The 144179-nt window shown below is 38.0% G+C and overlaps 2 protein-coding genes across 3 annotated transcripts; both read left to right on the top strand.

Annotated features, from left to right (window-relative positions):
- Window positions 1–24953: 24953 nt before the first annotated feature.
- On the top strand, window positions 24954–48413 carry TMEM33 (transmembrane protein 33). The gene is made up of 8 exons (XM_082652733.1): window positions 24954–25067; window positions 25236–25307; window positions 28397–28491; window positions 29017–29204; window positions 32480–32547; window positions 33500–33633; window positions 38459–38542; window positions 42709–48413. The coding sequence occupies exons 2-8, from the start codon at window positions 25263–25265 to the stop codon at window positions 42836–42838; spliced, it is 744 nt and encodes a 247-aa protein (XP_082508859.1). The 5' UTR covers window positions 24954–25067; window positions 25236–25262; the 3' UTR covers window positions 42839–48413.
- Window positions 48414–71490: 23077 nt separating this feature from the next.
- SLC30A9 (solute carrier family 30 member 9) lies at window positions 71491–139601 on the top strand. Of its 2 annotated transcripts, XM_082653656.1 has the most exons (18): window positions 71491–71721; window positions 78478–78630; window positions 89952–90014; window positions 92019–92118; window positions 94226–94318; window positions 94687–94769; window positions 101955–102013; window positions 105320–105387; window positions 107685–107787; window positions 115728–115783; window positions 118279–118414; window positions 120306–120345; window positions 121499–121570; window positions 122164–122271; window positions 124561–124726; window positions 129478–129607; window positions 131191–131304; window positions 138072–139601. In XM_082653656.1, the coding sequence occupies exons 1-18, from the start codon at window positions 71610–71612 to the stop codon at window positions 138114–138116; spliced, it is 1701 nt and encodes a 566-aa protein (XP_082509782.1). In that variant the 5' UTR covers window positions 71491–71609; the 3' UTR covers window positions 138117–139601. The 2 variants fall into 2 exon arrangements, with proteins under 2 accessions (XP_082509782.1, XP_082509783.1); XM_082653657.1 differs by lacking the exon at window positions 131191–131304.
- The last annotated feature ends 4578 nt before the right edge of the window (window positions 139602–144179 follow it).

Here is a 144179-nt window from a genome sequence, read left to right as displayed (position 1 = left end):
ATCTATCAATTCTCTTTTCCCTGTGCTACAAGATCACATGCTCCTGCAGCCTGAGTGCCAGAATGATGACAACACAGAACAGAGCCACAGTGCTCCCTTGAGGGACATGTAACCTGAATGAGAAGAAAATTTTCCCCCAGAAGGTGGCCAAAAACTAGGGATAGATTTCCCTCCTGCCCAAGAACCGAGTTTAATCTCCTCCAGTTTGGCAGGTGAGGGCCAGAAGTTGATGCAGCTCTTCAGGAGAGATGCTGTGAAACTCTAGGTAGAAATTCTATGTGGCAACCTGTGTCTGATTTTCTCATTGCTTGTGTTCTCAGCAACAAACAGCATCTGACACATAGTAGGTATTCTACAAATATTTGTTGCATAAATGAATGAAGACCAGGTTTTGAGGGACCTGAAGCATATACATATTTAGGGACATTCTCTAAGGAAAAAACCCCACATTACTAATATAAAGTTAAGTTACACAGGGACTTCCCTGGTGGTCCAGTGGTTGGGAGTCTGCCTTCCAATGCAGGGGATGCGAGTTCGATCCCTCATTGGGGAACTGGGATCCCACCTGCTGCAGGGCAGCTGGGCCCACGCACCACAATTAGAAAGCCCAAGTGCCGCAACTAGAGAATCCCGCACGCCACAATGAAAGATCCCACATCTGCATGTTGCAATGAAGATCCCACTTGCCACAACTGAGACCTGACACAACCAAATAAATAAATAAATATTAACAAAATAATAAAGTTAGGTTACACAAATGAAAATTTATTTAGAATGTGAAAAAAAATCTCAAAATATTACAAGACTTTAGGACTAACAAATACCACAAGTATCATAAAAAATCTAGGGAAATAACATAGTATGCTTTTTAATTAATTACCTCATACACCTTTCTAATAATTTTTTCCATATATGTTTTGACTGTAAAACCTCTGATCTCCTCTTCACAAGAAAGCAGGGTTTATTTTGGTTTTTTTTGCGGTACGTGGGCCTCTCACTGCTGTGGCCTCTCCCGTTGCGGAGCACAGGCTCCGGACGCGCAGGCCCAGCACCCATGGCTCACGGGCCCAGCCGCTCCGCGGCATGTGGGATCCTCCCGGACCGGGGCACAAACCCGTGTCCCCTGCATCGGCAGGCGGACTCCCAACCACTGCGCCACCAGGGAAGCCCCAAGAAAGCAGTTTTGCAATCTTATTTTCTGCAGCGAGATCAGAAAGATCTTTCCTTTAGCATGATTGATTGAAAAAAATTGTTACTGATAATTTAGGAAATTTCCTTTCAGATTCATATGACATTCCTGGTAATTAAATTTTTAGAATTATGGTCAAATCTGAGAAAACTGCAATCAAGTTTCCTTCATGTATGAACTATAAGAATATATGAAGGCCTTTGAAATAAGTGTTCTTATGTAGTGAGTCCATGATCCTTGAATCGAGGAAACTCAAGGTAGTTGGACATTATTGAAACCGTGCGACTCAGATTGGGACTTGAACCCTCGGTCTTTTAATTGAGATCACACACCTGGTCTCAGGACTTAATGAAGCTCAGGTTCTTGATGTCTCATCGCAGGAAGAATTCAGTGAGAGACAAAGTGATAGGTAAGAAGTGGAATTCTTTAGAGAGAAACACACTCCACAGACAGAGTATAGGCCATCTCAGAAGGCCAGAGGCCCCAACATATGGGGTGGTTAGTTTTCATGGACTGGGTAATTTCATAAGCTAATGAGTGGGAGGATTATTCCAACTATTTTGGGGAAGGGGTGGAGATTTCCAGGAACTGGGCTACTGCCCACTTTTTGATCTTTGATGGTTGGCCTTGGAACTGTCCTGGCGCTGGTGGGTGTGTCGTTTAGCATGCTAATGGATTACAATGAGTGTATAATGAGGCTCAAGGTCTACTGGAAGTTGACTCGTCTGCCATCTTGAACCTAGTTGATTGTAACCAGTTTTTGTCATGTCCTATGGCCATGTCATTCTTTTAAAGGTTGGGCCCTGCCCCCTTCCCTCCTGTTTCATTATGAGTTTTGTGTTATCTTCATTGACAGCAGTATTGCACGTCCAAATAGCAAGAAATTTAAATTTAAATATTTTTCCAAAGTATCCATATGATTTACTCCTCTTTATTAATTAGCTTATTAAGTAATCTGTGGTGGCACATTTTTAATTGCATTAGCTGCATTATCAAGTGTGCTGCTGACAGGAGAGAAATTCCATTTCAACTAAGTCTTGATGAAAACCCAATCATTCATTTACAATTTTGCATGTCAGATGATTGGAAGAATTTTCCATGGAACAACAGAGAATAGTTCTGAAGCTATGAGCCTCAGTATATGCTCACTGTAACACATCAGCAAGCTAAATGACACACCCACAGGCGCCGGTGACAGTTCCAAGGCCGACCAGAAAGGTCAAAAAGTCGTCGGTGGCCCAATTTCTGGAAATCCCTCCCCCTTCCTGAAATAGCTGGAATACTCCTCCCACTCATTAGCCTATGAAATTACCCACCCCTATAAAAACTGACAACCCCATACCCTGGTGCCTTTCTCCTCTTCTGAGATGGCTCACACTCTGTCTGTGGAGTGTTTTTCTCTCTAAATAAATCCACTTCTTACCTATCACTTTGTCTCTCACTGAATTCTTTCTACAATGAGACATCAAGAACCTGAGCTTCATTAAGTCCTGAAACCAGGTGTGTGATCTCGGAAGATGGTGGGTTTTGGCTGGGTTCAAGACCCAGCCACATGGGTTCAAGTCCCAATCTGAGGTGCACGGTTTCAGTTCCACATATTTTAGCCTTTCTTTTACTGCAAGATGCTGTAAGTCATGTTCAGATCACCTCTACTCTTGCACCTTCATATCACAGCACTAGTAAGTCCATGCAGTGGTACGAATATTCTTGGAAGCCATTCCTAAGCCTGAATGTCTTAACATAGCTAAATACCTATACATCAAGGTGACTAGGGACCACCTAACTATATCCCACTAAACCTAAACTAAGTGTGTTTGCAAGTCAACTTTCCTTTTGCTAGATTCTCAAAATTCCTGCAGCCACTAGGGCCCTTTGACACAAGGGAGATAAGAAGCTAGAATAGAAGGAGATAGTAGTCTTAACTGTAAACACAACGCAGGGTCTTGGAAAGAGCCCACACAAGTAAAGGAAACTGAAGTGTAAGCTTCTTTAACTTCACAGTAAATCCACTTCTGATGAAGACAGAGCTGCTTTGCAAAACTCAATGACCACATGTACTCCAAAGCAGGCCCTTTTCCCCACCGCTGTTCACGACAGAGTACTGGCATGTGAGCACTGGAAGGCTGGGAAGGACTGGAGGCTTAGCTGGACAATGCCCTTTGGCATGGACATTGAAGTTTGCACTAGGTACAGTGCCCAAGGCAGAGCTTTGCCAAAGAGGCTTTCAGGCAGAGGATTAGGATTACGGCAGCTGCTGTAAGGCAGAAATTCAGCCATGTGATGACTGAAGCTGATAGACTGGTTTGATAATAATGTTAATGATAATAGATAGATAGTGTTTGTTTTTACTTTCCCCAGCTTGGCAAACAAGGAAACTCAGTTCTAAAAAGGGAATTACTGGGACTTCCCTGGTGGCGCAGTGGTTAAGACTCTGTGCTCCCAACGCAGGGGGCCCAGGTTTGCTCCCTGGTCAGGGAACTAGATCCCATATGCATGCCGCAACTAAGAGTTCACATGCCATGACTAAGGACCCTGCCTGCCACAACCAAGACCTGGTGCAACCAAATAAATAAGTAAATAAATATTTTTTAAAAAGGGAATTCCCTGGCAGTCCAGTGGTTAGGACTCGGCCCTGTCACTGCCAGGGGAACTAAGATCTCACAAGATGTGCACTGTGACCAAAATAAATAAATAAATAAATTAAATGGATAAAAGGTTTTCTCAAGTATAAGTGAGGTGTCCTTGGAGGACTTCCAGGCAGAACTGGTGAACATATTAAAAGCAAGAGTCTTAGTATACATGTGATACCTGTACATAGAATAAAATTCTGGGACTATCTCTAGCTAGGTTATGGTACCTCTTTTTTTTTTTTTTTTTTTTGGTCACTCCGTGTGGCTTGCAAGATGTCAGTTCCCCAACCAGGGACTGAACCCGGGCCACGGCATTGAAAGCCCAGAATCCTAACCACTGGGCCACCAGGGAACTCCCTATGGTAGCTTTTAATAATTATTATTGCTTATCTATTATGCCGAAATATTTTGCAAACAAAATGTATCTCTTTTGTAGATTACTTTCAGAAACATGCTAATTGTTGTACATCTAAAAAGAAATGCATGGGTTTCTCCCAAAATATTAGGTAGTGCCTGTGGAAAGCTGAACTGGGAGATGTACCCAGAAATATCAGTGTGTGGGAAGATCCAGACCAAAGACCTAGAATCTGCCCCTCATTTACAGAAGTGGAAAACCATTGATGCCTTGTTAAGGCAATGCTGTCAGGTTTCAGCCTCCTGTGGCAGCTCAACTAGAATGCAGGAGCATTATCAGGACGTGCTGCTAAACCAGCTTGGGGCCAGAGTAAGCCAATATGATTGACCCTTCCCTAGCTTACTGTGGGACAAGGTGAGACTATGGGTAACAGGAATTTATCCGTGGCATAACCCCTAATACTTATAGGTTTCCTTATTAGTCTACAAGCTGTGCAGAAAAATAGATTTCCCAGGTTTGGTTAACAGCCCAGAAAGGTAACCTGGAACCCTTGCAGTAGGGATGTCTTGGATTTAATTAACCATTTTCTGGTTTGTTCTCTCTCCCATGCATGCATTTGGCTTGTCTTTGGGCTTTTTGTTTTTTTAATTTATTTTTGACTGCGTTGGGTCTTTGTTGCTGCATGTGAGCTTTCTCTGGTTATGGTGAGCAGGAGCTACTCTTCGTTGCGGTGAGTGGGCTTTTCATTGCAGTGGCTTCTCTTGTTGCGGAGCACAGGCTCTAGGCGCGTGGGCTTCAGTAGTTGTGGCACGCGGGCTCAGTAGTTGTTGCACATGGGTTCTAGAGCACAGGCTCAGTAGTTGTGGCACACGGCCTTAGTTGCTCCATGGCATGTAGGATCTTCCCAGACCGGGGCTCGAACCTGTGTCCCCTGCATTGGCAGGCGGATTCTTAACCACTGAGCCACCAGGGAAGCCCTGTCTTTTGCGCTTTAATTCTTGCTGTTCTTTTACACATATTCCACACATTAGCCAATGAACTACCACTAGTTCCCGTGCATGCTCACAATATGCCCTCAGCCTGGAATGCCCACCTACCCAATCTCTGTAAGTTCAAATCTAAATATCTCTCAAGTGCTTGCTCAGATGTCATCCATGAAATCCTCCCTGAGCTGTCATTCCTATGAAACTTCCAAAAGCACTCGATTGGTAATTTTTTATAGCACATGTTCCTTTCTTATTTGCATTAATTTCTGTATCACACATTGCCTACTAAAAACAAAGTTTAGCATTTTTTGTTAAATACCTAATTCTGTAAATAGATTAGGTGCTCAACAAATAACTTTTAAGGCTCAAAGACCTAAATGTAAGAGCTAAAATTCTTAGAAGAAAAACTCTTAGAAGAAAACATAGGGGGAAAGCTTCATGACATTGGATTTGGTAATGATTTCTTAGATATGACATCAAAAGCACACGGAACAAAAGAAAAAATAGATAAATTGGACTTCATTAAAATTAAAAACTTTTGTGCATCAAAGGATACTATCAACAGAGTGAACAGACAACCCACTGAATGGGAGAAAAATGTTTGCAAATCATGTATCTAATAAGAGATTAATATGTAGGATACATAAAAAACTCTGACAACTCAAAAACAAATAATCAAACAACCCAATTTAAAAAATGGACAAAGGACTTATATATTAATTTGCCAGAGCTGCCATAACAAATACCACAGGCTAGGTAGCTTAAACAACAGAAATTTATTTTCTCACAGTGCTGGAGGCTGGAAGTCCAGGATCAAGGTGTCTGCAGGGCTGGTTTCTCCCAAGGCCTCTGTCTTTGGTTTGCAGATGGCACCTCCTCCCTGTGTTCTTTTCTCTGTGCACAAACATCCCTGATATCTACCTGGTGTCTTCAAACCTCTGCTTCTTATAACCAGTCAGATTGGATTAGGGCCCACTCTAATGGCTTCATTTTAACTTAGTTACCTTTTTAAAGGCTCTATTTACAAATACAGTCACATTCTTAGGAGCTGAAGGTTAGGGTTTCGACATATGAATTTTTTTTTTTTTTGGTGGGGGGGACACACTTCAGGCCATAACAGACTTGACTAGACGTTTTTCCAAAGAAGATATATACATGGCCAATAAGCACATGAAAAGATGCTTGACACCACTAATCATTAAGAAAATGTAAATCAAAGCCAAAATGAGATACCACTTCACATCCGTTAGGATGTTTGCTATTAAAAACAAAACAAAACAGAAAACAACAAGTGTTGGAAAGGATAGGGGGAAATTGGAACCCATATGCACTGCTGGTGGGGATGAAAAATGGTGCAGCCACTATGTAAAATAGTATGACATTTCCTCAAAAAATTAAACATAGAATTACTGTGTAATTCTACAATTTCATTTCCGGGTATATATCTGAAAGAATTAAAAGCAGGGACTCAAACAGATATTTGTACACCACTGTTCATGGTGGTGTCATTCACCATAGCCAAAAGATTGACACAGCCCAAATGTCCATTGATGGGTGAATAGATAAAATGGGATATATATATACAATGCAATATATAGCCTTAAAAAGGAATGAAATTCTGATACGTGCTACAACATGGATGAACCTTGAAGCATTATGCTAAATGAAACATACCAGATACAAAAGGACAAATAGTATATTATTCCTTTTATTTTTTTATTAAATTTTTGGGATCCGTATTTTTTTGTTGTTGTTTTACAATGTTGTGTTAGTTTCTGCTGTACAGCAAAGTGAATCAGTTACACATATAAATATATCCACTCTCTTTTAGATTCCTTTCCCATTTAGGTCACCACAGAGCACTGAGTAGAGTTCCCTGTGCTATACAGTAGGTTCTCATTAGTTACCTATTTTACATATAGTAGTGTATATATGTCAGTCCCAATCTCCCAATTCATCCCACCCTCCTCCCCCTTGGTAACTATAAGTTTGTTTTCTACATCTGTGACTCTATTTCTGTTTTGCAAATAAGTTCATCTGTACCATTTTTCAAGATTCCACATATAAGCGATGTTATATGATATTTGTCTTTCTCCTTCTGACTTAATCACTCTGTGTGACAATCTCTAGGTCCATCTGTGTCCCTGCAAATGGCGTTATTTCATTCCTTTTTATGGCTGAGTAATATTCCACTATAAATATGTACCACATATTCTTTATCCATTCCTCTATCAACGGACATTTAGGTTGCTTCCATGTCCTGGCTATTGTAAATAGTGCTGCAATGAACATTGGGGTGCATGCATCTTTTCAAATTATGGTTTTCTCTGGATATATGCCCTGGAGTGGGATTGCTGGATTATATGGTAGCTCTACTTTTAGTTTTTTAAGGAACCTCCATACTGTTCTCCATAGTGGCTGTCCCAATAGGATTCCTTTTATATAAGGTACATAGAATAGTCAAATTCATAGAGACAGAAAGAAGAATGATGGTTGCCAGTGGCTGAAGAGGAGGAATAGGGAGTTATTGTTTAGTGGGTACAGAGTTTCAGTTTGGGAAGGTGAAGAATTTCTGGAGATGGATGGTGGTAATGGTTATACAACAATGTGAATGTATTTAATGCCACTGAAATGTACACTTAAAAATGGTAAATTTGGAACTTCCCTGGTGGTGCAGTGGTTAGGAATCTGCCTGCCAATGCAGAGGACATGGGTTCAAGCCCTGGTCCGGGAAGATCCCACATGCCACGGAGCAACTAAGCCTGTGTGCCACAACTACTGAGCCTGAGTTCTAGAGGCTGTGAGCCACAACTACTGAGTCCACATGCCACAACTACTGAAGCCCACATGCCTAGAGCCTGTGCTCCTCAGCAAGAGAAGCCACTGCAACGAGAAGCCCGCGCACCACAACAAAGAGTAGCCACCGCTTGCCGCAACTAGAGAAAGCCCGCATGCAGCAACGAAGACCGAATGCAGCCAAAAAACATAGATAAATAAATTTATTTTTAAAAAACGGTAAATTTTATGTCATGTATATTTTACCACAGTAAAAAAAATTTTTTTATTAGAGAGAATCATGAAGACAGGGCCTTGGATAGAGCCTCTCTGATTCACACCCCTCACCTTCACAGGGAGTAAACTTGAGCAATCCTTAAAAACCAGGATTTATCTGGTTCATGAAAATTTGCCAGATGAGCATTTGTTGCCTTTGTTAACCCAGGATATTCTTCTAGAGACCTAACTTGAATTCTTCACAAATAGTTTCGTTTATTTCCTCTTTCCTTTTCCTTCCTTTCAAAAGGTATTTACTGAGGACCTCTCCTGTGTATCGCACTATTTGGGAGATATGGAGAAAGAATGGCAGTATAGATAGTAAATACACAGACTCTGGATTTAAATGCCAGTTTTGCCCCCCCCCCATTATCTAATGGGCACATTACTGTGGGTACCTCAGTTCCCACATCTATAAAACGGGCACAATAATACTGCCCATTTCATAGGGTTTGTGTTGAATATCTTCTGTTTGTCCCTCCAGATCCACTCTCTACCTTTCTCTGCTCAGTTCTTAGCCCTGGGAAGCTGATTACATGAGTTGCATCAATGGTCACCCTTGCTCTTTAGCTGCAATTTGGATTTGGGCAATGCGGATCCCTGGTAGGAGATCTGAGGGAGGTAGGAACAGAGTTGTTTTGTTTTGTTTTGTTTTGTTTTTAATCCCTGGCTTTCTCCCTGTGGGGTTGCTGCAGAATGGCTGCCTCTTGGACCAAAGGTTATAGCTTTGACCAAGACAGCCCTCTCCACATGGCTTTCTTTTCCTGAGCTTCCATAAACATTCCCTCCCTTTACAACATCAAGTCTAGTAGGAGTGGTCATGTTCATATTAACTAGCTACCACAGAGGACACGAGTGCCAAGAGAGGGGCAGTGCCTTTTGAGTAACTCAGCACAGTGTTCTGGTTCTTCATCATTAGCAGCCAGATCCCAGAGGGCATTGAATATGTCATAATAAATAGTTTGAAGACAACCCAGCCAGCCCTAGAATGAAAGCTGTAAGAGGACACGGCCCTCATCTCTCTTATTAACTATCCTCTCTCCAGTGTCTGGTACCTAGTTAGTGATCCTTCAATATTTAATGAATAAATGAATGAATATTGAAAAAACAGCTCTGAATAAAATGGAAGGAACTAGTGCTTAAAACTGACTTCCATTTTATGTTTGTATTATATGCTCAGTGCCTACTTTTACAAGCTGCTCTTACTAAGCTTATGGTCAGTGATCAATATATGTCTATTGTTATACAATATGGGTAACAATGATACTGATGTCAAGGAAAAGGAGAATTTCTTATTGTCTTTAAAACTGTAGTTGAATTCATGGACAAATAGTCTAGTGATTTGCATTGAGTTTTAAAGGTTTTTTTTATTTTTTGGCTGCATTGGGTCTTTGTTGCTGTGCACGGGCTTTCTCTAGTTGCGGCGAGCAGGGGCTACTCTTCATTGCAGTGTGCGGGATTCTCATTGTGGTGGCCTCTCTTGTTGCGGAGCACGGGCTCTAGGTGCTCGGGCTTCAGTAGTTGTGGCACACAGGCTTAGTAGTTGTGGCTCAAAGCCTCTAGAGCGCAAGCTCAGTAGTTGTGGCGCCCGGGCTTAGTTGCTCCGCGGCATGTGGGATCTTCCCGACCAGGGCTCGAACCCGTGTCCCCTGCATTGGCAGGCAGATTCTTAACCACTGCACCACCAGGGAAGTCCCTGTTTGTTTGTTTTGTTTTTAAGGTCCTATTGCAGAATTTTTTCAATAAAAAAAATCTGAATTTTATATTTTGAAAATGTTAACTACAGAATTTTGTTCTTCTTATATGAATTATTTAATTATCAAGCAGTAATAAAAAATGAATAAATATCTTTTAAGCCACCATAACAGTCAAATTCCTATTATAGCCATAAAGATAACAAATATAACAATATTACTTAACTATGGAATACCTAGCTGGTGAAATACTAGGTAGCCAATAAAACTTAAGTAACAATGACATAGGATTGCTTATTGTATTATGTGAAAAGAGTAATATAAAAAATATTTTATATGGATGAATATTACAATGTAAGAGAAAAGTCCAACAAACACTTAGGCATTAATAAAAGCTAATGGTTGTCTGGATGGTTGTACTGTAAATAACTTTTCCTCTTACTTTAAAATTTTTTTTCCAAATTTTCTAATATAAGCATATATTATTTTCATACTGAAAAAATATTAAAGCATAGTAAGTCTATCATCTAAAATACAAATTATTTTCGTTACTAATGGAGAGAAGATATACAAATTAAAAAGAAATAAAAATTATTCCTTTCGACTCTGATGAAAAGGATAAATACACTTAAATACCATTTAGAACACAAACTGACTTTTTCAGGTTTCTAACAAGCCTGCAAATTCCATTATGTGATACTCATTTTACTATTATTATTATCATCATAATTTATTACTCATTTTTATTTTACTGAAATTTTGTTATAATTAAAGCACAGATGGGTAGGACAATCATAATCTATAGAGCTACTGTCCAGCTCCTCTGTGTCAAAGTAGCAAATGAAAAGGATTTGGATTGGTAATGTTAGCCTAAAACAATAAAAGAGCCAGTTATTTGACCAGCAAAACAGGTTTATGCAGGAGCAGGAAAAAATTGCTATTTGGGACATGCAAGTATGGTGAACTACATGCAAGCCCTTTAAAACAAAGGAGGGGAAGCTCATAGAAGAGAAGGGGAAGTTAGGATAAGCTGTTATAAACAAAAAGTACATTACAGGAATTTGGGAGTTCGAGGTACAGTGGCCTTTCACTGGCTGAGTTGTGACAGTCCGTCACTGGATGAGCTCTTGCCAGGCAAGGAGAATATCTTCCTTCCTCTGGCTGATGGTGGTAAAGTAGTGTCACTTTCTGCTGGAGATGCGAAGTACATCTCTTCCTATTGGGATCAGTATTGATGTTGAGTGGTGTGTGCATGAGAGCTCCCCCTTCTGGCCCCCTGACTCCATTTTAGTGAGCTTTCCCTTTATTAATTTTCACACTAATAAGGTTACATCGAGTTTATTGTCTCGTATTTTCCTTGTTCCTTCTAGACTACTGGAAATTTTGATCTACTGTGATGTCGTGTTTCAATAGGTAGGGTAAAGTAAGTTACTCTGTCAGGGTGAGTTTAGGTGCCTGAGATGAAAGAAAATAGAGCTAGGGTAATTGCTACTCATCAGAACAGAGAACTCTCCAACATCCTTGTGAAGAGTAACTGGACTTTACCAGTTTAAATTTTTACCCAGAAACGTTTAAATTTTTAATTTAATCTTGCCGAAACACTATTTGTCAGTCAATGACTAGAGGTAGGGTGAAAGCTAATTGTCAGCTTTAAGATGTAGATTTTAAAACTTCTGGGATCCAGGTAGAGTAACGAATAGATGATTTGAAACAATTCCCTTGGATTGATTGTTATACAAACGTGAGTTTCTTTCAGCATTAAATTAAATATGATCTTATTTTGTGACTCAAAAAAAACAAAAAAACGTTTCACATGTCGGGGGAAGTAACCTGATCTTTGACTTTCAACCAGTAGGCAGTACAGTCCCAGCCAGGTCCATCTCCTGCCCATGTTGAAATTATAAGAAGATAGAAGAGGTGGTGGATATCCTCATTTTCTGAAGCCCTAGAAAACATCTCTAGTGTGTATATATATGATCAGGCCACCCAAGATGGCTGTTCTCTTGCTCTCTGTCCATCCCCTGCTCGACCAGTGCCTGCTTCACCCTACTCACCTGACCGACCTTCCTACGTACTTGCCCCAGGCCCCAGCTAAAGATTGTTCTAACTTTAGCCACCAAGGTAGCATATCAAAGGGGTGGTGAGGGGCGTACCCCTCTGCTAGTTTCCCTGGTAAACGATGAGCCAACCTGATGTCAGCTCCCCCATAACTGGTAACCCCCAATCCCCTCCACGGTCCCCACCTCCAACCCCCCCCCCCAACCCGGAACACTACTGCCACGTCCTGCCCATTATCCACGGTAGGGGTGTCACTCCAGGACCTTGCTTCAGACATGTAAATCCCCCTGTCCATTAAACCACTGAAGTCTCTGTTGCTGACTCCATGCTCTTTCTTCTGTCTTAAAGCTGGGCAAGTGCAGGGCTTCCGAGCCTGTGGGGTGTAGCCCAACATATGTGTATAAAATTTCTATCTCTAGTAGCTAAGTGTCTGATATATTTTCAAAACAAGGTAAAACTATGACATATTATAAATGTATAATATTTATAAAATAAGAAATTATGTCAAAGATTTTATGTCAAACATATGTCAAAGATTTTCTGTAGCTCATTAAGTGATGAGAGAACTGAGAAATTTCTTAAAAGTGGTTCAAAGGAGAAGTCAAATTTATATGGAGTAAAGAAATGTTGAATGAATTTACAAATGGAAGCAAAATTGGATTTTTCTACAGGAGTGGGTGGGTAGGGAAGTCAATCCCACCTCCATCCAGGCAGAATTTTTTACATGTCTGAGGATGTTAAAAGCAGAATAGTCCTTGCCTCCCCCTACCTCCAAGATGTCCACATTCTCATCCTTAGAACCTGTAAATATGTTAGGTTACATGGCGAAGGGGAATTAAGTTTGCAGATAGAATTAAGATGGCTAATCAGCTGACCTTAGTACAGAGAGAGTATCCTGGATTATCCAGGCGAGCCCAACACACACACACACACACACACACACACACACACACACACACACACACACAAATTAAGACCTCATACTATAACTGCAGAGCTTATGGAGCTTACTTTGGGGCAGCAAATAAAAGTAGGAATGTATTCCTAATGAGATGAATGACTCAGCACTTAGCAATTGCAAAAATGCTCTATCCAACCACAGGATCATTAATCACTGATGGAAGCAGAAATGAGCAAATTGATGACTTGATGGTTCAGTAGAATTCCCCTTGAAAACTGGGAAGAGCCAAATCATCAATAACTCTGGAATCAATTCTTGCTCCATCAGCCAATTTCTAGCCAAATGGAGTAATGGCCTCTTGGTAGCCAACTGCTTCAGCTACAGGGTTTGTGTTACAGCAGAATTTTCTTTCTTTCAATTAAAATAAGCTGGGTAAAACTTAGAACTTGACTCTCATCCTATGGAAACTCTTATCAAGTAGAAACTGACTGACAGGCACTGAAAAAAAAAGCAAAAATATAAAAAGCATGAGCTAAAAAAATGATGATTGAAGTGGAATTATGTTGTTTTTGCTTTCCTGGCATTCATACCTCATTCTTTTCATAGCAACACACTCAGAGTTTCAGATGAGGCTGATGCCACACATATTCCTCTTACTACTCCATTTAAACAAAGGTGGGTGAATGACCCAAGCCTGGCCCTTCTGTCTCACCGATTGGTTTAAGAATTTATAGGACCAGACTTGACCCACTGAGAATCAAGCTTGGACCATTATTTGAAAGTACCAGGCAAGAAGCACTTTCTATGGGCTGGTCTTGCTAACCTGGTGGAATATGAATTGGAGTTAAGGGAGGATCAGCTTGACAATGAAGTCAACTCAGAAGTAAGCAGAAATCAGAACACAGATTCCTTTGATATCATTTGTACTCTTAGGCCCAGTCATGCCTGTTACAAGATCGTTTAACTCTGGTCTCTTCAAAGTAGCCAATTATCAATATTTTGTACCTTTTCCCGCTTAAGTCCACTTGGGTCTAATTTCTGTAACTTGCAATCAAGGGAGTCCTGACTAAGATGACCATGTAGATTTGGGAAGTTATCTCAGTACTGTTAAAAGATAAACTGAGGTATATTAAAAATGTTAAGAGTTTATTTCAGCAAAAATCAATTCTAATCCAGCACTGCCAAACCAGAAGTACTCAGAAGCTCCACTGACAGGAACTAGGGGAAAGCCTTTTATAGAAGAAGGGCAGAAGCAAAGCAAGGAAACAGCTTAAATGTTTGCCTTATTTGGAAAAGCTTAGTTGGCTGTTTGCAATTGGTTGTCCTTAGGTTTTGATTTCTTAACCTTGAGGTATGAACAGGCTTAGGTTTCGGTTTGCTTAGAAGGCTGATAAGGTATTAGAACCACCTTGGTCTAATGGTCTCCTTATTTAATTAACACTACCAAACAGATGGATCGAAGAAGAAAGTAAAGAAATACACTAGGGAAAAAAAAGACAAATTCCAAGTGTTAAAAAACAAAAACAAAGAAGGGGGTTAAATATCATTCATACATTAAACATAACACAAATCACAAAACTATTCACAATACTTCCCACAGAAGAGAAATGATAGATGTCATGGCATTCAATAGTCAACATTAACAGCAAAAGCTCTTACAGAACCAAATGTCTTGGCAAAGTGGTTTCAACTTCTCCCACTATGATCTCAGTATATTTTATGCTGTCCCTAAATTTCCTGAAACACTGTCCTGGGATTCTTATCAGCGTCTATAGTTTTGTTTGAAGTCTGGGGGAATGACGCAGAAATGGAGAAAATACAGTCTGACTTTGAGAGCCTTAAGCTCCAGGGAAAGACGATAGAAAAAGAAAATCTGTCACTAAAAGTGAGCACCATTTGTAAGAATGGTAGTTATCCCCTTATTTTTATCCATTCAAAAGAAATTATTTCTTCTTTGAAATCTTTCTAGAACCTCCATTGTAGGCTGTACATGTAGATGTAGACCTGTGGTCCTTTTTAGTGTATTTTCAGCACATCTGAGAATGCAGAAGAGGCAAAGAGAATGAAATCAAAATAACTCAATTGTTAGAATAATATGATTAAGTTGATTCAGTCAGGAAAACAAAGTCAAACTATTAAAAAGAGTTTTGATGGGGAATATCATCTTTCATAAATCAGCAAGATTTGGAAAGCAACCTTGTTTGTGCCCCCTTTTCATTTATCTTAATTTAGCAGCTTCATGGAGCCAGGCCTGTCGGTTTCTAGTTCAGCTTGGGGTCTAAGGTTGTGGGACAGATTGTTCCTCCATCCATCCCCCATGTATTCACTTAGTATTTTGATTCAGCTTTGAAAGGGAAAGGAAATTTTTCAACTCATAACAAAGGACTAGTATCAAAACATAATTTTAACATTTAAACATAAATTTTTAAAACTCCAACAAATAATATTGGATAATAATAATAAAAGACAAACAACACAATAGAAAAGAAGAAGAGAAAAAAGAAGAGAAAAAGAAGAGAAAACCTAAATGGCCAATAAAGTTGTGAAAAGATGCTCAACCTCACTGCTACTTAGGAAGATGCAAATTAAGACAATGATATGCCATTTCATACACATAAGATTGGTGAGAACTAAAAATAACAAGTGTTGGCAGGGATTAGGGATATTCTCATACACTAAGTACAACCACTCAGAGGAGTAAATTTGCAATTATTTTTATATGCAAGGTTGAAGATACCCTATGGCTTACCCATTCCACTTCAAATATTTACTCTAGGGCTTCCCTGGTGGCGCAGTGGTTGAGAGTCCGCCTGCCAATGCAGGGGAGACAGGTTCATGCCCCGGTCCGGGAAGATCCCACATGCCACGGAGCGGCTGGGTCTGTGAGCCATGGCCGCTGAGCCTGCGCGTCCGGAGCCTGTGCTCCGCAACGGGAGAGGCCACAACAGTGAGAGGCCCACGTACCGCCAAAAAAAAAAAAAAAAAATTGTAGAAAGATACAAAACTGTACTGTATTTTATTCTCCATGTACCTAGGTAATAAATATATATGCAAGACAACTATAAAAACATGAACAGAAAGTTCAGTGAAGAGGCAGCTCTGGATAGTTAGGATAATGGAATGGGGATGGGTTTCAACTGTATATGTATTGTTTTATAAAAAAAGAAACAATATAAAGTAAATATGGCAAATGATTAACTTCTGTGACACATGTACCCCTGAGAGTACAAAAAGGTTTTCTAAAAGATATACTGGCACTGATAGTTTTAATGGAATGGACCAAACCATAACTTCCATGTACTTGTTTTCCTAAAAGTTATCTTTCTAAGAACTTGTCACACTGGTTCTTTCTGACCTCCTTTTCACATTTTGAAAGGCATCTTACTGAATCTTCTGAGTCTCAGTAGCTGTCAAATTTTCTAGAGCACTGAACAAAGGGACAATTTAAAATATCAGGTTAGATACTGAGAAAAAATTTGACTCAGTAACCATGTAAACAAATCCTTTTGCAATCTGGGTGACTTTTGCATGGGAGGAAAAAAATCTTTTCCCTCTACCCTTCCTAGTTTCATTGGCTGGGGTCCTATAAATTAGACTGACAAAAAAGAGTAACAAGAAAAACAAACTGAAGTTTCTTAACATGATTCATACACATGGGAGTAACTCAAAGGGGTGGTTAGAACTTGGGCTTATATAGCATCTCAACAAGAGAAGTGACAAAATAAAGGAAAAGGACTTTTGAGTTTCTAGGGTGACAAATTGTGGGAAGGCAAATATATATGGGAACTAATGGAAAATAAGGGTTAGTTAGTAAAGTTTGTTATGTACAATAGATTGCTTTGGTGCCGTGTCTGGGCTGGTAAGGGTAACTTTTGTCCTTCCTGGTAGAGAGAGGAGGGGGAAGAACTTTACAAATTTATGTTCTGTTTTTAGGCAAATGGAGGAGAGGGCAGAGAGCTTGTACCTGCTGCTTCTCAATTTCCTTCAGCTTAAAATAACCCTTATAGCAAAGTGGCATATTCTGCTGCTGTTCACTTTCAATTACTTGTTTTCAATACCAGTGGAGGACCAAATTGAGTTGTCAGTTGATTGATTGTTATATACAATACCTGATAATAAATTACTGTATGATTTTTGGCATATTAAAACTCAGAAGTCATTATATTGCTATAACAAAATACCTTCTGTTCTCTTCTAAACTTTTTTTTTTTTTTTGGTCCTCGTCCTTGCGCACACCTTCTCCAGTTGCTGCGAGCGGGGCCACTCTTCGCTGCAGTGCACGGGCCTCCCATTGTGGTGGCCCCTTCCGTTGCAGAGCATGGGCTCTGGTCGCACGGGCCTCAGTAGTTGTGGCGTGTAGGCTCAGCAGTCATGGTGCACCGGCTCAGTTGTTCTGCGGCATGTGGGATCTTCAGGGACCAGGACTCAAACCCATGTCCCCTGCATTGGCAGGTGGACTCTTAACCACTGTGCAACCAGGAAAGTCCCTTCTAAACTTTTTAATATGGAAAATCTGAACACAGAGATGAAATCAGAGAATAAGAATGAATACTCATATCTTCCACCTTGATTGAACAATTGTTAACATTTTGCTACATTTGCTTTTGTTCTATCTGTCCATCCATCTACCTAGTTTTTTTTTTTTCTGAAACTTTTGAATACAAGTTGCAGACATCCAGAAACTTTACCTGTAAATCACACACCCCTCAAAAATAATTAACAATAATCACATAATGTCATCTAATATCCATTCCATAATCAAATGTATATAACTGTCCCCAAATTTCTTTTATTGCTAGTTCCCAATCTAGAATCTAGACAATCAAACCACGCACTTGGCTATTATGACTTTGTACATGCTTTTAATTTGGAATAACTCTCCCACCTTTTATAATGATACTTACTTTTTAAAAAAGTTTTATTGGAGTATAAATGTTGTGTTAGTTTCTGCTGTACAGCAAAGTGAATCAGTTACACATTATACATATATGTACTCTTTTTTAGATTCTTTTCCCACATAGGCCATTACAGAGTATTGAGTAGACTTCCCTGTGCTATACAGTAGGTCCTTACAGTTATCTATTTTATTTATAGTAGTCTGTATATGTCAATCCCAATTTATCCCTCCCACCCTTTCCCCTCTGGTAACCATAACTTTGTTTTCTACATCTGTGACTCTATTTCTGTTTTGTAAATAAGTTCATTTGTACCATTTTTTTAGATTCCACATATAAGCGATATCATATGATATTTGTCTTTCTCTGTCTGACTTACTTCACTCAGTATGACAATCTCTAGGTCTATCCATGTTGCTGCAAATGGCATTATTTTGTTCTTTTTCACGGCTGAGTAATATTTCATGGTACATATGTACCACATCTTCTTTATCCATTCCTCTGTTGATGGACATTTAGGTTGCTTCCTGATACTTATCTTTTTGAAGGGTTCAGGCCAGTTATTCTGTAGAAGGTACTTCATTTTGATTTTTATCTCATGGTGTTGTTTAACTTGTTACTCTTTACATTTTCTGTAAACTAAAAGTTAGGTCTAGATGGGCTGTATTTGATTTGGAGTAGATAATCTGTCAAGAATTTCTTTAGACAATGTTGTGAATATTATGTCACATCAGGAGACAGTGTCAAGATAACCCACTACATTCATGGTGCTAAATTTAATCTCTTGATTAAGGTTTAACTGCCATGTTGCTCCATGGAAAAGATTCAATTTTTTTTTTTTTTAACTAAGGAAAATTCTAATACCTAAAGGAAATGGGAGGAAAGGGCTGAGGGAATGTCATAAACAAAGATACATAGTGGTATGTAGGACCCAGCTTATACTGGCTTGCAAAAGCTGACTGTCAAGTTCTTAAGAACTGGTGAGCTGGCTTCTATGCACAGCTGCTATTAAAATTTTTAACTGTATACATTTACAATAAGTTATATTAAAAATAGATACTATTCAAAACTCAGTTCCTAATTATTTTTACTACAGCACTATATTGTATACCATTATCAATGTTAGATATTTTATTTATTTCTATAGTATCTACACAATGGAAATATTATATAATGGGGTGTAATGTTCGTCTCTTCCCAACTACATGTTCAGTGACATTATGTTGACAGTTTGAAATTGATCATGGTGGGAGCATTTACATCATGGAAATATCAGCAAACACCATAAATCAGGGGTTGATTTATTGTTTTGTTGATAGTCTAGACTTAAAAGTGATGAAGAGAATGTTAATAATATAGATTAAACTTAAAAATGTGTTATGTCTGTAGCTGTTACATTGTGAATAGCATTAAAAAACTGAGTAAGCAGTCTTCCAATATTCAGAAACTATTACTCAAGTCAGCAAAGAAGCTGATCACATTATTTTTGAAAGAGTAAAGTTTCAATATATGTCACTTTCATCTTACTGCTTAAAAAAATATCAAGCAACGTTCATGGAACTACACTGGTTCATCAATTGCAACCATATGTTGCTATGTCTACAAGAGTTCAGCAAAAATCAACAGTATTCTGTGAGAATCAATTGGCTATATGGAATTTACAATAGAACACACTTATATTTTAGTATTTTTATAATAAGAGGATCCTTTAAATCAGTAAAACATATATATGGACTGAACTGTGTCCCTCCAAAATTCATATGTTGAAGCCCTAACCCATAATGTGACTATATTTGGAGATAGGATTTTTAGGAGGTAATTAAGGGTAAGTGAGGTAATAAGGGTGGACCCCTAGTTTGATGGGACAGGGTGGCCTTATTAAAAAAGGAAGAGATCTCCCTCTCTCTCCATCTCTCTTTCCCTCCCTCTCTCCCTCTCCTTACACATGCACCCACCTGGAAGGTCATGTGAGCACATAGTGAAAGGGCAGCCACTTACGAGTTAAGAGAAGAGGCCTCAGAATGAATCCTACCTGCCAGCACCTTGATCTCGGATTTATCAGCTTCCAGAACTGTGAGAAATAAATTTCTGTTGTTTAAGCCACCCAGCCTGATGTTTTGTTAGGGCAGATCAAGCTTAGAGACACACACATATATACACACACACACACATACACATGCACTCCTGGTAGGTACACAAATAATTATAAGAAATGTTAGAGAGTGATAACAATAGGGATGGAATAGGATAGTTATACAGGTAGTTGTAGAAGTCCCACTAGGGGATTACAGATAGGGAAACCCAGGGAACTTTGGGAGACCACTGTAAGTTAATAATCGTTCAAGAAACATTGTGGGGACTTCCCTGGTGGCACAGTGGTTAAGAATCTGCCTGCCATGACATAAATCAAGGCAAGATCCTTTTTGACCCACTTCCTAGAGAAATGGAAATAAAAACAAAAATAAACAAGTGGGACCTAATGAAACTTCAAAGCTTTTGCACAGCAAAGGAAATCATAAACAAGACCAAAAGACAACCCTCAGAATGGGAGAAAATATTTGCAAATGAAGCAACTGACAAAGGATTAATCTCCAAAATTTACAAGAAGCTCATGCAGCTCAGTAACAAAAAATCCAGGAGCTTCCCTGGTGGCGCAGTGGTTAAGAATCCACCTGCCAATGCAGGGGACATGGGTTCGAGCCCTGGTCCAGGAAGATCCCACCTGCCGCGGAGCAACTAAGCCTGTGTGCCATAACTACTGAACCTGTGCTCTAGAGCCCACGAGCCACAACTACTGAGCCCATGTGCCACAACTACTGAAGCCTGTGTGCCTAAACCTGTCCTCCACAACAAGAGAAGCCACTGCAATGAGAAGCCCGTGCACCACAACAAAGAGTAGCCCCCACTCACCACAACTAGGGAAAGCCCACGTGCAGCAACAAATACCCAACGCAGCCAAAAATAAATTTTAAAAATTAAATTAAAAAAATAATAAATAACAAAAAAACAAACAACCCAATCCAAAATTAGGCAGAAGACCTAAATAGACATTTCTCCAAAGAAGATATACAGATTGCCAACAAACACATGAAAGGGTACTCAACATCACTAATCATTCGAGAAATGCAAATCAAAACTACAATGAGATATCATCTCACACCGGTCAGAATGGCCATCATCAAAAAATCTAGAAACAATAAATGCTGGAGAGGGTGTGGAGAAAAGGGAACCCTCTTGCACTGTTGGTGGGAATGTAAATTGATACAGCCACTATGGAGAACAGTATGGAGGTTCCTTAAAAATCTACAAATAGAACTACCATACAACCCAGCAATCCCACTACTGGGCATATACCCTGAGAAAACCATAATTCAAAAAGAGTCATGTACCGGGCTTCCCTGGTGGCGCAGTGGTTGAGAGTCCGCCTGCCGATGCAGGAGACACGGGTTCGTGCCCCGGTCTGGGAAAATCCCACATGCCACAGAGCGGCTGGGCCTGTGAGCCATGGCCGCTGAGCCTGTGCGTCCGGAGCCTGTGCTCCGCAACGGGAGAGGCCACAGCAGTGAGAGACCCGCATACCACAAAAAAAAAAAAAAAAAAAAAAAGAGTTATGTACCAAAATGTTCATTGCAGCTCTATTTGCAATAGCCAGGACATGGAAGCAACCTAAGTGCCCATCAACAGATGAATGGATAAAGAAGATGTGGCATATATATACAATGGAATATTACTCAGCCATAAAAAGAAACGAAACTGAGTTATTTGTAGTGAGGTGGATGGACCTAGAGTCTGTCATACAGAGTGAAGTAAGTCAGAAAGAGAAAAACAAATACCGTATGCTAACACATATATATGGAATCTAAGAAAAAAAAATGTCATGAAGAACCTAGGGGTAAGACGGGAATAAAGACAGACCTAGTAGAGAATGGACTTGAGGATATGGGGAGGGGGAAGGGTAAGCTGTGACAAAGTTAGAGAGTGGCATGGACATATATACACTACCAAACGTAAAATAGATAGCTAGTGGGAAGTAGCCGCATAGCACAGGGAGATCAGCTAGGTGGTTTGTGACCACCTAGAGGGGTGGGATAGGGAGGGTGGGAGGGAGGGAGACGCAAGAGGGAAGAGATATGGGAACATATGTATATGTATAACTGATTCACTTTGTTATAAAGCAGAAACTAACACACCATTGTAAAGCAATATTACTCGAATAAAGATGTTAAAAAAAAAAAAAAAGAATCCACCTGCCAATGCAGGGGACATGGGTTCGAGCCCTGGTCCGGGAAGATCCCACATGCCGTGGAGCAACTAAGCCTGTGCACCACAACTACTGAGCCTGTGCTCTAGAGCCCGCGAGCCACAACTACTGAGCCCGTGTGCCACAACTACTGAAGCCCATGGGCCTAGAGCTCGTGCTCCACAACAGGAGAGACCACTGCAATGAGAAGCCTGCGCACCGCAATGAAGAGTGGCCCCCGCTCACCACAGCTAGAGAAAGCCCGTGCGCAGCAACGAAGACCCAATGCTGACAAAAATAAATAAATTAAATAAATTTTTAAAAAAAGAAGAGAAAGAAACATCATGGAATGAAGCAGGCTTGCTTAACTATAAAGCAGGAGATATGCCCCAGGTCATTAAGTAAAATAAAAATGTTACCACCCTTCTGCTGATTTGAATAAACGCTTATGATAGTCCTAGTTTGACCTCATAGGGTCAGACACTCTCCTGCTCCATAAGAAGGAGGAACTGCTGATGTAAACCTGATGGCTACTCGAAGAATGAGGAAGAAGGGGGTCGTTTCTCCCTCCTCCACTTTCCTTTGATTATAAAAATGTAGCCCACTTAATCCTTGGGGCAAAGCTCCCTCGCCTACCTGCTTGCATCTCTCACAAACGTCCTATATTAATAAAGCTACTTCTTGCCTATCACTTTGCCTCTCGATGAATTCCTTCTGTGCTGAGACACAAAGAACCTGAGCCTCAGTAAGTCCAGACATGAGTTGACTGATTCTAATGAAAAGTCTGTGGGTTCAAGTCCCATTCTGGGTTTAGGCTGGGTTCGAGTCCCGGCACATGGGTTCAAGTCCCAATCAGAGGTGAACGGTTTCAATAAGTGCTATAAAAATATGGAGTAAATGATATGTGAGGAGTGCAGAAGATGTGGCATTTTACCTTAGATGGGTAATCCAGGCTGAAGATCCTGAGGACTTGAACTTGGGCAGTGGCCTTAGAAAAACAGAAGTTTACTGTAGTTTCTTTTTTGAATATATATTTATTTATTTATTTATTTATTTATTTATCTTTGGCTGCATTGGGTCTTTGCTGCTGTGCATGGGCTTTCTCTAGTTGCGGTGAGCAGGGGCTACTCTTCGTTGCGGTCTGTGGGTTTCTCATTGCGGTGGCTTCTCTTGTTGCTGAGCACGGGTTCTAGGCGCACGGGCTTCAGTAGTTGTGGCATGCAGGCTCAGTAGTTGTGGCTCGTGGGCCCTAGAGTGCAGGCTCAGTAATTGTGGCGCACGGGCTTAGTAGCTCCATGGCATGTGGGACCTTCCCGGACCCGGGCTCGAACCCATGTGCCCTGCATTGGCAGGCGGATTCTTAACCACTGCGCCACCTGGGAAGCCCCTACTTTGATTTCAAGATGGCACCATTTGACTTGTCAGCTACAGCAGACTAGCTCCTAAACTACTCATGGCTACTGGTGGAAATCTACACATCTAAGAGAAGTCAGAGTATTACAGAGTCATGGTTTTCAAGTGGGGTACCAGCTGCCTGTATATCTCTAGTCAGGTTCCTGCCCCCAAACCCCTCAGATTTTATTCTCAATGTCCTGCTCTTCTAAGTCTTCCTTCTCTACAGCTCTTCTCTAGGTCTCAAAAGATGACCTTCCGGGCTTCCCTGGTGGCGCAGTCGTTGAGAGTCCGCCTGCCGATGCAGGGGACACAGGTTCGTGCCCCAGTCCGGGAAGATCCCACACGCCACGGAGGGGCTGGGCCCGTGAGCCATGGCCGCTGAGCCTGCGCGTCCGGAGCCTGTGCTCCACAACGGGAGAGTCCACAAGAGTGAGAGGCCCGCGTACCACAAAAAAAAAAAAAAAAAAAAAAAGATGACCTTCCTTCTCCAGCACACCCATATCTAGTCAGTCATCAAATCTTGGATGGCCTCTCCAAGTCATCTTTCCTCTTCTCTTCCCCCATAACACTGCCTGGTTCAGAATCCCATCACTTCTCTGCTATATATATGCAATGGCCTCCCTATTAAGCACCAGGCTTTTGATTTGCCTCTCTGATCATCCTCTTATCCTGCTTCCAGTGATCTTTTTATGTCTCACAATGTCACACTTCTTAAAATTGTACCACGGTTCTCTGGATTTCGGGTCAAGTTCAGATTCTCTCTTTAGCACACCTGCTGGCCTCTCTAACCCAGATCTTGCACAATGCACATCCTCCCCGGAACACACACACACACACACACACACACACACACACACACACACACACACGCCTCCCGCGCCCATCCCCGCCTCCACTGGCATGTTCATTGTGGTTATACTGAACAAGTTCTCTGTCCTGTTGCTTCACGCGCTTTCTGTTGCCGTCTGCAATACCCTCCCCCATGCAGCTACCTTCTCCTTGAACTACCTCAGAACCTAGGGCCAGAATTAGATTTTCCAGGAACCCTTCCCAGACCCCTCTGATTAGGGCCTCCTGTGATTAACTCGGCCTCTCTGCATAGGGCACAAGCAGTGTGCCGTGATTTCATCTTGCCTCTCTCTCCCGCAGTCTGTGTCACAACCATCTTTTTATCCTCCTTGCCAAGTATGGAGCCTGTCACACAGCAGGCCTCAGGAAGTGCTTGCTGAAAGAACTAATGTTAGAAGTAGCACCACAGGGCCTTGCGAGCCCCTGGAACAAAACAGCAAAGAAGACATTTCTGAGGCTTCTATATCAGGGAGTAGAGAGCCTTCGTGGTTTGCCATGGGCAGGGAGGACCATCTTTGAGCTGTAACGATGAGTCAAAAGCTGCTTGGCCAGCCCCGCTTCTTCGCTTACAGAGCAACTGGCGTGCACGACACGTGAAGCCGAAGCCAGAAAAACGACACTTCCCGTCATGCCTCAGGGCACCGCTGCGGGTTTCCCCTCTGCGTCACCGCCTCTTCCCCACGGAAGTGAAAGGAGCACTTCCGGGTTCGGCAATAACCTGGAGCCGGCGGCCTTACCTCGGCCCTGTAGGGCCTTGTTCCGAAGCTCCGCCTTCTCTCCGCTCTTTCTAGAAACCCAGCTTTGCTCTTGGCGGTGCCGGACAGGTATTTCCCGGCCGCTGCGGGTACCCGTGGGACAGTCCGTTGCACTGAAGCGGCGAGTCCTTTGCTCTGAGGAGGCTCGGAAGCTCCCGCCGGGAGCAGGAAAGCCAGTTCCCGGAGTCGCGGACCGGGCGCTGACCTTCCTTCGCTCTTTTCCCTTTCCGATTGCAGCGTTCCAGACGCGTGTGTGAGACCCCCATGGCGGATACGGCCCCGAACGGCCCCCGAGGGGCGGGCGCAGTGGTAAGTGACCGGGCAGGGCCGTGTGGCTTGATTTGCAAGTTAGGAAGGAGCAGGAAGTGTTGGAAGTCGGGTCCGAGGCGTTGCAGAGGCTCTTTGCTTTCAGGACTGGGATTACTGGTGTGGGTGGGGGTGGGGAGAGGGCCGATCGTGAGCGAAGACGTTAGAGGGAGCTACAGGTTTCTGTTTCTGAAGCGACACCAGGCCGGCCTGGAGCAGGTGGCGCTCACCTGCATGCCCACCTGTATGCTGCGGAGATTGGGCCTTCTTGCTTCTTCCCACCCCTCGGTCCCTGTCCTGTGTCCTAAGGTTGAAGATGCCACCTGAGGTCGAGGCGTGACACACGCCTTGTTCCGCACACGCGTGTTGGCCCAGAACCGTTGTGCCCGTTTTTAAGCAGAAAGAGGGGAGCGGTCGTTCTCTTTTCCTTTCGTCGTTTTACGAAGAGAAATGTTACTATGCTTTTGTAACTTTTTTATTTTTAAGTTGCAGGCCTGCTGCTTACTAGTTTCTTGTACCAGAAGCATAATTGTCCTCTGATTTTAAACACTAAGTATGTGAACTGAGCCGAGTGACTTTTTTCTTTTCAGACATTTGCAACGTCAGTTTATATGCACACTTTTTCTTTTTTTCTTCCCTTAATTTTGCTGAACCATTTGAGAGTTGCTTACATCATGATCATTAACCCATAAGTACTTCAGTATTCTTCTAGGTGACCACAGTGCAGTTATCACAGCAATTTTTGCAGTTAAGTTTGGGAAATTTAACGTGTTATCAACCTAATACACAATTTATATTCAGATTTCCTCAGTTGTCCTTTAAAGCTTCTTCCTCCTTATCCAGACTAAATCAGGAAGTGTGCATTGTGTTTCCTGGCCTTTGGTCCCTTTTAGTCTGGAACAGTTTCCTTGTCCTCCTCCCATTTTTGTCTTTCGAGAGTTGAGACCTGTTGTTTTGCAGAACGCTTCTCAAATTGGAGTTGTCTGATTCCCACCCCCCCTCCCCCTACAGATGACTAGATTCAGGTTAAACATTTTGGTAGGAATATTAAATAAGTGATATTCCGTTCTTCTCAGGGCATTATATATATCAGGAAACATTTTATGTTGATTTATCTCATCATTGGAGATAAGTTTGATCGTTTGGTTAAGGTGGTGTCCACCAGAGTTTCTGTTGTAAAGATAACTTGTTTCCCTTTATAAATAAAAAGTGTTCTATGTCATGATACTTTAAGATTGTGTGAATAATTTTTCACCTCAATAGTTTTTTCACCCAAAGATGCATTATATTTTTTGCCTGAATTATTTGTAACATGGTCAGTCAGTTCACTCTTAAAATGTAAACCAATACGCTTTTTTAAACCTTTTTTAAATTGTGTAGTAAAATGCACATGCATAAAAGTGTACAAGATGAAATGCACAGTTTAGTGATTTATCACCAAATGAACACCGTAAACAAATAGGTTTTAAAGAAAATGTTCTAAAATTAAATTTCAAACTATCACGTAGAATCTGAATATTTGTAGAGAAACTGAGCACTGTAAGCTGGATTCATCCTTCCACTTGACTACTGGTGATCATTTAACTTTAGAAGAGTAACAGTAGTAGGATTGGGTAGAATAAAGTGGAGGCATATATCTGAAATTACCTGCATACTGTTAGAAAGCATGCAATAAAATTAAATAAAAAGCATCCTTGAATTTTAAAAGATACTTGCATTTTTCCCCAAAACTTTTTTTATATCTTCTTTCAAATGATAAATAAGTTAGATTGCTTTGAGCAGTGTTTAAGACTCCAGGTTAAGACCAATTAGTGAGATTTGAAATCCTTTTCATGGAAACACTGTTTATAAAACATTAAATAGACTACAAAATACCAAAATTTATCACACATAGTAAAGATAAATATTGTTTTTGTGAGATTTTTATTTTATATACTCACATATGTCTGTATTGGGTCTTGATGTAAAAATTGTTTGTGTAGGTTCTATCAAAAAATGTAAAAGCCACTTTAGAATTTGAATACACAATACAGTTTGAATGAGAAAACTGATTTTAAGTTATTGCATTCGTGATGATGGACACATCTGTTGGCAAATGGAGAAGAAAGTGATATTTGGAAGTTTAATCCAGGGCCGCAGAAACCAGGCTAAGACTTGTCAGGGAGCTTCAAGAGGATGAAGAAAGTCATAAAATCGGAGGTGAGAATAATGGCACAATGTCACGTGCCATTAACACCTGACAGCCATATTTTGAGCCCCTACAGTATGCCAGGCTTTTGTGTGTACGTTGGCAGATCATCCAGAGGCTAAGTGACTATTACCATGGTTTTACATTTCTCCTTTGTAAGGTTGATATAGTCCAAATTGGCTTTGTGTGATGCCTTTTTACTCAGACCTGAGACTTGCCTGTTTGAATTTGAGATTTTTTTCTAAGAATAAGCATTATGGTTCTCTTGAGAGCAATTAATTCTTATTTAATGTTCTTTTAAAGTAGGTGAAGCCAGTATTACAAGTGTTGAAGGAATACAGACAATTGTAGTTAAATTTTTCTTGCCTAATTAGTCTTTTTTTTTTTAATGTCAACTGGTATTTTTCTATTTAAGTACTTCCTATCCTTTCCATATCAAAACTATAAGGAGGGGACTTCCCTGGTGGCGCAGTGGTTCAGAATCTGCCTGCCAGCGCTGGGGACACAGGTTCGAGCTCTGGCGCTGGAAGATCCCACATGCCGCGGAGCAACTAAGCCTGTGCGCCACAACTACTGAGCCTACACTCTAGAGCCCACGAGCCACAACTACTGAGCCCACGTGCCACAACTACTGAAGCCTGTGCACCTAGAGCCCATGCTTCACAGCAACGAAGCCACCACAAACAAACAAACTTATAAAATAAAAAAAAACTATAGGGAGTTTGGCTTTGTTACTGAACATATACATGAAACAGTTGCCCTAAGAGTTTACACTTAATGATCTTAAACAATTGCTACAGGGGCATTGAGACATTTTGAATAGGAATAAAACTACATAATATTCATCCTTAAAAACATAATTTGCAAGCTTAATTTACTACAGTATTTTTCTTTTTACATTCAGCAATTCTTGATGGCCAATAAACTGGACACGGCAATGTGGCTTTCTCGCTTGTTCACAGTTTACTGCTCTGCTTTGTTTGTTCTGCCTCTTCTTGGGTATGTATTATACATGTTTCTGCCTTTGGTATTCACTTGTTCACTTTTTCTGGAATACCTTTTAGGTGTCATACTTGTTAAACTGCAAGGGGTTCAGGGACAAATAAGACACAGGTCTCATCCTTAAGGCACTAATATTCTAGTAATACCAACTGGAGGTATATTTTATATCATGTGCTTTGTGAAAAGTAACATCACATTGAAAATTGAGAGAAAATGGATGTGGGGATGAGATAAGTTCATGGTTTTTTTGCATTTTTGATTGTTAAAAGGAAGAATGACTGCTTTATAAAATTCAGTTGGGTATTGTACATCAACTATGCTTCAATAGAAATAAATAAAAATTCAGTTGGGTATATATATAAAGTGATGCTTCTAAAAAGGTATAGTAGGGTCAAGCAATTTTTTTATCTATTGACAAGTAATAAATTTAGGTATTGTGCAATTGTGATGCAATTCACAAAGGAGGAAGAGACACAGTAGTTGTTTACATCTCATGATAACCTCTCCCCTGGTAATTTGCAGGTTGCATGAAGCAGCAAGCTTTTACCAACGTGCTTTGCTGGCAAATGCTCTGACTAGTGCTCTGAGGCTGCACCAAAGATTACCACACTTCCAGTTAAGCAGAGCATTCCTGGCCCAGGCTTTGTTAGAGGACAGCTGCCACTACCTGTTGTATTCACTCATCTTTGTCAATTCCTACCCTGTTACAAGTATCCTTTTGTACCTTTTTGACAGTGAAATTGCCTACTGAGTGTATAGGAGATCTCTTCTTATTATTTTTTGCTACAGGAAGGATTCAGCAATGAGGGTGTTCCATGAAGCCTGGGTTGGTTGGTTTGTTCGCGCTTCATTTGAATGAAGATACATTAAGTGTAAGAATTTCTGACTCTGAAATGTGAAGTCCAAATTTTGAAGAGCTGATTGGGAATTTTAAACTTTGTATCTTTGATCTTGCCTCTTGTAAGCTTCTTTATTAGCAATGGGTATTTTAAAATTCAGATTCAAAGCACAAGCCTATGGAGGACTTATTTTAATATATGTTTCTTTCATTTAATTCACACATTCTTTGGGAAAATGCCCAGATGCCTTGCCTTAAGAAAAGAGAAGTCATCAGCTCTTTCTTTCAACTCCCAGTGAGCTAGAAACAAATGGAAATTAATCAAGAAATAACTTACTTAAGCTGAGAATGGGATAATTAATAAAATAAATAGAAATTAGTATTTGCTATGGATAGAGTAGAATATAAGGACACATGGATACTCTCTGGAGCCAATGAGAATTAAATAACTCATTTGGAATTTGTATGTTTATACATTTCCAAAATATGTTGTGGGATAAAAGTAGGTATTCTTAAAAAGGAGGGGAAGGGATTCTGCAGTTTGGTATGTTTGGGAAGCAATAGGTTAAACATTGTTAAATAGATTTCTTTACTGTAGGACCTTTGATATGGTAGTGTGCATTGTGAGACCTAAGAATTATTAGTGTTTCCTAAACTTAATCATTTTAATAGGTTGTCCACCCCCCACCCCTGCCCCCCTATGAATCATCCCTCAGGGGAGTATTCTGTACTTTCAAAAGTACTGTTCTTAAGTGTTCTTGAATTATGATACAACTGTACATAATGGAAAGCACAATAAAATATATCTCTAACACTAAATACTGCCTATTTAGATAATATTTTCTATGTTCATGAAGTATCAAATTTTAAATAGATTGTTTATAAGTTTTAAGGAAAAGAGAATAGGAGGAAAGTGACATTTTTTTGAGCACCTATTTTGCCAGTATATACAGACTTGACATACTTAATCCTTGCAACACTCTGAAAAAAATTATAGTGAGCATTATATTATTGATAAGGCTACTGAGGCTCAAAGAGTTTAAAGTAACTTGCCTGGCATCACATTGGCAAGTGAGTAGTAATGTAGGTAAAACTCACTAGGTAATTGTTGTACTACAACTGTAAATGATAAGCACATTTGTTTGGCATATCATCGTGTTGACCTGCTTTTGTCAGCCACATTCATTGAGGTCCTTTATAATCACCAATATTAAAATTCTTGCTTTTCTGAGATATAATGGGAAATTATATAGAGGTTCATATTTCTGCCCTTACTAGCTTAAAATTTCTTTGAAAAGAAAAATGATAGAAGCTGTGTTTTCTAGATAATTAATGTAGAGCAAATTGAATACATCAATACTGACCTCTGGGACAGTTTTATTGACTGAATCCTGAGACGGTGCCAAATGACTCATGACAGTGAAGACAACCTCTCTGCCTTGTCTATCCAATTAGTTATTTGCTAGGCCATCTCTAGGGAATGTTGGAGATTAAGGATTTAATGTTCTTTAAATTCTTACAGGGAGGGGAGCGGGGAGTATGCAGTGGGAATAACATAAACTATTAATTGGCAAGAAATACTAATCTGATTGCTAAAGTAGTTGGGTATTATGTTAATAAAGGTGATCCCAAAGTCATGTTGTGATCTTTGCTCTTAGAAAGGTGTTGTATTGTCCTTTTTCTATTGTACACTCTTCACCCCTTGTGTTTTCTAAATAGTTTAAATGTAACAATGAATGCTAAGGTTATGAATCTCTTATCAAGGATTTGTGAACTATAGAATGTTAGAGATGTAAGACTCATTAGAAATCCCTAGGTTTGATCGCTGCAAATTCATATGACAGAAGATGGAACTTGGCCTAGGGAAATGAAGTTAGTGTCAGAGCCAAGAGTGAAACCCAGATATCTTGACTCTGAATTAAGGATTCTGTTAAAAGTGTAAAACTCTGTGTGTGTGTGTGTGTGTGTGTGTGTGTGTGTGTGTGTGTGTATGATCTCTACTCAGGAGATTGGCATTTTACTTAAATTTTATGAATGGCACAGAAGAATTAGTGAGGATATTAATCGGAGAACATTTATATTAGAGAGTTAGGATTTTTATAATACTTGGCTATAGGTCATTGTTTACTAGCCACCTGGAACTTAGGAACCTTTGGGTCTTAAATGATGAGTTGTGGTTATAATGAATTTGATACTCAGGTTATGCTGTAGTGGTCATTTCCCTCACACCAAGCTTTCAGTTGGTGTAGAAAAATATAATGGTTTATTTCTTAGAAATTGCTACTATTTTTAGGACAAGTATTTTTGCCCTTCATAATTAACTGTCTATATCATTTCATGGAAATAACTTGGACAAGTGGGGTTTTTTTGTTATCAACCTAGCAGAAATTGGTGTAAAGTCTTTTGAGCAATTTCCATTTTTCAGAAAGCTGAATGAAAATTGTATATTTTATCTATGACATAAAGCCAAACAGTGAAACTCAAATATAAGGATTCTTTGCTCACATCTGTAATTAAACTGATGAGATTCTCAATTGACTATATACAAAACCAAATATACACTGTCTTTTTTATTTGTACAAATTGAGAACACATTAACTGTAAAAGCTTGATTGGAACAGTATCTCAAAATAATGGGGTCCTTGTAGGAAAGAAAGAATTAAACATCTTTAGTTGAGGAAAATTTGAGAACTACTCTTTAAACCACTACTCTATAGTCTTTCCTAAGCAACTGAGTTGATGAAAGCAGTACAAAAGACTATTTTGGTATTTGAAGGCTAAGTTATTCTGTCCAGGATGACCATTGTAGGGTTAAAAGCTGTATTACTTAACGCTTTGAGATGGCCTAGATTTCAACTTAATTTAGCCAATGTTCGCAATATTTTATCCAATAGGAATAGGTGAAAAAGCTTTTTTCACTATTTTCTTCATAAAAAGAACTATGAGGTTTAAAAAATGCAAGTTGACTTTCTTCTTTACAGATTAAAAAAACCTTCATTTTATAAAGTGTATCAGTAGACCAAAAGCCATCACTGAACTCATTTTTAGCAGATGCCATTTTAGATCTGTATATTTGAACATAATACATAGCCTGTTTTGCAAAGTGCTTGATGAATTTTTAATGTTTTCCTTAATTATTTTCTTCAGTGAGTATTTTCCCAGTCTTGCTATTTTCTTTACTTCATGCTGCCACATACACGAAAAAGGTCCTTGATGTAAGTAAAATTGTGCTGGCTTTGTTTTTTGTTTTTGACTCCTGGATTTACAGATAGTTAACACAAATTTGAGTTTTAAGACATTTGGGCATTTGTCACAAAAAGGTCCTGTATTCCGTACAAACTTGCTCTGAATTCGTGATTTGAAAGTTTTGGTATTTTTTACTGTTTAAGTTTCGATAAAATAGTACATTTTGTAGATAAGGGGTTGTATTCAAGTTTACCCCCCAGTTCCTGGAGTAATTTCTGAAGTTTGAAATAGATCTTTTTATTTAAAAAAAAAATCATATATTTTTGATTTGATAAGTTGTCAGAGATCTCTTGTTCTGTCAGTAATTTTAACATACCGTGTGTGTAGAGTGTACCAAATTTCTTTTACACTGACGTTCAGAACTGCTACTTTCCTAGAATTTTTTTCTTATTACTGGGTTGGATCATTAAGCCTAGTAACTGCAGTGTGCCAGGCAGATTGACTGCATGTGCACTGAAATTTGAATTAAAATATCCAGAATTGTGCCTTGTGTTGGCCGCCTTATTTATCCCTATAGTTCTTGGATCACAGCAGTAATTGGACTCTGTAATTTCTACCTTTAATCAACTAAGGAGTCACAGATACTTTAACTGTATTTCTGGGTAGCCAGGTTTTGTTATGGTTGGAGAGAAATAACCACCACTTTTCTTGAAATAAGGAAGATAAAGTGTCTATGAATGAAAAGGACTTTTATTGAAGTTGTTTCTCTATTTAACTCTACAAATATAGAAAATACAATAAAGCAGGAAAATACGTTAACTGTTGTCCCTAAATAATTTGTACATTTTTATATCATCATTTTCAAATAATTGTCTTTTGGTTGTATTGTGTATTGGATATGCAATTTATCTAAAGAAAGAAAATAATTGAGTGATCGAAAATGCTTTTGCTATTTCTAATGTTTGTTTTCTTATGTTTTAGGCAAAGGGTTCAAATAGTTTACCTCTGCTGAGATCTCTCTTGGATAAATTAAGCACTAATCAACAGAATATTCTGAAATTCATTGCTTGTAATGAAATATTCTTGATGCCTGCTACAGTTTTTATGCTTTTTAGGTAAGAATAAAAATATACTTATTTTAGGAGGCTGGTGTCTAAGTGAACATAATAAATGTATCAACTCAAATTTTATCCTGCTTACATCTGTTGAAGTACATACTGAGATTCAGAGCTTAAGATGGATTTTAGCAATCATCTTTTCAGATGATAGTAGAGAACCTGAGAGTATAGTAAACTCCTGTAGTTTACTATGATAAACCTAGGCATTTGTCTTCTTTATTATTCCTTGTGATTTATCATTTAACATTTTGAAAATTAATTTCAGAATAACTACTTTTGAAAGAATCTTAGGAAGGCTAGTTTAGTCCATTCTAACATTATTGAGATGATTTTTCCCATACTAGAGAAAAATCTGAAAAATTAAGGTCTGGTATTATTAGTTGCTTACTACCACCTCCATGTTTTGTTCGTATGTTAATTATAGAAGGAATGCATGAATAAAGAAAGCCTTCCATTTTTTTTTCTTTTTTTTTTTTTTTTTTGTGGTACGTGGGCCTCTCACTGTTGTGGCCTCTCCCGTTGCGGAGCACAGGCTCCGGACACGCAGGCTCCTTTTAAAAATAGAACTTTAGGATAGTATTGACCTACCTATATTCTTGCATTTAAGTTTTAAAACCACATTTCTGCCCAGATTATTGCTTTTTCAATTTTCAGTTTCTCAAATAATAGGACGTTACAAATAAAAGCTAAAATACCATTTGACTGTGAATCCTAGTTGGGTTCTGTCCTCTCCTTCCCAGAGCTAAGGAGTTTGATATGGGTACATGTATGTAGTTCTTTTAAAGTACTTACACAGATGGATAGAAAATATATATTATTATTTTATGGGTACGGGGTTTTGTTTAGTTTTTGGGGTTTTTTTTTTTTTGCGGTACGCGGGCCTCTCACTGTTGTGGGCTCTCCCGTTGCGGAGCACAGGCTCCGGACGCGCAGGTCCAGCGGCCATGGCTCACGGGCCCAACCTCTCCGTGGCATGTGGGATCCTCCCGGACCGGGGCATGAACCCGTGTCCCCTGCATCGGCAGGTGGACTCTCAACCACTGCACCACCAGGGAAGCCCTTTTGGGTTTTTTTTAATAAATTTATTTTATTTTTGACTGCATTGGGTCTTCGTTGCTGCGCGCAGGCTTCCTTTAGTTGAGGCGAGCGGGGGCTACTCTTTGTTGCGGTGTACTGGCTTCTCATTGCGGTGGCTTCTTTTGTTGCAGAGCACGGGCTCTAGGTGTGCAGGCTTCAGTAGTTGCAGCACGTGGGCTCAGTAGTTGTGGCACACAGGCTTAGTTGCTCCGTGGCATGTGGGATCTTCCTGGATCAGGGCTCAAACCCATGTCCCCTGCATTGGCAGGTGGATTCTTAAGCACTGCGCCACCTGGGAAGTCCCTTTGTTTAGTTTTTATTTTATATCAAAGGCATCAGTTGTCTGCATCTTGCTTTTTTCGTTCATACAGTATGTTTTCATGACCTATTTATATGACATTCATATTTCTGGTTTGTTTCACTTAATGGCTGTATAGTGTTCCATCATATTATTATGCTATATTTTATTACCCATTCCCCTGTTGATGGCCATTTGTTTCCAGATTTTTACTTTTCCAAATGTTGATGCAGTAAACATTTTTTTTACCTGTCTGCTTATACTTTTGTGCGAGTCTGTACTTTTGCTGAGTCTAAGCTAGGTGCATTTTATATTTAATAGACCGTACCAAATTGTCCTCTAATAGGTCTGTATTACCTATTTTCCATAATCTCATTAATTTGTAACAAACTTGTTTTTGTCTATGAAATATTTCATTTTAATGTTCATTGCCTTGGTTAACTAGTAAGGTTTTTAAATACCTGGCAGTTACTCCTTTCTTTAGCACTCTTTCTTTAAGCTGGTAATAGAGTTTTCTAGATTTCCTCATAAATGCATCTGTACCATTCTTATAAATAACATCTTTCTCTGAAAACTCCAGGATCACCACATGTTGCTTAAGTTGTGGGGTTCAAAACTAGATAATATAATCTAAATAGGGTCCTGGAATGATACAATGGGAAGACTTCTTATTGGGTGTTTGGGAGCTGGATTCTAGTTGATTTGACCACTAACTTAGCCTTCTGAGCCTTGATTTTCTACACTTAAAAAATTAGTAGTAGTTGAAATAAGTAATTGCCAAAATTCTTTCTAGTTGTAACGTACCATGAATGTTGGGTATAGAATTTGATGCAACTGTATTTGTCGATGATTCCACTCTGAAATTTACACCCTAGAAGTTAGTTCATCTCTTTTTTGTGATCCTGATCATACACTTAAACATTTTAATTGGTAAAAGGAACCTTTTGCCCTCTTACTTTCTTGCTCATTTTTCTTTTTCTTGGGTCATCTGGTCTTGAGTCACATGAGGTTCTGTGATTTGTTTCATGTACCTGGGTGAAAGTTAAAATGTAGCTACCAAAACTCACTCTTCATGTGGAGGTAATTGGTGACTATATCTGAAACCGCCACATTCTGGTTAATAAACAAAATAATTTGTTCTCCTTTTAGGTAAGCTTAAGAGAATTACAATGAAATGCTGAGATGCCAGGCACACTTAAACAAAAACCTCATTTTTGGGACTTCCCTGGTGGTGCAGTGGTTAAGACTCTGCCTGCCAATGCAGGGGACACAGGTTCGATCCCTGGTGTGGGAAGATCCCACGGGCCGTGGAGCAGCTAAGCCCGTGCACCACAGCTACTGAGCCTGCACTCTAGAGCCCGTGAGCCACAACTTAAAAGCCCACACACCACAACGAAGAGTAGCCCCGCTCGCTGCAACTACAGAAAGCCTGTGCGCAGCAGTGAAGACCCAACACAGCCCTCCCCCACACAAAAAAAAGCCTCATTTTTGGAACTGCAGTGAATTTTTTGTTGGAGCACCAAGTTTTGACTATACTGGTATATTAAGTCAATTGTGCTACTTAATCTTTTATTTAAACACTTATTATGTACAAGTTGATTTTAATTTTTAAGATTGTAAAGGAAATGAGAATTTACCAAAAATATTTAAATAGGGGAATCACTTTGTTATTCTAAAAAATTAAAATTAAGTAATAAAGTTTTATTCAATCCCTAATAAGAAAAGCTATTCATGTTTCAAGTGTGTCACTTGACTACAACGCAAACTGTAAAATTAAAAACAATTTTAAGTCATTATTCCTTAAATGCTACCTTTCATGGTAGAAACACAGTCTGATATTAGAAGGCTTTATTAAGTTAAACTTGTAGCAGTAATGCATAAAGCTCTGTATTTAAAAGTGAACATTCTATGAGTTTTCTTATACATGTAGCGTATGAGTTTATCTTACATATACACACACACATGTGCAAAGACAAGTAAAAGGATGATCGTTGTAGTTTTATTCATTAGTAGAGAGCTTGTTACATAATAGTACATGCATAAGATGGAATATTTGAAGCTGTGAAAAGAATGAGGTAATTTATGTGTTGTGATAGGGGATGATCTCCAAGATATAATAAGTTTAAAAGTGGTTGAGAACTGTGTAGGGTATTCCCCATTTATATTTTGGGGTGTGTGTGTTTAAAGACATGTATATTTCTTTCTGCCTCAGTTTCTTCATCTTTAAAATCAGAATGATAATACCACTTCCCTCCTAGAGTTAAATGGATTCAGTGCATTACAAAATGAGCACTGTGTGTTAGTCATTATATACACTTGTTTATGTAAATTTCTGGAAGGATGCTATGACTTTGAGGAAGGAACTAACTTGGCTGATGGAAAATTTGTTTTTCATTGAATATTCTTTTCTACTTAACGTTTTCTGTAATATGTGAATTTCTCAATTTAAAGAGTTAAAGTTTTATATGATTTATTGGGGAAGGTGGATATTACATTTAGTTATAAGTTTGTAATCATGTAAACTTTTATTATGACAGTAATATCACATAGTTTAGGGAAAAAAAGGCTGAAAAAGGGAATTCCCTGGCGGTCCAGTGGTTGGGACTCCACGCTTCTACTGCAGGGGCCCAGGTTTGATCCCTGGTTGGGGAACTAAGATCCCGCAAGCCTCATGGTGTGGCCAGAAATAAAAAAGGGGTGGGGGGTGAGGGGTGGGACTAAAAAAAATTAACCTAAAAAACAAACCATATTTAGCATCTTAGTGCATTTATTCCCCAAAAAAGTTTTAAAATATAGTTGTAGTAATATGTATAGCTTTATATTCTGCTTTCTTCAGAGTTACTGTGTAGTTTTCATAGTCAAGATTTTAAGTAGTTGCATACCAAGTCCATCAAACATATGATTTACTTAGCCCTGCTACCTAACTATCCATGTTAGTTTGTTGCTGCATTTTATCTGTAGTTATTTTAGTGAATATCTTAAGATAGTTTTTCCTAGGAAAGTATTCCAGACTTAGAATTTCATAAACATATATATGACTGTTGAGGTATTGTCATTGTTTTTTAAACGAAGAAAAATAGTGTAGGCTATGTAAATTTACTAGTGACCCTGTGTGGTTTTATTAGTTTTCTTATTTGCTTATATAAAATAAATTACTTTTCGTTTTAAATATCTTATAAAGTTTTAAAACTTTATTATCAGTTATTAGTGGTAATTGTTGAAGCATTTATTTAATATTTGCTGGTTTATTTAAAAGCTTTTAAAAATTTAAAAAAGTAATACCTACATAAATACATGAATAACTTGGATTTAGATATGATAGATAATACTGTGACCATTTGATGAATGAAGACACACACATTCTCCAATTAAATTGCCTTTAAATTTTGAGAGTATACATATGAATTGATGATGTGTATTTATTGCCCTTGTATTTGTTTATTTCAGTGGTCAAGGAAGTTTGCTCCAGCCTTTTATATACTATAGATTCCTTACTCTTCGATACTCCTCTCGAAGAAATCCATATTGTCGGTAAGCTGGTGACTAGTTTAAACCTGTTTTATTTATTAAGAGTATTGTGAAATACAGTATTTGTAACTTTTAAGAGTTGTTTAACTTTTATATTAGAATTTAGAAGCAAGCAGTGTTTTTGTGAATTTAAGTTTTGGCCTTAGAACTACCTAGGATTGATGAGGAGGTGGTTGTACTTCTTTTCAGACACTAAGACTAGACTTTTCTTGACCACTTCTAAAACAGTGCTAAAGCTTAAGGAGTTTAAAATGTGTAGGACATAAGTCCCACTCTCAAGGCACTTTCCTAGTTGAAGAAACAAAAAACACATGTCAAATAATGAGAAAGGAAGCAGTAGTTTAGGATATGGTATTCACATGTCAATCTATGATGAATTGTCATGTTTGTTCTACTAGATCAGTACTATAGTCCACAACAGGGGAGAGATCATTGAGCCAGAAGAGAGAAGAGCCCAGGAAAGTTTCACAAAATAGAGATTTTAATTTGTTCTAGAAGGATTAAACCCTTTGAATAGACAAAATAAGGAAAAGCATTTTAGGTAGGAAAACAGAACAAGTTCAGAGGCAAGAAGATAAAAGCAGAGTTTAAGGGGCATTGAGTAGACCTATTTGACTATAAGGGAAATTCTGAATGGTGAGTGCTTGGAGCAAAGATTTAAAAGGTATATTGGAGCCATATCATAAAACTTCTTGAGTTTCAGGGTAAGAAGTTTGGAACTTACTTTTTGGATGTATAGGAATGATGGTTTTGACATGATCATAATAGTTTTCTGATAGCCTGTGCAGAATTGTTTGGAGTGGAAAAACGAAGCAGAGAAATATTTTAGTAAATTATCATAATATTGAGGAACGGAGGCTTAAATTAATGTACAATAAATTGTGCCTTCTGATCTCAAAAATTAGAAGAAAACAAAAATGAATAGCTTTTCTTTTTCAAAAAATATATTTATTTATTTATTTTGGTGGGCTTTTCATCATGGTGGCTTCTCTTGCAGAGCACGGGCTCTAGGCGCGTGGGCTCAATAGTTGTGGCTCACAGGCTCTAGAGCGCGTGCTCAGTAGTTGTGGCACATGGGCTTAGTTGCTCTGCCGCATGTGGGATCTTCCCGGACCAGGGCTCAAATCCATGTCCCCTGCATTGGCAGGCAGATTCTTTAAACACTGTGCCACCAGGGAAGTCCCTGAATAGCTGTTTTTAATGGCTTCTTAAATATGTTACTCAGATACTAATGTTAACATAGTTTTTGTTTTCACGTTTAAAATAAATTCATCATGTAGTAGAATTCAGCCAGAAATCCAGTGAGTGTGTTAGCATGATCTCTATTATATTTTCACAAGCAAAGTAAAAACTGAATTTGAATGCTGGTCCATCATTTGCCAGGTCCATCATTATGACTTCAGGCGAGTTACTTAAATTTTAATTTCTTCACTGACAGAGAGAAAAACCTCCTTCTGGAGGTGAAATGAAGTAGTGTTTTTAAAAGTGCTTAGATTCTATTAGGTTCTTAATAGTTTATTTTCCTTTTTTTATGCTTCTTATTCTCCTTTGAAGGGGTTTTTATGTTCTCACAGACAATGTCTTTTTCACAGTACTTCCTAAAATAGAGCTTATTTTCTTTAGACATAGGTTCTTAATGAGTTCCTAGTAAAAAATAAACCTTTAATTTTACTTGCTTCCATGAGTTTTTCCCTTTTGCTTTCTGGTTCTTGTATTCATTTTAGACATCATATTCTGGTTCCCTACCCTGGCATCCACTTTTCATCAGTAGATTTGTTTTTCTCTGCTTCTTTATATCCTCTTCTTCTCTACTCCTGTTTTCTCCACATATCCTTAAATCATATCATTACCTATAAAAATGTAGAAGTATTCAGTGGAATAGAAAAGAAAGGATAGCAGTGCTATAAGATAACACAAATATGTGCTAATAAACATCTCGCATTAGTACACATTTTAATCAAAACAGTGGAAAGGTAATGAAAAATATTTGGGCTTATAAATATTGATAAGCAGGCTATAAAACTACATTTTCTACACTATACTTTTTTTTTGTTAAGGGTTATGAGACAGTCTATATAGCCAGTTTGTACCATGTTCACTTATCACGATATTTTTTCTCAAGTTAGTCATATGAGTCCTTTGTTCATGTCTAGTGTAGATTGTGCAGAGCTGTGCTAATAGAACAGCCACCAGCCACATTTGACCATTTAAATTTAAATTAATTAAAATTCATAAAATTTAAAACTCAGTTCCTGAGTCAACACTAACCATATTGTTAAGTGCTCAGAAGCCATGCGTGGCTGATGGCCGCTGCATTGGACAAACAGACATTTTCATCACCACTGAAAGTGCTGTTGTTTATGCCAGGGATAGAACCATGAATACGAGAACGAGGCATGCCTCCTCGGTAACCTGAAGGGGTTTAACTAGAGTGTTTTCAGGATGCCCTCTAACTTGATTCATTAGCGTCATTTATTCTGAAGACAGTGATTGTGTGTTGATGATAACAAGTTTAATGTGGGATTGAAATACCTGCTTTCTAGGGACTTAGAGCTGAGTGAATTAGATAGCTACATAAGTCAGTATGATGATGAAGGTGCTGTGAAGGCACACAGTGCAGAGGGAGACAGATGAGAATTCACGGAGGAGGTGGTAATAGAAGGCCAAGCCTTTTGAAGTCTGAGTTCTGGCATGTGGGTGCCTGAATGCGCTTGGCATGCCAGTAGTTGTCACTTGAGTTGAGGAGGTATATAGGGAAGTAGTGAAGATCTGTGCCCAGAAAGGGAGACAGGAACTAGATCATGTGGAAGGGTTTGGACTTTATTCTAAGGTAGGAAGAGCATTTGAAGTTTGTAATGTGGAGGGGTTGAGAACACGATAAGGTCTGATTTAGAAATACTATTCCAGAAGATGGATTTCAGGCTCACCAAAAGGACAAAAAGACCAATTTGGAAACTGTTAGAGAATTCCAGAGCCTGAACTAATTCAGTGGTAAAAAAAGGATAAATTTGAAAGCTATTTAGGAGGGTTGGAACTTGGGGCTTAGGGAAGAAGAATAATATAAAGAAGACCTCCAGGTTTCTGGCCTGGGAACCTTGGAGAGTCATGAGTAATGCGGCTGTCACAAAGGTAGGAGATACAAGAAGAAGGTCAGGTTTTTAGATAAATGTGCATCTTTCCAAATTTCCTTCCTGTTTTTGTGTGAGAGTGTATTACATCCTTTTAAAAAACAGATTATTGCCTTCTCCTAACCATAAAAATAACACAGCATACAAAAAGGTAGAAGTTGTATCTTTATGTAGGATGAGTCAGCACATAAAAATATGAACAGCCAAAATTATCCTTCATGATTCTTTAAAGCACTTATAAATTACAGTACAGTATACGTGATTTTGTGTCTGCTAACCTGTACAATATGTGTGATGTGTGTGTGATTACAGTATGTAATAAAGAGTACTTCGTAGGCAAGTGGCACAGTTAAGGCAAAGTCGTGATCCACAGCCAGCCTAGGCTCAAAACAGGCAGCGTAACATGGGCATCGTGGCAGAGAGTGGTAGGAGATGAAGCAGGAAAATTCAACTGAGACAAGATTGCAGAAGGCACGGGATGTTGAGGAGGTGGGATTTAGTCTGAAGGCAAACAAGAGCTTATTTGATCAATGGAATGATGCAGTTGGGAGGTAACATTTATTGAGCATCTTCCGTGTTGTCTCATTTAAACTTCACTGTGACTCCAATAAGTACATAGCCCCATTTTTCAGATGAGGAAAGCTCTAAGAGGCAGTATGTTCTTTTAAGGAAATAGTAGGTGGGATTGCTCATATTATATAATTTTCACTTTCTTGGTCTCTTTTTTAGAACTAGTTGAATTTGCCTAAGTCAAATATGAAAATTATGTGACTCAACTGTAAAGAAGATACAGATCATCCCTAACTAATCTCAGCCCTCAGAGAGAGCCATTTATTAAATGCTTTTGTTAAATGATTTTTTTCCCCGAAAAAGGAAACAGGTGATTTGGGGAATTTTATTTTGTATGTTCCCTACAGTGCATCCTGGTTACTTTTACTTCAAATTCTTTAATGGCTGTGGGAAAGTCCTTCATTAGCATTTGCTCTTGCATTACGTTGCTTTTTCATTGGGTTCCTGAAAGAAAACTGTTTTATGTTGCAGGACCTTGTTTAATGAACTGAGGATTGTTGTTGAACATCTAATAATGAAACCTGCTTGCCCACTGTTTGTGAGAAGACTTTGTCTCCAGAGCATTGCCTTTATAAGCAGACTGGCACCAACAGTTGCATAGTTTAACATCCAGCTAAGTTATATATAATATAAATACGCATTGTTAGCTGCTGGTACTTCTGCTATGGATGGTTAATTCCAGGTGTAAAACTGACCTCAATGCAATTTACATAATTTACATAAATGCATCTCGAAAGAAAAATGATCATTTTCCTGGCATGTTAAATCAAGCCTTTTAAACACTTTCTGAGAAACTTTATTGTAATGTATTGTTAATAGTTAGGGAAGTTTGAATCTTGTGATAAATGTATCAAAAATTCTTTAGATGCTGCTGTGCCTTTATCATGAAGTACATTTATTTCTCTGGTAAAAATAGCTCTAAAATGTGTTTTCATCTAATTGGTAACCTGAATTTATATCTGGCATGAGTTCATTATAGTAACATTAACATGTAAATTCAGTATATTTTGAGACAGTATTCTTTTGCCATTCAGTAATTTTGGTTGATGATTTTAACAAAAACACTTCCCACTGTATTTAATTTCAAATTGCTTTTAAATTGATTTTGTGCTGCTTTGTTAGGACAGATTTATTTTAGATGTACCATTATAATAGGAATTCTATATGTATCTTATACTATGACCTTCCAAAATTTTATTTTCATAATTATTTCTGTGGCTTTGAATATTTTTTTTTAAAAAGGCCCAACTGAAAGCTTGTTAACCAATTGGGTAAATATTTGTGGTCACCTAAGCGTTTTACATCAGAGAGCAATACAGTAGTCGGACAGTTTTCCTTTCACAGACCCATTGAGTAACATTTCTCAAATAGGAAATCCTTCTTTTAGAAATGTGGATACATAGGTTTTAGTATTACTGTAGTTTATACAATTACTTAGATCATATTCTTGACTGAGTTTTCTCAGTTTCTTAGGCTTGATTTTCATAGACAGTTGCAGCAATTCAGATGCCTTTTGAAAGGAATGTAACTGAAGATTGAGCGCATGATTAAACTTTGTATCTGTTCTGAAATAATAACGAAGATTATACATACTTATCCATCAAATCTGACTTAAAAGGTTAAATAGAAAGATTTATAGGAAAGGTTATTGCCTGGGAATGGAGGCAGGGGAGGAATTGTGGGGGAAATAGTACACGTTTCGGTGGTGTAACGCACAGCTGTATTTGGGGGGGTTGGTTGTATTATGCAACTGTGATTTGAGTTGTATAATATGTTAAATGTGTTCATTGAGCTTCCATTAACTCCTTTTTAAAATTCATTCTGATCTTTATTGTTGCATGATTGGAAATGTTTAAAACCTTGCAAAATGTAAATACAGAGTAATGTAACGGTTTTTTGTGACCAGTTTTCTTCTATGTGCATGTAACTTGGATTTCTCCAGTATACTCTGACTTATCAGTAACATCAGTTTTCTTTTTCAACTTTTTGATCTATAGAAATGTGATACCTACTTGATAGCTCAACTGTCACCAGCTACTTTTGTAATTTTGTAATATTTATCTACTAAGTTAGAGAAGCCTCGTAGTATACAGCTGATTGTAGGGGTGGGGCAGTCTCACTATCACTATGTATCACTATCTGATGGTTTTAAAAACTAAACTTTCTAGAGCAATAAAGTAATTATAAGGTTAAGTAAACAATGTATTATTGATTTCTAATGACGTTTTTAAAAATTTGAATTGTATCAAGAAATTTTGGCAGCTGAAGGCATACTTTTAAGTTACTAGGTGTTTTTGTTTGCTTTTACAATTTTTTTTAATCTTGAGATAATTTTAGATTTGTAGAAGAGTTGTAAAAAATAGTAAAGAGAGTTCCTATATACCCTTTACTCAGCTTCTCCTTGTGTTAACAGCGTCCATAACTATACAACATTTATTAAAACTAAGAAATTAACCCTGGAGCAATGCTATTAACTATTAAGGTACAGAACTTATTCACATTTCACCAGTTTTTCCATTTATTAATTTTCTTTTTGTGTGCTCTTGTTTCTACCATGATGATGTTTCTTCGAATGATCTATAAGTATGCCTCTGTTTTTAGTTTTTCCTCTTTATGTTGAAAATTACTATTGGTCAAAAGGATTTTCCTAAAGGAAATAATTCATGTTTAACAAAAAGAATATAACATTAATACTATTACAATTTAAAACCCTCTGTGCTTCAAAAGTCAATGCTTTTATCACATAATGGAGTTATATTTCTGATATGCTCATGTTCTTTAAAGGAAGGCTTGATTTATAAACAAAATACTACTAAACTCATGAAAAAATAAATCTTACAATTTGAGCATTACTAGATGTTTAGTTAGCATGAACATGTAGTTAGGAATTTTGCAGTATGAATACATACAACTAGCTAATTTGACATCTGAAATTATAGGGTAACTTGCATATCTATCAAATTAAAATTAAGGAAATAGAGTATATAGAATGAATGTACTAGGAGAAGTTATAGCTGCATAGCTGAATTTATTTTTACTTACAGGTTTAAAAAAAAGTTGATTTAACATCCAGAATATTCTTTAGGAAGTGGTATAATGCTGCTGTTCTTCTAGTACTTTTAGATATTAAACCTTCTTGGACAGGTGGAACAAAATCTACTTTATTTCTAACAAAGATTCTATATTCCATTTGTATACTTGATTCCTCATGAATATTAACTATTTAACATCAGTCTAAAGAGAAATTTCATAAATAACAATTAGTATTTAAATTATCTTGGCGTAAAATTCACGAAGGTAGATGCTCCTAGAAGAAGTAAGCAAGAAAAAAAGCTAACCTTTTTTTTTCCCCCCCGGAACGCCAGCCCCTCACTGCTGCGGCCTCTCCCGTTGCGGAGCACAGGCTCCGGACGCGCAGGCCCGGCGGCCACGGCTCACTGGACCCAGCCGCTCCGCGGCATGTGGGATCCTCCTGGACCGGGGCACGAACCCACATCCCCTGCATCGGCAGGCGGCCTCTCAACCACTGCATCACCAGGGAAGCCCAAAAGCTAACCTTTTAAAAAAAAAAAAAAATGAATTTAGTTATTTAGGAACCTCCCTTACGGGGAAAATCAAGGCATGCTTAACATTAAACCAGAAGTTGTGAAGGATTTATGGTCTGTTGTATAACTAAGAATTGTAAAGCTATCAAAATACTTCTTTTCCTCCCAAAAATCAGGATCAAAAATCAGTTTAGGTTTGTGAGTTTAGGACATGAATATTATTCATCCGAAAAAGGAAAATAAGTGTGTATATAATGCTACGAGCAGAACTGAGAGTTTTTGTTCTTTTTAAGTTTGAGATAAGAATAAAATTAATTTTGAGGGATTGTGGTAAAGATCCTTATCTAATGCTAAGGAATCTGTTTTAATTAATATAGTTCTGAAGCTCCCATCCACCCATCTACCCAAATCCCCTTTTGATCTGCCTCCCTCAATGCTGTCACCCATATTGAGACTGATTTTTATTCTGTAATGAAAACCTCAAGGGAAAAAGTAACCACAGTTATGCTTATGAGCAGTAGGTGGCACTCTTTCCTCAAGTAGTCCTCAGCTGTTTTATGGGCCATGTTGGAAGGTTAAATGCCACTAAATCCTGAGTCAGCATAAAACTAAGGACCTGAATTCCATGACTCTTTAATATGTAATTATTCAGTATTCAGTAAATATTTAGTAAGCATTTACTATGAGTACATTTTAAAAATATTGAAATGTTCAAAAGCTGGAAGAAGTACCCTGTTAATATCTGCTTCCTAGGTAAATAGTAGAATAGGCCACAATTATTGGTGTTATTCAGATCATGGTCTCTCTGCGTTTTTTTGTTTTCATAAGTGCCTAAATTACCTAAACACATCAATTATAAAATTGCTCTTTCTCCTTCATTTCAGGTATGTAGAAAAATGGTACTTAAAATTTGTTCATGGTCATTTTGTAGGTGTACAAGGTGTAACTAGTTCCATCTCTTAAAATTTAGACTTCACAATAATACAAAAGCATATTGAAATTTTTGGATATTAGGAAGGGTACCTAGATTTGTAAATTCAGTTTGAGTTGCAGAGACAACTATTGATAGTTTCACTTATCATCTCGTTGGAATTTCTCTAGAGTTAAGAGAATTCTACATAGGTTATATGATAGTGTAGCTCAACAGATAATATACCAAAGGCATATACGTTTTATAAATCCAGGAGTTATTTCCAGAGATTGTTGTAATGAGCAGGCCTGTTATAATATTCTGGGTGGAAAGCTGTGACTGGATCTGATACTAAGGATAAGAAAGGAGCTGCTAAAAGTTTGGGAGGTTTCCTGGTAGTAATTACTCTATGACGTGTTTATCTTCAGAGGTGGTATTTGGGAGGGTTCTTAGAAAGGAACACATCCCTGTGTGAGGGATTAACTATAGAGTAGTCTCTCTCCTGTTGTGCAGCGCAAATAGGAAAACTGACCTGCACTGAATTTGAGTTGATGTGACAAGAGATAAAGTACAGTATTTTTTTAGTCTACAACAGATTCTTTTTCTTAGAAAATGATAGAGAAAAATTATTATTGGGTATCTTTGCTGGAATCTAAAAATTAGCTCACATTCCAGAGGAAGGAAAGGCCCAAGAATCATTTCACTTTTTCCATCATAGTTTTCCCGAGCTACTTTTTTGATATGCTCAGTACTTTTAAACTAACCATTGTTTTTCTTGGTTCATGACAGTTTAGTTCCAACCTAGACTATTTTCTTTTGTAACTTTAAAATAAGACAAATGCTTTTGATATGAATTTTTGCTTGCGTATGTATCTGTAAGTTGAGACCAAATGGGCAAAGTCTTGGGCAGATAACATTTGTGATATGTATATATTGAAACAAATGTAAAAGGGTCACAAGGATTAGAAAGAGAGTCATAAAAAACTGCTTGATATATAAATGCATTACTTCTGGTTCTCTATATAATGGGATATATTGAACTAAAAAATCTGTATACACAGTATGTCAGCATTTCTTAGTAACTTCTTTTGAATCCATTTTTAATATCTAATATTATACAGGTTGGGGAGTTACATACTCTTCAGGCCAATACTATCCAGACTGTATAAATTTATAAAATAAATTGAAAAATTCATCATTCCCCTGTATTCAAGATCAAAGCACATAAATGCTAATGTAGGGCTCAGAGGGGACATAATATTGCTCCTGAATATTTGAGAAAATGTGAACTCCTTTCAAGAAAATCTAATAAACATAATAATCCTAGCCTGCTGACACTAAGGAAAAAGGACCTCATTCACTCTTTCTTTTATGCAGTGATTTACTGGTCCCTACTGATTCTCAAATTGAATCACCATACTAAATTATCTGTGCTGGTACCTGTGAAAGTAAGCCGTGGGATCCATATTTGTTTTGTGTTCTGCTTAAATCAGCAAGAATGATAAATTTGATGGTGTGAAATTGGAAGTGTCAAGGGCTTTCTTTGGTGATTGAGCAAAATAATGTCTCCACTTGTAATTTATTGTGACCCTTTTTCACTGTATTTGCTTTGTATATCTAATATTTATTTCAATACAAATTAAATTGTTGTTCCCTCATCTGTATTGTTATATCTAAGATTTTATTGATGTAAAAATCAAATTGCATAATAAAAAAAATTTTCTCTGGATTTAAGCTGATTTGAAAATGTTATGTTGCAAAAAAACATTTAGAATTTAGCTTTCCATTGCTCTTCCTTGCCTTATTGTTAGAATAAGGTGAATTTGAACTTCTTTTTTTGTCTTCAGCTCATCACAAACAATAGAACTGGTGTAATTTTGTGATCTAGTATGAAACTGGAAAAAAAAATGTGGGCTAAGGTGAAACTGGAAAGAAAAGAAAAATTGTAGTGCATCTCTCGGCTGTTCACTTGCTTGCTCTCCTGTACTTGTTTGTCTAGTGAAATTTACAGCCTAGTGGATGAGTTATTTGTAACCCTAAAATGATTCACAATACACAGTATATTCAGAGTCATAAATCAACACAGGATAACATAGAGGAATATATTTCCCTTCCAGATGTTTAGAGCTGGCAGATATTTTGTGTGGCAATTTTAATAACTGGTACTAAGCAAAACACTGAAGAAGCAAGTTAAATCCTTGTCCACTTAGAGATTGTAGTCTAAGAGGCATTATGGAAATCAGTTGTATAAAGGCAATTTTGAGAGGTGAATAAATATTGAATTCGTAAATGAGTTGTCCTTGTAAGGGGAAAAATGTTTGATAGCTCAATAAATTGAGTGTTAGGAGAATTGATTTCCTAAAGATTCAGTGGTATAGGCTCTTAGGAACATATATTGTTAATTCATAATGCTCTTTCCCTGAGCATATGGGGATATTTGAAGCTGTTTAGGAAATAATTCTGAGCTTTGGGGAGGGAAAGGTCATGTCATTCCCTAAGCCTGGTTGAATGGAGTGACTCCTCAAGGAAGCAGTCAGCCATTGCTTATCCGGGAAGGAGAGTTTCGAAAGCAGAAAAAAGGAGGAGCAGTCAAGAAACAATAGTGCAGCTGTGGGGCAGGGTCCTGGTTCCTCCTTAAGGAATATAACAATATCTTTGAGTTCTGTAGGAACTATGGCCCCCACTTGGGTGGAGAATGGTAACTTAAGGCCGAGCACAAGATGCCTTGAACACGGCTCTGTTACCTCACCATAGACCAATCAGAAGAAAGTGCACACGGGAAGTCAGATCCCTCTTCCCCAAATGATTCTCCCTTAAAAAACTTTCATAGTCAAGCAGAATCTTCAAAGTTGATTTTTGGATACCAGTCCATCTTCTCCCCAGATTGCTTCCTGAATAAAGCAACTTTTCCTTTCCAACCAGCACTCTCATCTCTTGAGTATTGGCATTCCAGCGGCGAGCAGCAGAACCTGAGTTCGGTAACAACACCACCTTCCTCCTGGGAGAAGAAGCTGGAGATTGAGTTAATAATTGATCATGCCTATATAATGAAGCCTCCATGAAAATCCCTGAACTGTGGGCTTTGGAGAGCTGCCAGACTGGTGAACATACCCGTGCTGGGAGGGTGGCGCAACCCAAATCCATGGGGACAGAACCTCCTACACTTGGAACCCTTCTGGACTTCCATGATGTCTCTTCATCTAGCTGTTCATCCACATCCTTTATTATATGATAAACGTAAACACATTTCCCTGAGTTCTGTGAGCTGTTCTAGCAAAGTATCAAACCTGAGGTGGTGATTGTGGGAATGCTGAATTATAGTCAGCCAGTCAGAAGAGTAGGTGACAACCTGGGACTTGCAATTGGCGTCTGAAGTGGGGACAGCACCATGAGCCTGAGCCCGTAACTTGTGGGATCAGATGGATGGTGTCAGACTGAACTGAACTGTACGACACCCAGTTGGTGTCTGCAGAATATCGCAGCATTGCTTGGTGTAGGAAACCCCACACATCTGGCATCTTAAGTATTATGAGTGTGAGTAAAGGAAGAAGTAGTGTTTGTTTTCCTTTCAGTGGACACAGTTAAGTAATGGCATAGGTAAATAACATATCCAGAGTACAATACGAAAGAATGAGGAGGCTCTGTGATGTACTGATGTGGAAAAATCTTTAAGATATAAGATTAAGAGAGAAGCAGATGTATAGTTGCATGTCTGTGTATAGATTTGTTGCCTACCCTGGGGACTAAGGTGAGGGTAATTTCATTACTATTTTATAAATCATGAATTTTCCATCATGCATTATACTACCGATGTATACATTATAGGCAAATAAAATTTAATAAAAATAATATAAACATTAAAAAAAAAGTTGTCAGCCAAGATCCCCGAGAGTTATGAGTCTAAACAGGCAATTTGTCAACAAAGGTTTGGTTTTTTTTAAACTTCTTATGGTGAGTTTTGAACATACATAAAAATAGAATAGTATGATGAACTTCCATATTATTATCACCCAGCCCTCATTAAATCCTCCACCATGGCTACCCCAGTCTACTTTCACCTCTATTTACTTTTTCTTCTAGTTTAAATAATTCACAGTATTCTATACCACTAAGTAAAAATTACATTGTGTTTCTAAAAGATAAGGATCCTGGGACTTCCCTGGTGGCACAGTGGTTGGGAATCTGCCTGCCAATGCAGGGGACACGGGTTCGAGCCCTGGTCCGGGAAAGATCCCACATGCCACGGAGCAACTGAGCCTGTGTGCCACAACTACTGAGCCTGTGCTCTGGAGCCCGTGAGCCACAACTCCTGAGCCCATGTGCCACAACTACTGAAGCCCACGAGCCTAGAGCCTGTGCTTCGCAACAAGAGAAGCCACCGCAATGAGAAGCCCGCGCACCGCAACGAAGAGTAGCCCCAGCTCGCTGCAACTAGAGAAAGCCTGTGCGCAGCAACGAAGACCCAACACAGCCAAAAATAAATAAATTTATTTTTAAAAAATAAAAGAGAAGGATCCTTTTGAAGATCAGTATTAAAAAATTAACAGTAACATAGGTCTTTTAGATTGGGTGTCTAGAAGTGATTGACTAACAGCAACGCTCTGACGTGAAAAAGGCTTAACACAATTTTATAACAATAAGCATAACATAAGGGAAAGGGAAAAGTCTAGTGTTTTTCAGTAAAAGGAAGACTTTTTCCCCTGTGTTGATGCCCTCAGAGAAAGACACAGAAACCACCACCCTGTAGGGAAAGAGGTAGGGAAGATTTTGCCTTCCCACTTCACTTTCTCCCTCCAAAAGGAGGTAGTGTGTCCAAGGATTTTTTTCCTTGAAAACATGGCGAGTGTGGGACTTCGGCAGTCTTACTGGAAACAGAGAGGGGTTAGGTCATTGCTTCAAAGGAAGGGAGTGCTGTTAACCAAAGATGGAGATAAATAACATTAGAACCATTGTTCTTATTAAATTACCTTTAAAACTATAGATATTTCCAAATAATTAAATAGTGGAATTCAGGTCAATTTATTCCCAATTTTTAAAAAATGATAGCCTTTAAAAAGAAAACAGTAGTTTATAGTATTTTTTTCATTTAAATTATTTAAATTTGGAGCTCTACAATTATTTATTCCTAGACTTCCAAGAGTAATAGGCCATTTCATTTAAGTAACAAACTACAAACCCTCAAGACAAAGAAATGAAACTTGCAGTGATCCAGAATAAAATGGGTATCGTTTTTTGTCATTAACTCATAAAAAATACAGTTGTATATGCAGGTTTCTCTGATCTGAAATAATGGTCCTTGACACTGTGAATTATCAGGTTCATGTTTTACAGTTCCATTTAGTAATATACAAAGTATATAGTTCATCTTTTGAGGTATTTACAAATTACCTTTGTCTGAAAGGCTAAACTTCCCTTTAGGGCTTACTGTATTATTAGACTTAGTTTGAACTGAAGTTTTTAATATGAACTTTATATTTTCCTTTCCTGAGGATGATCCTCAATTTCAAAATAAAAGCAGAACATTTCTTACAAAAATATTGGAACAGTTTTTAGAAAAATATTTTAATTTGGGCTCTGATATTTTTAGTTATATGGATATATTGCTGGGAATAAAATATTCTTTCAAAGTGAGTAATTAAACGTTTACCCTTATAATTAGAACCTACCAGAGGGCTTTTTTCTTTCTTTTTTTTTTTCTTAACAGAAAGGATATTAACTTACTGTGGTAAAAATCAAAGAATCTGTAAGGTTTATTACAACTCCATTTGAGCTTTTATGTTCATTATACTTGCTCTAAAGTGGTTTTGTGCAGCTATAATTAACTATACATATTTATATAGTACTGATAAGCTTTTAAAAATATTTATTTATTTTTTTGGCTGCACTGGGTCTTAGTTGCAGCATGCGAGATCTTTGTTGCAGCATGCAAGATCTTTGCTGCCACATAAAGGCTGTTAGCTGCGGTATGCGGGATCTAGTTCCCTGACCAGGGATCGAACCCTGGCCCCCTGCGTTGGGAGCACGGAAGCTTAACCACTGGACCACCAGGGAAGTCCCTGAAATGCTTTTGATAACATCCATATCTTTTAACCTTTCTATAATAAGATGCACAAGCAACTTTGAAGTTAGTTTATAAAATCATTCCTACTCTATTTTCTATATACTGGTAGTTATCAGATTCTCAAATTTTAAAACTTTAGAATCTTATTTTAATTACACTACAAGCAAAGTGCCCCTTGGTGGCAAGTTTTTGGAGAAATAATTCTATTGGCTCTCATTTTGCCTGTAATAAAAAGCCATGGGCAAGGGGTGGAGGGAGAGAAACATTGCTTGACTCTTGATTTTATTTCCAGTGGTTTTTACATTAAACACCCAATCAAGGATATAAAGGCCTTCTTACTAATGATTTCTACCTTTTAATGTTAAAAAAAGTTTTTAGACCATTTTCATTGGTTAATAACTATTAGTTTCCAAGGTACCTAAGTGAGCTAATGAATTTTTCCATTATATTTATGAAACAAGTAGACTTTTTATCTCTGTCTTATGGCTGAGAAACCGAATTTCCACAGACAGGTCAGTGGGAATTCCTGACTGATAATTTGTGAAGGAAATCATTAGAGCCCTCATTCAGCCCACGTTCACTGAGTGAGTGTGCATTTTTATAGTCTAAGTAACAGTCTTGTGACAGCTTATGGATGTTCTTTGGGATACCATCATAATTTGGGTATCATAAGATTAGTTCTTTCTTTTTTAAAATTTTGTAGAATAGGGACTTCCATGGTGGTCCAGTGGGTAAGATTCTGCGCTCCCAATGCAGGGGGCCCAGGTTCGATCCCTGGTCAAGGAACTAGATCCCGCATGCATGCCACAACTAAAAAGAGCCCACATGCCACAATTAAGAAGTCAGCATGCCGCAACTAAAGATCCTGCATGCCGCAACTAAACCCAGCACAGCCAAAGTAAATAAATATATATCTTTAAATAAAACAAAAATTTATAGAATAAATGATTCGATACTTAGGAGATGCCTCCATACATGGGCTGTTTGTCCAACCTTAAGGAGGTCATCTTGGACACTCTTACGTGTCTTCAAAGTTTTGAGCAAGGATAAGAGGAGGTAGATGCTCTTCTTCTATAAGTGAACTGTTTTTGGTTGTCATAGGATTCTCTTATAGATGGATCTCCTAACTACCATGCCAGGAAAAAAGTATTGCATATTAATTACACCAAATACCCATTTTTTTAACCTTGAAATAATACATTATCACTCACAGACATCAGTAGAACTTAACACTGGTTAGTTATTTCAGTGTCATTTCCATATAATCTTTTAGTTAAGACTGTGTAGCCCATCTCCTATATTTTCATTGTTTATTCTTACCATTCAATGGAATATAAAAAAGCCCTTTGAAAAATGCAAAATTAATTTGGGTTGTAATTAACCACTTAGTAAATCTGGTTGTAAATCACAATGCAAAGTCACATAGAATCTTTTGAGGATTTTTTGTTTGGTTTTTATTGTTGCTACTGATGTTGATCAAGGCTTTTAAAAAGAAACAGATGGCCAGGATCCCAGGTTTTCAACTCAGTATTTACTGTTACCCAAGGAAAATAAACGGAAGGGATAATGCCACAAACACCAATGTATTTAAGTTTCCTAACAAGAATAGGTGAATTGGCCAGTGACAGGAATGTCAGGAGCAGTGGGAAGACTGAACTGAGACAGAAAGTACCCGTAACGACATTCAAATTCAAGTTAAGAAAACGTTCTAAACACTGCCAGTGTCACACTGTGGACCCAATTTAGCTATGGGCCACCAGCTTGTGGTCTCTTCCTGGGCCAGTTCACACTGTTAATAGTAATGGGTTCTGTACTAGACCCTTTTGACTTCCGGTCCTGGTGAGTTGGGCTGGATTACGTTAACCCCAAGAACTCATTCCTTTTGCTGACGAAAACAGGCTTAAAGATCTTCTCTATCTCTTTCCTTTGTGCTCCATCCTTGTCACAGGCCTTGTCCCGACTCAGATGCCTTTTGTGAGAGAAAATACCTAGGTTTGAACTCTATAATGCTTCAATCTTCTTCATACTCTCTTGCCAATAATTCTCAATTTTGACCAGAGAGAGGAGGGGAAGGGAAAGGAGAGTAGGCACCTCTTAAGTAAGGAGAGATCCTCAGGCCCCTGTGGCCTAAGGCTTAGTTGAGTGACTCCATGACACCTTTCCCTTTTATACTCTGAGGTACAGAAAGACAAATCAGGAAGAAAGAACTTCTCTCTAAGCCTAGAGCTCAGCTTAGGTGAAAAGCCCACCAGCACACTTGGAAGGCCAATGGGCGAAACATCATTCCACAGGCAGTCCTACTTTTTCCCTCTTCCTCACCTTATCCTTGTCTTTATTTCCTTTTTCTCCAAGCACGTTGACATCATTTGAACCTTTCTTTTGGCAGTGTCCTCAACACTTGCCCCATGGTCCTGCTGTATCCACCTGGCAAAACCTCAACCTCTAATCTAAGATAATACCTAATACCTCCCCAGCTTCTCTTTCACAGCACAGTATTTTTCCTTTACACTTTTTATTAGTGTTGTTCAATCTCGTATATTCTTTCTTATTTCTCATCTGCTTTTACTATGATTCGAAAAGGTATGTCAGAGTCTCTCACTGTGTTAACAGATTTGTCAATTTCTCCTGGTAATCCTCTCAATTTTTGCCTTGTGTATTTTAAGGCTATATTATTAGGTGTAGGCAACTTTAGAATTTTATCTTCCAGTTGAACATTTTATATCATGGCCCTCTAACTCTAGAAAACAACTTTTGCTTTAAAATCTGTTTTGTTTGATTTTAATCAAGTACGCCAGGTTTCTTTTGCTTAGTTTTTGCCTGACGTGTCTGTTCCCACTCCTGTTCTTTATGCTTTAGACGTGTCTCTTATAAACAGTTATTCTGGATTGTTCTATCGTCAGCTCAATCAAGCTGGGAACTACATTTTCCCAGAATTTCCTTTTCTGGGTTAGACTTGGCTCCCAAAAGGAATTTGTATGAGAATTGACAGGTAGATGTGAAGGAGTGGCCTTTACTTTGAAGGTTTGTAGACAGGGTGATGAGTAACTGCAACAGATGCCCAGCAGGGTCCAGTGTGTTTTTCTCTTTGTGCTTCTTACAGCTCTTCCTCCTGAAGGCTGCTCCAGGTCGGCCTCCACTGCTTGGCTGCGGACCCAGAGGTGGTAGACTCATAGGGGCAATAACTTCCCATAGAACTCTCCACAAATTCCTATTCCATATCCGCTTCGCGATAGATGGGATATGCTTTGTTTCTCATTTTTTCCTTATAGTCTTCAACACGCATGGCAGTGCTTAGGAGACTAGTCAGTATCTTTGATTATCTATCTCCCCTTGCTGGATATTGAGGTCTCCACCTCCTCCCCCAATTGTATAAAATCTACTTTCAGTATAAATTCCTTGTCTCGTAACGCAAAGTTCTGCTTCCCTGACTGAAACGTGACTAGCAATAATATATAGCTAAACTTTTAAAAATGGTTTGATAACTTTGTTTTTTAACTGCATAGTTTAGTCCACTTATAATTACTGTTATTACTGATATATGTGGGTTTATTTCTAGAGTCTTATTTTGTGCTATTTGTTCTGCCTTTTCTGTTTCTTTTTTCCTCCTTTTTTTTAAAAAAATTTTATTTATTTATTTTTGGCTGTGTTGGGTCTTCGTTTCTGGGCGAGGGCTTTCTCTAGTTGCGGCGAGCTTCTTCGCAGTGCGCGGGCCTCTCACTATCGCGGCCTCTTTTGTTGCGGAGCACAGGCTCCAGACGCGCAGGCTCAGTGGCCATGGCTCACAGGCCCAGTTGCTCTGCGGCATGTGGGATCTTCCCAGACCAGGGCTCGAACCCGTGTCCCCTGTATTGGCAGGCAGATTCTCAACTACTGCACCACAAGGGAAGCCCTTTTCCTCTTTTCTTGTTTGTGTCTTTCGTTGTTTGTTTGTGTGGTTTTTTCCCTTAGATTTTTTTTTTTCAACCCATTTTTCCCACTCTACTATTTTGGAATTTATACACACTTGCCTTTTTTTTTTTCTTTTTCTTTTTCTCCCCATTAAACTTTAGAAATTCGAGCATGCAACAGAGTTTTGGGTTAAAAGGATTTAAATTTGCTTCTGCCAGGTGCCTTGGGGCATTACACACTGGGACCACTTAAACTCAATTCTTAGCTCTTAGCTCTTTTTTTCCCCCACACAGGAAGTGTAAATTTAGGGTACAAATGTTATGAATACTGGCTTGTGTTTACGAATTCTTAGGGAAGATTTTTCTTCCCTCCACCTGACACCAAGGTAGAAAAAGCCAACTTTCCTAGCTGTCTCTAGACTTCAAATGCAGTTGTTTGTTATGCAAACTTCTGTTAGATTGCCCTCCTTGCGTGGGGCCTCTTCTTTACCTCCTGCCTTTAGTGTCCTGTTCTGGCTCCCACCCCTTACCCTAAGTTTACCAGGAGCTGGAATAGCTTACCTGTGTGTATTCACTCATTCTGAAAATTCTTTACATTTTGCCATTTTGGGGTTGCTTTTAAGGTGTGTGTGAGGGGGGGAATTTTTTTCCTGTTTAACATGATTTTTTTAGGTTGATTTGAGAACTAGTCAGCATTAACAAGAGAAAAATGAAAAAAAGGTTCCTTTGGTGGTGTTTCATTCTGAAAAATCTGAAGGACCCAAAGCCTCCTTCCCAGATAGATGGAAACTAAAGGCTCCTTTATTGCCAGTCCAAGATAATGGGAGGCAGGAGATAGCGAAAGATTTGGGAGAAGGGATGAATAGAGAGGGAAAGTGATGGTGGAGAGGTAGAATCTGTGCTATGATAGGAGAAAAAACTCCATGGGAAAAGTAAATAAAGGCTTTGCCACATACTCTGGCCTCTTTTTTATTCAGGATGTCTCTGGTTTTCTTTTTGGTGATGGATTCAGGTGACATACTAGCTCACATGTTAAAACATAATGAAGGAGTTAAAATACATGCAACATCAGGAGTAATGTCAAAAAGTCCACACACGGTGGTTCCAATCTTTACAGACATTCTTTTAATTTCCTTGGGCCTCAATTTCCTCATTTGTATAATATGGCCAGTAGAGAATTATTTTGAGGATTGTTTGAGGTGAACTTGTACACTGTGAAGTTTTGTACAAATAGCTACATTTTATATTATGCTTCTCATTTTACCTTAGGAGATTCTGGGACTCCTGGAATTTAAAGAACTTCCTTCAAAATCCTACTTGATGAGTCAGTGTTGATTAAAATTTATATTGCCATGTTTTAAGTCAGCACCTTTCAGGGAAAAAAAGAAACTCTGGACCCTTTAAGAGAATGTTGTTCTTTTTCCCTTATTAAAGTACAAAGCCTTATGTTGATAGGTGGATTTTTTTTTTTTTAACCTCTCACCATTCCAGGGACATAAAAGTTTATGCAAGGGACAGAAAGCAAAACTGCTATTACTTGGCAAAGTCAGATCAGCCTCTGTAATTGCAAGAGTTCTCTCCACAAGTACTTCTTCAAAATCAGTAAATGATTGAAAGTCCTCTCCAAAACATGCTCTTTCTAAACGATCCCAAATGAATTCTTAAGAAGGATGGAAAAATAGTCTAAGAAATGCTCGAAACTAAATTTATCTGTTAATGTGCAGAGAATGATGCCCAGAATTACAATTTTATTTTCTTTAGATATGGGTGTGACCTGAGACACATAGGAAGTAGCAGAGATAAGATCACTGGAAAGGGCTTCCCTGGTGGCGCAGTGGTTGGGAGTCCACCTGCCGATGCAGGGGATTCAGGTTCATGCCCCAGTCTGGGAGGATCCCACGTGCCGCGGAGTGGCTGGGCCCGTGAGCCATGGCCGCTGAGCCTGCACGTCCGGAGCCTGTGCTATCACTGGAAAGCAGTAGAGCACGGCCAGGATCTAGGGCTCTGAGATCAGACAGACCTGGTTTCAGTCACTTCTTAGCTGTGTGATTTCTGTTTCTCCTGTAAAATGGGGATAATAATATCCTATCCATTGTGAAATGATAAAATGAGCTCAAGCATGTAGAGTGTTTAGCATAGTGCTTCACATAAAGGGCTCAAAACATTTTGGCTGTCACCGTCGTCATCTATAATTTAGGACAATTCTGTGGAGTGCTATACTGAATAAATTGAAGAGTTGTTAACATAATTTCCCACTTATTTATATCCCAAATAGTCAGAAAATAACTATAATTATTTTCCAGGTACTGTTTAGTAATAATTGATGTTTGTAACAATGACCACCTCCCATTTTCTCCCCTACCCAGGTACTGTAAAATTTTGAATTGTCACTAAATTTTGGAGATTACGTGATATTGTGATATAATGGTAAGAGAACAGAATAAAACTCAGAACCGGGGTTTCAGTACTAACTACTTCTACAGATCTATGACCTTGGGTAATCCATTTAAACACTTTCCACATATGTTCCTCTTTTGAAGAACAGAGGGTAATATAGGATCCAGATCACTAATGTATGTATGACAGGACTGGGTTTTCTTCCCTACCACTTCCTTCCATTTTTCTAGAATGTTGAATTCTAAAGCCTACATTAATAGAAGGGTTAAGGTTTTTTGTTTTTTGTGTTTTTGTTGTTAGTTTATTTTCCCAAATAAAGTTCATCTTTTTTTTTTCTTCTGTAGAAGAGTGTTTTTAAAATGTTACCTAAGGCAATGAAGGAGAACAAGTATCAGTGCAATGAGGAAAGTTCTAATTGCAATAGATATTTTATCTGGGAATCAGACCCCCATGAGGACTACCCCCCCACCTCAAGCATACTCAAGTTTTGAAACCTGATCACTATCAAAAGCAGAACCACTTGGAGCAGAGAAAGATTGACAGCATCCTTTGAAGGCAAGACCCAGGAAAAACTGGAGCTGAGACTTTAAGGAAAGAGTGAATGTTTCAGAAGGACCAAGAGGGACTTCCCTGGTGGCGCAGTGGTTAAGAATCCGCTTGCCAATGCAGGGGACTCGGGTTCGAGCCCTGGTCTGGGAAGATCCCACATGTCACGGAGCAACTGAGCCCATGCAGCACAACTACTGAGTCTGTGCTCTAGAGCCCGCGAGCCACAACTACTGAGCCTGCGTGTCACAACTACTGAAGGCCACGTGCCTAAAGCCCGTGCTCCACAACAAGAGAAGACACAACCTTGAGAAGCCCGCACACCGCAACGAAGAGTAGCCCCTGCTCGCTGCAACTAGAGAAAGCCCGCGTGCAGCAACAAAAACCCAACACAGCCAAGAGACTGCGTGTGTGTATGGAGCGGCACTGTCCAATAGGAATATAATGCAAGGCACACATGCAAGCCACATATATAATTTTGAATGTTCTAGTAGTTGGGAACTCCGTGACGGTCCAGTGGCTGAGAATTCCTGCTCCCAATGCAGGGGGTCTGGGTTTGATCCCTGGTCAGGGAACTAGATCCCACATACATGCCACAACTAAGTGTTCGCATGCCACAACTAAAGATCCTGCATGCCGCAATGAAGATCCCACATGCCACAACTAAGACGGGGCTCAGCCTAAATAAATAAATATTTTAAAAATGATAAAAATAAAATGTTCTAATAGCATATTAAAACAGTAAAAAGAAACAGGTGAAATTAATTTTTATAATATGTTTTATTTAACCCAGTATATCTAAAACATTATCAACAGTTATTAATTATTAATAATTTTACATTCTTTTTTTCATATTAAGCCTTCAATATATATTTTATTCTTACAGCACATCTCAATTCAGACTAGCCATATATCACAGGCTCACTCTCCACATATGACTACTGGTTAGTGTATTCAACAACACAGATATGGAAGGTATGAAGGAGATTGTCAAAGATTCTCTGGTGACCTTGGTGTTACCACATGCTGTTCCCCCAGAGTCTGGGACTAAGACTCCATGGCTGTGAATGGAGCTTAGGGACAAGTTGAACAGATTAAAACACTCCACTGGCTTGTGTACTTATGGACTTTGTGTTGTTTGGATTGCATGGCCTGAAAATGAAGTGCGATTGAACATCCTTTAGGATTTTGTGTGTATATTAAATTGACCAACATTAAGACTGCTTTATTATAGAGTAAACCACCTTGCTCTTCCATTATATGGTGTATTAGTCTGCTCAGGATGCCATAACAAAATATCACAAACTAGGTGACTTAAACAGCAGAAACTTATTTTCTCACAGTTCTGCAGGTTGGGAATTCCAAGGTCAAGGTGCCAGCAAAGTAGATTTCATTCTGAGGCCTCTTGGTAGCCACCATCTCACTGTATGGTCAGGTGGCCTTTCTTTGATGTGTGTACTTGGAGGGAGAGAGAGAAGGATATTTCTCTCTTCCTCCTCTTATAAAGCCACCTATTGGCTTAGGGCCCCACCCTTATGACCTCATTTAACCTTAATTCCCTCCTAAAGGTCCTGTCTCCAAATACAGTCACATTGGGGGTAGGACTTTAACATAAAAATTTGAACAAAATCCACCCCAGTTAGTTAAACAGAAAAGGATTTTTTTGAAAGGATATTGGGCAGCTAACAGCATTTTTTAAAAGGAGGGGAGACTCAGGCTTGGAAGCTCTATAACCAGGAAACGACACAGCTTCCTATTTCAGTTTCCATTGACACGGTCGTCACTATTGCTGGGACACGCCCCTGGGCTTCTGTCTCTACTGCCTCTGAATTTGTGTATTTGTGCCTCACATCTCTTCCCTCATCAAAACGTGTTCCATGAGATGCCATGCTTTTCCCATTATTTTCTTGCAAGTTGAGGCCTCTCACAGATTTCTGATGGTTGGTTGGAGCCTCTGTCACATCTGCGGGCCCTTGCTGGAAAGGAGCCTGGGAAAGCAAATGCCAGCCTTCCACCTTGGGGAGTTAAACCCACAAGGTGGGACATTCTCCAGATATTGGAAGTGTGTTCAAACTATGCTGGGCAGCCACAAAATATAAATGTCCTTCACTGGCACTGAGTTCTATCATTCGAAAAAATATTCCAGGTCAAGAGGCCTAAATTTAGTTTAAAAAACTTTGTTTAATCCAGAATTTGTTTCCAATAACAACTGTTAAACAATCTGTCTGCTTTCAAATTTACTTTTCTTTATTCCTGACCTTGCTTCTAAGCTTTATCAGTTGCATATTTTCTCATTTGACATGTTGGTAAGTAACAGCCAAAACCCATTGCCTCGGTTTCATCATGGACTGGGGGGTGGAGTTAGCAAGCAACATGATGCTTCACTTATGGAAAAGGAATAAGAGTGTGAGCCCATTATCAAAAAAACAGCAGGGGTGTAAGACATTGGGCCATCTCAGAGTGTCATGCCTATTACCATAAAATCCACAGTATTCAGCAGCAAGGTCGGTGAGAAGCCTGTTGCCCAGTTCAAATGGTATATTAGATTCTACGACTAGTCTTGACACCACATAACCACTTTTTCAATAACCTTTAATATTTCTTTCCTTTTCTTTTTTTTTTTTTTGAAAGCAGGAATGACTCTGCTAAATTATTAGATATTTAAGTTTAGAATTCATTGTCATTTCTGCACAATTCAGTTGCTGAAATAACATGTAGCAGATGCTACAGTGCAAGTTAATGAATAATTATTTTTTGTACTATGGCCTCTGACTGTAACATCTGTCACAACCCTGTGGGTTTAGTAATTATTCTTTTGACACTTTCTCAATTTTTTTTTGGCGGAGCCGAGCCGCATGCAGGATCTTAGTTCCCAGACCGGGGATGGAACCGGCGTCCCCTGCCGTGGAAGCACGGAGTCTTTACCACAGGATGGCCAAGGAAGTCCTCTAAAATGTTTTTAGCTTTAAAAAAAAAACCAAAACACATTGTTTTTTAATGCTTTGCTGCAGTCTTTAAAATTTGCTTTTGTTTGTTTAATTATTTTCTATTAAATTCTTCCATTTGTCCTAATTCTTTTGAAAGTGTAGTGGCTCTTTATGGTCTACTTTTGTTTAAGTATAAAGAGGAATGTGAAATTCTTCAATTGATTTTTTTCTTATTGTAAATAAGCCAAAGCCAGGGTCAAGCTTATTTCCCGTTTCTGGGGCACAGTTTAGCCTTCAGCTCTCAAGGGCATATTTTCAGCTTGTTACAAGCCATGCTTTGGCTTCCCTTCTTCAAAGTTGGCTCTTTCTTAACCAGGAAACAGGGCAGGGACAGGATTATTTTCTTCCCATTTCAGTTTCTCTATAACTGCTGTGTCCAGAAGTAAATATGGCATAGCCAAAATTAATACCAGAATTGACTCAATCCAACCTCTTTTAAAAAAAAGGCTAAAAATAAAGGCCTGGATATTTTTAGAAAGATCAAATAATCAGTGTCAAATTTCACAGAAATCTGATATATATAGATTGATGTCACGCAAAAGTATTTCCAGCAAGCTACTGAAAGACAAAAGAACAAATGTTGGAGGTGTTAGGAGATAGTGGAGTGAAGTTGATGGGAACAAAGCGGCTGTAATGAAGCATGTCCACGCTGCTGAAATATTTGGAGGATGGGTTCACAAGAGGCTGAGAATAAAACAAAGCTAGAATCTAGTCCTGTGTATCTTTTTACCTTCCCATCCCCACTTGCATAGATATTGGAGGCAAGAAGATGAGGAGTACTCCCTGTTCCTCTCTCCCTAATTCCCACCAGTGATGCTGAAATGGGGAAGTGGCTTCAGACATGGACAGACCTGGTGGATGGGAAAACCTGTCAGTATCAAGATGCATATGTGAGGATTTAGGAGTTAAAAAAATACACACACAGGGCCTTCCCTTGTGGTGCAGTGGTTAAGAATCCGCCTGCCGACATGGGGGACTAGGGTTTGAGCCCTGGTCTGGGAAGATCCCATGTACCATGGAGCAACTAAGCCCGTGAGCCACAACTACTGAGCCCGCGTGCCACAACTACTGAAGCCTGCGCGCCTAGAGCCCGTGCTCCGCAACAAGAGAAGCCACCGCAATGAGAAACCTACGCACCGCAACAAAAAGTAGCCCCCGCTCGCCACAACTAGAGAAAGTCCGCGCACAGCAACAAAGACCCAACACAGCCAAAAATAAATAAATAAAAATAAATAAATTTTAAAAAAGAAAAAGGACATCTTTATAGAAAAAAAATACAAACACACACACACACACGCACATTTGGTAGAAGCTGATGGGCATTGCCTTTAATATGTAATTTCGAATTGTGACTCGGAAGAAGAGTTTTTCAACAGCAGCTCTGTTGACATTTCGAGGAGTCTAATTCGTTGTCGTGACAGGCTACCCTGCTTATTGTAGGATGTTTAGCAGCATCTTTGACCTCTACGCACTAGATGTCAGTAGTTACCAGTTGTGAGAACCAAAATGTCTCTAGACGTTGCCGCTGGTTGAGAGTGACTGCTGCAAAGCCAGCATGATGTGGTTAGGCGGGAGAACATGGGACTGAGCTGGGGCGGGCAGGCTGGTAAGGTTGGAGGGGCAGAATTGTGAAAGATGGGAGGAGGTGGTGGATGAGGAAATTGAGTGGAATGCTGGGGATGGAGCAAGCAGTTTCCTAAAAGAGAGGGAAAATATCCTAGAGGCTGAGGAGCCTTTTAGGAATGTAACCAAAAGTCATGTAACATTTAAGGGGAAAGGCTGCTTGCTCTTCCGATGGTGGGGTCAGGAGGTCAAGAAGGCTAAAGGGCAATACCTTAAGTATTGCCTAACTGTGGGAAGGTTGCTGTCCCCTTTCTGTAGGTCAGTGCGGCTTATCTTGCTCACTGTCAGTGAGGATGAATGGGGATCCCAACAGGCCCCACGGAGGAGAAACTCGGTCCCAAGAGCCCCCTATTCTTTGGTAGCTCCTTGCAAGTCTTGCTGTATCTGTCAGCTCACTCCCAGCTGGCGGTGGTGAGCTACATTCATCTGAAACATACATACCTCTTGCCCCATGTTGTGTTCCATGGCAAGTCTGCAGGCCTCAATCTCATTTACTCTCGGTGATTCCAACTCTGAGTTCTGTAGGATCAGACGGGATCCATAGTCTATATATCACAGAAATTCTCTCTAGTCGCTGTACCATCTCTCTTCAATGCTCAAAAGTTTCCTCCAAATTCATAGCATCGGGACAGGTCAGTAAGCTTGGTGGCTAAGCAAACATCCAAACGGCGATGGAGATATGTCTCCTCTTCTTTTTTTTTTCTTTTGCGGTACGCGGGCCTCTCACAGTTGTGGCCTCTCCTGCTGCAGAGCACAGGCTCCGGATGCACAGGCTCAGTGGCCATGGCTCACGGGCCCAGCCGTTCCGTGGCATGTGGGATCTTCCTGGACCGGGGCACGAACCTGTGTCCCCTGCATCGGCAGGCGGACTCTCAACCACTGCGCCACCTGGGAAGTCCTGTCTCCTCTTCTTGAAGACACCCAAGAAGACATCTTATTCTTGCATGGAAGTGGCAAAGAGTGAACCTAAGTTTAATGGTAGTGGAGTACTCTATGGTCATTTCACAAATAATTGAGAAAAAAAGCCCCCACAAGTACCTTCATAGAATAATGCTGGGGGAAAACCCATAAACCTCTGTCTCTCCACCACCTTCACTGACGTGTATAACACAGATTTGGAGTCGGAGGGCCTGAGTCTGACTCCAGGTTCTAGCACATCCTTGCTGAGTGATCTTGGGAAAATCAATCACCTTTTCTGAAAAATGGAGAGGAAAGTTAGCAAACTGGTCAGAAACCATGTCAATTCCACATTTCACTTCCTGTGCTTCGGCAGGAGAGGTCTGCCTATACATGCAACATGTGTCTGTGCAGACCCCCATTGCTTCTGACCTTGGTTGTATAGCAGGCAATGACACCCTTGGTGTGGTCATTTTCTTTTTGAAGTGTTCAGATAGGCAAACTCCCTCCTTTCTCAACTTCACAGGGAAAAACATCATGACACCAACAAATACATCCGTGTTCAAAATTAAATTTGTGTTCTTGGTAAGCTTCAGGATAAAGCCACTGACTTTATCTTGTAATGGATTATCTAAGTTTTCCAGATAAACAGTTAAGTTGGTCTCATGATCAGAATCATTTTCCCAACGCTATCGACAGGATGAAACCAAGGAATAGTCAGCTCAACTATGGAAGCTGTAAGATGTGGAATTTCTGTAAGATGTGGAACTTCTTCAGAGTTAATGGAAAATGTTGCAGGAGTTGTGGTTAATGATAATAATCAAATGACACTTCCCATTTTCCTACTTCTATTTCCATCTATCTGACTTAGTATTCCCTATATTTAGGCATCTATTTATAACAAAAATTCTCATGAAACAGACAAATTAATATCATGTTGCTCACACAAAACAATGGGATATAAAATCTGGGGAAATGCTCTCTCTTGACCTACTGTTCAGAAAACAGCAAAAGACCTTATATTTTCTTCCAAAGGACAAAACCCACTGGCTTAGAAAGTAAAGTTTGGTAGTTAAGAGAGAGACGTGCCTTGGTTTCCTCATCTATAACTTGCTAAGGTGTTATGAATGAGATAATGCAAATAGAGGGTATGGCAATTAGTAAATGATCAATATTGCTACTACTACTATCACTATTTGAAATTATATGTGTTTATTTTTAAATTTTCTGTCTCCTCCAATAGAAAATAAGCTCCGTGATGTTACCTGTTTAGTACATATAGGCACCTGCTGAATGTGTCTCAATTTGAGCATTAAAGTAAAGGAAGAATGAGAATCCTCAAAGAATTTAGGGTCAGTGGAAATTCCCCTAAGGAACTCTAAAACTGATGCTGTTACTGAAACCATGCAACTCAGACTGGGACTTGAACCCACGGGCAGGGACTCAAACCCAGCCCAAACCCAGATTGGAACTTGAACCCATGATCTTTTAACTGAGATCGCATACCTGGTCTCAGGACTTAATGATGCTCAGGTTCTTGATGTCTCATCGCAGGAAGAATTTAGTGAGAGACAAAGTGATAGGTAAGAAGTGGATTTATTTAGAGAGAAACGCCCTCCACAGACACTGTTGTCCATCTCAGAAGGTGAAAGCAGCACCAGGGTATGGGATTGTCAGTTTTTATAAGGGTGGGTAATTTCATAGGCTAATGAGTGGGGGGAGTATTCCATCTATTTTGGGGAAAGGGTGGGGATTTCCAGGAATTGGGCCACCGCCTACTTTTTGACCTTTATGGTTGCCCTTGGAACTGTCATGGCACCTGTGGGTGTGTTACAATGAGCGTCTGTATACTGAGGCTCAAGGTCTAGTGGAAATCAACTTGTCTGCCATCTTGGACCTATTTGGTTCTAATCAGTTTATGTCATGTCCTTGGGCTATGTCATTCTTTTAAAAGTTGTGCCCTGCCCCCTTCCCTCCTGTTTCATTACCTGAAAACTGGGTTTGCTTCTTGGTGGGTGTCCATCCAAGAGACACAACCAAGCCAAAGAGGGGGAGAAGGAAGGATTTATTACTTGCAGCAAGTAAGGAGAACACTGAGGATCCTTTCCAAAGCAGTGTCTCCCTGAACAGCAAAATTGGGGTATTTTTTAGCTAAGGATACATGCATGTTCATGAAGGGGCTTGAGCAGAGGAGAATTCAGTATAGAATTGGGGCAAAGGTTGACAGAGTCCAAACTTGAGTTGACTGAAGTCATGAGGGTCAGGAAAATTCATCATCATTCCATCCTCCACCTAGGTGGGGGCCTTAGTGCCTACAGAACTCAAAGATAAGTATCAGATTGTTATATATATCCCTTGAGGAGAAACTAGGACTCTGTTTTATCACTGGACTATTGTTTTTTGACTGTTTTTCTTTTGTTTCTGCATTCCCTCGAGATCATTAATTACTAAGACCTGTTCAAGGGCAAGCATCGTGACCAGGCTTAGAGCACACGATGGCTTAGGCCAAAAATGTCATCTCTTATGTCAAGAAAGCCATTCCTAGTTCTCTTTTTCCAGGGGCTCCCCGACTCTGACTGCTTACAACATTGCCTCAATTTTCAGCACTTGGGGAAATTTTTGAGCCTATCCAGCAAGACGAATATATGATGACAATATAGGTGTAAATACCAAGACAAGTGCAGAAGTATTTTAATACAAGTCCATGGAGAACTTATTATGTGATACAGCATTGTGAGGGTTAAAAAAGATAACACAGCATGATTCACTTTATTCTTGAAACTTTTGGCAAGTCAAGTCTTCTAGAGGTTTATTAAAATTAATAGTGTCTGTAAGTCGAGTTATACGATGCTATATTGCCCAGCTATATCAGGGGAAAGGAGGGTAGGAAAAAAGTAGCACGTGGTGATATTGTGGTATACACCAGCAACACGTTCTTCACATCACACAGCTGTTATTAAAATTATTTTAACAACCCTGCAAAAGAATGTATTTAAAAAATGTTTCTTATCACAAAAGGAATGAATATTCCTCTAAGAATTATTAGAAAATACATATAAAGAAAAATTAAAATCCTATTGTACATAAAAGTAAATCCTATGAAGTTTTGACCAGTCTTGATTAAAATGATAGTTGAAACTAGGGGTCAACTTTAAGAATCCAAGGCATTTAAGTTAGCAATATAGTAAAGGCTAACGCAACATATAGTTACCATAAAATTAGAGTTAAGCCTTTATGTATTTTATATCATAAAGCTGGATTTCTGCTAAAATCTACTTATAAGGAAAGGATAAGAACTTTCCAGTAATATTCAGATTTTTCAGTAATCTTGAGGTTATAAATATTTAAGGAACAGCATTTTTTTAAAAGAAATTTATTAATTTCTTTATTTTTGGCTGCGTTGAGTCTTTGTTGCTGCACACGGGCTTTTTCTAGTTGCGGCGAGCGGGGGCTACTCTTTGTTGTGGTGCGCGGGCTTCTCATTGCGGTGGCTTCTCTTGTCGTGGAGCACGTGGCACATGGGCTCAGTAGTTGTGGTGCACGGGCTTAGTTCCTCTGCAGCATGTGGGATCTTCCCGGACCAGGGCTCGCACCCGTGTCCCCTACATTGGCAGGTGCATTCTTAACCACTGCGCCACCTGGGAAGTCCCAGGAACAGCATTTTTTAATGTTTAACCACTTAATGTTTTAATCTATGTTTGTCATAGGAAGTTGAATTGCTTACCATTCTTGTGATAATTTAATCACTGTCACCTCACTGGTTGTAGTTTCTCAATCAGCATAAAAGACTGTGTTGATTCTCTTAAAATTGGGAACATAGTAATTTATTTCCCCTTGAATTAGTTATTTTGTAGTGAAACTGAGCAGGACCCTGTGGGGCCTTTCCATGTCCCCTGTTTCTTACTTATAGGAAAAAGGCTACAGCCTCCCAGACCCTCTCCAAGTTACGAGTTATTCAAAGTTACTAATTAGGGTAGTGAAGGAATGCAGAAACAAAGGAGGAGCGGTCAAGAAACAATAGTGCAACAATAAAGCAGGGTCCTGGTTCCTACTCAGTAGATATACATAACAATATATCTCTGAGTTCTACAGGAACTAAGGCTCCCCACCCAGGTGGAGGATGGTAACTTCCGGCTGAGCACAAGCCACGTGGACCCTAGACTGGTTGGAACCAGAAGGCTGATGATTGAGATTCTTGGAATCTCAATCTCAACCTGCTACCTCACCACCAACCAATCAGAGGAAGGTCACACACCCTGCAGACCTTCATCCGAATTTTGCCCGCAGAAACTCTTCCCTGAAAACATTCAGGGAGTTACGGCTTTGCTTGGCCCTGCAATAAACCCTTCTCTGCTCCAGACTCCTACGTCTTGGTTTGTTTGGCCTCTTTGTGCATAGGACACACGAACTTGGGTTCGACAACAGTAATACTACAGTTAAATGACTCATTAATTTTAAAACAAACCACCATGCATTCCATTCGATTAATTTATTTGTGTCAGGCACTGTTTTAGCCCCTGGAAACAGCAGTGTGCAAAACACAAGATTCCAGCATCACGATGTTTATTTTTTATTGAGAGACAGAAAATAAAAAAATAAATACATATATAATTTCAAATATCTATAGACATTTTGAAGAAAAGTATACAGGGCAACAGGGTAGATAATAAACAGGCCTATTACAGCGTCGGGAGGAAGAAATTTTCCTCTACCCTTCTAAGTCCTAGTGTTACTGAGTCCAAGCTCGCTCTCTGCTCACCAAACGACAGGCCAATATATCAGAGACAAGGCGTTGAGGCAAGGAACACGACTTTATTCGGAAAGCTGGCAGACGGAGAAGATGGCAGACTTGTGTCTCAAAATAACCACCTTATGGTAATCTGGATGTAAGCTTCTTTTATAGAGTCAGAGAGGGAAGTAAAGTAAAAAGGCAGAATAGAGAGGGAGAGGTGGGAAGAAAGTAAAGTAAAAAGGGCCATCAGTCTTGCAAAACATCTCCTGGAATGGCCAGGCTCGGGGACATTCACAGGTGGGTAGGGTTCCCTGAGGCAGGCCATCATGTATGATTTTAATAACAAAAGCAACGAAAAGCAAAGGCTAAAGTCGAAGAAACAGATCCAACATGGAGTCAAAATTGGCTCTTCCGTTACACTAGCTGGTCTAAGAATTAAATTAACATGAGACAGATTAACAAGAGAAAATCAAACGAAAGTTTAATAACATGTATACATGGGAGAGACCCAGGAAAACTGACTAACTCTCCAAAATGGCCCAAACCCTCACCGTGAATACCATCTTCAGCTAAAGAAAAAAGAGGATGCTGGGGGTAGTAGTTTGGGGCTTCCAAGGGGAGGAAGGCAACTGGTAAGGAGACAAAAAAGCAAATGTTTGGTAAACAAATGTTTGCTGCGCCCACAGAGACAAGAGGACAGAGAGGAATTTTAACAAGCGACTTTGCTAGGTTCCTCCCTGTCTATATACCTAGTGTGTACTACAGTTATCTATGGTGATAGCTCCCTTCTTGGAACAAGTTCTCTATATTCTTTTAGGCAGGTAGGGGAAAGGTCAAAGGTGATGAGTCTTTTGGGCCTTAAAAAAAAAAAATCAGCCTAAATTAATTCTCTTGCCAAAGAAACCCATTTTGGGGTGGCAAATTTTGCTCCCTTACAATAGCTAGGGTGGTCAAGGCAGGCCTCATTCCAGTTTGAGCTAAGACCTGAATGAGCATGTCAGATAAACAACACAGTTAATGCTTGGTGAATATTGTTCTCGTCTCCTTCTCCCTGGGGCCTAACTGACTCCTATTTGCATGTCTGCACATCTGCTTTTACCCAGACAAATCCTGAACGTTTAAGTCTTAGTACTGTATATTACAGACAGGAATCCGAGGTTCAGACGTTACTAGGGCAAGTTAACTGATTCTGTGGGTACTTGCCTTCACGGTAATGGCTACACAACGCTGTTGTGATGTACTGTGTTCCAGGTCCCGAGGGCACTGAGGACAAATTAGCCTAGGCTTGGGATTATCCACAAAGGCTCTGGAGAGGGAGAGGCTCAGAAGGCCACTGTCCTTCCTTCCCACCTTACCTCCCATTTCCAACACCATGGCCCAGGATCTGAGCCCAGAAAAAAGAAAAAGGCAGAGCCCTCAACGGCTGTCACTTCTGCCAAGGCTTTCCTGGCGGTTAAGAAGCAAACAATTAACTTGTAGATATCCAAGCAAGGTGCAAACGCAGTACCGCGTTAAGACAAAGCGAACACGCCAAACTTTCTGCGCAGCCACGCCCTACCAAGCTCTTCCGGGGCAAGATCTCGCGATGCGCGCTCTGCGTATACGTCATTTCCGCTGCCTCCGCGGCCAGGTCATTAAATAATGTTACCATTTCCGAGTTCGCTAAGGCCGCCTGCGGCGGCGCAGGCGTTGGTGTTCGGTAGTGTCCGGTCTATGGAGTCAGTTGGTTTCGGCGGCGGAGCGGAGGTAGCAAGCGGTGTTCGAGTGGGGGCCTTTGCCCCGCCAGGATGTTACCGGGCTTGGCCGCCGCCGCCGCGGCCCACAGATGTAGCTGGTCTTCCCTGTGCCGGCTTCGTTTGCGCTGCAGGGCGGCAGCCTGCGGCTCCAGCGACCTCCAGGGTGAGTATCCTGCGCCGGCCTCTGACTCCGCGGAAGCCGGACTGGAAGACAAGGCCGGTCTCGGCGCCGGGCGCCTCGCCTCGGAAGTATGCCGCCTTGCCCTTTCCCAACCCCAGAACCTTCTTGTCGGACCTCCGCCTTTGCAGTTCAGCCTGCTCAGCCGGCGGCGGCCCCTACAGGCCTCCCTGATCCTGGTCTCGCCCACGGTCCCCGCGGGCATTTGGGGGCAATTCTCGGGCCGGGTCGCATCCATGAAACGGACCACTTCGTTTCAGATAAAACATTACGTGAGCATGGCAGTGCCCGGCGGTGACCGCCCGCCTCCCCCCGCAGCCAGTGCGAAATTGCTGACTCCACAAAGTTCCAGGGTCTTTTGAGCTCACCGCCTTACCTTTTTTGAGCACTTTGACCAAGTAGATTTCCTTACCCTGTTCCTTTTCTCGTACTCCCAACCTGTGTTATTAAATTTTCTAAGGAGGAATTGGGGGGTTGCTACGCAACATTTACGAGACATCCTTTAAGATGGGGGTATGACCATCCTACAGTTGTTGAATGAGACCAGTTCGGTTGAACAATCTTTTTGGTGAAAAAGTGTCCACTGGAGCTGAACTCAGAAAAAAGTGGTTGTCGGGAGGTTTTATCCCTCTTTTTCAGATGTCGTTTCTGACTCAAATTTAAATTGACAATTTACAAAAGAATCTTGAACTTGCAAGTTTTAATTAGGCTTACCTCCGTTTTTGCAGTCATTGGCATGCCATAGGTTGCTTGACACTTGGGAACTGTTAGGAACAATGAGGGAAGAGACAGAACCAAATCCACCCCTAATCTAATCCCCCAGGGTCTTGGGGATGAATAGAGTGTTTACGGAAACATTTACCCAAAATTTATGTTTGAAAAAACTTGTAGCATGTTTGTGACCTTGCAGTAGAAATTGGAAGTCGTAGTCATTCAAGTTTATAAGTAACATAAGCTAAAATAATGCCTATTCTGTGCAATTATTTTAGAATATGGTCCTTTTATTTGCAATTAATATAAAAACTGGCTTTTAAGATTTCGGAAGGGTTAATTTTAACAGCACTATTTTGGGTGCTTTTTGGTAGTGATAAAAACGTGTAACTGTGGATTTTTCCTATAATGGAAATGTACCTGATTCTCTTGTGAACAAAATGATTCATCTGGTTGTACTGTACTCCAAAATCCCCAGTTAAACTTTCTGGCCTAGTTGCTTTTATTGACCAAGCAATTTCGGCATTTTACACTTAAATTACGTGGAGTGACTGTTGAATTTAGTCTAAACTGCCCTTTAAGGGTGGGTAAAAAGAAGTTGAAATAGTGTAATTTGTAATCCATTATTGTCTGTCGCTGTCAAGTCGAAAATTATGTGCTCTTTGTCTCATCCCTCTGTGAACTACAGATAATAATCACCTGTCTCACCAGTCGGAATGACTGCAAAGTTGTTTGCAGTGTTTATTACCAAAAAATTAAAATGTGTTTTCATGCTTAAAAACAGTAGATGTAAAAAGTAACCTTGTTTGTATTGTTTGTATTTATTACAGTAACCTTGTTTGTATTTATTATTTGTATTTATTTGGCTGTGCTGGGTATTAGTTGCGTGCTGCAGGGTCTTCATTGCTGCCTCCGGGATCTTTAGTTGTGGCATGCGGGATCTAGTTCCCTGACCGGGGGTCGAATCTGGTTCCCCTGCATCCGGAGCACGGAGTCTTAACCACTGGACCACCAGGGAAGTCCCTGCAATGGTCTCTTAAGAAAAGAGACTGGGGCTCCCCTGATGGCGCAGTGGTTGAGAGTCCGCCTGCCGATGCAGGGGACACAGGTTCGTGTCCCGGTCCGGGAAGATCCCACATGCCGCGGAGTGGCTAGGCCCGTGAGCCATGGCCGCTGAGCCTGCGCATCCGGAGCCTGTGCTCCGCAGCGGGAGAGGCCCGCGTACCGCAGAAAAAAAAAAAAAAAGACGACGACTTAGGTGCAGGTTTGTCTCTGGTCCTGAAATTAGCCTGAAGCAAAACATTTCAAACCGTTAAGAAATCTTTTTGTTTGTTTTTAGTTATTATTATTGCAGAAGCAACATACACAGTAGACAGAATTGTCAGTTTGCGTGGGAGAAAAAGAGTTTTTTGTGTTGTTCTATTTGTATTGTTTTTGTATTGTTTGTATTGTTGTAGTATGAAAAGGCTAAATTTCCTCCAAAAGCCAGAGTAAGTGGTAGGTGACAAACAAGATTGGAGAGAGGACAAAGGGTGATCAGTAGCAATGTTATTAGGAGTTGCAGAGGCAGTAACAGTAAAATAAAAGCAGAGAAAAGTGATTGTTTCGACTAGACTGATAAGATACCAGTAGCTCTGCAGTCTCGATGAACAGCCTTGTATATGCAGCAATGAGAAGTTCCTTGTCCAGGCCCATAGAGTAGTGAGCACCAAACTAAAGACTAATCTAACCATAACATAGCTTATTTTAGAAGTCACCTTGAAGAAAGGGTATGAATGGTGGTTACTTTTTTTTACTGTCTTTCTGCCTTCTAGAATTAATTAACAAATTCAGTAATTTATTCAACAAATGGTTGAGTTTCTACTGCTGTGTGTTAGGTATTCTGTTTTATTGAATCAAATGTGGTCTTGTGTATTTTTTAGAATATAAAATGTTAAAGGTAGAAACATTATGCAATTTCTGTGTAATTTTCAATCTTGTGTTCATGGCAAATGTGTACTTTTAAAGCTGATACCTAGCGGCTTCCCTGGTGGCGCAGTGGTTGGGAGTCCGCCTGCTGATGCGGGGGACACGGGTTCGTGCCCCCGTCTGGGAGGATCTCGCATGCCGCGGAGCGGCTGGGCCCGTGGGTCTTGGCCGCTGAGCCTGCGCCTGGAGCCTGTGCTCCGCGGCGGGAGAGGCCACAGCAGTGAGAGGCCCACATGCCGCAAAAAAAAAAAAAAAAAATTAAAGCTGATACCTAAAATTCTTCTAAAGTTAAAAAGTAATTACTTTTTGAAACGGTGAGCAAGGAAGCTATCAAGATTACTAAGATAGTGTCAAAGGACACAGGAGTTGGGAATTCCCTGGTGGTCCAGTGGTTAGGACTCTGTGCTTTCACTGTTGAAGTTAAGGGTTCGATCCCTGGTCAGGGAACTAAGATCCCACAAGCCGCGGGGAGAGGCCAAAAACAAAAAGGACACAGGAGTCAATTTGAAGAGACCCCTACTGGCCCAAAACGGGATGGACAGTTTGGACATAAATCAGGATAATGACTAAAATGGATTGATATACATCAAATAATGTTTAAATCTATGGAATCATAGTGATACATAGACATGCAAATTATTGTGTCACTATTGCAGGATGGTAGGTAGTGAACTCATTATTCTGAGAACTGGTAAATAAAGGGAAAAAATTAAGCATACAGCCTGACTTTCTTACATGAACTATACTGCTGGATAACCAAATACATGAAGGGAATTTTCTCTTTGTAGAAGTATTCTGACTAAAAAATGAAGGATAAAACTATAATATCACCATTTTGTAACCACCTGAGGAATAAATGATTCTAGGCATTGAACAACAGCAGGCACTATCACAAATAGAGATAACCAAATATTATGTGGCTCCTGATTAAAGAACACATCACCACTTATCAAGTAGTGTTGTCCTAATAAAAAGGAACCTGAATTTGGATAAAGCCTTTATATCCATCGATTTATAGAACACATAGAAGTACAGGTTAAACAACACCATGGGAATTAAATCAGTAAAATTCAGACTGGAAAACAGGACAAAAATTTAGTACAAACAGCTGGTTTCTTCAATATAAAAATTGCTCTAAAACACATATCCTGTAGAAAAGAGACTTAAAAGACATCTCATTCAATTGTAGTATGTGGACCAAATTAAGATCTGTTCACATACACAAAAATTAGGACTTGTAACAGTGGAAATTGGAAATTGAGGATATTTGATGATATTAAGGATTTTTTTTTTTACTTGCAATGGTGGTATGGCTATGTTTTAAAAAGTTCTTATCTCTTTGAATGCATACTGAAATATTTATGAATGAAATTATTTTATGTCTGAGATTTACATCAAATTAATAATGTAGGTGGGGAGATGCAGGTGCAGGCAGAGGTGAAACAAGGTTGGCCATGAGTTGATAATTGTTGAAGTAATGAGTATGTGTACGTTTATTGTACTGTTTTTTTCTACCTTTGCATATAATTGAAATTTCTGTAATAACGTTTTAAAAATTAAGGAGAACCTTGAAAAAGATCTAGGATCAAGTCACAAAAACATTGTCCTCTTCTGAGGAAGGATTTTTAGACTGTAGTAATCCCTCTTTAAACACCTTAGCACAGTCTCTATAGAAGTGTTTCATCAGTGGGTAAAAAAAATGTTGGTGTCATAGTGTTTTTGTTAGGTAATAATCACAAAAGATATTTTGAATAGGGCTGACAAGTCGGAACACCAGTGGCTGTGGTAAAGAAGATGCTTTCCTGGAGGGTGGGTTTCTTAGGAGAATTTGCTTTAACCCTTTCTTCACTAATTTTGCTGGTAGGTTACATATTTTTATTTATTTATTTATTTTTTGTGGTACACAGGCCTCTCACTGTTGTGGCCTCTCCCGTTGCGGAGCACAGGTTCCAGACGCGCAGGCTCAGCGGCCATGGCTCACGGGCCCAGCGACTCCGCGGCATGTGGGATCTTTCCAGACCGGGGCACGAACCCGTGTCCCCTGCATCTGCAGGCGGACTCTCAACCACTGCGCCACCAGGGGAGCTACATATTTTAACGTGCAAGAAGATACATTGTTATATTCACTTTACTCAGCCTTTAATAAGTAGAGGCAAATGATCAAAAAAACATGCTGGGGGACTTCCCTGGTGGCACAGTGGTTAAGAATCTGCCTGCCAATCAGGGGACACGGGTTTGATCCCTGGTTCTGGAAGATCCCACATGCCGTGGAGCAAGTAAGCCTGTGCACCGCAACTACTGAGCCTGCACTCTAGAGCCTGCGAGCCATAGCTGCTGAGCCCATGTGCCACAACTACTGAAGCCCACGTGCCTAGAGCTCGTGCTCCTCAACAAGAGAAGCCACTGCAATGAAAAGCCCGCGCACTGCAACAAAGACTGGCCCCCGCTCGCCGCAACTAGAGAAAGCCTGCACGCAGCAAGGAAGACCCAACACAGCCAAAAATAAATAAATTTATTAAAAACAACAAAAACAAAAAAAACATACTTGGCCTTCAACAAATATTTGCCAAATAAATGAAAGAGTAAGTTGGCATCAGAAAGTTTTTGAAGAAAACAAGTTCTAAGCCTGAAATTTGAGTGAATACTTATGCTGCCTTATGTCCTCATGCTTTTCAGATTATCTTCAGTGTTCACAATAATTGTTGTTCCTGATGAATTCTCTGAGCCATTAAAAAATTTATTTTTCTTGATTTTGGCAGGCAATCTACACATGCACATACATGAATTAACATTTTGGGAAGATCATTATTAAGCAGTTAGAAAAGTTTCAACTTTTTTTTTTTATGTTGTGGGTTTTTTTTGTTGTTGTTTGTTTTTTTTATAAATTTATCCGTTTATTTATTTTTGGCTGTGTTGGGTCTTTGTTGCGGTGTGTGGGCTTCTCATTGCAGTGGCTTCTCTCGTTGCGGAGCACGGGCTCTAGGCGCATGGGCTTCAGTAGTTGCAGCACATGGGCCCAGTAGTTGTGGCTCACGGGCTTAGTTGCTCCGTGGCATGTGGGATCTTCCCGGACCAGGGCTCGAACCCATGTCCCCTGCATTGGCAGGTGGATTCCCAACCACTGCGCCACCAGGGAAGCCCCAGAAAAGTTTCAACTCTTAAGTGCTTAACCCTCCACTCTTGGAGAAACTTGACTGTTTCTAATGATATAATTTCATTATTTCACCTAAAACTTTAGAAAATATATAAATTATACCTAAACAAGATTTTCGAGTTTTAAGTACTCAGCGTAAAAAAATAAAAGCAAGAGGGTCACATGAGAGTAGAGACAGATAGATTTACTTTTCTACCACTTTGATGCAAATGTGGAATATATTTTCCTTCTGTATTTCAGCCCTCTAAAGCTCACAGTCAACCCAGATGCAACAGCTAAAGTGCTTTATAATTAGTCTCCTATTCTTCCCTCAATTAGAATTCCCAAATACCGAGAAATCTCACCAAATGTTGATCTAATTATCTGATTTAAAAACATCAGTGACAGTATGAATGACTGATTAATATAATTCACATATTGATTGTGAAATGAAAGATGACTCAGTCTCCGTCTAGCAGAAGGAAGATGCAGGGTAGTTTTGAGTAGGACACCCTCCTGACCTTCCCCTTCTCAGAGTTCTTATTCTGAAAAGTACATTATGCTATTTTTTTAATCATGCAACCAGCATACAAAATAAAGAATATCTTTTAAATGCCAGAGACCTTTCAGAACAGCTGAATAATACAAATATTTTGATTTTATATAATTTTAAAAGTTACCATATAAATAAATTTGCAAATTAGGGGAAAAATATTTTCTTTTCCTTTACAAAATATAGACCCTGTATACCTAGGGCTCAATGAAACACCTCCATGGAAAGGGTGGCTTAGCATTGTGCATTTGGATATTTAACAGGATGAAAGTTTTACTGTTATTCTGTAAAATTATTCTCTTATCATAGGTATGTTTTATTGGGTATAAAAGTCCTTATTTGAAATTTGTTTGAAATTAAAATTTTTTTCTTTTAGAATGGCAGAATTTAGTGACATTTGGGAGCTTTTCAAATATTGTTCCCTGTTGCACACTGAATCAAGTAAAGTCGTATTCCACAAATGTTCAGAAAGAAGGACAGGGATCACAAACTCACAAAATGGAAAAAGTACCATCATTTGATGAAGCAGGTATGTATAAATCTTTTAAAATAGTTTTCTTCTGTATACTGGGATAGTTTGCATAAGATTATTTGTTCCTTGAATGTTTGACAGAACTTACATGTAAAACCATCTGGACTAGTGTTTTCTTGGTGAGGAGTCATTAAACTGCTAACTTAATTTCTTTTAATTTTTCTATTTCTTTTTGACTCAATTTTGGTAAGTTCTGTTTTTTTCTAGCAATTTATCCACTTCAACTAAACTTTTAATTTATTGGCATGAAGTTTATGGTACTCTCTGTATACTTGTAGCAGCATATGTAGTTACACCCTTTTTTCCATTCCTAGTGGTGTTTGTCTTATTTTCTTGATTAATTTTGCCAAAACTTTGTCTATTTTATTATTTTTCCAAGTAATTTTTTTTACTTTGAATCTATATCATATGTTTGTCTCTTATTTCATTAATTTCCACTCTTACCTTAAATATATTCTCCTTTCTGCTTCCTTTGTATTTACTCTGTTATTCATTTTTAAACTATCATATCAGTTAGCTATTTTGCTCATTAATTTTGAACCTTTCTTCTTAAAGTAGGAATTTAAGCCATAGTTTTATTGGGTATAAAAATCCTTATTATTAGTTTGTTTGAAATTAAAAAACTTTTTTTCTTTTAGAATGGCAGAATTTAGTGACATTTGGAAGCTTTTCAAATACTGTTCCCTGTTGCACACTGAATCAAGTAAAGTTGTACTTGAAAGTTGTACTTTCTTTTAGTTTTACCTAAAATTTTGCATTATGTGTTTTGAAGCTATGTTGTTAGATGCATACACATGTAGAATTGTTACATAACACTGATGAATTAGACCTTTTATTGTTATGTAACAACTCTTTTTTTTTTTTTTAGTGACATCTTCACCAGATTTCATTGGTATTTGCCAATGAAATGGCAAATGGTGTAATTTTTCCTGTCCTTTGGCTTTAACCTTTTTTTGTCCTAATTTGATAATCTTTGTCTTTTAACTGAAAATTTAGTCTGTTTACATTTACTGTAATAATCGATATGTTTGGACGTATTTCTGCACATTGTATCATGTGCTTCCCTGTGCGTTTTTTTTTTTTTAATTCCTTTTTTGCCTTCTAAAAAAAACTTTTTTTTCTCATTCCATTATCCCCTCTCCCTCATACACAGAAACAACACACACTTACTTGGGAGTTATATACTTTATGTCTGTACTAAAGTCTAAAGGTAATTGAAAAGTTTACTTTCCTTCTGAAAAATACAAAGAACTTAGAATGTTTTAACTCTGGTCACCCCCTCCAAACTCACATGTGATTTGTTTGCTAGTATTTTGTGTCTATTCTGCTCTCTTTTCCTTCTGTAAAATAAACATTGCTATTTGTTCGAATTTATCTAAAATCTTTGTTAACCATCTTTTCTTATTTCTCTGCTCTTTCTGTCTGATGTAGAATACATCCTATAGAAATTCCTTTAGGTGAGGATCTTTCATGGTAAAGGCACATTTTAATATCTTATTCCACTGTCTTTTCGCTTTCACTGTTGCTGTTGAGAAGTCAGATATTTTACCTTTGTTTCCATGTCTTTTCTGTTTGTCTGCTTTTTAAATTTGATTAACTGTATTTTGAAAGTCTTTTTCTTTGGTGTAAACTGCAGTTTTACTATGAAGTGACTGGGTGTGTATTTCTTTGCATTTACCCTTCCTGAGATTTGTTGGGCTTCCTGGATCTGAGAATTGGCATTTTTCTATCAATACAATTCTGGAATTCTATGATTCTCTGTCACTGTCCCTTGAAGTATGTATTACCCCCTCTCATTTCTCTTTTATCTCCTTTTGGAACTCTAGTTAGAAATATTTTGGATCTTCTTGCTTTATTTTCCATGTCTCTAAACCTCTCTGACATACTTTGTATTTCTTCATGTTTCTGGCCTAGATCCTGGGTTATTTCCTTAGGCCTACCTAGTTCACTAATTCCCTCTTTAGTTGCCTCTAATCTGCTGGTTGGTACATCTGTTGGGTTTTTAATTTTAATGATTATATTTTTCATTTCTAGAAATTACTTCTGTTTTTCATCTTGCTTGGTTGGTCTCTTGCTCCTGGCTTATGTTTTCAGACTTCTTTATTATTAGGCGTATTAAACATAGCTATTTTATAATCTGGGACTGAAAATTCTGCTCTCTGAAATCTTTTGGTTCTCACTGTATTATCTTTTTCCTCCGTTTCTTGCTCTCATTCATGATGCCCTATCTGTTTTTAAACTGAGAAGTGTTCATTTTCCATGTAGTTTTATATCTTGGAACTATTTGATGTCTCTTATTGAGGATGTGTTCCTGCATAGAGAGTTTGCATTTGCCTCTGTTAGCTGCTGGGGACACAACTTGGGACCACATTAAATTAAAGTCACCTGGGGCTTCCCTGGTGGCGCAGTGGATGAGAGTCTGCCTGCCGATGCAGGGGACACGGGTTCGTGCCCCGGTCCGGGAGGATCCCACATGCCGCGGAGTGGCTGGGCCCGTGAGCCATGGCCGCTGAGCCTGCGCGTCCGGAGCCTGTGCTCCGCAACAGGAGAGGCCACAACAGTGAGAGGCCCGCGTACCGCAAAAAAAAAAAAAAAAAAAAAAAATTAAAGTCAGCTTAAGATTTTTGGACCACGTTGGTAGCATGAATCCAGACTATAAACTTGTGTGAGCTGCCTTATCCTTAGGATTTTCAGGGGAGTTTTTCTCTTCTCCACTATGTGACACCAGAGTAGGTGCAGGCTTGCTTCCTTGCTATCCCCTTCTCTGTGTGTTTTTTCTAGGTCACAGTAATGCCAGGTGTCTAGCTTTTTTTCTGGGTATCTCCTGTTAGACTCTCCATCTTTAGCAGAACCTAGTTTTATTCTTTGTTCTCCCATGCCACTTGCAGCTGTGGAAGTAGAATCTCAAAGAATGTAAGCTTCAACAGAAATCATCAGGGAAAAAACTGGCTTTGGTCTGCTCTCTTATTCTACAGAGGTCCTGCTTTCCCTTCATTTTTGCCCTCGTCACATCATTTTGCTAGCTTAGCAATGCATTTGAAGAGTTTTTTTTTTCCTAGTCTGCTGTGCAGCATTAAAAAGAAGTCCTTGGGGCTTCCCTGGTGGCGCAGTGGTTGAGAGTCCGCCTGCTGATGCAGGGGACACAGGTTCGTGCCCCGGTCTGGGAAGATCCCACATGCTGCAGAGCGGCTGGGCCCGTGAGCCATGGCCGCTGAGCCTGCGTGTCCGGAGCCTGTGCTCCGCAACAGGAGAGGCCGCAACAGTGAGAGGCCTGCGTACCGCAAAAAAAAAAAAAAAAAAAAGAAGTCCTTTATTTATTCATTTATTCATTAATTTATTCAAGGAGTATTTATTGAGCACTTTTTATATGGCAGCAAATGAGAATGACTCTCTGAGTTTATATTCTCTTTATTACTAAAATAGAAAATTAAGCAAAAAAAGTATAGTAAGTACTGTGATAGAAGAAATACTGTGTGCTGGAGGGGCACCTAACTGAGTCTTGAGTGGTTGAGGAAGGTTTCCATAGGAAATGATATCTAATTAGTGACCTGAAAGTAGGCATTGGTGTGATGAATGGTGGAGAAAAAAGGTAACACTGCAAGTAACTTAGTGTGTCTAGACTAGTGAGTAGAGGATCTCGTGGTGGGGTTGGTAGTTTTGAAAGTACTAGGGGTGAAACTCAGGAGGTAAACAGTAGTCAGATTAGGGTTTTGTTTAGGAGTTTGGGCTGTTTTTTAGGCAGTGGGAATCTATTGGAGTATATTAAGTAGAGGAAGTACTTAATCAGATTTAAGATTTTAGAAAGATAACTAGATGCAGACTGGAAAACAGATTGCAAAGGAGGGAGACTGAAAACAGTAATACAAATGAGGCTGTAGTCTAGGTTAATGTCAATGATTTTTTTTAAGGGAGTAGGTGAACGCAAGAGATTTAGGAGCTGAGTAATTAAGACCTGGTGATTGAATTTGGGGGACTGAAAGAGAGAGGGTCAAGTAAAGGACAGTGCATGGTTACTGGATTGGATTGGGTGATTGTGTTGGTGATTTCATTGATTTCTAAAATTAAGGGACTTCTCTGGTGGTGCAGTGGTTAAGAATCTGCCTGCCAATGCAGGGGACGTGGGTTGATCCTTGATCTGGGAAGATCCCACATGCCGCAGGGCAACTAAGCCTGTGCGCCACAACTACTGAGCCTGTGTTCTAGAGCCTGTGAGCCACAGCTACTGAGCCTGCGTACTGCAACTACTGAAGCCCGTGCGCCTAGAGCCCGTGCTCCGCAACAAGAGAAGCCACCGCAATGAGAAGCCTGCGTACTGTAACGAAGAGTAGCCCCCACTCGCCACAACTAGAGAAAGCCCGTGCGCAGCAACGAAGACCCAGCACAGCCAAAAGTAAATAAATAAAATAATTAATCTATAAAAAAATAAAATTAGGAATACCAAAGCTGGAGTATATATTAATGAGAAGGTGAGGATTCATTCTTGGACATCTGAATCATAGGTGCCTCTGGGGCATCTTAGCAGATGACTAGTAGGCAGTTGGTTATACTACTTTTCTACTGTGAGACATGATCTTTTGGCTGGATTAGTGCAGTAGCCTCTCCCGGGGCTCCTTAATTCCACTCTTACTTTCTCATTATATTTCAGCCAAACCAGTCTCCTTTTGGTTCTTAGAAAATACCAAACTTATTCTTGTTTTAGGGTGTGTGCTCTAGTTGCTTTTTCTTTCCAAGATGCCCTTCTTCATGTGACTGACCGTTTTGGTCATTTACATCTTTTTAAAAATATAAATAAACTTATTTATTTGCTTAATTAATTAATTTATTTATTTACCGTACGAGGGCCTCTCACTGCTGCGGCCTCTCCCGCTGCGGAGCACAGGCTCCGGACACGCAGGCTCAGTGGCCATGGCTCATGGGCCCAGCCGCTCTGCGGCATGTGGGATGCTCCCGGACCAGGGCACGACCCCGCGTCCCCTGCATCGGCAGGCGGACTCTCAACCACTGCGCCACCAGGGAAGCCCTATTTTTAACTTTATTTTTGGCTGCGTTGTTTCTTTGTTGTTGCGCGCCGGCTTTCTCTGGTTGTGGTGAGTGGGGGCTACTCTTCGTTGCGGTGCGCGGGCTTCTCATTGCGGTGGCTTCTCATTGTGGAGCACGGGCTCTAGGCTCGCGGCTTCAGTAGTTGCAACACGCAGGCTCAGTAGTTGTGGCTTGTGGGCTCTAGAGCACAGGCTCAGTAGTTGTGGTGCACAGGCTTAGTTGCCCTGCAGCATGTGGGATCTTCCTGGACCAGGGCTTGAACCCATGTCCCCTGCATTGGCAAGCGAATTCATAACCACTGCGCCACCAGGGAAGTCCTGGTCATTTACATCTTAAATGACATGTCAGCTCTGCACACCCAGTCAGTCTTTAATATTACACTCATTTTAATTCTCTGTGTAGTTAGCACTTATTACTGACTGATATTTTCAGTATCTGCTTTATTTTTCCCGCCGTTTACAAGCCTCGTGATAGCAGGAACTTCAGTGCCTAGAGCAGTGGCTTGCCCATAGTAGGGGTTTAATATTTTGTAAATAAGTGAATGCATAGAGTTCTAACCTGGGGATAGAGATTTAGGAGTTATTAGCTACACCCAGGTGGTAACTGAAGTCATGAGTGTGTTTGAGACAGTATAGGGAGAGAGTTTAGATTGGGGAGATAAGAGCTAGTACAGAATCCCCAGTGAGTAAGGGACAAGTGGAAGAGGAGGAGCTTGCAAAGAATACTTGAGGAGGTGCAGTCTGGAGAGGTAAAAGAAAAGCCAAGCAGAGTATGGTGTTAGGAGAAGAGAGTATTTGAAGAAGAATAATAAACATTTCAAGACTGTCTTTCCTATAGTCGGATGTCTTTCACAGGGAAGATTTTACAGATTCCTTGAGAAACCTGTGTTTATGTTTATGATGCCTGTTTTTCATCCTTTTCCCTAAGCCTCATCTTCTTTTGGGCTTACTATGCAGTTTTAGCCAGTTTCTTCTCTTTTCCTTGTGGTGATGGAGAGCTGCTGGGGTAAATATTGATTGAGAGTTTGATATTAAAGGATGAAGGAATGGAGGGTGTCATGAGTTCCTAAGTTCCAGAAATAAGCATATTTATTAGAACATTGAAATGGGAGAAGAAACAGATGATGAAATAATATAATTAAAGGTAAAACATGTTATAATGCTTTTCTGAGATGAACATCGACTCAGGCAAAAATATTTAATGTTGGTTCCACTATACAGAAGGCTTGAAATTGAAATCTGTGACTAGGTTTCTTTTTTCTCTGCTGACTGAAATTAAGATGTTAGTTTATTTTATTATATTCGGAGTACATTGTTTATTGATTGTTTTATTTTGGGCTCAAGTTTTCAGAATTTGCTTAGGCCAAATTAGACCTTGTTAACCATCAGATAGACAGCAAGTAATTGCTTGATTGAAAGATAATTTGTATATTTAAGAGTTTGAGATCGACTTCTGAATAATTCAGATCACATGATAAAGTCAGAAACAGCTCATTAAGAGGCAGAGACTTGCTAAGGAATCCTTAAGTTTTTAAGGAGCATTCAAATGTTTTAAATTTTAGTAAAATCAGTTTTAATTTTGCTAATGACAGCAGATGTGTGGCAAACAGCCAGGGCTTGAGCTTAAAACAAACTTCTAGAGATATTCATGGATAGAATGTCTGGTTACTTATTGAAATCATAAAGATTCTACTCCAGTGATCCAGTGTAAGTTTATTAAGATGGTGGTGTGCAAAAAAAGTATTCATACATGTGTTTGAGCCATTTACTAGCATTTCTTGTTTGTGATTCTTTTTTGCTGCACTGGGTGGCTTGTAGGATCTCAGTTCCCCAACCAGGGATTGAACCTGGGCCATGTCAGTGAAAGCCCAGAACCCTAACCACTACGCAACCAGGAACCTCCCTGTGATTCATAACACTATATAATTAGTAATGTCTAGACAGTTTGTGGTGAGAAGAATATCCAGAAGTATCAGTTTTAGGGCTTCCCTGGTGGCGCAGTGGTTGAGAGTCTGCCTGCCGATGCAGGGGACGTGGGTTCGTGCACCGGTCCGGGAAGATCCCACATGCCGTGGAGTGGCTGGGCCCATGAGCCATGGCCTCTGAGCCTGCGCGTCTGGAGTCTGTGCTCTGCAACGGGAGAGGCCACAACAGTGAGAGGCCCACATACCGCAAAAAAAAAAAAAAAAGTATCAATTTTAGAGCAACTTATTTTATGTGATTTGTTTGAATGACTTTGATCATTGTAGAAAGGAGGGTTGTCTGTGAAACTTTAGACAGTAGATTTCAGTTGTTCAGACACTAGGTGAGTGTTGAAAGCTTATTATTCTGCCACTCTGTCCCTTCACTTTTCTCTGCCCAGGGCTGTATTCCCCAAAACAAAATTTTTAAGTAATTGATATATAGATTCTATAGATAAAGATACTTTAGAATTAGTTTGCTGTGTAGGTAGACAAAAATAAAGTATCAGTTATTTAACTGATCAATGTCAAATGTTATAAGCCATAGTTATTAATTAATTAAATAGAAGTGTTTTTAAGCCTTTTTTTTTTTTTTTTTTTTTACTACTATGCCATCATAACCTACTTAGGATCTGATGAATAGTTAAAATAAAGCCTTTTGGGATTTTCTGCACATTTTGGTTATCAAAAAATACCATGTAGGAAGCAACCTAAGTGTCCATCAACAAGATGAATGGATAAAGAAGATGTGGCACATATATACAATGGAATATTACTCAGCCATAAAAAGAAACGAAATTGAGTTATTTCTAGTGAGGTGGATGGACCTAGAGTCTGTCATACAGAGTGAAGTAAGTCAGAAAGAGAAAAACAAATACCGTATGTTAACACACATATGGAATTTGAAAAAAAAATGGTTCTGATGAACGTAGGGGCAGGACAGGAATAGAGACACAGAGAGGGGCAGGACAGAATAGAGACACAGACGTAGAGAATGGACTTGAGGAGTACTCATATTTTGAAACACAAACTGGCAGAAATAAAAGCAGAACAAGGAAATCTGGGAAAGAACCAACTATAGAGCTTACAAATAAAAGTGTGATCACTAAAGTAAGAATTTAATAGATTAAATAGCCATAGTCAAGTAGAGAATTAGTACATTGAAATTCACCCTGAATGAGCATAGGAAAGCAAAAAGATTTTCCAAGAAAATGAAAAAGCTTTAAAAAGGCATGAAGCTCTAGCCTATATTTAATAGACATTTCAGAGAGAGAGAGAGAGAATAGAGAAATGGTGTAGAAATTATATATAAAGAGATAATGGATGAGAATTTTTCAGAATTTGAGAAAAACAAGGATCTTCGGATCAAAAATACACTTTTAGTACTAAACAGGGTAAATGAAAAGAAACCCATAGATTTCAAAACTGAAACAAGAAACAACCCAACTTAAAAGTTGCCAAAGAGAAAGTCAGCCTGCTATCAGTACAGTTGTTCCTCTCTTGAAGTAGACTTTTTATCTGCAACAATATGCAGAAAATAGGGGAGGAGTGATTTGGAGTAATAGCCATGAAAGGGTAAGAGGAAAAATAAATGTTACCCTAGAATTTTATACTTGTCTAAATAATCATTCTAGAGGGAAGGCAAAATAAAAACATTTCACATATATAAAGATGACTATCATTTACTACTAACCTACCCACATTAAAAAAAACTATTCAAATATGTATTTCCATAAGATGCAGAGTAAACTCAGGGAAAGAAGCGTTGGGATATAAAAGGGACAGTGAAAAGCAAGAAGTGGATAAAATGTGTTGGAAAGTTAATTATTGATAGTAAAAATCATAAACATTTTATACTAAATGCTACAATTTTAGTCAAGAGTAATAAGATAGAAGAAGTTTTCAGTGGTTAAAGGTTTTTTTCTTGTTCAGAGGAAGGTAGAGATGGGGAATAACAGATGGTTAGAAAGATTTATAGGAAAGTTATGTATGTTAAATTTCTAAATGGAATCATGAAAACAGTAGAACTATAATCTTATAAATTTGAAACCAGCATGGGCGTGGGGTGAGAGGAGGATATAGAAAACTTTATAAATCTAACAGATGGCAAGAAAGGCAAAAGAAAAATAAAAGCAAAGGAAAAATGGATGGTAAACCGAAGTCAGACGATAAGATGGCAGAAGTCTAAATCAGGTAACCAAGTAGTCAGTCAGCTTTCATGGTGTTGCCTATCATTTATATATACTCATATTCTAAATATGTAGAAATGGTTCATTTCCATTTATTTCATTATTTCCACCTCTATATAAAATAAAATCAATATTTCCTTGATTCCATCCTCTTTTCCAGCTCTTACTGAAAGTCCAGATATTGCTTTCACTTTCTCATCTCCCATTCTCACCTCAACCTGTTGCTCTGTCCCTACTCTTCCTGCTGAAACTGCTGTTGTCAGAAGGTTGCCAGTGATCTTCATGTTGCTGATCCAGTTTTCACTTCTATCCTCTTTTCCCAAAAATACACAAATATCTACTTATAAATCAATTATTATTTTAAACATAGAGGTAATGTAGGAAAGTGGTTAAGAGAGGAGACTAATCGAAATGACTTGGGTTTCAATCCTGACTGTGCTTCCATGTTTAAAATACTAGCTGTGTGACTTTGAGGGAAGTTCCAAAACTTCCTGAATAAGATGAAGATAATAATAGTACTTACCTCAGAGCAGTTTTGTGAGGATTAAATGAAATAATGCAGGTAAAACACATAGTGTACTGTATGTGGCACATGGCACATACTTAGTAAATGTTAGCTATTGTTAATAAGCTCCAAAATGTTATATTATTGAATGAAGATATGATAAAAGGTTTTAAGGGTGAGATTTTTATTACAAAATATTTGATACATATAAAAGAATACATGCTATGTATATGTAAGTTAGAAAGCATAATAAAATCAACGCCTGGGAATTTACCACCTAACCTGAGAACCTTGCATTCTTTTTTCTAAAACCTTTTTATTTTATTTAGTTATTTATTGTTTATTTGCAAGCTGCATGTGGGCTTCCTCTAGTTGTGGGGAGCGGGGTCTCCTCTTCGTTGCGGTATGCGGCCTTCTCATTGCGGTGACTTCTCTTGTTGCAGAGCATGGGCTCTAGGCACGTGGGCTTCAGTAGTTGTGGCACACGGGCTCAGTAATTGTGACTCGTGGGGTCTAGAGCGCAGGCTCAGTAGTTGTGGTGCACGTGTTTAGTTGCTCCGCAGCATGTGGGATCTTTCCGGACCGGGGCACGAACCCGTGTCCCCTGCATCGGCAGGCGGACTCTCAACCACTGCGCCACCAGGGAAGCCCGAGGCTATCATCTCTTCATATGTTTATTGGTTATTTGTATTTCCTTTCCTGTGCAAGTTTGTTCTTGTCTTCTGCCCTTATTTTTTCTAATGGTTGTCTTTTTGTTAATAGATCTGGAGGAATTCTTAAATATTCTTGATAGTTATCCTTTGTTGATTATATTTGCTGGATATATCTTCTCCTGTTTAAGTCATTAATTTACCTGGAATTGGTTGTTTATGGTGTGAGGTAGATTTCAGTTTTCTTTCATTAAATTTTTTGGAGGGGAGGGAGTTGTGCAGTTGTTCCAATAACCACTTAATTGTCATCCTTTCTTCATTGAATAGTATCTATAGAACAGTTTTGGGTGGAAGAATCGACAGCACGTGCCCTTGTTTTAAAGTGATGCATCTAAATTTTCACCATTGAATGCAATATTTGTTATAGGTTTGCTTTACCCTTTAAGGAAATTCCTTTTTGTCCTAATTTTCTTAAAAAGGTTTGAAACTTGCATGGGTGCTGAATTTTATTAAATGCTCTTTGTTTAGCTCCTGAAATGATTCTATAGTTTTTCTCCTTCAATCTGTTAATGAGGGGAATTAATAGCTTTTCTAATGTTTAACTACTCTTTCATTCCTAGGATAAATCCAACTTGGTCTGTGATAATATTATCTTTTTTTTTTTTTTTGTGGTACACGGGCCTCTCACTGTTGTGGCCTCTCCCCTTGCGGAGCACAAGCTCTGGACGCGCAGGCTCAGCGGCCATGGCTCATGGGCCTAGCCGCTCCGCGGCATGTGGGATCTTCCCGGACCAGGGCACGAACCCATGTCCCCTGCATTGGCAGGCAGACTCTCAACCACTGCGCCACCAGGGAAGCCCATGTGATAATATTATCTTTTTTATACATTGCCAGATTGTCAGCTAATATTAATTAAGTTTATAGGTTTGTATGAAAACAACTGCTTAATATCTTTTTAAAAATGAACTTTACAGCAGAGAATATTGGTGCAGAACTGAAAGCTCCACTTATTAAGCAAGAACCTCTCCAAGTAAGAGGTAAATATATTTTATTCTATTTTTTATTATAATGGTGTTTTGAATTAAATATATAAAGTTAGTTTATATAGAGCTCTTTATAGTTATAAGGGTATGTTCATTTTTCTTTAAATATATTGACCATAAGGATTTATTCCATTTATACACTAATTTTCTACTGAAGTTTACTTTGCATTTTAGTCATAAATTTTATGCAAGTTCTTTTTGCAAAAGCCCAAAGAAAGGAGTAATGGCAAATAAAAATCAATTGCTTTATCATTTTTAGAAAAGTAATGTGATTAATAAAGAACAAGAGGCCAACACCTACAGCTTGTTCAAATCCAGGTAGAGTTTGGACATTCTTGTCTGATTTCCTTTTCTGGGAGTGATTGAGTGATGAAGGAATTCTCGTTTGCAGCTCTCTTCTTTATAACGCGCTATGGCTTCCATCTCCAAAGTAGCATGTTTCATGGAGGTACTAATTCTGTGATTAGGAGCATCATGGCTTTGGCGTCAGATAAAAGTGGATTCAATTTGTAACTTCAGGACATACTAGCTCTATGACTTTGGGCAGTTTACTTTATTTCTCTGAGCCTTAGTTTCCTCCCTATAAGATTGTGCTAAAAATGGGACTTCTTTTCTAGGATAACTTTGGAGATGATAGTGTACAGTCACAATTAAGACTACTTAATGTTGTCTTATCATCAGTAATCTGGGCTAGGACAGGCCAACAGGGATTTCTAGCTACTTTGAAGAAATTATTAAAAAGTAATGTAAAAAAAAACCCTAATCTTTTTGAAGAGCAATGTAATTCTCCTCTCTGATCCAGAGAAGTTTATTTGGACTTAGAATTTTAGGATTTTTAGAGTAAGGTAGTTTAGAGAAACTCATGCAGAAAGAAACCTGAACTTCTTTATATACTTTTTTTCAAATAAGGTTTTGGTTTTTATATTGAACTTTATTTTTGAAATGTTCTTGTTAACTTGTTAATGTTCTATTATTTGTGCCTTTGATTTTAATAGTTCGTGTGTTATTTTAAGATTCTTTTTACCTACTGTAGTGATGGATAATTTTAGTCTTAATTTATTCTTTCAACTTGTAAGTACAATAGAAAACTCAATAGTTACTAGACATTAGAATAGAATATGAAGTGGCTGGGTAACAATTTTCAGAGGTTTGCTTATGTTATTTGTGTTTTGTGACCAAAAGTCTCACTATAAAAATGAACAGACCAATGTTGACTGTAATTTTTAATTCATAGACTATAATTGATGCCAAATTGGTATTTTATTTTATTATTGATGTCTCTGGCTTTTTTATGAACAGGTTGATACTTGATAATAGGAAAAATTTAGAAGGCAGTATTTTACCTATAGTCTATAATTAACTTCCTATAATTTTTAACTGATAAAAATGTTCCTTATAGTTACTTCATCTTCGTTACATTATGTGAAATTGCCCAATGACTTTCAGACTTTTTTGACTGCAACCCACTTAAGAAATACTAATGATCTAGTATATATATAGATTACTATATGTAACTGAAACAAGTTTTCACAAAAAGTGCTTGTTCTTCATTATGTGCAGTACTCTTTGATTACTTTCTATTTTCATTTTTTATAAAATGCTGGTTTCACCAGTGTTTGTAAAACACCGAACCAACGTCTAATTTTTTATTGAAACTTCAGTTCATTTTCATTTAGACCCTAAGCAATTTAAATTGTACTAGTACGATTTAAACAGACCAGTAATACCTATATAAGGTATCCTTTAGACAAAGGGTTGACATTTTGTCATCATTTACTGATGAACCATGGAGATAAAGCTGGGTGGGTACAAGTGTAATTCTGTCCTGTTCTGTACTTGGAGTAAACTTTTTTTTTTCTGACGTCATTCAGTTCATCAGGAAAAACAGTTTTCTATGGAATTCATTAGTGAATCCACTTAAAACTCAGCATATGTTCATCTTCAAATGTGACTTCCAATGTACATATTTAGTATGTTTTCCTATATTTTTGGTTTTAGTCAAAGCAGTCCTTAAAAAGAGGGAATATGGACCAAAGTACACTCAGAATAATTTCATCACTGGAGTCAGAGCAATGAATGAGTTCTGCCTCAAATCCAGGTACAGTAATTTTTAAAAAATGGGGTAGTTTGCTCTATCTAAATCTAAATAGCCAGTTATTTCCTAGAATTTGTTAACCCGCTAACATCCATGTGGAAACCTTACCATGGCTCCTTCCTAAATTGAAGAAGTATTTTTATTCAGTTAAAAAAATGTTACAATTTTGGGGCTTCCCTGGTGGCGCAGTGGTTGAGAGTCCGCCTGCCGATGCAGGGGACGCGGGTTCGTGCCCCGGTCTGGGAAGATCCCACATGCTGTGGAGCGGCTGGGCCCGTGAGCCATGGCCGCTGAGCCTGCGCGTCCTGAGCCTGTGCTCCGCAATGGGAGAGGCCACAACAGTGAGAGGACCGCGTACCGTGAAAAAAAAAAGTTACAATTTTTAGCTTGCTAAACTGAAGGCTGCTCCAGCACGAGCAGTTCCAGTGTTTCTTGGCTCCTTTAACTCAAAAAGGTAGGTTCTTCAATATCTTTGTGTCACACAAGAACCTTAGGAGTTTATTGTTATGTTAATATGTAGTAAAATTATCAATAAGATTATTTGCATATTTGTATAACTTTAAAATTTTGGTTTTTTTGGTAAAGCAGTTTTATTATGTTTATGTTCACACTCCAGCTGTGATTCACGTTGAGTATAAATTATTTTCCTTCTCTCTGGTATCTTGTTATTAATTTTCTTGTAATTAAAGAGATTTAGTGAGGTATTTTCCACAAATTTAAACTTTTCCCCCTCTTTTGTGTGTTTACCTAGAAAAACCATATTTATGTGCAAGATATCTTGGTAATTTCGACATCAGATGATCTAGCCTCTCCCACCCCACCCCACCCCCAGCCCATGGTCATATGATCTATGGTAGAATATCAAGAAATAAGGATTCCTGTAATCAGTTTTATAACTTCCATAACTATTGAAACAACAACCAATTATAATAATGATATAAAACTATATTCTGTTTCACATACAACAATTTTGTGAGTTAAGTAGGTTAAGTATCGCTATCTCCACATTATAGGCCAGGGAACATAATAAAGAGTGATGATGTAGCTTATTTAGTGAGTCAGTGACAGAGAGGGAACCAGAATATATATCTTTTGTTACTTGGTCCAGACATTTTTTTTTTTTTTTGCGGTACGTGGGCCTCTTGTGGCCTCTCCCGTTGCGGAGCACAGGCTCCGGACGCGCAGGCTCAGCGGCCATGTCTCACGGGCCCAGCCGCTCCGCAGCATGTGGGATCTTCCCAGACCGGGGCACGAACCCGTGTCCCCTGCATCGGCAGGCGAACTCTCAACCACTGCGCCACCAGGGAAGCCCCAGACTTTTTTTTGATGTGTGATAGTTGATTGTTAAACTTACTTTATTTTATTTTTACTTTTTATTTATTTATTTTTTGATTGCGCCACGCAGCTTGCAGGATCTTATCCCTGACCAGGGATTGAACCCAGGCCACGGCAGTGAGAGCCTGGAATCCTAACTATTAGGCCACCAGGATACGCCCCAGATTTTTATTTATAGGTCTTTTCGTTGCTATTACAAACTTTCCTTAGGAAGACCAATGATCAAATTTAGTATGACTATTTAGCAGTGACTTGATGAATGTATTAACCTTTCAGAATTTAAGAGAAAGGAAAATAATTAAATAGCATGAAATTGACACATATTCTTTATAACTTGGTATCTGTGAATGATATTACCACTTAGTATTAATCTGGATATAAACAAATGACTGTAAATTTTAAATTTAAATTCTTAAATAGAGGGATAATACTCTAATCCATGTTCTTTCCACTTTTCACTTTCTTTCTTCATACATCAGACATTGCAATGGTGTGTCCCTAGCAGATAAAATGCAAGCACTAATAAAGGAATTGACTCTCTACATATTATGTTATGGTATCTATATTGAGCATCAAGAATAATTCTTAGTGTTTCAACTGTCTCTAAGTCACTTTCGTGTACAAAATGTCATCTTTAAACTGCTTTTTATAGGCTATACAGATTTAGCTATTAAAATGAGGATCAGTATAGTGGCTTTTATCTGCCCTTAATCCTTTTAAGTACATGAACCATATGAACCTTGTCTGAATAAATTCAACATATTTCTTTCTTCAGTGATCTAGAACAACTTCGAAAAATCAGACGACGAAGTCCTCATGAAGATACCGAGTCCTTTACTGTATACTTGAGATCAGATGTGGAGGCAAAGTAAGAATATAGTTCTTTTAGAATAAAAATACAAGCTGAATTTGGGATTAATAAAAATGTATTTTAGACAGACTCAGAATTTTTAAAATGACATGTTTTAAAAGCAGAATATTTTTACATTTCTAAATTTATCTGAGAGTTACTAGTATGTACTAGTTAGCAAAAAAGTCATAATTTATGAGAAAATTTGCTGTTGAATTCACTCTTACTGTTTAGATTTAATTTAGAAAAATTTAAGTGCTTTATATTTTTCCTAAAGGACCTTATGCTTTGTTGTTAAATTCTCATATAGTTTTAGTTATCTAGATTTAAATATGATTATAATAAAGTCATTAAAATTGTCATTGTTGGTGATTGTGTGTACATAGATCTTTGGAAGTTTGGGGAAGCCCTGAAGCTCTTGCCAGAGAGAAAAAACTTCGTAAGGAAGCAGAAATAGAATATAGAGAAAGTAAGTATATTAAATTTACAGCTGAGTTAACTGAAAAGCAACTTGTAAGTAAGACTTGTGCCTATAATAACTATGCCCTCCCTAGTGGTTGCCCACCTCTTGGCTTTGGCTTTGTTGCTTCTAGCAAATATCAGTTTTCATTTTGGGATTCAATTATTTTATAAAAACAGTATTATTTGTTTTCTCCTCTATAGCTTTTTAAAGATCATGAGAGCAAGCAAAGGTAGTTTGTGGTTTCTATAAGGTATATGAATATTAAAACTTAGGGTCTGATTTGAAGATTGTACCTGTTTAAAGGTAAATCCTAGTTTCTAAGGGGTTTTGGCCTCTCAGAAGAAGCAAACAGCTGTTGAGCATCTTTATATTCACAGATATGCTAAGGAGAGCTGCACTTAAATCCACAGGAATGAAATGTTTAGTTTCTTTTTTTAAAATTTGTTTTTCAGTGAGGTAACATTGGTTTATAACATATATTTCATGTGTACAACATTATATTTCTACTTCTGTTTACCCTACAGTGTGATCACCACCAAAAATTTAGTTTCCATCTGTTACTGTACAGTTGATCCATTTTACCCATTTCACCCTCAAGTAACCACTACTGTTTTCTGTATCTACATTTTTGGTTTGCTTTGGATTGTTCATTTATTTCATTTGTTTGTTTGTTTGTTTTTTATATTCCACATATGAGTGAAATCATATGGTATTTACATCTCTCCATCTGACTTGTCTCACTTAGCAGATGGTAAGAGTTCACCTTTTTTATGACTGAGTAGTATTCCATTGAGTAAAAATACCACATCTTTATCCATTCATCTGTTGTTGGGGGCTTAGGTTGTTTCCATATCTTGGCTATTGAAAATAAATGCTACAATGAACATAGAGGTGCGTATATCTTTTCTAATTAGTGTTTTCATATTCTTTGGATTAAATACCCAAAAATGGGATAGCTGGATCATATGGTAATTTTATTCTTAATTTTTTGAGGAATCTCCATACTGTTTTCCTTAGTAGATTGCACTAATTTGCATTCCCATCAACAGTGCATATGGTTTTCCTTTTCTCCACATCCTCACCAACACTTGTTTTTTCTTACCTTTTTGATACTAGCCATTCGAACAGGCGTGAGGTGATGTCTCATTGTGTTTTGATTTACATTTCCCTAATAATTAGTGACGTTGAACATCTTTTCATATTCTGTTGGCCATCTGTATGAAAAAATGTCTTTGGAAAAAATGCCTATTCAGCTCCCCTGCTTTTTTTTTTTTTTTTTTGCGGTATGTAGGCCTCTCACTGCTGTGGCCTCTCCCCCTGCGGAGCACAGGCTCCGGATGCGCAGGCTCAGCGGCCATGGCTCACAGGCCCAGCCGCTCCGTGGCATGTGGGATCTTCCCGGACCGGGGCACGAACCCGTGTCCCTTGCATCGGCAGGAGGACTCTCAACCACTGCGCCACCAGGGAAGCCCTCCCCTGCATTTTTTAATTGGGTTTTTTTTGTTGTTGTTGTTTAATTGGGTTGTCTGTATTTTTTGGATATTAACCCCTTATCAGATATTTCATTTCTTTTCCCATTCATTAGGTTGGTTGTCTTTTCATTTTGTTGATGGTTTTTTTTGCTGTGTAGGAGCTTTTTAGTTTGATGTAGTCCTGTTGGTTTATTTTTGCTTTTGTTTCCCTTACCTGAGGAGGTATAGCTAGAAAGATAGAGTGAAGACCGATGTCAGAGTGTACTGCTGCTTATGTTTTCTTCTAGGAGTTTTATGGTTTCAGGCCTTACATTGAGGTCTTTAATCCGTTTTGTGTTGATTTTTGTTTAAGGTGTGAGATAATGGCCTAGTTTCATCTTTTTGCATGTAACTGTCCCATTGTCCCAATTTTCCCAACTAATGAGTTGAAGAGACTGTCCTTCTTCCATTGTATGATGTTTGCTCCTTTGTCATAAATTAATTGTCCATATATGTGTGGGTTTCTTTCTGGGCTCTAAATTCTGTTCCACTGATGTATGTCTTGTTTTCTGCCAATACCATGCTGTTTTGATCACTATGGCTTTGTAATTTAGTTTGAAGTCAGGGCATGTGATACCTCCAGCTTTATTCTTTTCTCTCAGTATTGCTTTGGCTATTTGGGGTCTTTTGTGGTTTCATAAAACTTTTAGAGTTTTTTGGTTCTATTTCTGTGAAAAATGTCCTTGGGGTTTTGATAGGGATGTGTTGAGTCTGTAGCTGAAATGTATTTTTTTTTTTAAATTGGGGTATAGTTGTTTTACAGTGTTGTGTTAGTTTCTACTGTATGGCAAAGTGAAGTAGAGTTTCCTGTGCTATACAGCAGGTTCTCATTAGTTATTTTATACATATTAGTGTATATATGTCAATCCCAATCTCCCAATTCATCTCATCCCTCCTTTTCCCCCTTGGTGTCCATACATTTGTTCTCTATGTGTGTCTCTATTTCAGCCTTGCAAACAGGTTCATCTGTACCATTTTTCTAGATTCTACATGTATGCATTCATATACAATATTTTTCTCTTTCCAACTTACTTCACTCTGTATGACAGTCTCTAGGTCCATTCACATCTCTACAAATGACCCGGTTTCGTTCCTTTTTATGGCTGAGTAATATTCCATTGTATATATGTACCATATCTTCTTTATCCATTCATCTGTCAATGGACATTTAGGTTGTTTCCATGACCTGGCTTTTGTAAATAGTGCCACAATGAACATTGGGGTGCATGTTTCTTTTTTTTAATACATTTATTTATTTTATTTATTTGTTTTTGGCTCCTTTGGGTCTTCGTTGTGGTGCATGGGCTTCTCATTGCAGTGGCTTCTCTTGTTGCCGAGCACGGGCTGTAGGCACACGGGCTCAGTAGTTGTGGCTCGTGGGCTCTAGAGCACAGGCTCAGTAGTTGTGGCACACGGGCTTAGTTGCTCCATGGCATGTGGGATCTTCCTGGACCAGGGTTCGAACCCATGTCCCCTGCATTGGCAGGCAGATTCTTAACCAGTGCGCATCGGCAGGCGGACTCTCAACCACTGTGCCACCAGGGAAGCCCTATTTTTAGTTTTTTTAAGGAACCTCCATACTGTTCTCCATAGCGGTTGTATCAATTTACATTCCACCAACAGTGCAAGAGGGTTCCCTTTTCTCTGCACCCTCTCCTGTAGCTGAAATGTTTACTTTTTTTTTTTTTTTGGCTGCACTGCACGGCTTGTGGAATCTTAGTTCCCTGACCAGGGATTGATTGAACCCGTGCCCTCTGTAGTGGAAGTGCAGAGTCCTAACCACTGAACCACTAGGGAATTCCATGAAATGTTTACTTTTTTTTTTTCTTTGCGGTACGTGGGCCTCTCACTGTTGTAGCCTCTCCCGTTGTGGAGCACAGGCTCCGGACGTGCAGGCTCAGCGGCCATGGCTCACGGGCCTAGCTGCTCCGCGGCATGTGGGATCTTCCCAGACCAGGGCACGAACCCGCATCTCCTGCATCGGCAGGCGAACTCTTAACCACTGCGCCACCAGGGAAGCCCGAAATGTTTACTTTCGATGAAAGAAATACATGTGGGGGTCAGGGAGCCCCAGAATTGTGGTATCACTATTCAGTTAATGGCTTCCATTGGGTTTCTTTATAGGCAATACAGGTGCTAATATAGGATATGATGAAATCTTCGAGTAGGGCGTAATCCATTGGGGAATTAGATACTTGTACTACAGTTACAGTTCTGTTACTCTGTGGAACTGAACGGTAATGTGGCAGGATTAAAGTAGAGATAGACGTGCTAGTATTTGCAAAAATTAGACTTTTTTTTTGGTCAGGCTTTATTTAGGAGGATTCTGACTTCTTTAACTATATTTCTAAGTTCTGCATAGGACCAAGGCTTAAAGGTGACAATATTTCCTTCTCATGAGTTGGTGAAATTTCTAGGTGGAAATTATGAGACAGTTGTGGTCAGTAGCACAGGAAGAAAAGGGGTTGGGAGAGTGTTTTGAGTGTGTGGGTGTTCAGTGTCAAGAGGGGCAGCAGTGGGTAGGAAGGAGATCAGGAGATCGGAAGAGCATGAAGAAGACTTGCAGGGAAGGAAAGAACAAAGTAGGCAAAGTCGTAGTGCTCAACTTCACTTTGGCCAGTGGAAACATCTCACATTGGCTCCGAAGTCCTTTTGTCATAATCCAGGTACTGTTGTAGCATCCTTGCTTTTAGGTACAATAAGATGTTTCAGGTTTATTTAGTATATTTCCTGCCCCAGATTGGGAATCAGCCATTTCTAATAGGAGACCCTTTCCTTTTAAAAGGAAATAAAATTGAGAGACCTGTGGGCATTAGGGATACTCATTCTTAACAGGTTGATGTATTTTTAAGGTCTTTGCAGTGGACAGAGCTAGGAAGTACTTTTTGTTTCTTAAGAAAAAACACATAGGTTATTCTGATAAACATTGTTTCTTTTCTTTTTGTATCTCTTACACTGAAAATCTTATTTCTTAATTCATTACCATAATTAATTACATTTTTGGTTTGTTCTTATGTGGGTATACACACATATAGAGAGAATACAGTGTAGTTTCAAACTAACAGGATCGATATTGCTATCAAGGTGTTTTAAGATTTCTGGTTTTTTTTTTTGTCATCATTATATATCCCACGAGGGATATATAGTCAAATGTCTATGCTTTAAAGTCACTTTTAATTTCTCATTGTATGGATAAACCATCTAACAGATGTAAAATTAGTTTCATTTGTTTCATTTTGCTTTAGATTTTGAGAAATTATTTTTATTTTATAATTTTGTAAAATGTTTACACAATTCCAAAGCGACCTTTACCAGACAAAACACTTCAGAGAAGTTTAGCTCCCATCCCTGTCTTCTCTACCCTACTCCCTCTCTCTAACATGGGTAACTGTTTAAAAAATTAGTTTGGGGTCTTTCCTGGTGGTGCAGTGGTTAAGCATCCACCTGCCAATGCAGGGGACATGGATTCAAGTCCCGGTCTGGGAAGATCCCACATGCCACAGAGCAGCTAAGCCCGTGCACCACAGCTACCGATCCTGTGCTCTAGAGCCCGCGAGCCACAGCTACTGAAGCCCGCGCGTCTATAGCGTGTGCTCCATAACAAGAGAAGCCACCGCAGTGAGAAGCCCGCACACCACAACAAAGAGTAGCCTCCGCTCGCTGCAACTAGAAAGCCCATGCACATCAACAAAGACCCAACACAACCAAAAATAAATAAAATAAAATTAATTAATTAAAAAAAATTTAGTTTGGGGGTTATTTTTTCCCTTTAAAAATTGCAATAAAATAGCATACATACTGGTAATTTAGACTCCCCTTTTCATAAATAAGGCATACTATGCATACTTTCTGTGCTTGCTTTTTTTTTTTTACTTGATAATATGTCCTGGAGAATATTCCATAGCAGGAAATAGAGACATTTCTTCATTTCTTTTATAATACTCCATTTTGAGGGGTACAGCATAGTTTATTCAGTTATTTCCTCCTGTCATTTCCAGTTTTTTGCTAGTAAAATAATGATACCATGAATAGCCTTGTACATATATTAAAGGAGATATTTAAAGTACAGAATTTGAGAAAGCACGGTAATAGAAAAATATTTTTTCCTGTATTTTTAAACTTTGAGCTAACAATGAAGAATTGGTTCTTGTATTTTTTAGTTAATTCTGAGAAGAGACTCTTAGCAAACTGCCTTTATCTCATTGCAAAAATACGACATAAAATTTATCATTTTAACTGTTTTTATGTGTACAGTTCAGAAGTGCTAAGTATATTCACATTGTTATGAAACATTTCCAGAAAATGTTCTTCTGGAGCCTTTTTCATCTTGCAAAACTGAAACTATGCATGTTAAACAATTCCCTTCTCCCTCTCCCTCGAGCCCCTAGTAACTATTATTCTTTTTTCTGCTTCTATGAATTTGGCTACTGTAGATACCTCACATAAATGGAATCATACAGTATTTGTCTTTTTGACTAAGTTATTTCACTTAGCATAATGTCCTCAAGGTTCATCCATGTGACAGGATTTACTTCCTCATAAAGTCTAAATAATATTCCATTATATGCATATACCACATTTTGTTTATCCATTTATTCGTCCATGGATGTTTTGGTTGCTTTCACTTCTTGCCCATTGTGAATGGTGCTGCTGTGTGCTGCTGTGAATTTGCATGTGAAAATACCTCTTTGAGACTGTGCTTTCATTTTTTTTACGTATATACCCAGAAGTGGGATTGCTAGATCATATGGTAGTTTTTTTTTTCCAAGAAGATGTTGGGGGTAAGAGTTTTATTAATTAATTAATTTATTTTTGCTGTGTCCGGTCTTCGTTTCTGTGCGAGGGCTATCTCTTGTTGTGGCAAGCGGGGGCCACTCTTCATCGCGGTGCACGGGCCTCTCACTGTCGCGGCCTCTCGTTTCAGAGCACAGGCTCCAGAAGCGCAGGCTCAGTAGTTGTGGCTCACGGGCCTAATTGCTCCACGGCATGTGGGATCCTCCCAGACCAGGGATCGAATCCGTGTCCCCTGCATCGGCAGGCAGATTCTCAACCACTGCGCCACCAGGGAAACCCCATATGGTAGTTTTTAATTGTTTTGAGGAACCTCCATGTTTTCCATGGCAGTTGCAATATTTTATAATCCTACCAACATACTCAAGATTTCCAATTTCTCTACATCCTTGCCTATACTTGTTACTATTATTATTTTTTTTTTGACTGCGCTCTGTGGCGTGCGGGATCTTAGTTCCCTGACCAGTGATCAAACCTGTGCTCCCTACGTTGGGAGTGTGGAGTCTTAACCACTGGGCCACCAGGGAAGTCCCTATACTTGTTATTTTCTGTTGGTTTTTTTTTTTGTTTTTGTTTTTTTTTGATAGTAGCCATTCTGATGGGTGTGAAGTGATACCTCATTGTGGTTTTGATTTGCATTTCTCTGATGATTAGTGATACGAGCATCTTTTCATGCACCTGTTGGCCATCTGTATATCATCTTTGGAGAAAAGTATTCAAATCCTTTGCCGGTTTTTTAATCAAGTTGCAAATTCAGATTTCTTCTAATAACATTTTTGTTGGTAGCTAGTAGATATTTAATGTAGCCTTAGAATAATTGTGTTAATCTAAAATGTGACTGATAAGAATATGTATGACCTAAATGTATTGTGTAATTCTTTTCTTATAGGGCTATTTAGAAACCAAAAAGTATTGAGAGAATATAGAGAGTTTCTGGGAAATACCAAGGTAAGGATATCTTTCTGTTAATGTTATGTGTGTATGTGTTGCACAGAAAATCCTAGTATCAGTCCATGGTGAAAATCTAGCATGTCTGTGATCCTATACCAAGATTTTCTTAAGTAGATTGTAATTTACTGAATTACAGTCTCTTTGCTTCTGTCTGTTTTTCTTAAAATTAAAAAAAGTGGGACATAAGTTCTCTTTAAATTCATAACTGTGTTATACACATAAGCATATAGATATAGATGATTTATTTTGTTAGATTTTTAGCAAGATTTAGCTCTTGTATACACCTTTAATTTCCTTTATTCTTTTTCCTTCTACTCTTAACCTTGTTTAACATTCAAAGTGCTAATCCTCTGCTTGTACCCAAGAAGCTCAGCCCTTAGAGGAGAAAATTGCACAGCCATTTTGATGATTTTTTTTCTTTATTATATAAGTGTACAAAATCTATGGACACTCAATATTTGTCAGTCTTACTAAACTTCCATAGTACGTTCACTCTTCCATTCTGTGAAATACTTATTGCATACCTTTTCCTCTCTTCCCAAACTTCCTGCAGACTCGCTTTCCCTCTTCAGCTGATGACCTTGTTTTATATTTCATTGAAAAAATCTAATCTGATAGAAGTACCTTATCTTTCCATTAGCAGACTTATTACCTTATTGACAAGTGTGCCAGAATAACTCTTTTCCTTCCTATCAGAAGGAAATTAATATTGGGACCAGTACAGAAAGTTTACCTTTACTGTCCCACTTCTTTATTTTATTTTTTTTAAACTAGATTGCCTGTTTATTATTAAAGGATATATAGTTCAGGAACAGCCAGATGGAGGAGGTGCAGGAGGCAAGGCATGTGGGAAGGGGGTCAGAACTTCCATGCTCTCTGGGCAGCCACTCTCCCTGAATCTCCGCACATTCACCAAACCCCCTCCTTTCAGGGTTTTACAGAGGCTTCATTACATAAGCATGACTGATTAAACCACTGGCCATTGGAGGCTGAACTCAATCTCCAGCCTCTTTCTCAGCACTGGAGGTTGGAAAGTTATAACCCTTTAATTACATGGTTGGCTCCTCTGGTGACCAGCCCCAAATCTTACTTTCTTTTTTTTTTTTTCAACTAATTTTTATTGGAGTATAGTTGCTTTACAGTGTTGTGTTAGTTTCTGCTGTACAGCAAAGTGAATCAGCTATATGTAGACATATATCCCCTCTTTTTTGGATTTCCTTCCCATTTAGGTCACCACAGAGCACTAAGTAGCGTTCTCTGTGCTATACAGTAGGTTCTCACTAGTTATCTATTGATATTTTATATATAGTAGTGTATATATGTCAATCACAAACTTCCAATTCATCCCACCCCCCCCTTCCCTGCTTGGCGTCCATACGTTTGTTCTCTACATCTGTGTCTCTATTTTTGCTTTCAAATAAGTTCATCTGTATCATTTTCATAGATTCCACATATAAGCGATACTATACAATATTTGTTTTTCTCTTTCTGACTTACTTCACCCTGTATGACAGTCTCTGGGCCCATCCACGTCTCTGCAAATGGCACGATTTCATTCCTTTTTATGGTTGAGTGATATTCCATTCTCTATATATACCACATCTTTTTTATCCATCCCTCTGTTGATAGACGTTTAGGTTGCTTCCATGTCCTGGCTATTGTAAATAGTGCTGCAGTGAACATTGGGGGGTGCATGTATCTTTTTGAATTATGGTTCTCTCTGGGTTTATGCCCAGGAGTGGGATTGCTGGGTATATGGTAGTTCTATTTTTAATTTTTTAAAAATTTTTATTTATTTATTTATTTATGGCTGCGTTGGGTCCTTGTTGCTGTGCACGGGCTTTCTTTAGTTTCGGGGGCTACTCATCGTTTTGGTGCACGAGCTTCTCATTGCAGTGGCTTCTCTTGTTGTGGAGCACGGGCGATGTGCGGGCTTCAGTAGTTGCAGCACGTGCGCTCAGTAGTTGTGGTTTGTGAGCTCAGTAGTTGTGGCTTGTGGGCTCTAGAGCGCAGGCTCAGTAGTTGTGGTGCATGGGCTTAGTTGCTCTGCGGCATGTGGGATCTTCCCGGATCAGGACTCAAACTTGTCCCCTGAATTGGCAAGTGGATTCTTAACCACTGTGCGAACAGGGAAATCACCAGCCTTGTTTTTGTCCATTCTTCACACGAAACTTACTTCTGTTTCAGAATCTTTGAGTGTGTTGTATACTCTGCCTCAACCATTTTTCTTCCAGATTTTTCATGGTTGCCTCCTTCTCATCGTTGAACTTCTTTCCCTCACTATTCTAACTAAAATAACCCTCTCCATCATACCCCCCCAACACTATTCTCTCAGTCTGTGTTTTAGTTTCTTTATTATATTTATCACTATCAGATATGACAGACTTATTCTCTATCTTCCTGTACTAGGCAGTGAGATCTATGAAGGCAGGGACTCTGTTTTGTTTACTGTTGTGCCCCAGCATCTAGAACTGTGCCAGGCATATAGTACTTGTACTGTAAATATTTCTTGAATAAATTACATAAGGCAGAATATATGACGTACTTCAATAGAAAAGTAAAGTACAATAATAAATGTGTAGCAGAGTGAGTATTCTCTGTGGGGGACCAAGGAAGGCTTTACGTAGGAAGCTGACACTTGGCCAGATACACAAGAAGATGAGTAAAGCTTGCCCAGGTTGCAGCGGACGATGATAGCATTCCAAGGAGAGGAAGGAGCAGGAGGAGAAACACAGAAAGTATAAATTCAAGGAATAGCAGAAGAACATTTGACTGAAGAAAAATATTTTCCCTGAATATGTTCTTGTTTGATTTCCTTTTGTTTTGGTGTGTTTTGAAATTAAACACATTGTTAACACTTGATGTCTTTGGTTTTTAGAGAACAGTCATGAGTTAAATTAGAGCAACAAACTTGTTGGCTTTGGCTGTTCCTTGTACTATAAGTTAAGAAGTTGCTCAAGAAATGGGAAAATTTTAGAGTATTTCAGTGCAGTACATTTTTATCACTTTACTTCTGGTTTTTATGTAACCAACTCAGATTTTTTTCCTGAAGTAGGCAGGAAATGAATTACAAGGAAATAAACAATTAAGGTTCTGCAAAAGGACCCACATGTACTTTCAATTTCTGTCTTCTCACATCTTAAACAGGAAATTCTAGAGAAAAAGAATTAAATAAGTAAATCTAGTTGTTTAGAGGCATTGATAAAGGAGGTATTTTCTGGTGTGTCAAGAGTCACTTATTAGCGTCACAATGCTTCTCTGGGAAATGTTAAGAGATTTTTTGTTTTTGTTTTTGTCTTATAGCCACGCTCTAGAACGACATCAGTTTTTTTTAAGGGGCCAGGAAAGGTGGTGATGGTTGCCATTTGCATGTAAGTACTGAAATATAAGCCTTTTAAAATAGAAATATTTTTAATGTATATATCCTTGAATGTATAAATTTATTACTTGGTACCTAGATAAAGATAAAGGTGCTATCTGAAAATTCTTCTCTCATTTTCACTGGCATTTATAGAAGTCTTTTTTAAAAAGTTGAATTGGCCAAGGTTATTTTTAGAGTAACTAAAGCAACCTGGGTTATAACTACTGAAGAGTACCTGCGCTTTTATTTTTCTCCCACTTAACCTTGGTAGAACATAATTAATGCTTTTGCCTCTTTCTCTTTTCCTCTTTCTTCTTTTTTTTTTTTTAACTTTTTATTTTATATTGGAGTATAGGCAGTTAACAATGTTGTGATAGTTTCAGGTGCACGCAAAGCGACTCAGCCATACATATACATGTATCCATTCTCCCCGCAAACTCCCCTCCCATCCAGGCTGCCACATAACACTGAGCAGAGTTCCCTGTGCTATACAGTAGGTTATTCATTTTAAATATAGCAGTGAAGTACTCCTCTTTCTTCTTGATTCCTGTTATTTTGCCTACCTTTTATCTATTTTGCTGAATAATCTAATTTTGTATGTTTGTGCATTAATTCCATAATTCATTAGTTCTTTTATTTCTAAAATACATATGTTACATGTGTCAGGAATTTTGATATGGTCTGGAAATGTAAAGGTAAAATACATAATTCTTATCTTCAAGGATTGGAGGGACACTAGACTAGAAGAAGTCATTTGTAATAATACAGAAAAGATAGTGGTAGTAGGGATGGAGAGTCACGGTTAGTTTCAAAAAGTATTTAGGTGGTCTGGTTAGCGATGGTGCCCAGGTTTCTGATTTGGACAATTGGATAGATATTGCACCATCACTGAGAGAAGGAATGCTGGAAGGAGGGGCAGGGTGGGAGTAAAGGAAATAATGAGTTCCTTTTTGAGTTTGAGCTATTTATAGGGCACCCAAGGGGAGTTGGTCAGCAGAATTAATTCTTTTCATTAATAAAACAGGATTAACAGTGAAAGCTTTTTACATTGGAGGAATGTATGTAATGTATATAAACTGCTTAGCATAGTACCTGTTACATAATATGTACTTAATAATTATTATTGTTAGTATATGTGGCTCCGAAGCTCAGGAGGGATTAGAGATATAGAGTCAAGAGTTATTAGTGTGTAGATGATAATTAAAGCCATAGGAGTAGTTAAGATCACCTGGAGAATGTGTATATAGTGTATGAGGAAGGAGAAGCTCTTGAGAAAAAACCTTGAAGAACGCTAACATTTAAGAAACGGGTAGAAGAAAAAGAGCCTGCAGAAGAGACTGAGGAAGAGTAAAGAGAAAGGTAGGAAGAAAACCAGTAGTATTGTGGAAATCAAGGAAGACAGTGTTTTCAGAAAATAGTGGCAAATGCTTCTGTGAGATTAAGGAAAATATTAAAATGTTTTCAGGAATTTAATAGCAAGAAACAGTTGATATATTGATAAAAACAATCTTATGAGGTGTTAGCGGCAGAAGCCACTGTTTAGTGGATTGAAGACTGAGTGCAAAGTGAGGAAAACTGAGACAGCAAGAGTGGATGTAATTCTTTCAAGAAATTATTTGAAATGGAGGAGAGGAGAAAAGGGTAGCTGGAAGGGGATGTACAGTTTCCTCATTTATAAAATGAGGATGAAGTAACTACTACAATGTTAGCATTTGCATAATAGAATTATAATAAAACATGGTAAGTGACTATAGTATAGTGCCTGAGATAAATTATACTAGTTATTACTGTTGGAATCTGAGTACAGCTGGCTTCCTCAGAGCTAACCATGTTTATTTTAGCATGTATGGCCTTCTCATATGACACAGACTATTTGGTCTAGTTTTGTCTTCACCTCTGGCATCTGCCTAATTAAATAAACCGACCTTCACCAACGTCTTCCCTTTGACACTGGCCTACTGAACAATACCAAGTGCACATAAGACACATAATTTCCTTTCTGATTCCATTTTGTTCATATGTAGAACACCCTCTTTTCTCATCTTCTCAAAACGTACTTAAGTAATTTGCTGGCACGTATCATGCCTCTTTCATTTAAATATTTAATGAAACCATAATCTGTGTTCTTCAAATTTGTACTCCTGTTGCCTAAAACATAGTAAATCTTAAAGACTAGGGATTCTTTCTAATTTACTTTGAACAGAATCTAGTGTGTGTGTGTGTGTGTGTGTGTGTATAAATTAAGTAAGCTTTTAATGGGAATTTTTATTTAAACCTATGCTAAGTTATTTTCTCTTTCTCTCCTAGCAATGGATTAAACTGTTTCTTCAAATTTCTTGCCTGGATTTATACGGGTTCAGCAAGTATGTTCTCAGAAGCTATACACTCTTTATCTGATACTTGTAATCAGGTGAGGGGTAAAAGCTTCTTTCTTATTAAAGTAATATATTTTTTGAGGCTTTAGTCTAAAAGTTGACATATTTAAAAACATAATGATTCCTATAGTTGGGTTGTGGAAGAAAATGAAAGTTGTTTTACTTTTGAATGATGATGTACATAGAAACATGACATAGTATTTGAAAGCAGTTTGTTACGCTTTAAAAACTTTTAATAATCAAATATGAAGTGTAAGATTATCAGTCACAGAGGCTATTGTAGAAGAGATTCTTATATTAGGTAGAAATTTGGTCTGTGAATATGAGTTCTTATAACTGTACGAGCCGGTGGATTTAAGTGTTTTGAATAAAGATATAAAATAGTCACATGTGATTGATGAATTATAATGATTTTCACCTTAGACTAGTATTTTGATTTTGAATACTACAAATCTAAGCCTTTTTTAAGAACACAACATTTCTACTTGTATATCATTTCACATTTTAAAGAATGTGGCCTGTTAAGGAGAAAACCTTTTTAGTATTTATTTATTTATTTATACTCCTGTTATGTAAGAACAGATTTGGGAGAACTTACAATAAAAGACACAGGTATAATAAGAATATTTAAGAGAAAGTTAAAAATAATAATAAAATGGTAAGAAGCAGGGAGAGCAATCTTAATAAAATTAAACCTGAGAACTCATGTAACTCACTGTCAAATGGATTAAAACGTTTTGTAAAAGTAAGGAAACAATACAGGCATTTGCTATTAGTACTAACAGTCATTCTCTTGAATTAAATTTTTATACTCAGTAAATATTTAATAACTACTATTATATAATATTTTGCCTGTTGAGTCGGGGGAGAGGAGGGTGGGAGAGATATGACACACAGTACCTATTTTGTTGAAAGCTTATGTGAACATAAGAAAATTAAAATGTGAAAATATTTGTACATTTGGCCAAGGAGATATGTACATATTATTAATTTTAGTATTAGTTGTTATTTAAAACATTAAAGACAATTTTTTAAAAATTTATTTATTTTATTTTTGGCTGCATTGGGTCTTTGTTGCTGCCCATGGGCTTTCTCTAGTTGTGGAGAGCGGGGGCTGCTCTTCGCTGCGGTGCATGGGCTTCTCATTTGCAGTGGCTTCTCTTTTGGCACAAGGTGCGCAGGCTTCAGTAGTTGTCGCAGATGGGCTTAGTTGCTCCGTGGCATGTGGGATCTTCCCGGACCAGGGCTTGTACCCGTGTCCCCTGCATTGGCAGGCGGATTCTTAACCACTGTGCCACCAGGGAAGCCCTGAATACAATTTTTAAGTGTCTGTACTCTGAAATACTATTTAGGGATTTAAAAGCATGTGGTAGATAGCTATGTACTGATCTGGAATAATAACCATGATATGAATAAAAAAATCAAGTTGTAAAACATTATGTACAGAACTTATGTTTCTAGCCATGATGGACTAATGAGGATTGGACTTTAGCCTTTTGCTATAAACAGCTAAAAAACTAGACAAAATATATTAAACAATATTTTCAAACATTGGACAATAGCAATGCAAGACCATGATCCCTGAGGAAGGGGAACAGGTGAATTGAACTCTGTGATTTCTCTGGTGTTTTGCTTGGAGGCGCATTTGCGGTAGTGGAACAGGGTGGGAGACCCATCATAGAGTTGAGAAGGTAGAAATTAGGGTTAGTGAGTCTGAAGTGGCTAGAAATTACAAGGCTACAGAAGTCTACATAGGGTTTTCCTTGAGTTGAATCTTCGCTGAGTGTTAGATTACACATGTGTAGGGTAAAGCTCCATGAGACCAGGCAAAGAACCAGCAGGGAGCGTTAAGCTGAGTAATTCCTAGAGTTCACATCGGGCTTGGATTAATTAAGTTCTGACGTTCTGAGATAGAGAGTCCTGACTGATTACCCAGGCCAGTAGAAGGCTCAGACCTTAGTAGTAGGGCTAAATTATCTTAGTTGTAAAGACTATCCTAGAACAGGGGTCCCCAACCCCCAGGCCACATACCAGTACCTATCCTTGGCCTGTTAGGAACTGGTCCACACAGCATGAGGTGAGTAGCGAGCGAGCAAAGCTGCACCTGCCGCTCCCCATCGCTTACATCACCGCCTGAACCATCTCCACCCCATCCCCCACCGTCTGCCACTGGTCCGTAGAAAAATTGTCTTCCACGAAACCGGTCCCTGGTGCCAAAAAGGTTGGCAGCTGCTGTTCTAGAAGCTTTCTAACAAAGCTCTAAGGGATCACACTGATTTACAAGTAACTTAATTACCTGTGAGAATAAAGCCCCACATGCTATTATAAGGAAGACAAAATCCAGACACACAGTATAACATTCACAGTGTCAGCATCTAATAAAAAAATTAGTAGACGACCATGAAGCAGAAAGTCTGACTCACAACCAGGGGAAAAATTAGTCAGTAGAAAGACTCAATTGACATATGGTAGAATTAGCAGAAAAGGATAAGTGGCTATTATAACTACGTTCATGTATTGAAAAGAAAATATGAACATCATGAAAAGAGAAATGGAAGATACAAAGAAGAACCAAATGGAACTTTTAGAGCTGAAAAATATGTCTGATGTGAAAAATCCATTATATAGAATTAACAGCAGATTAGACGTCATGGAAAAAAATGATGAGTGAACTCAAATATATGGCAGTAGAAAACATTCATACTAAAACTAGAGTGAAAAGAGACTAAAAAAGATGAAGGGAGCCTTAGACCTGTGGGACATTATCAAGAGAATTCTGTCAAACATTTAACGAAGAAATAATGCCAGTAGTACACAGACTTTCAAATATAGAGTAGAAGGAAACACTTTTCAACTCCTCTAGTAAGGCTATCATAACCCTGATACCAAAACCTTAAAGTTATTCCAAGAAAAAAAAATACAAACCAGTATCTCTCATGAACATAGATGCAAAAATCCTTAAGATATAATCACATTGAATCTAGCAGTACACAAAAATGGTAATACATCATAATCAAGTGAGTATTATTCCAAGAAGCATGGTTAGTTTAACATTCAAAATCAATAGAAGGTTAATGTACAAAAGTCAGTTGCAGGTGCTTCCCTGGTGGCGCAGTGGTTAAGAATCCGCCTGCCAATGCAGAAGATACGAGTTCGAGCCCTGGTCCAGGAAGATCCCACATGCTGTGGAGCAACTAAGCCCGTGCGCCACAACTACTGAGCCTGCGCTCTAGAGCCTGCGAGCCACAGCTACTGAGGCCCGCACGCCTAGAGCCTGTGCTCCGCAACAAGAGAAGCCACCACGATGAGAAGCCGGTGCACCACAACGAAGAGTAGTCCCCGCTCGCGGCAACTAGAGAAAGCCACGCACAGCAACGAAGACCCAACACAGCCAAAAATAAGTAAATAAATAAATTTATTTTTAAAAAAATCAATTGTATTTTTACTATCAGGAAACAAATGGAGAGTGAAATTTTTAATAAATTCCATTTATGATGTTAAATACTTAGGAGTAAATTTAACAAAAAATGTGTAAGACTTTAACACTGGAATCTTAAAATGTAACTAGGGGAAATTAAAGATGACCTAAGGGGCTTCCCTCCTGGCTCAGTGGTTCAGAGTCCGCCTGCCGATGCAGGGGACGCGGGTTCGTGCCCCGGTCCAGGAAGATCCCACATGCTGCAGAGCGGCTGGGCCCGTGAGCCATGGCCGCTGAGTCTTTATGTCCAGAGCCTGTGCTCCGCAACAGGAGAGGCCACAATAGTGAGGGGCCCGCATACCGCAAAAAAAAAAAAAAAAAAAAAAGACCTAAGGAGGTGGAGAGAGATACCATGATCATGGATTTGATAACCACGTTAATATGTCAGATTTCCCTAAATTAATCTATAGATTTCATATAATCCAGCAGATTCTTTTGTAGAAATTGACAAACTGATTAAATTCTAAAATTTATATGGAGGGACTTCCCTGGCAGTCCAGTGGTTAAGACTCCACTCTTCCACTGCACAGGGTATGGGTTTGATCCCTGGTTGGGGAACTAAAATCCCACATGCCGCATGGCGTGGCCAAAATAATAATAAAAATAAATAAAATTTATATGGAAATGTAAAGAACCTGGAATATTCAAAGCAATCTAAAAATAAGTGAAAGAAATTTGGAGGGCTTTAAAACTTATTTCAGAGCACAGTAATTAAGACAGTGCGGTATTGGCACAAGGACTGACAGACCAGTGGAACAGAATAGAGGGTCCAGCAACAGACCCTCAGTTACATAGTCAGTTGATTTTTGACAAAGGCACCAAAGCAATTCAGTGAAGAAAAGAAACTCTTCAACAAACGGTATGGGAAAGGTTGGATATCCACATGGATAAAAAAACGAAGGACCTTGATTCCCACTCATGCCGTGTACAAATTTAAGGTGGGTCATAGACCCAGATGTACAAGCTAAAACTATAAAAATACTAGAAGGAAACCTAGGAGAATATCTTCTAAGCCTTTGGGTAGGCAGAGATTTCTTAAACAGAACACAGAAACAAAACCATAAAATAAAAAAATTTACAAATTAAACTTCATCAAAATTAAATACTCTTACTTATTAAAGGACACTTTTTTTGGGGCTGCATTGGGGCTTTGTTGCTGCACATGGGCTTTCTCTAGTTGCAGCGAGCAGGGACTACTCTTCATTGTGGTGCACAGGCTTCTCATTGCAGTGGCTTCTCATTGCGGAGCACAGGCTCTAGGTGCGCAGGCTTCAGTAGTTGCGGCATGTGGGCTCAGTTGTTGCGGCACGCAGGCCCTAGAGCGCGTGGGCTTCAGTAGTTGCAATGCATGGGCCCAGTAGTTGTGGCACATGGGCTCAGTAGTTGTGGCTTGCAGGCTCTAGAGTGCAGACTCTAGTAGTTGTGGCGCATGGGCTTAGTTGCTCTGCGGCATGTGGGATCTTCTCAGACCAGGGCTTGAACCCGTGTCCCCTGCATTGGCAGACGGATTCTTAACCACTGCGCCACCAGGGAAGTCCCTGAAGAATACTTTTAAGGCAATAAATAAGCAAGCTGCTCATAGGGAGAAAATATTCACAAAGCATATAATCTGACAAAGGACTGGTATCCAGGATAAATAAAGAACTTGTATAACTCAATATTAAAAAGACAGTCCAGGGCTTCCCTGGTGGCGCAGTGGTTGAGCGTCCGCCTGCTGACGCAGGGGACACGGGTTCGTGCCCCGGTCCGGGAGGATCCCACATGCCGCGGAGCGGCTGGGCCCGTGAGCCATGGCCGCTGAGCCTGCGCGTCCGGAGTCTGTGCTCCGCAACGGGAGAGGCCGCAACAGTGAGAGGCCCTCATACCACAAAAAAAAAAAAAAAAAAAGACAGTCCAGTCTTTTTAACAAGCTGAAGACTTGGAAAGGTACTTCACAATGATACCTGAATGTGGTTGATGGACACACAAAGAGGTGCTCAGCACTATTAATCATCAGGAAATGTATATTGTAACCCCAACAAGACATCTCTACACATCTGCTATTATGGCTAAAATTTAAGAGCCTGACAATCAAATATTGGTGAAGATGTAAAGCACCCAGACTTTTTAGACGTTGCTGGTGGAGTATAAAATGTTACAGCTACTCTTAAATTTGTCAGTTTCTTGTAAACATATGCCTACTGTTTGACTTAGCAATTCCACTCCTAAGTATTTATCCAAGAGTAATGTGAACAAATGTCCACAAAGACTTGTATAAGAATGTTTCTAGCACCATAAAGGTGCTATAATGGGCAAAAAACTGGAATCAACCCAAATGTCCATCAACAGTGGGATAAACAAGTTGTTGTATAGTCATACAATAGAATAGTATCTAGAAATAAAAAGAAATACTTATCCGTAAGTAGCATATAAGCATCTCTAACAGTATGTTGAATAAAAGAAGGCAAATACAAAAGAGTAGTTACTGTGTGATGCCATTTATATTAAGTTCTAGAATAGAACTTTGGCTTTAATCTTTGGGGGAGAACAGGATTAGCGATAGTCTATGATATCTTATTTTTATAAGAAGAACTAATAAATAATGGCCATATTCAACTTAGGAAACATTTGTCATCTCACACTTCATTGCACAGCCAACCTGAACATTAAGTACTTTAAAAATAATTGAACACTCATTGACTATTATGTAAACATTATAAACACAGATACATATATAGTGTGAATTGATAATGAATATTTCAGTTTTAATATACAGATTTAAAAATTATATGTTCTTAATTTACTCTCATTCTCTTAGTTTAATTCACTGAAAAGCCATCATCTGTGTTTTAGGTAGTTTTGACTCTCTTTTCCTTTGGAATACAGTAGAAAAAAACTTGTAATATTCTGTATATTTTGGATTGGATTTCTGATATCAAAACTTAAAAGTCAGTATATATTTGTTTTAGCCTTTTTTTTTTTGGCTGTGCCGCAAGGCATGTATTGTAGTTCTCTGACCAGGAATCGAACCCGTACTCCCTGCATTGGAAGTGTGGAGTCTTAACCACTGGACCGCCAGGGAAGTCCCTGAATGGACTAGCCATTTGCAAGGTGGTATAATCCCCATGTATTTTACAAGAGGGAATGTTTCTATAAATGCCCAGTAACCTACAGAGAAACTTCATCATGAAGAATTTGGTAATCTTGAAGACTTACCTATTTGATTATTTGATACAATACTGAAAAAATGCAAAAACCCTAGCTTAGTCAAAAAAAATCACATAGGGTATTCACTCAGGCTTTGTGTTTTTATTAAATAAATAATTCTAGTGTAATCTTTTTCAGATTTCTAAATTTACATCAAATTAAGAGAAAGGATACTAAGTGCAAGCATAATATTGAGCGGTACCAGTGGATAGCTCTTTTTAACAAAAGATACAATCAAAAAAAGAAACAGAAATAAAAGTAAGAAAAGATGAAGGCAAGGGAGGAAGGAAGGAGAGAAAGGTGGTAACTAGGATTAAAGACTTACATTTTTCTTATATTTACTTTAGACTTTTTTTCCGTAGAGAAATAAAATTTTAGTTATAACTAGTCTTCCATCTTTATTTCTTCCTTCCACACCCCAGATAGTCACTGCTCTGTATACATTGATGTGTATACTTCATGCGCATGGTTTTGCAGTTTTACTAGAAATGTAAATGTATCATGTCCACATACAGTTTGTACTCACTCTTACTGTCTTTGGTACTTGCCTGGCGGTCCAATGGTTGAGACTTCGCCTTCCAGTGCAGGTGGTGCGGGTTCGGTCCCTGGTCGGGAAACTAAGATCCCACATGCCTTGAGCCAAAAAACCAAAACATAAAACAGAAGCAGTATTGTAACAAATTCAATAAAGACTTAAAAAAAAATGGTCCACATCAAAAAAAAAACAAAACAAAAAACTTTTACTGTCTTTTATTTGTGCAGCTATACAAGTTATTCTTCCTGTAAAAAATCAGATATTACAGACCACGCTAAACCTACTTCTCTCCTCAGAGGTATAAACAGAATTAAATGTGAGTTCTTTCAGACCTTTTCCTGTGCTTTACATTATATGTCATTTACAAAAACTACAAAACATAAGTTCTTTTGTATTGTACGTGCGGTTCCTAAACTTGCTTTTTTCCCGTCCACTGAATGGTACGTCTAGGAGCTTTCACCATGTCAGTACAGAGAGCTCTATTTCCTTTTACACTGTTGTAGAAGTAATTTATGGTTTGGTTATACCATGATTTATTTTGCCACTCCCCACTGAAGGAGTTTTAGGTTGCTTTCACATTTTACGTCATTATTCAGTGTTGTTTTGAACCCCTTTCGGTTCACCTTTATTTCTCTATGGTAAGTACTGGAAACAAGAATTGCTGGGCTATTGGACATACACATGTTAAGTACTTCTTTGTCATTGTCAAGTTGTGCCCTCCAGACTGGCTTATTATATTCCCTTGCTAATGATTATTTACCTTCTTCTCTCCATAGGCCTTACTAGCATTGGGCATCAGTAAGTCTGTTCAAACACCAGATCCTACTCATCCGTAAGGACGTTGTCTTTATTTTGTTTTCATGTGTTTTGGCAGCAAGTAGTTGAATTATAGAAATCTCTTGCAATTTATAGACCTGCAGTTTTGTGTTAAAGATTTGGTCATTTCTTCTGCTGTTGTATTTAAAATGCAGGACTCAAGCTCTGTGTCAAAGTAAATTCAAGATATAATTTGAAAATGAGGTTCAAATTATTTTTATGCTTTGTAACATAGCAAAGAGAACCTGTCCTCTTTGTATTTGATAGTTAATAACAAAGCACGTGTTTTGATCTTAGAGTTCTGTTTTATTTGGTCAAAGGAGATATATATATTTCACATTTGGACTAATAGGCCACTCAATCTAAAATTTTAGTGATAATTTCTATTAAATTTATGCTTAATGTATTTTAATCCCCCTGTTGTGATTTGGAAATAGGATTCTATTAATATTTCAAAATTACTTATTTGTAAAATGAGTATGCTCTTTAGGGTATATTATTTTGAATTATATTAGTTATTTGATACAAAGACTTTTTTTCTGTTGCTTCTACTAACATAACCAGGTGAAAATTTTGAATTCCACATGTATTATTTTGTTTTTAACAAGCTTCTGTAGTAGAATTTGAGCAGTCAAATTTGCCTTAAGGCAAAAAACAAATACACTTTTATTTCCATAAAGGAATCTGCCTCTGTGCTTTATATAAATGCCTTTCTTTACTTGAAAGTCAGGCACTCCTGTTTTCATATAAATAATAGCATATTATTGAATATCCTATAACTATCAGTAAGCTCGGACAGAGAACAGCTACCTTTCTAGTCTGCTAATTACACATGGTTATAGTATTTTACTCTGTCAAAAAAAATTTTTCCGGACCAGTTTTATATGCCAAAAATTTAAAAACGGTAAAATTTAAAAGTTTTAGGTTGTAAAGATTTCTTCTTAAGATATTTTCAACAACCTACTTTAGTACTGCCCAATAGAATTTTCTACAGTAATAGAAATATTTATTTATATCTGTTCATTGTGATAGTCACTAGCTGCATGTGGCTGTTGAGCACTTGAAATGTGGCTAGTGCGACTGAAGAACTGTATTAAAATTTTATCTAGTTTTAAGTAATTTAAATTTAGATAGTCTTATGTAGCTAGCGACTTACATTGGACAGTGCAGATCTACATAGTTAAAAATTTTAGGGACTTCCCTGGTGGCGCAGTGGTTAAGACTCTGCGGGCTCCCAATGCAAGGGGCCTGGGTTTGATCCCTGGCCCAGTACTAGATCCCGCATGCATACCACAGCTAAGAGCTTGCATGCCACAACTAAGACCCAATGCAACCAAAAAAAAAAATTTTTTTAATGAGAATCTCCAAATTCCTTGAAAACACATAAAATGAAAGTAATGCCATTTAATTTAGATCTTAATTTACCTTAACTTAAATAAATAAATAAGTATATCTCCTTTCTTACTTTGAGGGGGAAGCTTTAGAAGAATATAAATTGTTCTAAATCAAGCTGATAGAACACCATCACATCTATAAACTGATAATTTCCTATGGCAAGATTACATATTTGCAAAAAGAATTCAAAAAGCAATTTTAATTCAGAACTCTTGTTTAAATTTGCATCTGCTAGAAGGGTGCCATAGAGTTTGGGTTTGGGAGTAAATTTCCCAGAAAATACTTTTATTAATGAATGATTCTTTTCCTCTTGTAGTATCCCATATTTTAAAATTTCTTATTACTCAGTATTTTATTGGTACATACAGTAATACAGAATAATGCACACACTGACCAAAAGACTTTAAAAAAACCCCTGAGATTTAACCAAAAAAAATTACCATAAAAACACCCAGAAAACTGAAGCTCTTAGTCTTTTAATGATGGTAATTAGTGGCACTTCCCTGGCGGTCCAGTGGTTAAGACTCCGCACTTGCACTGCAGGGGGCGTGGGTTCGATCCCTGGTCTGGGATTTAAGGTCCCACATGCTGCTCGGTGCAGCCAAAAAAAAAAAAGATAATAGTTAGTTACTGTGTGTTACACTATACAGAAACAGCAAAAAGTATCTAGCGTCAAGTTATAAGTAATATAAATTGTAGGAAATATAAATTATAGAAGAAGACAAATGAGAAGCTGCATTACAAGTAAATATAAATGTTACCATCTTCATTAAACATCTGAATGCATTTAAAAAATAAATTTTGCCTGCATTTGTGTTACATAAAAGTAAAGTTGCTCTAGTAAATCAAAGCAAATATATGAAAGAGGGGTTAGAAAATACCTGAATTAAATCATATTCACTCTCTTTTTATATAGTTTCAAAGATCTTGCAGTTTTTTCCACTTTATGTATTGATTTTCTGATTAGATTTGAGTTTGGCACTTACATTTTACTTAAATATAAAATCATAACATCATGATGTTATAAGAAGTTTTTTTTTTCATTGACCTGTTAAACATTTTGAGAGGAAATCATTTATATTTCTTGTAAACTATATTATCTTTTTTATTTTTCAGGTATGGATTTTCAAATATGCGCTATATTGCTTCACTAATTAGTGGTGTTGGTATTTTCATGATGGGTGCAGGATTATCTTGGTACCATGGAGTCATGGGATTGCTTAATCCTCAACCAATAGAATCTCTTCTATGGGTAATCTTCTCCCCTCCTCCCCCCTCAGTTTTGAAGTAATATGAAATAGTGATTAGGTACAGTAGAATGCCTTTGTCATATTGATGTTAAAGAATGGGACGAAATATACCTTCTTTTTTTTTTTTTTTTCCGGTATGCGGGCCTCTCACTGTTGTGGCCTCTCCCATTGCGGAGCACAGGCTCCGGACGCGCAGGCTCAGTGGCCATGGCTCACGGGCCCAGCCGCTCTGCGGCATGTGGGATCTTCCCAGACCAGGGCACGAACCTGTGTCCCCTGCATCGGCAGGCAGACTCTCAACCACTGCGCCACCAGGGAAGCCCGAAATATACCTTCTTGACTGTAATATAGGGTTATGTATCTGTAGTTGTGTTTTTTAGAATGTGACTGGACATGACCTCTAAATCCATATGATTCAGTGATGTTGAGCAAGAGTATCTCTGTAGGTACAGTTGTTAAACACTTTGTCCTTGGTTAAAATTTTGGGCAATTCTGTTAATTTCTGCTGTTACTTTTGAAAAGCAAGAAGACCTCTGTTCACTTTTAGTCCCAGGAATAAATGTCCTATCAGTAGTTAAAATAACCATTCCTTTGTAACAGTCATATGTTAGAATGTTATTTAAAGTTAAACCTTCTCCTTTCCCTCATTCTGGTAGGAAGCCTACATTGAGAGAATGGGAGTGTGGTTCCCTTCTGTATTTTTTCACTTAAGGGCTTCTCTTCTCTCCTACTCCATAGATTGCCTCTGGCAGCACTGAAGGTAGAGATAGGGGACAGAAAGGTACTACTTTACTGGCACCAACGTCATCTTGCACTGGTTTCCACTGGCCTTTGTAGATACTTAAAGCTGTCTTCTTTTCCTCTCATGGAAACTTCTTGGAGATTACTCTGCTTGGCAGCTCTGACTGTAGCTCCCTTGACAAGTGCAAATTGGGCATGTGGCACCCCTGTCAGCTTCTGTATCTCACAGTGTAGCTCCAGACTATTTTTGCTGATGTTGCCAGTAAGATTCAGTGGAAAGAGCCTAGAATTGAGTTAGGAAAACCTGTATTCTAGTTCTTATTCCAATACCATTTCTATTTACTCAAGCAAACCACACAGCCTTGGAAATCTCAGTTTCCTTGACAGAATTAGAAGAGTGTTGGACTGGGTTCAAAATTTTTAAACCTCTGTTTCAGGGAAGCCTAGGGTTCCGAAAAGGTGATATTGAAAATTCTATAGATATTTGATTTGAATTTCACTTAAAATTTAAAAAAATTTGTGTTAATTATTTCTATATATCTTGGATTAAAGCTATTCTTGGTATCTTTATCTAATTCAAGAGTGTCTGGGATTGTAAGGAAAGTGGTGTTATCTTCCTCCCCCAAATTGTTTACTTTTTATAACTGCTTATCTTTCTGAATGAGGACTGAGGAAGGATTCTCTTGGTGCTGGGCAAACAAAATTGAAAGTTACTGGGTATGGTTGTGTATCTTACTGCATCTGGTATCCACAACCCTAGATTTCAAATGCTTGTGTTCATTTTGAAGTTAAAATTTTTTTTTTTTTTTTTTTTTTTACTAATTAAGTAATTCTTTTATATCATGAATTTAACTTTAGTCATGGTATAACATTCTACACTGGGGGGTGCGTGTGTGTATTACTTTTTCAAGTATTAGAAAATGAGATGGCCAAAAAAAAAAAAAATGAGATGGCCATCAAATTTTTAACTTTTAATTATTTCTTCTTATGAAGATACCATCTATCTCGTCCTCATTTGAACTGTTTCCCATCAAAATCCTTATCTGGCTAGGATTTGAATTTATGTTTCCATCTTAAACATTAAGTTTATGCATGAACTGTTGTAATTCTTTAGTGAGATATCAACTTATGCTTTATTTTTATATTTCCTAGGCATATTGTATTTTAGCAGGATCATTAGTATCTGAAGGAGGTATGTACTGTCACAGAATCTTTTTATTCTTAGTAATATATATTCAGCAGTCTATTTTTATAGATTGCTAAGTTCTCTTGATTAAAGAAAGCTGTGGAAATAGGAATATACGTTTTATCTTCTTTGAGGGAAGAAATTCTTTGTATAATGTACTATGGTTGTTCCTGTAAGATGGGGCAAGTTTGGAAAAGCTTTTTATTTTGTTCTTGAGTATCATATCATTTGAAATGAAGTATAAAAACATAACTAACTATATACTGAGGTTTTTTCTTTTTTTGGAAAGTAAAAAACATTTTTATTTTTTTATACAGCAGGTTCTTATTAGTTATCTATTTTATACATATTAGTCTATATATGTCAATCCCAATCTCCCAGTTCATCACACCACCACCCCACCCACTGCTTCCCCATTTTGGTGTCCATACATTTGTTCGCTACATCTGTCTCTCTGTTTCTGCCTTGCAAACCTGTTCATCTGTACCATTTTTCTAGATTCCACATGTATGCGTTAATAAACGATATTTTTCTCTTTCTGACTTAACTTCACTCTGTATGACAGTCTCTAGGTCCATGGAGTATAAAAACATAACTAACTATATACTGAGTTTTTAAAAATCAGGTTTTAGTAACGTTTATCAGGGAGGACTGTCTTTTTGCAGTACAAATATGTTAATGTTTCTGAAAGTTTCAGCCATAGCAGTATTATGACAGAGAAGTGCTAATATCATGTATGAAACTGCCTAATTCACTGCTGTACTCACAGTATGCTTACTTCTAAAACATTGTCATTTTTTATGCATCATCCTTTCATCTTTGGCAATCTTATAAAATGGTGATAGCACCACCTGCCTCAAAAGGTTGGGAGGATCAAAGTGATTGTGCTTAGTGTGGTGCCTGCCAGCTAGTAGCTGTCTAATAAATTAAGGCTGTTGTGGTGGTAATGATATTTAAATTATTGTGGTTTAGAAATACGGGATTCATTATATCATAATGATTAATTGGGGTCTTGATAATGACTGGTTTAATATAGAACTTTTCCTTATTGACAGCCCTTAGCATTAAAGTGTTGTGCCTATTTATCTTTTGAGATGCCATCTTTAAAGTTTGGAGGCATGAAGTTTCTTCCTTGCTGATATGAATGCTTTTCTTTCAGCAACACTTCTTGTTGCTGTAAATGAGCTTCGTAGGAGTGCTCGGGCCAAAGGAATGTCACTTTACAAGTATGGTATGTATTTTAGAAACCTAGGTGTATTATTTCATCTTCTTTGTTTCCTTAAAATTGCCTAGTGCTATTATTGCTTTGTTCCATATAGATGTGTACAAAATATATCTCAGTGTCTTCCCTATGTGGCTCTTACTTATATATCAGCTCTTTTAAAAAGAGAAATGTAGTGTAATTTGAACAGCAGTACTTTATATTTGGATTTAACTTATGTGAACTATAGTATTTCTGTGTATGCTTATATAACTTGAGAAAGTAATTTGACTTTAAATATCTGTTATTGTTAACATTTAAGCCAAGAAATTATATTTATATTGAACAGGTTTTAAAAATCAGGATCTCATACATTTTTTAATCTTAATTTTTTTTTTTTTTTTTTGGCTGCACTGCACGGCTTGAGGCATCTCAGTTCCCTGACCAGGGATTGAACCCTAGTCACAGCAGTGAAAGCCTGTAATCCTAACCACTAGGCCACTAGGGAACTCCTTCTTAATCTTAATTTAATTAAATTAATGGATACTTATTAAAATGTTATCTGATAGTATTAAATTAAGATTTCAAAAGTTTCTTTTCTTGTCTCTACCCCAATGATTAAGTAATGGAAAGTCGTGATCCTAGTACAAATGTTATATTATTGGAGGATACTGCAGCAGTGTTGGGAGTGACAATAGCAGCCACTTGTATGGGCCTTACTTCTATAACAGGTAAATATTTCTCAAATTACAGGTGCTTTATTTGTGCTACTAAAATAATTCTCTAATATGTGGGAATTTTCCTTTATATCATTGAATAATTTTAAGCCAATAGATTGTTAAATGTGAATTTCATACTAACCATTTGTTTGTATAAGACAAATAAGATGGTAAAAGTGTTCAGAGTTTTGAATTAGAAATTTCTTAGTTAGAAATAAAGAAGGCTGCTAATAGAGCATTTCTGTAATGCTCGAAGCCTTTCTAGCTGTGACTTAATAAGCTACACAACTACACAGAGCTTTAAGTTCTTTACCTATAAAGATATTAATAATATTTGTCCTAGTGACCTTGCAGGTTTAAGATAATATATGAGAGAGAACTTTAATAAACTCTGAAGTTTAAAATAAATATACATTGTAGCTCTTGTCCGTTTGTCTTCTTCTACTATTAGTACCAATAATAACTGCTGTTGCTTTCCTGTTTCCTTGACTCTTTAGTTGCTTCCATCCTCATTTTGGCAGCTAGATAAATGTTTTGAAGGCCAGTACAGCACAGGCGGATAAGAAGACAAAAACCATTTTATTTTTATTTTCTAAAACAAAGGAACCATTTAGTATGAAAAGACTCAATTTCTGAGGTTGGAATTCTCTTGAAATGGTACTACCATTCTTACCTGTTTGTCCTAGCGTATTTTAAATAATTTTAGGTGATGAGCTTCCACAGTTTTGCAGTATTTCTTAAAATAGCCTGAAATATGAATAGGTCTTTCTCATTTTGAATGTATATTTTAAGAGTAAACCAGCATTCTCTGATGTTCACTGTGATCCAAAATATTTCTAATTGTTTTGATCGTTTTTCTGGTTGACCTTACCATTTTAGACATTTTTTTAGACCTAAATTATTACTTAGCAAAATTTTAGGCTTAAGGAAAGTGTGACTTGATAGGTAAGTTGACTTTTAATAGATTTTTTTTAACGTAGTATTATAAACCAGTCAAATCAAACTTATAAAAAGTTTTGTTTCAAGAAAGTTTCACATTAATTTTTATTTAATTATTTAAATTGTCATTTAAATTAAATAACATGCCAAGAAATAAATAAAATATTTTCCAGCTAATAATTCTGTGATTTCTGTAGGATTATTAATAGATGTATATTTTAAAATGAAAACAATTAATTAACTTTGGATTTCTAAAGAGCAATATTTGATTTTGAACTCTATAATTACAAACTTGCTAGTGGATTATGTTTTACAAATGGATATATTTTTACACTTTAGTAATACAAAATAAGTCATTCAGTTTTTAGTGTTATATTTTGACTAAATGTTAATAAAACTAATGTAAATTGCGATTTTTTTAGTAATACAAAAAATGCTTTATCAAGCATTAAGAGAGTTAAATTTAATATTGACATTTGATCTTTGGAATAAAAAGACTTTTCATTATAAAAGCCTTGTGTGTAAAATTTATTATAAAGATTTAAAGTATAATATTTATTTATGTCTGTTATATAAATATTAACCTATGCATTCATAGATGATAAATCAACTCTTCTCATTGGTTCTGGAAGAGAATAAAGCCCTAATAACCTAAGGCAAACTTTAGAATCAGAATCATCTGGCAGGATTGGGAAGGCACATAATGCTAGACCCACACCCACCCCACCCCGAACCCCAGATTTCTGATGTAGAAGGTCTTGAGCGAGGCCTCAGAATTTGCATTACTACCGTGTTCTTGAGTGATGCTGACGCTGCTGGTCAAAGGACTGCACTTTGAGAACCACTGCTCTGAGGTAGCCATTAGAGGCAAGGAATTAACTTCCTTTTTTTTTTTTTTTTTTTTAAATCTAGAATGGTACTAGCTATGTATCATTCTTGGTTGAATGAGATAAGAGTACCTCATATAATTTTTTGTATGGCTTAGTTCTTTCACAGAATCTTGGTAAGAATAAGACACAAAAATGGTTATTTCTTTTAGCTTTTGATTTTACAATTATTTTGTTAACTTGAGATAGGAAAAGTGCTACTGATATATCAAAAAGAAATGGACTCTTCATTGTATTATTAGTATGTCTCTAATTTGAAAATGCTCTGAACCCTCACCCATGTGACCAGGTGCAAGAAACAGATCATAAGTAATTCAACTGCATAGAATAGTAAAACTATTAGGAGAAAATCATTAAAGGAATTAGAAATGAATTTACAGTCCCTTGATTTACTAATTCTGGTTCTTTGCTCACTAAAGCTCATTGAAATAATAGAAAATGTTAATTTACTGACTTCTTTTGTGCTTTTATTTAGGCAATCCACTGTATGACAGCCTAGGTTCTTTGGGTGTGGGCACCTTATTAGGTGTGGTCTCAGCATTCCTCATCTACACTAACACAGAAGCACTCTTAGGGCGATCCATCCAGCCAGAACAAGTACAACGGCTTACTGAACTCCTGGAGAATGACCCATCAGTAAGGTCAGCTTATTCCAGTGTTGCTGTTAAGGTTTACAAAAACGTATTAAGAAATAGAAATGCTTGTTTTGTAAATACTTCCAGAAGACGTTTTGAATTCCTAGTCTTTAGAACTTTTTTTTTTTTTTTGCGGTACGTGGGCCTCTCACTGCTGTGGCCTCTCCCGTTGCAGAGCACAGGCTCCGGACGCTCAGGGTCAGCGGCCATGGCTCACGGGCCTAGCCGCTCCACAGCATGTGAGATCTTCCCAGACCAGGACACGAACCCGTGTTCCCTGCATCGGCAGGCGGCCTCTCAACCACTGCGCCACCAGGGAAGCCCTAGAACTTTTTAATCTTATTACTTTGCAGCATTGCAACCTTACAAGAAAGCAAGTGAAAGCGTGTAGGACACTCCCTAAGTTTCCTTTTAAATTTGTATATCTTTAATTTTTAGAATAAGGAACAGTTAGATGATGTAATGGGAACAGAAGTTTGCAAAGTATTTGCCTCTTTAATATGGAACCACTTATATGAAACCTTCATATTTGTATTTGCCTTATATTTGTATTATAATTCCAACTTAAATATATTAAACTTAAGATTTTTATTCATGGGGATATGATTACCAAGTTGAATATAATTTATACTTTTTTTGAAAATAGACTTCTTGTTTTAGATTATATTAAATGTTTTTTCCATATAATCTTTATCTTTAAATGATATACAAATAAAGAATTGAAGAGTTAGGAGGTAATCAGAAGAGATGCAAAGTTCTATTCTAATAGGACTTTTTATTGAACTTCAGCAGCAGTGTAGTTTCAGAATGAAGGGGAAGGAACAGTCCTTTAAAATCCTGCTTTTGGGGACTTCCCTGGCAGTCCAGCGGTTAAGACTTCACCCTGGTTGGGGAGCTAAGATCCCACGTGCCTCGCAGCCAAAAAACCAAAACATAAAACAGAGCAGTATTGTAACAAATTCGATGAAGACTTTAAAAATGGTCCACATCCAAAAAAATCCTGATTTTTCTACTACTTACCTACATATGCATATATAAACTTTAAAATAAGAATGTATTTTTCCTAATTAAAATCTTTAAGTTAAATCTTTTAAGAATGACCTCTAGGACTTCCCTGGTGGCACAGTGGTTAAGAATCCACCTGCCAATGCAGGGGACAGGGGTTCGAGCCCTGGTCCAGGAAGATCCCACATGCCGCAGAGCAGCTAAGCCCATGAGCCACAACTACTGAGCCCATGAGCCACAACTACTGAGCCCATGTGCCACAACTACTGAAGCCCATGCGCCTAGAGCCCGTGCTCTGCAAAAAGAGAAGCCACCGCAATGGGAAGCACACGCACTGCAGTGACAAGTAGCCCGTGCTCACCACAACTAGAGAAAGTCCGTGTGCAGCAAGGAAGACACAACACAGCCAAAAATAAATAAATTAATTAATTAATTAAAACAAAAACAAATGACCTCTATATCTTCAGTAGAACAAATGAGTATGTGAGTAGTAGATTTATATTCTAAGCTCTATATGTTTACTCTTAAGAAGTAATTACCTACTGGATCAAGATTTGAAATTGAGCATTCTTAGAATCAGTATTAGGCTTAGTAACTTAATGTGAGATACTCCATATTAATATCCTTCCCTTGTGATGTCTTTGTCTGATTTTGTTATCAAGGTAATACTGACCTTATAGAATGAATTGGGAAATGTTTCCTCCTCTTCTGTTTTTTTAGAAGAGTTTATAAAGAATTGTTATTATTTCTTCTTTAAATGTTTGGTAGAATTCAGCAGTGATGCCATCTGGACACGGGCTTTTCTGCATGGTTAGTTTTTTGATTACTTATTCTATCTCTTGTTATTAGTTTATTCAGATTATCTATTTCTTCTTGTGTCAGTTTCAGTAGTTTGTGTCTTTCTAGAAATTTGTCCATTACTTCTGAGTTATCTAATTTGTTGGTGTACAGCTGTTCCTAGTATTCCTTTTTATTCCTTTAGGTTTGGTACTAATGTCTCCTCTTTCATTTCTGATTCTGGTAATTTGAGTGTTCTTTCTTTTTTCTCTTGGTCAGTCCAGCTAAAGATTTTTCAATTTTCTTGGTCTTTTCAGAGAACTAGCTTTTGGTTTAATTGATTTTGTTTGTTTTTCTCTTCTCTGTTTCATGAGTTCCTCCTCTAATCCGTATTATTTCCTTCCTTCTGCTTGCTTTAGGTTTAGTTTGCTCTTTTTCCAGTGTCTTAAGATGGTAGGTTAAGTTTCTATTTGATATCCATCTTCTTTTTTAATATAGGCTTTTACATTTATAAACATCCTTCTAAGCCCTGCTTTCACTGCATCCTATAAATTTTAGTATGTTGTGTCTTCATTTTCATTCACTTTAAAATATATTCTAATTTCACTTTAGATTTCTTCTTTGGCCATTGGTTAATTAGGGGTGTGTTGTTTAATTCCACATATTTGTGAGTTTCTCAAATGTCTTTGTTACTTCTTACTTCATTCCATTGTGGTTGCCGAACATTCTTTTAATTATTTCTGTCATTTTAAATTTACTGAGGTTTGTTTTATGGCCTAGCATATGATCTATCTTGGACAATGTTCCACGTGTACTTGAGAATAATGTATATTCTTCTGTTGAATGGAGCATTGTGTCTGTTAGATTTTATAGTGCTCACGTTTTCTAGTTCCCTGTTGATCTTCTTGCCTAGTTGTTCTATCCATTATTGAAAGTAGGATGTTAAAGTCTCCTGCTGTTATTGCTGAATTGCCTATTTCTCCTTTCATTTCTCTCAGTTTTTGCTTCATGTATTTTGGTACCCATTTGATAGGTATATGTGTGTTTATAATTTTGCATATATTGTTTATAATTAAAGTCTAAAGAAAGAACTGTAAATGGAAAGACTCACTGTGGCAAATTTGAAATTTTCTGGAATAGTGATGATCTGTAGATTAAATTGTTGGAAAAAGTAAATGTTAGTATTCCAGGAAGTTCATACAGTTTTTTAATCAATGTATTAGTTATCTATATTGCTCTGTGACAAATTACCCCAAAACTTTGTGATTTAAAACAACATTTATTACCTCACAGCCTCTGTGGGTCAGGAATCTGGGCACGGTTTACCTAGGTCTCTACCTTAGGGTTTCTCATAGACTGCAGTCATGGTGTTGGCTAGGACTATAGTCATCTCCTGGGGAAGGATCAGCTTCTAAGCTTTCTCATGTAGTTATCAACAGGATTTAGTTCCTTGCCATGTGGGACTGTCCAACATGGTATCTTGCTTAATCAAAGTATGCAGATTGAGAAGACAATAGATATTGAGTATGAACACGATAAAAGTCACAGGTTCATCATCTAATCTTGGAAATGACATATCATCATTTTGCCGTGTTCTGTTGGTTAGGAGCAAATCGCTAAGTCTAGCCCACAGTTGAAGGAGGGAGGGTTGCACAAGGGCCTGAACACAGGAGGGGGTGGGGGGGGGTCATTGGGAACCATGATAGAAGCTGCCTATCACAGTTTTCTGTCTGCAGTTAGTTATGTGTAAGAACATAGGGAAGAAGTATATCAGAACATTTTTATTAACTGCTAATTAAGCATTAGTCAAATCATGAGTATTTTAAATCTTTTGTTAAGACTGAGTTAGATATGCTTTTTTTAAATGAATAAATTATATAACCTCTTACCAATCTGGACAAGTTCTATTTCAGTCTGGGCATACATAACTTTATAAATATAAAATCATTAATTCTTATTTTCATCTATACTTCTTTATTCACATAGATAAAGAATTTTAGACTCAGTATTTAGTAACTTGCTTAAGATCTCTCAGAAATTAGAGTCAGATGTTTTAAGAGTACTTGGATTCTCACTTAGGCTTGTTTTCCCAGTAGGATGTCTCTATGTCCTCAGAATTCAGAGTGTTTATAATTTTCTTATGTATCCTCTAAAGAAAAGATATTATAATGATTACTCTAGAAAGAAAGGAATTTCTCAGTAATTTTCTGGAGAAAATTGATTCCTGAGGATTAGGGCAGGAGGTATGGAAAAGCAATTATGCTTGAGCATCTGCTTCCTTTTCTGGAAGGCAGAATGGTATAATGGAAAGACCACTAGGTTTGGGTATCTAAAGATCTGGGGGTGAGTCCTGGCTCTCCTGTTGCCTAGATGAGTTACCTTAGGCAGGTCACTTATGCCCCTCTGGGATTGTTTTATCTGTAAAGTAAAGATGCCATCTTAATCTACTTCATGAATGTCATTGATTAAATGCCTGCTGTGTAATTGGTAGCATATTAAACATTTTATATATGTTGGTTCATCATTCCCCACATCAGTCCCATTAGGTAGTTATTATCAACCTCATGCTAATGGAGTACTTCACAGAGTTGTATGAAGACTTTTAAAGAAGCTATTGAAAAAAGGAAAAAAGGATTATAAGATAAAATGACAACATTGTAGAAAAGCAATTTTTTTTTTGTTTTTTAGAAAAGCAATTTAGAGTTGATTTTTTTAATCCACAAACTATGTAATTCATATATATACAAATTACCATAAAATAGTATTTATTGTTTACACCTTCATATGGCATTATGCAAAAAGAGCTAAATGAACATTTGTTTGGAAAATGATAGGTGGTGCTTAATGGCGAACACTCTGAAAGCCATCTTAGTCCATTTTTCATCACTGGTAGTAAAAAACAAGAATTCTAGACTTTTTGCCATTAAAATATATGTCTGTGTATATAAATTTGTATGTATTGTTTTTGGTTGCAGGGCAATTCATGACGTTAAAGCCACAGATCTAGGATTAGGGAAAGTAAGATTTAAGGCAGAAGTAGATTTCGATGGACGAGTTGTTACGAGATCATATTTGGAAAAACAAGATTTTGACCAAATGCTACAAGTAAGTTAAAGTATTTATTGATTTCTTCTTATATAGCCAAGGGTTATAAAAATTACTTCCTAAGTAAATAAAACTTTTTCTTTTATAAGTCTTAAAAGTCACTTCAGGTTTCAACTGATTCAGACAGTAGAAGAGGTAACTTATTATTAAAGTGCTTGTTGTGTGCCAGGTGTTTTATATATGTTACTTTATTTACTGTCAACAACCTGTGAGGTAAAGAAATAATATTTTCATTTTTATATATAGGCCAATTCAGGCACAGAAAGATTAAGTAACTTGCCTAAAATTGCAGAGCCATCATATGAGATCAGATGTGAATTCAGATCTCTCTGACTCCAGAATCCATGCTTTTTTTATTAAGAGTACTTTAAAAGAAAATTTGTACAGGATAATATAATGAACAGAGCAGAAGCTACCGCTTGCCTTTGTCGAATATTAACATTTTACTGTACTGTACTTGCTTAAGATCTTAAAAAAAGAAAGAAATCATTACAAAAATATTACAGCCCTTGTTTCTCCTTATAGATCCCATTCTCTTTTCTCCATCCCCAGAACTCACAATTATCTTGAATTTAGTACCTGTCATTTCCATTCAGTTTTTTATATACTTCTCAACATATTTTTCTTAGCGTAATATGTAACATTTTAGATGTTTAAAAATTGGTATAAATTGTATCATAATGGTTTCCTCTATAAGTTGCTAAACAGCATGTTTTTGAGATTCCTCCTCCATGTTAATATATATACCTCTAATTAATTTACTTGCTATTTAATAGTCCATATTAGTAAGATGTTTGCTTATCCAGTCCCTACTTCACGGACAATTATATTGTTTCAAGTATTAAACTATTGGAAACAGTGCCACAGTGGCATTCTTATAGATGTTTCCTTGTTTGCATGTGCAAGAATTTCTTTAGGGCATTACATAGCTAGATTTAAAGTATAGGTGGGCCATTGGATGAACATATCTTCAACTTCCTTAGATATCGGCAAATTGTTCTCCAAAGTGTGTCAATTTAACTCCCACCATCAATGTATCAAAGTTTCTATTGCTTCACATTTTCGCTAGATTGTATTGACAGAGTTTCGAAATTTTTATCATTATGATAGATATGAAATAGTATCCTGTTGATTTAATTTATATTTCCCTGGTAGTAGTGAGGTTAATAAACATAGAAATTTATTGACCACTGGGATTTCCTGTACTTGCTTTGTTCGCTTAATTTCTGTTATTCTGACAGATTTATAAATGTTTTATTTTTAATATACTAGTTACTAATCCTTCCTCAGTTGTGTATATGCATTTTCCTCTAAAAAAGAAAACTTCCCCAGCACTATTTATTGATTGTCTATCCTTTTCCCACTGATTTTGCAGTGCTACGGTCTGTAGACCGTTGTACTCAATTTTTTCTCAAATTGAGTTTTGTTTTTGAAATATGTGGTCCATTGCCTATGGCTTGAAAGTTTTTCATTTTTTATTAAACTTAACGGTGTTGGTTATAATTTTTAAAAGAAATTATCAGTGTACCACTATGACTTTCTTAAGAATCTGTTTCATTTTTCTGCTATCATTTTCTTTATAGGAAATTCAAGAAGTGAAGACTCCTGAAGAACTAGAGACCTTTATGCTTAAACATGGAGAAAATATTATTGATACTTTAGGAGCTGAAGTAGATAGGCTTGAGAAGGAACTGAAAGTAAGATGTATTCATAATAATAATATAATACAGTGTCAGCTACTTTTTGAGTACTTATCTATGTCAGGCACTATGCTAATTGCATCAGTTATGTGCTTTTATTTTCTCAGTAACCCCATGATGTATCAGTAGTTATGGGCAAGAAAATGATTGGGTTAGAGAAGTTGGATAATGTATTCAGGGTAGTATAGGACTTGCGATTTGAACCTTTGCTGTTCAATTTCAAATTCCATACTTTTAACCACTATTCTATACTGCTTGCTTAGTTTCTAAAATAATCAGTTTTTTTCTTGTTTGTTTGTCTTTAAATAAGAAGCGTTTCTAACATTTCTAGAGAAAGGTAAAAGGGAAACTTTAGACTCTGTTCTAAAGTTAAAAAAGAGTGTGACCTTAAACATATACATACATACTGCTTTAGCCCGTCTGACATTATTTTATATTTTCTGTTTGTTTCTGTTCAGTTGGAGATCATTACAACCTGTTGGTTTTTTACTGAAATATTACCTAACCAGACTGCCTTTAAAAAAGTGTCAGTGCTCTCAAATTGTCATTTATTGACATTTGAATTCTAATTGTTTGCAATGAAGAAAACTTGTAAATGATCTTTAACGTTTATAACTTGTTGAAGGCAATGTATTTTCTTTAGCTGATGTTGATTTTTGTTTAATTTTGTTAAAAATTGAAGAGAAACAAAGACAAAAATTGAAGGGAAACATTTCTATCACTATTTTACTATCTTTTAGAATCTAGATATGTGATCAGATTAATAGAAGCACTTCAAAAGAGATGATTTTGTTAATGTTAATATTATAGTTCATGAGCTTATCAGGCATGATTTTCAGAATTTCTAGATGAACAATTCTCGATATTTTGATATTAGGATTCTTAAAAATTATTGAGGACTCAAAGAGTTTTTTTTAGTTATATTTATTTATATTTACCGAATTATTAATTAAAATTGAGAAATTTAAAAATATTTATTCATTTAGAAAACATAATAAACGTATTTCATGTTAATATAAATAACAGTTTGAAGGAAAGTAACTATAGTTTCCAAAATGAAATAAATAGAAGAGTGGTATTTTACATTTTTACAGAAATCTAAGACAGCTAGATTCCCATTTGTGCTTCTGCATTGTCTACTACCATACGTTATTTTGGTTGAAGAATATGAAGAAAAAGGAGGAGCCTTTTTAAGTATCCTTATAGTCTTTCCAGATACTTGGTATTCTCTTTTAATAGTACACCAAAACCTGACAACCGGTAACCTCTTAAAGCATAGTTGTGCTGTGAAATCTGAAACCATATCGATGAACTTTTCATATACTGTTTGTGAAGTTAGGGGGCACAGTCCAGAAGACCACCTTCATTTCTAACACCAGTTGCAAAGTTCAGGTGGTTCCTAAGACCACCCTCAGGTTTGATAATTCACTAGGAGGACTCACAGAACTCACTGAATGGTTTATTATAATGAAAGGATACAGATTAAAACTAGCCAAAGGAAGAGATGCATAGGGCAGAGTTCCAAACCTGGAGTTTCACTTGTCCTCTCCCCATGGAGTCATGGACGGTGTTATTTTCCTGACTGTGGTGTGTGACAGTTTGCATGGAGTATTGCCAACCACAGAAGCTCAACCGAGCCTTGGTGTCCAGAAATGTTCTTGGGGCTCTGTAGTTGACTGCTTGAGTGGATGACCTTTCATCTCCAGCCCCTCTCAGGAAGAGCCGACACCTTTAGTTTCCACCTGCTTCTGGAGGTAGAGCAGATACTGTGTGGACAAAGATAAACAAAGACATAATTATCAGGCAGAATATTCCAAGGACCTAGAGATTACCTCCCAATAGCCAAGAGCAAAGGCCAGACCTTGCTTTGAGTATGATTAGCAGTCTCCTATACACTATAGGAGACTGCTAATTATATTAAAATCTCTTGGTCTGTCTTTATACTCTGATTGAATCTTTTTTTTTTAACATCTTTATTGTCTGATTGAATCTTTTTAACCCATGCTTGATTCTTTAACATTATGAATTGGTCATTTGGAAAATACTGGCTCACTGAATTTATGCACATCATGCAAATGTTGATACATTTCTAAGTAGTGGGAAGCTGTCAGGCTCATGGTGGTGGATATGAGTTTTTCAACATTCTAATTTTGACTTGAAAGCTTGCATTTTATTATTAGCAACAAATACTGTTGTTTTCCTTGAAGTAGTAGACTCATTTTGTTTATTTCTTAAGAAGATGCCTGCCAAATACCCAAATTTGAATAACCATAGTTTGTTAGTTATTCTTTCAAGTAAAAAGGGTGTTGAGATAAAAACCGTCTGATTGAGCTCATTCAAGCAATCACAGGAATGCTTTTCCTTGTGACAACATCAGACTTCAGCGTGAAGCACAGCTTCCCATTTTGTCACCGAATATTTTTTTAAAGTGTATTCAGGAGTTGAAGTTTAATAAGTCAATACTTTTTACTACTTCATGAAGGACATTTTAAAGTCAAACTGGCTTTTTAAAAAAAAAAAAAAAACTGGGTGGCAATAAAGGAACACAATGACTACCAGTATGATTTGGTGCAAGTTGCCTTGAGTTGTGTGAAGGTGCCAGCAGTTTTATCCATGCCATCGGAGGAAATGTCAGCATAGTAAAAAAAGGCAAAAAATATCTTACTGTAATTATGAGAATAGTTTTGACCTCGGAGTCCCCCCTGAAAATGTCTCAGTAACCCAGTAATCCTTGAACCATGCTTTGAATACCATTGTTCTCAATAAAATGTGAGATGATTATTTTTTTGCAAGGTGATTGGAGAATGAATAAATGTTGCATTTCCATTCTATCTGTTTTTATTTCCCTGGCAAGGAAAATAATGGACTTTTAAAACTAACTATTTTGGCTTTACTCTTTAATAGAAATAGTGTCAGAAGCCGATTTAAGAATAGTTAACAAGTTAGCCATTCTTAATTGTATTTACTCTTATCACAATCAGATATGCTTATTATTATTTTTTAAGCTAATTTTGTGCTTTAACTAGAAGCTATTAAATCATTAATAGACTGAATTATCTCGTGTTTTTGAATTATATAAGTCTTTCAAACCAAGAAGCCACATTTTGCCTACACTTCCAGGTGGAAACATCCCTAAGGTGGTAATAAGGTAAATTAATCTCAAGTGAAAAGAAAGTTCTTCATAGTTAAGGTACCAGACCGAGAGAGTGCATGAAAATAAGCTGATTTTCTTTTGAAAACAAAAACTTTGTACATTGGTATTTTCGCTCCTTTTTAGTATCTAAGCATAGTTGCCTTCTAAGTTTAAATTTTAATAATTATTGAATTACTTTGGAAGGTCACACTCAGTGATAAAATTCTGCAGGATTATAGCCATCTCTTTGAGTAAATGCCATTGATCTAAGTATTAGAACAGGCGATATTTTTGGCTTGAAGTCTGTAACTTATAGTGCTATGTTACAAATAATAGAGGCTAATTTATAAAGTCCCATATTATAATGTGAAATACATCTTGTTCTTATTTTGAAATTGTTTGAATTGTTAATGTAGATTTTTGTTGTTGTTCTACCTCTATATTCAATCAGTAGATAGACTCTTGTCCTATATCTCCATGAAGTTTTTTTGTTTGGGGGGAAATAATTCTATCGGAAATTAATTCAGTGGGAAGATGCCATAGCAAATTTCTAATAAATTCCAGTTAAATGCTCTGCCCTTTACTATGTCTTTTGAATCTCTAATTACATCCTCCTGTAGTATTTTCTTTACTTGAGTCTACAACATTGTAAAATAAATTATGTAATTTGGTTTTTATCTCTGTATAATATGAGTGTTGGAAAAAAATCTGTGATGTGTAAAATATTCCAATTCGCATTGAACAGTGCCTGGGACATAATAGACCAATAAGTATTTGGTGAAAAAATGAATGAAAATTATAAGTTGGACACCAATTACTGATTTTCAGTTCTATTTAACAGTTATATATTCATGAATATATGAATATATTAATTTCTACTATGCACATGATATCTTGTTTACACACTAAACGTTAAATTTTAAGGATATTAATCCTATTTCTTTTCTCATTCATTCAGCAAACACATTGTGTGTGTCTGCTTTGTAATGGACACATACATTTTAGGAATTTGGTTAATTTTCTCTCTGAAAACTTGATTTTAAAAAGCAGAGTAAATTAACTTTTTAGTTTCTTTTTCTTAAGATCAGATTTTTTATTAGTACACATTTGTTATATAGTGCTTTTTAGATTGAATAATTTTAAACTTTCCATGAACAGCTAAAATTTTTCAAGTCATATTGGGATGAGTAAGTGTTGATTGGAATGGGAAAACAAAATTCAATTTCATTTCTGTTTGAGGAAGTCTTTTTTATTCCATATTGAATTTAAGAAATTCTAGACAGAGGGAATAGTTTAAGATAAAGAAAACACTGAGAACAAAAGTGTCATCTGCCACCCCCTTGTGGGGTCCCTGGTCACTCTTACCTTAGGACCCAAGAGGAAAGCACCCCTAGGTACAGTTGACCAGCACTAGTTGTAAGAAAAATCCCAGTGCACACTAAACAGAATGAGTGCTGTAGCTGGAGCTACACTCCAGTATTATACCAGGTTTTTGTCTTTATAATTAAATTTGTTTAATATGAATAGTATGCAAATGTTCCTGGGATATTATTTTTTAAGCTAGGAGTTATTAATCCTGACTGATTATTAGAATCCCTTAGAAGAGCTTTTTTCCCCTTGTTGATTTATTTATACGGTTTTTATCAAATAATACACACAGTTTACAAAATCAGAACTGAAAAGCTTATACAAAAGTGTCACCTGCCTCGCCTTCCTCAATCGTTAGTTCTACATTTTAGAACCATTTTTAATAGTTTTAGTATTTTATATTTACTGCCGTATTTCTACGTAAGATTCTGACATTGCTCCTCCTAACTTAAACGTTTCCTCTTAGGTAGGTATAGGTTTAGTTATTTTATAAGTCTCTTCTGTCCTGCAGTCTCACAATATCATTATATTCACTTTATTAAACTTTTAATTCCCCCCCACACATTGTGTTAGATGTCCTTCCTTTATGTATCCATAGAGGAAAAATCCCCTCAAATCTTTACTTTGCTCTGTAGTAGGAGACTATTACAATCGCCTGCTTACTTACCCGTATTTCCTCACTAGAGATAAGTTCATTCAAGGCAAGTGCTGTTTATTTCCCATTCATTGTTGTATACTTGAGTGCTTGGTACAGTGTAGGCATATAATAAAGATATTTTTAGGGACTTCCCTGGTGGTCCATTGGCTAAGACTCTGCGCTCCCAATGCAGGGGGCCCAGGTTCGATCCCTGGTCAGGGAACTAGATCCCACATGTTGCAACTAAAGATCCCACACGTGGCAACAAAGATCCCACGTGCTGCAACTAAGACCTGGAGCAGCCAAATAAATATTTTTTTAAAAAGATGTTTTTCATCGTTAATGAAATTCCTTAAGGTTTTTCACAGTCTGGCTTCTGCCTGTCTTTCCAACCTCATTGCTTTTTGCAGCTGCTGTTCTAACTATACCATACTGCTAGTGCATACTTTCCAGGCTCTCTTGACTTTACTCATGCTATTTCTTTCATCTAGTCCCTTTTCATCATCTATCTGGAAAATTCACCGTATTCAAACCTTGTTTAGATACTATATCCTCTGTGAGTTCTTTCTGGATCTCATGAGCAAAAGTAATCTCATGTTTTTGTTTCCAGAGTTATTATTTAGTACATTAAAATAGTTAGGAGCCTTGGGGTCTGGAGTCAGGCCTGGAATCTATCCTGGCTCCATCACTTACTAGCTGTGTGACTTTGGACAGGTTAATTTCTTTAACCTTCATTTTTCCTATATGTAAAATGGAAATAATTGGGTTATTATGAGGATTTTAAAACACACACTTCCCGTGAACCCCCTTACTTATTATTAGCATAGTACTTGACACAAGAGTAACCGCTCAATATATGTTAACTGGTTATTATTATTAGCTATAATGCTTTTTTTTTTGGCTGTGCCAGGTCTTAGTTGTGGCAGGCAGCCTCCTTAGTTACGGCTCATGGGTTCCTTAGTTGTGGCATGCAAACTCTTAGTTGTGTTGCGGCATGCATGTGGGATCTAGTTCCCTGACCAGGGATCAAACCCAGGCCCCCTGCGGTGGGAGCGTGGAGTCTTAACTACTGGACCATCAGGGAAGTCCCTATTAGCTATAATGCTTTTGCTCGTAGAGGTTATTCATACACTTTTCTCTCTGGCTAAATTGAGTCCCTCAGGGTAAGGAGCAGAGTCTTATTTAATAATCATAGCTCTACTTTCTAGCACAGTGCTAGATCAAGACTATACGGATTGTTACTAGAACATATAAAATAAGTTAATATCAGTTTAGTCTTTCAATTATTATTATTGCTTTGCAGTGATTTTCACCACAAATGAGCATATTTCCAGTGCTTTGCAGTGCTTGGCACATACTAGATTCTTAATCCATTATTGTATTAATGAACATATAGACAAAACTCAGGGAGGCTGGACTACTTACTATATATTTTATAGTGTATAACTGGCCTGTTCATCTATTGATCTTATGTTTTTCCCTCTGTAAATATTTCTCTTGCTAGTATGCTACAATGAAATAGTTTGACCAAATGTTTTCATTGGCTTTAGTGACCAAAAGGAATAAAAGGAAACAGAAAATTGTCTTTTGCTATTAATAACGTAGCGGTGATTTTTTTCCTTCCAGAAACGAAATCCTGAAGTTCGACATGTAGATCTGGAGATATTATAGACTTGATGGAATGAATCACCTTGGAGGGAGTCTTGGAAACAAGTTTGCCAAGACTGCTTTCCCACACTGAAGGAGTCAATGCCATTCAGAAGCCGTTTTTTTTTTTTTTTTAAGATGGAGGAAATATTTATGTAAAGAGCAATTCAACAGTCCACAGAACTAAAACAACTTCTTCTAAGAGACATATTACAAGTTGAATCAATTTGAAAATCGTGTTTTTATGTTTCAGCAGGAAACATTTTGGTTACTTAAATTGTTCATAATTTCTTATTTTAGCCTGTCATTGTGTATTGTACCTTATAATCATGTTTCCTTTCTTCACATTGGTAAAAAATAAGCAGCATCTGTAAGATTATGATTTTTAATTTTATTGCCAGTGAAGATTTCACTCCGTCAAAACCTGTCAATCTTGAACATTCTGGCTAAATCTTGGTTTGCGGTTTTTAAAACAGTCACTCCATTTCAAAGTCTGTCTTTCCTTATAGAATGTAGACATTATTTTAACGTACCTTGTGTTTTTTGCCCTGAGCACGAAGAGGAACACTTTCCAAACCTAGTTATCCATAAACGTTCATTCCAGAAAGGGCTTTGTTACTGAATGGAAGGAAGAGATTTCAGTACACTCTTTTTAGGTCATGCTACTTGCCATTTTGTAAAATTTCTTTTCTCTTCTTTGCTTTTTTTTTCCTTATTTAGTTTAAGTTTCCTAGTGATAGGAAATATAAAATAGCCCTAGATATTTCCATGGGCCAGTGTGATGACTGGTTTTTTGTTTTTGTTTTTTAACTGGCTTCAGTCCCATAATGTGTATTTACTAGGAGATAATGCATTTATAAGCATTTTAACATGTAAAGTGGACTAGAAATATTTATAATTTCACAGAAAAGACAGCATTTTATTTTTAATTTATTTTAAAAGAGGCACTGCTTGTGTAAATCTGAACTGTGGGATAGTTCTTTCTTTGAGAGATAGAGAAGTAAACCTCTTATGCAGAAACTTGTGGCCATGACTTTTGTATAATATCATAAGACAGTAGTGTGTCTCTAACATGAGTTTCTTGCAGTTACAAATGGGCATTTAGCATACTGTATGATTATAATATTATGTGATAAGTAGCTTTCTAATGATCATAAGGTATCAAGATGAAAAAACATGCAATTCAGTAATTGAAAATTTAGTGCAAAGCTACAGCTGTGTCTCCATTCATCAAAAGAATTCATATGCACTTTAAATTGTTCAGGTACCAGTGAGCATTGTCCATGCAAGAGTGGTAGCTGGGTGAATAATCTCTTTGCTGGGTAAGTGAGTGCTTAAGAACCTAGGTCAGTGTCTAAAAACTTACTTAGATTGAAGTTTATGAGTTATAGCAAGTTATAATGCTGGAAACAAAAAATAAACATTTGATTAAAGGGTTTGTAATAGTAATTTTTTGATTCAGAACTGTTATTTACTGGAAAATTGTGAAAATTTACATTGGTGTACACTTTTTACCACTACAAATCATTTTGTGTGCTGTACATTTTAAGTGAAATAACATTCCAATTTTATTTTTTAAGATATGAAATTGTTTTATACATATATATGTACATACACGCACACAATTTGGGTTTTTTTTTGTTTTTTTTGTTTTTTTTTTTTTGCGATACGCGGGCCTCTCACTGTTGTGGCCTCTCCCGTAGCGGAACACAGGCTCCGGACGCTCAGGCTCCGCGGCCATGGCTCATGGGCCCAGCCACTCCGCGGCATGTGGGATCTTCCCGGACCGGGGCACGAACCTGTGTCCCCTGCATGGCAGGCGGATTGTCAACCACTGTGCCACCAGGGAAGCCCAATTTGTTCTTATGGTTTCAAATTCTTCACTCCTACTTTTTAAAAAACTTTTTTACCCATTATAATTAACTCTACTTTCTGTGTCTTCCTCCTTCCCCTTTCCCACCTGCCATTTTGTTTATTCCATGTCAGTGTGCCATGTGGGAAGGTACCAAATTATATCCAATTTCCTCCTAGTAAAATTACTCTAAAAATTTTCACATAGACAAGAATATTAACTCATTTTAAAAAAAACCCAAAAGCTGATGTGCGGTAGTTTTCCAAATGGTAGATTTTTTTAAAGGACTCCCTGAAAGAGGCCAATTCCTGATATTTCTTTGGGTTTTCTAACCTTATTTTGATTGAAGTCATACCTATTCTTAAATAAAAATTGAAGGCTTATGTTTCTGTCCTTTCACTGCAGTTCTGTTCTGCACTGATACCTTAAAGTTTGTTTAAGTGAAATTTGACATAAAGAAGTACAGCCTATCTAGGAATTTAATGTATGACATCACTGGTCCGTTTTTTTTTTTTCCCCTTCCTTTTAAACTAGAGTCAAGTTTGAATTTTGAAACCAGGGAATTTGGTCCCCTTTCTTTAAAAATAAGATAATATCTAGTTGTTCAGGTTTCTTATTTTTGTTTTTTTTCCAAATTATACTTCTTACTTTGTCTTACCCTTATGCGTAGTGTTCGAATATTTAAGCATATAAATCTTAATATTTTTAAGGAAGATAGCTTCTGTAGTAGAATAATTGCAAAAGTAATGTTGGACAGAGAAGAGGTCAGTCAAGGCCATGACTCCTGTTTGTATTAAGCTGAAATCTGGAAACCAGCAAAGGTGAAGTATATTTGTTTTCAGCTCTGGCTGTAAGTAACAGGGCCCAAACTGGAAGCTGGCACATTTTTTAGACCATGGCAGATGGGGGATGAGGGGTGGAGATCTATTTTTAAGTGGACCATGTTGGTGGCCAGTAAGTAGTATTCAGTTCCAAAGAGGGAGATTCCTGAACATATACTGAGGAAACTGTAAGATAGAATCAGATTGGAAATTTTTCAGGTTTTTTCAAAAACAAAGTTAATATCTGCATACATCCTCCTACACACCAAATAACCCAGAACGACAAAAGGGCATTAGGCTTGAATTTTGGGTGTATGATTTTAGTGTTACCTTAATTATCCTGTACTTTGGACAATGGTTTTTGCTAAAATTATATCATATAAAGGAAGCGGCTTAAGTTTTAAATGTGATAACTTTGGGGTAGAATGCTAGGAACTACAGAAAATTGCACAGGCATTTGGAATTTATACTGTTGTTCTTAGATGCATTTGTCAAGCTTTGGCATTTCCTTTAAATGTGATGACCCCCAATTTGCCAAACTGTCAGAAGTCAGTGAAGCAAAGAATTGAATATAAAATGTTGATTCAAAGATTGTCCCCCCTAAATCCCTCATCCTGGTCTCTGAAATGGAAGTTGGGAAGGCAGTTATATAGAAGATTGGTCTGGCAGCCTTTATATTTGCATTTAAGTTTACTAGCATCCCTAATCTTGGTTTTATGGAAAAGAGAAAATTTTTGTTTCTGTTACATTGTATTTCATCTGTCTGATTTCTGTGGCAGGTTAAGATTTTCCTGGTCCATCAGGGTGCATTTTTCCTTAATAAATGCTGTATGTAAATAAGAGCAGTTCACTTCTTAGTTTGGGATATTTTCTGCTGATAAATGTTTGTTAAACACTTCTTTACCTCACGTGCTAACCTTTAAAAATCATGCCTTTGTTTTTGAACAGAATTTATTATTCCTTGAGTATGCTTGTTAGTTTGTGGGTGTCCTCATTTTACAAAACCAAGGTATAAAAACTTAATTGTTTTATGATCCACTTTAAGTATAGAGAGAACTATTATTAATATACCATTAGGATGTCATGTAGGTTGGTAAAGTGCAAATTCAAAAAGTTATATCCCTTAGTGACACAGTATATGATTACACTTTGACAAAATAAGATTATTTAAACATGTTAGTTGGATTATTTCTTTTGGGACTGTGTCTATATAGTATAGTATATTTGGGGAAAAAATACAAAATTAAAAACACCGAAATGTAGAACCTAGAGCCAGCCTGCGGAGGGATCCAGGTTGAATTCTATACTAATCCTGTAGGAATTGCAACTGTGTTTTCTTTTTCACAAGAAACTAAACCAAAGTAATTTGGTATTTTGAGAGGGCATATTTCCCACCCCAAAATCAAAATGTATTGAAAATAGAAGCACTGTAGTTTAGAATTTGTGTAGCAAAATACAGAATTGTGTCTGTGTCTTTAAGGGCTTGTAGAGGTTTTAAAATAGACTTAAAAGTAAAAAAAAAAAAAAAAAATTGTATATAATAGCTATCAACAGGATAATTTGACCTGTTTATGCCAGGTACCATTTTATATGTACAAGCATTCCTCAGAAATACTGCAGGCTCGGTCCCAGACCACTGCAATAAAGCAAAGATCAAAGCCAGTCACACAAATCTTTTGGTTTTCTAGTGCATATAAAAGTTATGTTTAGGGCTTCCCTGGTGGCGCAGTGGTAGAGAGTCCGCCTGCCGATGCAGGGGACACGGGTTCGTGCCCCGGTCTGGGAGGATCCCGCATGCCGCGGAGCGGCTGGGCCCGTGAGCCATGGCCGCTAAGCCTGAGCGTCCGGAGCCTGTGCTCCGCAAGGGGAGAGGCCACAACAGTGAGAGGCCCGCGTACCGCAAAAAAAAAAAAGTTATGTTTACACAGTACTGTATGTAGTCTATTAAGTGTGTAATAGCATTATGCCTAAAAGCACAATGTACATACCTTAATTTAAAAGTACTTTATTGCTAAAAAATGCTAACCATCATCTGGGCCTTTTGAGGGGCTCTTTGCTGGTGGAGCGTCTCGTCTCCATGTTGGTGGCTGTTGAAGGCTGGGGTTGCTGTGGCAATTTCTTAGGATAATGAAGTTTACCGCATCATGTGACTTCCTGTTGCGAATGGTTTCTCTGTAGTGTGCAATGCCATTTGATAGCATTTTACCCACAGCAGAACTTTCAAAATTGGGGTCAATCCTCTCAAACCCGGCCCTGCTTTATCAACTAAGTTTACATAGTATTTTCAGTCCTCTGTTGTCATTTCAATAATCTTCACAGCATCTTCACCAGGAGTCAATTCCATCTCGAGAAACCACTTTCTCTGCTCATTCATAAGCAACTTCTCATCTGTTAAAGTTTTACCATGAGACTGCAGCAATTCAGTCACATCTTTAGGCTCCACTTTGAATTCGAGTTTTCTTGCTGTTTCCTCCACTGAAGTCTTGAATCCCTCAAAGTCATCTACGAGGGTTGGAATCAACTTCTTCCAAAGTACTGTTAATATTGATAATTTGTCTTCTTCCCGTGAGCCACTGAAGTTCTTTTTTTTTCTTTTATTTTTGGCTGCGTTGGGTCTTTGTTGCCGCACACGGGTTTCTCTAGTAGTGGCGAGCGGGGGCTACTCTTCGTTGCGGTGCACGGGCTTCTCATCGTGGTGGCTTCTCGTTGCAGAGCATGGGCTCTAGGTGCGTGCAGGCTTCAGTAGTTGCAGCGCACAGGCTCAGTAATTGTGGCACATGGGCTTAGTTGCTCCGCGGCATGTGGGATCTTCCCGGGCCGGGGCTCAAACCCGTGTCCCCTGCACTGGCAGGCGGATTCTTAACCACTGCGCCACCAGGGAAGTCCAAACCACTCATGTTCTTAATGGTATCTAGAATGGTGAATCCTTTCCAGAAGGTTTTCAGTTGACTGTACCCAGATCCATCAGAGGAATCACTGTGGCTTTATGAAATGTATTTCTTAAATTGAAATTACTCCTCGATTCATGGACTGCAGGATGGATATTGTATTGGCGGCATGAAAACATTCATCTTGTGATACATCTCCATCAGAGCTCTTGGGTGACTAGGTGCATTGTCAATAAGCAGTAATATTTTGCAAGGAACCTTTTTTTTGAGCCATGGGTCTCAACAGTTGGTTTAAGATATTCAGTAAATCTTGTAAACAGATATGCTGTCATCTAGGGCTTTGTTCTTGCATTTATAGAGCATAAGCAGAGTAGATTGAGCCTAACTTTTAAGGACCCTAGGACTTTGGGAATGGTAAATGGGCATTAGCCCCTAACAAAAGAGTCAGTCTGTCCTTTGAAGCCTTTAAAAAAAAAAAATTATTTATTTTGGCTGCGCTGGGTCTCAGTTGCGGCATGCGGGATCT

Source organism: Grampus griseus (assembly GCF_964374135.1).
Source record: "Grampus griseus genome assembly, chromosome: 4".
NCBI classification, from domain to species: Eukaryota; Metazoa; Chordata; class Mammalia; order Artiodactyla; family Delphinidae; genus Grampus; species Grampus griseus.
This window is presented reverse-complemented; position numbering and strand designations above follow the sequence as displayed.

Bases quoted from the DNA above. Each gene is read 5' to 3' on its own strand.
- TMEM33 (XM_082652733.1), top strand. From the start codon at position 25,263: ATGGCGGATACGGCCCCGAACGGCCCCCGAGGGGCGGGCGCAGTG. The intron at 28,492-29,016 runs GTATGTATTATA...GGTAATTTGCAG, and splicing joins TTTGTTCTGCCTCTTCTTGG to GTTGCATGAAGCAGCAAGCT. The intron at 32,548-33,499 runs GTAAGTAAAATT...CTTATGTTTTAG, and splicing joins ACACGAAAAAGGTCCTTGAT to GCAAAGGGTTCAAATAGTTT.
- SLC30A9 (XM_082653656.1), top strand. From the start codon at position 71,610: ATGTTACCGGGCTTGGCCGCCGCCGCCGCGGCCCACAGATGTAGCTGG. The intron at 107,788-115,727 runs GTGAGGGGTAAA...TTCTCTCCATAG, and splicing joins TATCTGATACTTGTAATCAG to GCCTTACTAGCATTGGGCAT. The intron at 124,727-129,477 runs GTCAGCTTATTC...TTTTGGTTGCAG, and splicing joins GAGAATGACCCATCAGTAAG to GGCAATTCATGACGTTAAAG.